The following is a 144179-nucleotide window of genomic DNA, read 5'->3' as shown; positions in this document are numbered from 1 at the left end:
CCAAAAATAGCCATTGGACCTATATTGCGGGGAAATATATTTTGAGGAAAGTATGGCGGGAAGAAACCGTATTTCAAAATAGAATTACATTTAGAAAGACGAAACGAGTTTTATGTCGTTTATATCATTATACTAGTCACTTTGCTTGGCGCAATAAATAATTTTGTGTTCCTACTTCCTGAGAGCGCCGGCGAGCGTCCGTCCGTCGCGATCACAGTGTTTCTGTCATTTGTCGTCTACCATAAGATAGTGAACGGGAATATTCCGCTAGGCTCTTCTCACGTGGCTTACATGTATTAATACCTTATGTTTTTGTTGCTCTATACTACATTGTGTTTTTAATCTGAATTATGGCGTTACGGATTCACGACCGTAAAGGAAAGGTTTCTTCATGTTTACAGAAATTGGTGCTATGTTATCGCAAAAGACCGTGTTGCCAACCGAAAGCAATTCCTTTAAGGACAGCACATCGAACGTTTCATTATAAATAAATAATTACTGAGCGGCATCGCATAGGTTTAATGTTTCTGTTCATTCAGCGCCTTGAGATATGCTAACACTTAAATATGAAAATAGAGCATTTAAATGAGATACGTTCGATTGAAAAATATACCACTTGAAACTGATTATCTCTAATCAAGTTTGTGTATTCCGAAGCATAATTGTCTTGTAATACTTTGGATGCTGTATTGTTTGCTGTACAAAATGGAAAGTTTGTTATCATAGTGTCTTTTATGTGTTAAGAAATGTTGTTCAATTACACGTTTACCCTTACCTATATTGATTGAGTGTTGGTGTTGTTCTAAAACGATTTTTTTAATGACGTGAACGAAAACTCTTTGTCGGTGAATTACAAGGCAATACAAGACACATTTATTAGATGTGTGCAATCTACCTGGTCTTACATTGCTATTAGATTAACAATCAAATAAAGTCATGCATTAACGTGAAAACGATCTATCCAAGTTGTTTTAGATTGTACAAAAGTCATAACAATAATCCATTATATTATAATTTGTGTAACGCACATGCAGAATGTTTTTATCATACGTTGGGAAATATATGTAAATAAACCAAACTTATACAAATAATAATGCGGATCCTCAGTGCATTTTTGAAATAAAAAGACAGTGTAAATCACTTCATTTTATTAATTGATCTCATCTGTAAGTGGTATATAAAAACTGATGTCCATGTATAATACTGGTTATTCAAGTATGTTTTCTTAATAGTTATGCAGATAACATGCTATTCATGTTCGATATCTCGTTGCTGACAACATAAAACACACATCTTTCCTATGAAGGTAAATCACATTCGAAAGTTAAACCAGTTATATGTGCCGGGGATTCATTTTATTGTATCGTTGATGCGTGCATTGCTGTTTGCATTATTGATATGTTATTGATGTGTTTGAATACACGCGCGTTGTTATGATGATACCGTTGTTCATATATACATTATGTGCTTAGCTGTACTACATTTTCCAGTAATTCTCATTTGATGTATTTACATCTAATAAACACATAAAATAAATTGAACATAAGAGTTCGCCTGCATGTTTGATTTCTTTTTTATTGAATTCAAATTATACTAGTTTCCTTTATAAATAACATCTACAGCTCATTATTATTATACAAATGAACAACACAGTTACACTTATATTAACACTTCATCGTTTACAAAACTGAAGTGCACAGGTGTGCTATAATTGATTTCAAGACCCTGCAAAGAATACTCGCTCTATTGAATTATCTTCATAATCCTGGTATCCAAACATAGCAAATGGCTTTTTACTATACCTTATGAACACAGTATACACGCGATTTTGATAAACTAAAACAAGATCTATTTTATCGACTTCATATTGACTTGCAAATCACAAATTCATAACAACATATGATGCAATACCGAATCCTCACAAATACTGCGATGCTGGTACGGTTACTAGCTACGCATATTATATGGGTCTGAATGAATTTCTAAAAAAAGTCGTTTCCCAAAGATGTTCAATTTAAACTACTGTGTATTTGCGTTTGATTGGTTTTCATCGTTTCTCAATGACAACGTTTTGCAAAGATGTTTCAATTAAAGCTTATTTGTACATAATACGCGCTTTGAATGTTTCTGTATTGTTAATAAATGAAGTCGTTTTCCAAAGATATTTTAATTTGAGTCAAATGACCCAATTCTAATAACATTCTCGATGATAAAATTCTTGAATTAATTGATTGACATGGACGACAAAAGTGACTTTTGCGTGAAATCATATGCCTGTTTAGTTATATCACCATGCCCTCAATTGTAATCAATGAACTCTTGTCAAAAATAATGATTTGAATGTAAAAGGAATTGATAACATTTAATGCAATTCAAGAATATTATATTAAACGGGAAGTACTAAACACGTGTTAACATTTAAGCTTTATGTGCAAACGATTCTGAATAGTTTCTGTTCAACTTGTCGAATATACGCAAACGAATGCAAACATAGACTAGTTTGATGCAATGTCTGAAGTTAACAATGATAAAAGTATGATAGAAAGCTACATGTGCTAGACAGATCCCGCAGTTTAAGTACTTAAACATGTTGTATTGATGAATGTAAGAGACAGGTTTTCGATTCTCATACATATAACATTACGCTTATAAGGAATTTTCAAATGTTTAGGTTCGCCAGCATTACTGTGCTTTGCAGACTGGAAACAGCTGCATAGTGCACGGGAAATCTCCCCACATATAGCCATCCTGATGGTCGAGAGCAACACAGTCTTCGTGGCCTCCTTGAGGCTGGTTGGTGCCCCAGTCTGGTCATAAAATAGAAAAACAAGAACCCTTGTTATTGGGGTATGCTGTTTGTGTTAATACGTTTATAGCTTAGATGAACGACTACAAAAACAAATATGTCAATTCAAAGAAAAGATTTGCATCCGCAATGAGACTTAGATAGCAGTGCATTTGTATTACGTTATTTATGCACTCCTAGCTAAAGTCTTAATGTATTTTAAGTTTTTTCCTGTAAAGAAATATACTTTGATAGTATACTGCTCTTACTTTGCATAACAATATAATTATTTATGACAATTAAATAAAAGCGACTATAAAAGTTTAACATCGCGATAGCAAAGAGAATGTTTATTGATATTCACATATATGCACCTGTAAATGTCGCCGCTGTATTGTCGTCATCCCAAATGAAGTGTCCTTCTACCATCTGATCGTTCAGACCTATCCACCAATGGCGAGCTGAATATTTCGTTCAATAGCATTATATATTAGGGAACATTATAGTGATATATATAATGCATTAAATGGACGTGATTTAGAGCGAAAACACGTACTAGTAAAATGTGTTAATAAATAAATATTATGAAACAAAAAAGAAAAAAAAAACATTATAAAAAATTGCTCGTTTATGTTCAAACTATGGTTTTGTTTTGTATTAGATGGTTTCGTGAAATTGCAAATCATGACAAATTACTATATAATGCTAGATTTTAATACTTTGCATTTGTCTGACATGATTCTTGACGAAGTAGTTTTCCAACGATGTCTTTATGTTTGCTAGATGACCCCCATGTTGTCGACAATAGTGCTGAAGGAACACAATCACATGAATAATAAAATGTTGATGGACATATAGACATTCATACACACGATTGCATTTATACTATTCTGATATGTTAAAACGTGCAATTGTTCAAGTATCACCTTATTTACGAATGGTAAAGATTTCTTTAAAATTAAACTAAACAATCCGGATATTCAAGTACAAATTTAGGACACAGTTCCAAGTTTAATTATAAGAACAGTCTTTAACCCGGGAGGCGTATGCATATGTTGCTATGATTAGAACTTTGTGCTCGCGGATATATTCAACTGTAAGAATTTCTACTGTTGGTTATTCACATACAAAGACATTTTCGATTTATATTAGGATCATAGCCAAATGTCAAACCTTGAATTGTAACTTCTAAGTAGGTTTGGGTATTTTAATATGCGATAATTTGTAATGCGGGTCAGATCTACCATGCGGTTTGATAAGTTTTCACATGATTAACTATTTGAATTTGCAGTCATTAAATTTTAAATTTCTAATATTGTTAATATGTAAATGGTTCTTGGTCAAATAAAAAATGGTAACCAGTTTCAAACCAAACCGAAACAACACAACTATAATTATAACAGGCGTACGATCATAACCATGGTTTACCGCCTTTGAACTGAATATGGTAAATATCGATTCTTGCCATAACTCTGACGATCCATACCTCTATTGTTCTACTAAAGGTAAATGGTAAATATCGGTCATAGTCTACCTCTTAAGGTCCATGGAAAATATTGATCATACCTTCGACTCAGTGTATGTTCCCTGCACGTTCCCAAAATGGTAACAAGACCCTTGGAATGAGGTGTAGTCATCCCGACAGTTTCTGGCAGCTACATCTGTAACGAATGTAAACGTTCCCCTTTTTTATTTATTGAAAACAATAAGAGGTTTCTGTGAAAACCAAGACGTCTTTTCTCTTTAGCTCTTGCCAAATTAGTGTATATAACGTTTGGAAAAGAATAGAAAATATCACTTGATATTAAAAAAAATTGGTGACAAAGCGATGCAGTTTGCTACTTATGTGATTAATATTCGTATGTATTACAATTATTTCTGAAGAAAAAAGTTTTTGTTGAAAGCTATTATTCCAAATATTTACCTTTACAACTATCTGAAAATATTAGAATAAACTGTATCATCCAATACATCTTGCGATGCTGTTGGCGGAACTTGATATGATAAAAAGTTACAACTTATCTTTACTTTGTGTCACGATGTTCTAAAATGAATTCGGAATTATAACAGCAAACAATTGCGCATTACAAGTAACACTTGTTCTTGTATATCCAATTTGTATAAACAGGATAAACCTACTTAAAAACGATTTGCTTGTTAGCAACAATACGGAATAAATAAATAATGATAATAATATTAATTATAATAATAATAATAATAATTATTATTATTATTATTATTATTAAAATTACTATTATTATCATAACTATTATTATATAAATGCGAATTAAAATACTAGTATCGTATTGAATTTACTACAATAACATGATACAATCAAGTAGTTCTAATTTATTTCCTTTAAGGTAGGATAATACAGGACTATTTTTAGATATTCTTTTTACTGACTATTCAAGAGATAAACTGCACAATCAGAATGTCGGATTCAATAAAGACATGCATATATAAAGTTTCGCTACCATGAAAGACAACTCTACAAAATGATGTGTTTACATAAAACGTTAATGTTCGAATATCGATACAAATGCATATTATCCTTAAAATATATAAAACGTATTGCTTGCATATTATAACATTGATTCATCAGAATCATTTTTTTTTCAAAGCGTTACTTATAATGTAAATAAACGCGCTATTATAATATCGGTATAATGTTTCTTTTGTCCATACATAATATATGTTAAGCGTATGTTTTCGCAATAATATGTTATAATCATACGTGTAATTAAGTATACTGCTCTCATACTGCTACTTCTGCTATCTTACAATACTAATTAAGTGTTGCAAACTTAACTTTCTTACTCAGTCTTTGTGTAGCATCGATATGTTCACACTATCAAGAACAGACCAGTTTAAACCAACACTGACATCTAAAATACATCATTATAAGTTTAAGACCGTCCACTTCGTAATTCTAACAATATTCGCAACATTCAATGTAAATCACAACTTGTTCACGAACTTTTCTACCATCAACTATAAACTTATGGAACAATCTACCGGAACGGCTCCTTCCTCTCTGCTTTCAAAGCAATTTTTAACAAAGATAAAAAAGAATTCCCCAGCATTACTACGATAGGGAACGGACTTCTAATGTTCTACATTCGCGTTAACGAATGCACTGTAGCAGCTTAAATGAACATTGGTATGCTAAAACATTTTTTTAAGTCCATATTGTCATTGCGGTGGGATTGAAGATACATATAACTTTTTCTTTAATGCCCCATTTATACTGAAAAAGAGCCTAATTTCTTGACAATCTGTCCAGTTTCCAATCCAAAACGTTGCAACTACTTCTTTTCGGTGTTAAAGACGGATCATGCGAAGTAAATTCATTAATTTTTAAACATAATCAGTCTTTTATCTGAGATAGTTATAGATTTTAACCCTACTCCATCTCAGGAACAAACTATATACTGCTCACGAGGCCCCGCCCCGCAATTGTTTTTCTTGTTACCGCAACTTCTCTTATTCTGAAACGTTTCTCTTTTATTTATGTCCCTTTCTGTCTCAATTTATGAACTTTTTTGGTATCTACACTACTGTGTTTTAATATTAATTATTTTTCCATTTCAAAACGGTAATAAAATGCCGATCACCGTTCTATATTGTTCGTAATTTTGCCAGTTCTATAAATTGTTGTTATACCTTTGGTTGTTTAAACCATGTCAGCCACTTTTCCCAAAGACGGAAAAGAGATACAGCATAACCCTCGGGCGTTCTTCTCAACTCAGTCAATTGTATCTAGCAGCTCTTATGTTAAGCAATACAGCAATTTCTGGGGGCCTAGCATAGTGTTTAAGAAATAACACGTGTACGTAACAGTTTGTTGTTTAATAACCCACGGCCGGAAGTTTAGATGCGTAGGGATTAAATCACGAGTGCGAAGCACGGTTTTTACTAAAGATTTATACAACGTATCTTATTTTTCTTGTGTACTATTTTATGTGAAGTTTCGCCCATAAAATTCAACTTTCGACTGTTCTGTCGATCAGATCCGCTTTCATTCATTAAATTTAAATTTATCGACATGTTTTGTTTAGCTACAGCGCGTGCTTTCAGTGAATAAGCTCCGGATATAAATATTGCGGAATAACCCATAGACGATTTTCTTCTTTGTTTATATAAAATTTGGCACGTGCCGTGTTATAATTATTTACATCCGATACATGTTCTGTTCGTTACATATACAATGTAGTTGAATCTGTCTACTGATATTATGGTAACCGATAATTGTCATGTTAAGCATTGCAATGTTTAAAATGTTAAAATTGTACATATAACGGCCTCTCAATATTCAATACATGCATCTGATTAAAAAAACATTTATATTTTATCCGGTACGGCTATTAGTTTGTGATCATAATTATTATTGTAAATGACATTTGCCTGATATTGTATATGTTTTTATTAGTTTATTGTTTTATCACTGGATTATGTAATCCGAACTATTCGCACTATTCGAACTGTTAACTTAAATCACTTATTATTATTATTATGAGTAGCCGTGTCATAATCAACGGGAGCCCTCCGGGAGTTTTTAGTCGGATGAAATAATGAAATACCATATGTAGCTATTTCAAATAAATCGTTTTAGATCAATAAGGCATGAATATAAAATAGTTTCTTTTATGTGGAAGAATGTATGTGTGTGTATGATACTTGTTTGATATATTATGTTTCTCTTGGTTTTCGGTTATATTCTGTACAGTGCCGTCAAATGTCTACGGTCATGTTATTAAAGTATATGACGGTTCGTTAACAGTACAATAATAACCCCACTTACCTATGCACTTGTCAGTCTTTGCTTTCAGCTCTTCGATCGCTCTCGAAAAGCCATCCAGCGTGTTCAATCTACCATCCAGTCTTGCGATCATTGCATCTGCCTGGTCAATCCTCGCACTTAGTCTGTTTTGTTTGGAGATCACCGTCTGGTCAAGATTTTTCATTTGATTGGACATGTGCGTCTCCAGATTCTTGTAACCTGCCATATTCACCGCTGTGGTTTCCTCAAACTTCTTTTGAAGAACGTTGACTCTATCGTCGCATTTTGTTTTAACTTCTGCGTTCAACTGAAGAAGTTCAGTTTTGAAGTTTTGCATCAGTTCGTTTCTTTTCTTTTGCTCGACTAATTCGTCGACTTTGAGCTTGTTCACTTCACCATCCAGTCTAACGACTTTCGCATCTGCCTGTTCAATCTTCCTACTTAGCTTGTTTTGTTCGGAACTCACCGACTGGGAAAGGTTATGTATTTGATCGACCAAAGAGTCTTTCAAGTTAACATGCGTCTTGAGGTCCTTATAACCTTTTATGATAACCGTTACGGTTTCTTCAAACTTTGTAAGAAGTTCAGCTTTTAAGTTCTCAATTAATTCGTTTCTTTCCATTTCAGTTTCCTTTTTGTCGACCTCTGTGTCGCTAACAGTACTAGATAATGTATTCAGTCTGTTTTCCAGGGTTGTTAACTTGGTTTTCAGGTCTGCAATCTCGTTTTGATGAACACCTGTTATTTCCTGGCCTTTCCATAGAAATAAAGAAATAAAAGCTTAAGTATTACGCAATACTTTAGCTAAATTCTGATGATGATCTATCTATATCTTAAATATATGTTAATTAGTTCATTTGATCTAGTAGGAACGGAAGATCACTGTGAATGATAGGAAGATTCATATAATTATTCCTAATATGTTCTATATTGTCTTCGCTAAAATATTATTTGTGTACCCACAAACTATTTTGCTCCCCTAATTTTCGACGTAGGTAGCGTATACGTTACATATGTATCTTTCGTTACTTTTGAATCTTACGTTACTAATGTATCAATACAAAGTAATTATCGACATGACTACATGTCTAGTTGCTAATGTAATAAGTTATTTTAAATTTCATTTGTATGACATTTAACTGAAGTCATATCCGTGTACCTTGCTGGACTATTTTTTTCTGAAAAAAGGTTCAAGATGGAAGATACAATGGTACAATAATATAAATTTACAAAGCTTCAAACTACAATACTGATACATTATCTAGTATTTTTGCAAAAGCATGAACTTGTTTTGCGCCAACATTTATGATAACATGAGTATAGTCGAGTTTCTTCATTAATTTAATATTCTGTATTATTGTTGGTATCTTTCTTTATTAACGGAACATATGTATCATACACTGTTATGATATAAAGCGACTAAAATGCAATCGGAAGTTGTGAATAAGTTGTCGTAAGACATTTGATAAGACCGGAAAATTGCCTTTCAAACAAGACTTAAATCATTAAAATACGTTTAATATGCTTAATCTATTATTTATATTTATCTTCTGCAATTTCATTAACGTGTTTGTAGGACTACTCACCATAGCCAATGAATGGTCCTCCAATTATGGACACATCGCTAGCGTTCCTCTGATCGACCAGTATCTGCTCAACGATCATCTTCAGTTCCAAGATCTGGAACCGTATGTCGCTGATGTCACGATCAACAGAAGTTTTGATGAGCGTCAATCTTTTGTTCAGCTGTGCCACGTCATGCGCCTGTCCGGTCATTTGACGGGACGTCATCAGGACGATGACGAAGCAGACGACATTGGCGGTGTGTCCCGACATGGTGCCTTTTTTATTTTAATGTTTTATTCCTAATATATATTTCTTAGTTATTTACACACTGATGACGGTTAAGTCGTTTTTTGCGAAACGATAGTTCATATGTGATTATTTTATATCAACGCTTATAACCTACACGATTCATACTTTGATGTAAATCAAGCTCCCGCTCCAGTACAGTAATGACTTGCTATTTAATGATACCAAAAACAAGCGTTATTGCGCAGTAACAGTCCGGATTTCTCTCATTCAAACTGAAGTGTTGCACTTGATTAGCATGCCTTGGTCAAATATAATACGGCGCCTCTTTGCATAATTGTTGAAAACAAAATAAGTTGATGCGAATGTTGCATTTAAACGCCAGCTATCAATTGGACAGAAAACAAAAGAAAAGTTATTTGTTTTGCACTGATAACTAAACGAATCGGATTTTCAGATCGGCTTATCTTTTATTAATTATTATTTTGTTTCAATTTTCCACTTTAATAAGACATGAATTAATCTTCATAATCTCTATTTAACATTTCTAAAGTTACGTTCAGTTCTATAAAAGTTAATTCAACGAGTATGAATAATGCAACGCAACTATCGAACGCTGAATTTTCACTTTAGTAAATAGTATTTCTGTAAGCCAATTTGATTGAAAACTCACCATACAATACCAAAACCAAGTTAAAGATCGGCACACACAATTTTGGTTGGTCGGATTTGTTGCGGGACGAAACTACTTTTTAAGCCTTAAAGAGAGCTCAACAATCGGTAAACGTTCATATTCATGGTAAAATCATATCAAATGTTTGGCATACACTATTAAGCGAAAAAAAAGTCTATAGGAAACAGTCAATTCATGTCTATTTATGGTATTGTCTTTTTTATTGTCAGAAATACTAGAATATTACATGTGTGTATACAAATTTAAAACCAGATATTGAACCAGGTATAGAATATAATTTAAATTATTTTTTCGCCTTACTGATTCCGATAACAACACCTACGACATGTTTCATTCATTTACACATGTTATGTTGATTCATAAACCAACTATGTATACCAATCACCTGACAACAAATTGCTCGATTATTTTACTATCACATGCTGACTTAAAGATGATTGGATCGCGTAGACGTGCCACTTTTCAGATAGTATCGGCATGTGCATTGTTTATTGTCTATGCACATCTTAAAAAGAACACAATGGGACAACTGTTTTTCGAAGAGCGATTTGACATATGTTTCCTCAGTTATCGTAAGTAGCACTTTATCGACTTTATTGCGTAATCAAACAAGCATATCTTTCCCTGTTATTTAAAAGGAAACTGAATCAACTATTATGCGAAGAACGATATGCAAGATTGAAAAAGAAAGGTTTCATTGGTTATTAAAATGGAAACTCAATCAACTTCTAAAGGCAAAAAATATGTGTACGAGTAGTCGAGGACATCCAGATTTACTGTTACTGGTATGTTCATTTTCTTTGAACACTCTTGAAGCCACATTTATTGCCCAAATTATATTAAACTTGGTCAGAACATTTGCCACAATGATATCTTGGCCAAGGTGACATTGTGTTACATAGGTCAAAAACTAGGTCACTTGGTCAAATTAAAGAAAGATTTTGTGAACACTCTAGAGGCCACATTATTAATAATTCGTCATGAAATCTTGTTGTGAAATGTTTTCCTTACTGACTTCTTAAATGATTTAAACTGGGCCACTATATCGAAAGCTAGGTCACAATATCAAATTAAAAAAAAAAGCTTTTGAACACTTGAGGCCACGCCACAACTATTGCCAAATCTTCATGAAAATTAGTTATAAATATTGTCCGATAAAACTTTCGAGCAATATATAGACAATATATAGACTAGCAGAACTTCATGTTCCTAAAAAAAAACACATTAACATAGTAAAATCATGCTTGAAATGACGTTTAATCACATGAGGTTCATTACTGGTAGTAACATGGAAAGAAATATTATCATTCGAGAATATAATTTAATTTATCAAAAGTTTATAAATCTCTGAAAAAATAAAGACCTTTGAGGCATGCTGAATATGATGTTTCATTTAAGCTAGGTGTCTGAGATGTCAAAAATATACCTTATCTTGGCCATTTTGGGAAATTTGCAATTTAGGGGTCGGGAATCGCTTTTGTGCGAAAAATCCACTGATAGGGGAATAGCAAATGTAATATACCTGTTTATAATTATTTTAAATGTAGGCACAAAGTCAAATTATAGTTTTATAATTTGTTTGATGTAATTGAAATAAAGTTTTTATAATAATAATAATTAGACAATAACGATTGTTTTCAAATTGTGAATGTTTTTACCATTTCGCTTTTGGAACGCCAGAAATGCCAGAAAACCTGCCAAGTGCCTGAGGGACGGACATCAATAAGGAAAGGAATATTTATGGGAGAAAATTAGTTTCACAGCCCCACACAGTCAATTTAATTCCATTAAAATCAAACTATTATATGCAACCCCGTCCACCCCCATTTGGGGAGCATAACAAGAAATGCAACATGTATAAGTAGAAAGTATCTGCCAAACAAATAAAATGCATTGCATTCAGTTTTAAAGAGATTCAAATAAACAGAGACATAAACTATAACATACTAAATAGAAAGGCGAACTTTGTTCACACATTCATCGTTGTCTGTTTGCTAAACCACTAACATCTTTGCCGTAATTATCTTGTTAAAGTGCTAATTCGGGTAACAACTCTCGTTGTTGTATGTATACATTTCTCAGTATTTTTTGTTCGCCTTTTTAAAATGAAAGTTATGAATTTATGATTATGCATTCAATGATTTTTACCTTCAGCCATATTCTATATATAATACATACATATAAGCCAACTGGATTATTTGATTTGTATGGCTGGTAGTAAAAAGCGTGATATGTTTATACAGCGACATTGATAAGAAAGTGAATGTTATATACAATATGCAAAACATGTTTAGCAATATAAAGCTCTAGCTCTTATTCGAAGGCGTATAATTGTTGAGATGTATAGATAAAATACTCACGCGTATTATATCAAAAAGGGTCACAATTATACTATGTGTTTAGCCACACATTCATTCTCTGGTGTACATTCGTCGACACAAAAAACGCGGATTTTCTTTTATGTAATGACCGATGCATTCAGTTAAAAATCAGATATACGTTCAATACGGTTGCTTAACATATTTTGGATATCGCATATGGTTTTGCAACTCATTATGCAATTTTCTTTTCAGATTTCAAAAAGATATATTCAATTAAGAGATATTCCTTTTAAGGATATTCCATTAAGAGAAATTCAACAGTAGATAAAATCCATTATATATAGACTTATTAAGAGATATTCTATTAAGAGATATTTTATTTACAAATGTTTATCCCATTTAAAGTGATTCCATTTTGAGAGTTTCCATTTTAATATATTTTCTTTAGAAACATTCTTTCTAAAGAAAGTGTTTTTAAGAAAAACTGGTGCGCTTTTATTGCTTTCACGTGAATCCTGCATCTATTGCAATCTATATTGTCAGTTTGTTTGATGAAATAATTCCTCACAAGTTTAGAACTGTACCCAAATCTCCTCCAACCCTTCACTAAACATTCAGAGAATTTGAGTTTTTTAGAAATATAAATCATACATACTAATTTCAGCTAGAATTCATGTGCGTTAATTTTAAAATTATTATTTAGAGTACTTAATGTATGCACATTCGAACAGATGATCAATTTAACAGTCATCCAAACTAAAACGGAATGTACAAAAACAGCTCGCAATCTTAGGCGGTGAAACCATAGGATGCTCCTTTTTAATTTATAACTGGATAATGAAGGGGCAGTATTTAACATATCCTTACCTCCTTAAAGACATACCATTTGGTAGAAATTTGATAAACTATGCTCGACTTATATGGTTATACATGCCAAAAACAGAACCGTATTTTTCTCTATGAAACGCTATCTACAGGTTATTTTGAAGTTATTATTCGGTTATTGTAGCCTTACGGAGTAGCGGTGTTTGACATATTTTCATGTAAATGCTGTATTTTGGGCCAGTGGCCTATATTACCTAAAAAAACATGTCTATGTCTATGGTGTCGAAACAAAATCGTGACTTTGACCTGTAATCACCAAGTACTAGAATAAAGAATATCTTTTAAATTGGAACATTCATAATTTGCTTTAATTTTGAGTTCAACTTAGCATTAACTGCCTCTATCAATTCTATAATGCTGAACATACTGTTGAGGACATTATCACCAGGAGTAGCCTGCATATATTCATACGCTGACAGTAGTTATATTGATCTCTCTATTCTTTATTCATAAGTGTAATACATGTAGCTTGCACAGGCAAAGAGTGTTCTAGCTGCATCTAAGGTTACTACCTCATCAAGCGGTACTGTTTAAAATGTTGTCCCTCTTACTGCATGGCATGTGATTCAGATAATGTATGTCGGTCTTGAAAGCAAGGCTATTGAAACGCATCCTGTTCTTACCCTTGTGGAACTGGATGCATAAACGGTACGTGTGATATTAACAATGGTGCATGGCCGTGTAAGAACGGGTTTTATTCTGCAAACTACAATTCAGAGTGCTCGCCATATTGTCAAGACATTTGCGACTAAACCACCGGCGCATGTAAATGCAAGCCTGGCTGCTATGGGCCAACCTGTAGAAGTCCGTGTATACAATATTATACCGAGTACACCAATGGAACATCGTGCTCAGCTTGTAGACATTGTTATTACGGATCGATTTGTGAAATAGCATGTTGAAACACGTGCATGTGCAAAAAGTTGCAAGAACACCGGCTTGTGTACCGAGTATTTGCCTTACACAACGCATACATTGGAAACTGTGCAGACACTTTGATATAAGTGTAAGTGAAGTCACACGCATACATTGGACACTGTGCAGACACTTTGATACAGGTGTAAGTGAAGTCAAACGCATATATTGGACACTGTGCAGACACTTGGATATAGGTGTAAGTAAAGTCACAAGTCACACAGGGTACCGGCTTTTATAGTGATAGTAAAATCTTCGAATTGCACAATAATTATGATTCATCAATAGCGTTTTTTTTATTGCTTTCGTTTTAAATCTGGGGAAAAGTGTTTCTAATCAAACGGCGTAGTAAAGACCAATCAAACTATGAACGTTTGAAAATACCGCCGGTGTTTGTTGCCATTATATATATATCCCCAAGAAACGGACGTTTGTGTTTTTGTTTTGCGTATAAAACAGCTCATGGTCAAACATAAATATAAAATAGAGTATTCATAATGGTACGTTATAACAAGAGCTGTCAGAGGACAGCGCGCTCGACTATTCGAGTGCTTGACATTATAACGTAAGCCATCATGGGGAAATTGTTCATATTCAATAACTTATTAGACGATCTTTTAAAATTAACTGATTTTTTTTTTGGGGGGGTGGGGGGGTGAGAGGGGGGTATAATGTGGGGTGTGGTAATTTATTAGATGATGTTTAAAAAAAATGGGGGGGGTAGGGGGGTTAGAGGGGGGGGTATAATGTGGGGGATGGGGTAATTAATTAGATGATGTAAAAAAAATTGGGAGGGGGGAAGTTGGGGGGGGGGGGAAGGGATTCTGGGTAGGGGCGTGGGGTATTGTTTGGGTGGAATCCATTGTGGTATTCAGGTAAGTGTTGTTTTGTCAAAGTAATAATAAAATGTGATCATAAATAAAGAAGTTATGGAAATTTAAGCAAAATGTTCAATTATCTTAGTGTAAAAGGGGCCATAATTATGTAAAAATGCTTGATACAGTGGTCTGCTCTTGTTTATAGGTTGGGGTCATGTTGGTAAACAAGTATGCAAAATATAAAAGCAATATGTCAAAGGATATAGGAAATATTTGGGGTAGTACGCAAACTTTAACATTGATTTATCAATAATATGCATATTCTAAGTATAAAAGGGGCAATAATTATGACAAAATGCTTGATAGAGTTGTCTGCTCTTGTTTATAGGTTGGGGTGATGTTGGTTAACAAGTATGCAAAATATGAAAGCAATATGTCAAGGGACAATGAAAATAAATGGGGTATTACGAAAACTTTAACATTTTCTGCATTTTCTAAGTGGAAAAGGGGCCATAATTATGACAAAATGCTTGATAGAGTTGTCTGCTCTTGTTTATAGGTTAGGGTCATGTTGGTCAACACGTATGCAAAATATGAAAGCAATATGTCAAGGGACAAAGACAATATTTGGGGTAGTACGAAAACTTTAACATTTGCACTCTAACGCAGACACTAACGCCGACGCCGGGGGTGAGTAGGATAGCTCCACTATATATATTTCATATATAATAGTCCAGCTAAAATGGAGGAAGGGAAACAGAAACAAGAAGAGCAAAGAGCAGGGCGGGAAGGGGGGCAACGAAGGAGGAGAAAGAGAGAGGGGAAGAGCCGGGGAACACAGACAAACACAGAGACCACACACACACGCACGCACCAACACACACCACACACACACCACACACACACACTACACTACACACACACCACACACACACCACACAACACACACACACACACACACACACACACACACACACACACACACCACACACCCACACACACACACACACACACACACACACACACACACACACACACACACACACACCACACACACACACACCACACACACACACACACACACACACACACACACACCACACACACACACACACACACACACACACACACACACACACACACACACACACACACAACACACACACACACACACACACACACACACACACACACACACACACACACACACACACACACACACACACACACACACACACACACACACACACACACACACACACACACACACACACACACACACACACACACACACACACACACACACACACACACACACACACACACACACACACACACATATATATATAAATTATATATATATATATATATATATATATATATATATATATATATATATATATATATATATATATATATATATATATATATATATATATATATATAAGGATATTAACATCTCTCTCTCTCTCTATATATATATATGTATATAACATACATACCGTTCAACTGTACAAGCGCCATCAAGTTTTTTGTAATATACGTTTGTTGATACAAAGTATGGTTATTTTTAAGTATTAATGTATTTTCTAAAAAACATATGTCATCTCTTTATTTAAGGTGACAATATCACAGGCTATGATGCGGATATGTTTGTTGGAATCGCTAATAACAGTTGCTTGATATATAAATAATCGGGAAACTCCGACATTGTGGAAACAAAATCTTCAAGCCAAAATAATTGTATTCATTTATGAGTGCTGGTTAAGTATATCTAAGTCATTGAACGCAAAATATTGAAGACATTGAATGGTACCAATTTGCTTTATGTGTTGCGTCAATTTTCAATGGTAAATTGATTGATATGAGTGGCATTTGTAAGTCTGAATTCATTGCCGCTGTAAAATCATAAATAAGTCGAGCTGTACCGGAAAGAAAATGCAATTGGCAATATGTTACTGCGAGTTAGTCATTCACAAAACTAATCATTAGAAATGCCGCACGCCAATCTGGGCTAAACATTGTTACGGTCAACCCTAAACATAATGTGTTAAAACCTGTATACTGATGAGCGAATCTCAAACATGGCTTGATATAAAAGCTTGTTCTCGTAATTTAAAAAAATATATATTTACACAAGAGCACGTGCTTTATACTTAACCTTTCAAAACACGTTTTGCTTTATATGTAATCACTGTTGGCAAAGACTTGTATTGGCATTAGTTTTTGCCTTGGTTACTTGTCTAGTATAAGATTCCATTATTGCTAACGTTTATGGAGTTTTATTTTTCCTATTATTTATTTGCAATGATTTATGTATACTTATATACAATAATACTATTACGTTGTATCTTTTGGTGACTACGCATCAAATCATTTTTCCAACTTGTGGTGTGCCATTTTTTTGTACTCTTCGTCGTATATTAAAGGGACCTTTTCAAAGATTTTGGCATGTATTTGAAGTTGGTAATTAAATGCTTTATATTGATAATTGTAAACATTTCATCTAAAAAGCTCCAGTAAAAAAAAACAAGAAATAAATTAAAGAAAAAAAGTAACCCTCAACTGGGCTCGAACCACTTCCCTTGGAGTATAAGTCTATCGCTTAGACCGCTCGGCCAACCGTGCTCATTCAATTAGTGATGTATTTTATACTTTTGATTAGCAATCACAAAATTTAACGACATCAACAAAACTCTAAAAATTATTCAATCGTTTCGCGTTGCAACGCTTTATAATTTTCAGGTTTCTAATTCGTCAAAAGATGCATATAATGAACATTTTAGAGCATGGTAAATGCTCAGTATTACTGTTTACTCACAAATATCATAACTACAACGAAAAGTTGCGAATCTGATACAATTTTCGTAATTTTGTCAATTTACCAAAACGTGAAAAGACCCCTTTAAAGTTAAATAGTTTTTTTTATTCAATATAATACATACAATGTATACATGTATATGATCATACAACAAAGTGATTGTACAAAGCAATAAAGTTCAGACATGTTATACAAGATATGCTAATATATATACTTTTTTTTGGTTTCCTTAAAATTAAAAAAAAAATTAAAAAAATGGGTTAATATGTTTTTTCTTTGGTTGTTTGTGATAGGTGTTGTTTTTTTAAAGGAGAAAAGAAAAGAACAACAGAAGAATAGTTATGAAAAATGATGAGTTGTATAAAGTGGGAAGAAAGCATACTGGACTTGTGTGTTTTGTTGTATATTCACAATGATAAGATTGAAAAAAAATATTTTAGAAAGATAAACATTAGAGTGAAATGCATATAAGTGGACAAACAGTATGAGAATTTAATCCGATTCAATTTTTGTTCAAAGATTTGTAATGTGTCATTACTGAGGGCTATTTCTTTCTCAATCTGGATTTTTAGTTTAAGACTATGGACAAAACAATTAAAATTTGGTACTTGTTTTTTGTACTTCATGTTAAAGATAAAATAGTTCATCAATATAAGAATAAAATTCACAATATTATTACAGTCTATTGATTTCAATGAGTAAATTCCGAAACTTACATTTAAGAAAGATAGTTTAACATTTAGTTGCTGTTGTTCAAGAAAAGATACTAATTGATTCCAAATAGGCTGGATGTGTTTGCACTCCCAAAAAAGATGTTCTATAGTTTCGATGTTTTCACCGCAAAAGTCACACAGATTTGAGTTAGATAATTTGCATTTAAAGAGATATTTATTTGTAGCTATAATTCTATGGATGTATTTATATTGAACATTTTTCAGTGTGCTTTCAATAGTTGCTTTATATGGCATGGTAAATATGTGTTTCCAATTAAGTTCATGTTCTCCGAAAAGGACTTGCCATTTATTTTGGGTTTTGAAGTTTTCTGTAGGGTTTTTAATTTGTAGTGTGTAAAATATTTTATTCGTTTTGTTTTTTCTTCCAAGTATGTTTTCTACGAATGTTGTTTGAGTACATGGTGTATTATTTGTATTGATTTCAGATTTAATATGTATGGGTATGCTTTTGATTAGTGTGTAGTACTTCAGAAAGTTATTTGAAGGTATTCCGTATATGTAGCATATATCATCAAAAGAGTAGAAATCCTTAATTCTGTAGTCATATAATTGTTCGACATATTTAATGCTTTGTTCAAACCAATCTTTATAGAAAAACGTCTTATTGTTTGATGTTATGTCTTTATTGTTCCATAAAATAGTTTTACTGCTGGTTTGGGTTTCTAGGTTGTGAGTGACATCACTCCATGCTGATAGAACATCAGACAGATATATGTTTGCGTTTGCAATTTCATGTAAGATAGTATTGCTGATGTTACATTCAAAGAGTAAGGAGTCACCATATTTTTTTAGGATTTTCTGGTAGAATAATTTCCATTTACTCGTATTTGTATTATCTAGGTATCTTTTAACCCAGCTGCATTTGATTGCATTCAAGAATGAGTCAATGTTCGTTAATTGGATACCTCCATTTTCTACAGATTGAATTAACTGAGTTCGTTTTATTTTATCAGGCTTACCGTCCCAAATGAAATTAAATATTGCTGATTTTATATCGTTAATAACATCATTTGGTGGGTTTGGGAGAACTGTTAATACATAAATTAATTTAGGAAGTGCAAACGTTTTCAATACTGTGTTTTTTCCGATTAGTGTAAGTTTACGGTGATGCCATGATTTTAAGCAGTTTTTAAAATTCTGTAATTTAGGTAGTATGTTTTTAAGAACTGTATCCTTTTCATTATTTGTGAAAGTAATTCCTAACGTTGTGGCTTCATCGGATGTCCAATTAAATTTCATTTCTTTTTTATATTGGACATTACTTTGTTTTAATTTACCTACTCGTAGCACAGTACATTTACTTTTGTTTAGTTTAAGACCCGATGTCATTCCGTAAAGGGTTAGCGACTCTATTAAGTTATAGAAAGAATCGTAATTGTCGTTTAAAAAATAAGTTGCATCGTCAGCAAATAGGGACTGTTTGATTTCTTCGTCAGGTTCTAGTGATATGCCTTTTATGTGTTTATTTGATTGGATGTGATGTGATAGATACTCGATGCAAATAATAAATAGCGATGATGAGAGTGGACATCCTTGTCGAACCCCTCGTTCGATGTTAAAACTGTTTGAAAAGAAGCCATTGTTAATGATTATACTGTTAATATCGGTATAGAATAGTTTGACCCATTGAATGAGACTTTCACCAAAGTGAATATTTTCTAAGCAAGAGAACATAAATGAATGATCAAGCGAATCGAATGCCCTTTCAAAGTCTGCAAAGAATATTAGACCAGGATTATTTGAATTATTGAAATAGTTTATGCATTCTTGGATAAGACGAACGTTTTCACCAATGTAACGTCCTTTTATGAAACAAGATTGAGATTTTGAAATGATTGATGGTAATATTTTTTTTATTCTGTTTGCTATACTTTTAGTTGCAATTTTATAATAATTGTTTAGTAAACTTATTGGGCGCCAGTTCGATAAGGATTCTAAGTTTTTTCCAGGTTTTGGAATGAGTGATATTATACCTTATTTTTGAAGCGTAGTTAGGTTTTCATTATTATATGAACAGTTTAGTGAATTAACTAAATGTGTTTTGATATCATTCCAATATATTTTATAAAACTCAATGGTGATGCCATCAGATCCTGGACTTTTGTTATTTTGCATTTCTTTTAGTGCTAATCCACATTCATATTCATTTAGTAATCCGTTACACAATAGTTTTTCTTTTTGATTTAAAGCGTGATGTGTATTTTTAAAAAGGTTGTTATTTTCAACATTTTTTCGTTTATAGAGGGTTTCGAAAAATAAACGTTGTTCTTCTAGTATTTGAGTTCTGTTTGTTATATCTTTGCTATTGACTACTAATTTGTGTACAGTTTTTTGTTCACTTCTACGTGTTTCAATTTTTGCGAAGTATTTTGTATTTTTTTCATTGTGTTCAACATGCTGTGCACGCGCTCTTAGTATTATTCCATTATAATGTGTATGATAGATTCCATCTAATATTTGTTTTTTTAATGTTATTTCATTTTCAATGTCGGTGGTATCATTTGTGTTTGTTTGATGCAATTGTTTTTCAAGTGTCAATGGTTTTGATGGTTTCAGTTTCAAGTTTGTGTGTTTCTTTTTGTTTAAATGATGTGTATTTAATTGTTGTGTTACGTATATTTCCTTTAATTACTTCTCATAAGGTGTTTGGGTTTGCATTTTTATTATTTTGAAATGTATGTAATATTTCCTGTTTTATTTGTGTTTGATATTGTGTATCTAATAAGATGCTGTTGTTAATTTTAAAGTATCCTGGGCCTCTTTTAGGTTGTATATTGTGCAGTTTAAGTTCAACCAGAGAGTGGTCAGTCATAAATCCTGGTTTTATGTTACATGTGTCAATAATGTTGCAAAGAGACTCAGATATAAAAAAAATAGTCTAATCTACAAAATATTGTTGGTTTTGTGTTTGAGTGCCAGGTGAATTTGCTTTCGTTTGGATATATTGTACGCCAGATGTCTATCATATTGTAGTTTTCATTTATGTTATTTAAAATGTTTCTATATTTAGGATGAGTATAAAGATTTCCCTTCTTTTTTATCTAATAATGGGTTTAGAACAGTATTGAAGTCACCACCGATTATAATGTTTTTATCTTGGTTATTGATTATAAAGGATTGCAATGTTTCGTAAAAAGTGGAGTCATCTATGTTAGGGCCGTAAACGTTGATTAATGTTATTTGTGTTTCGTGTATTTTGATATCTATACTTGCTTGTCTGCCAATTATTATTTCGTTAAAGTTATCGACTGTGATCCCTATATTATTTTTTATCAGAAAGGCAATGCCTTGTTTATAAGTATGTTGTCCACTGAGATAGATGCCTCCGTCCCATTCATCTTTTAAGGTTTGTGCTAAAGTATGTGTCAAGTGACTTTCTTGTAATAGGCATATACTAATTTTTTTTTCGTCTAACCATTTAGAGATTTTTATGCGTTTGTCTTTATTGTTTAGCCCTTTTACATTCAAAGTACATAATCTAATCATTTAAAGAGGTGAAGGGTGATGAAAATGTTAATTTGTGTGTGCTTGTCCAGTTAGTTTCTGTTTTAAAACATGCCCAGTTGGTTTCTCTACTGTAAAGATATATACATATACACAAATGATGTACAAAATACACTGTGTCTTCATACAAACAAAAAAACATACAAACAGAGAAAATATAAAATACAACATGTGAAATAAACAAAAACAAGCAAATGTGCTTGTGCAAGGTAAATTGCCCTAAATATGAGACATAAATTATCGGTATCTAATGTTCTCAAAATGGAATTTAAAAACAAAAAATATGGATATGAGTTATACGAAATATTTTGTAGGTTTATGTATATACATAATAAAGGTGATATTATAAAAGGTATATGGTAGGTTTTAACAAAGGAACATACTTCAGAATTTATACCTAAAATGTATGTACATATTTGTATTATATCCATTACATAATAGTTATAAAAAAACACACAATGCAAGTGCAAATGATAAGCCGGGTTTCGATTAACAAATATTGATAAACACAATATCAATGTTAACTATGTATACATAGAAAAGTAATATGGATATTCTATGTTTTAGCTATATTGCATATTTAAGGGATTATTCATAATTTGAATATACATATTTATGCTATATCTGTAACAGAAAAAGGTTAAAAGGAAAAAACAATGTATTTGGTGATAAGCCGGGTTCTGGTTTACCAGTATTTATAAACCCAATATCATTGTTAGTTTGTATAGATAAAAGAGTTAAAACATGAAAACAATACAAATACAACTGTTGATATACCTGATGGTGTTTAAACAGATGTTTGTCAAAAACATAATATCAATGTAAGTGTAAATAACATACACGTTAGACAATAAAGTAATATAATTGCATTTTGTGGTATGACAGATTCTGTTTAATAAGTATTGTTTCAACACAATGTCAAAATAAACTGTGTATATATCATAGACTGTCCGCATGAATTAATTTGTTTAATTTGTTTAAAGAAGTGCTTAGTTTTAACAAAAAGTAAAATATCATTACATTTATTAATAAAATCGCGCTTCTAAGGCAAACATTAATCCTTGAAATAGCTTTTTAGTCAAATTCAGTTTTTTCGCTTACATCAGAAATACAACGTAACACAGATAAAGTAAATTCTTAGGTATGCAAATGACTAGCGACAAAAAGACATGTATTAAATCATTACTAAGTTATACATCAAACAAAAACGTGTAAACACGTACCACATGCGGTTTATAGGTGCTATTTGCTTTCAGCTTGTTGGAACAGGTTGTATTGTTTAGATAAAATATAATTACCATTATTTTATAGATTATTAATATCGCGCTTTTTTGGCAAACATTAATCCTTAAAATAGCTTTTTATTTAAATTCAGCTTTTTTGGCTTACATCAGAAATTCAAAGTAGCACAGATAAAGTGAATGCTTAGGTATGCAAAGGACTAGTGACAAAAAACATGTTTTAAGTCCTTTAAAAAGCTTTTTAGTTAAATTCAGCTTTTTGGCTTACATCGGAAAATACAAAGTTACACAGATAAAGTGAAAGCTTAGTTATGCAAACGACTAGCGACAAAAGTTTAAAATCATAACTAAGCTATTCATCAAACAAAACACATGTATACACGTACCACATACAATTAATAGGTGTTATTTGCTTTCAACTAGTTGGAACAGGCTATACTATTCAGGTGGGCATGCATTGTGACTTTGAATAAGGAAACTCAGTATACGTCGCATCGATCTCGAGCTATTTTTCTCAGATTAGAAATACGTTTTCATATAGAAACCAGTCCCTTCTGTTTATACCATCTATCCTATGCTAATAATTAGTGTCAGTTGTGGTCAATAATGCGTTTTGGGCATGGATACTTTATCTAGAGGCTATATAATTTCAATATTTATTGAGAAAAAATTTCAGATAAATTAAGCAAAAATTAAACAGAGAAGAAATCAAAAGCTATCAAAAAGCACTCTAGCATTAAAGTGAGAAAAAAGCATAACTAATTGAACGGCACAAACTACTTATTTCCCGCCCTATATTTTTACTGTTATTATAAATTGTGGTGATTGAGGAGGTGTTCCATTTCGTAATTCGTTGAGAAAACATACACGGATACATAATGCTTGCAGATAATCAAGAATCACGATTTGACAATATAGTTTTTAACAAGCGATATTTAATATTGTCTCGCTTAAAAAGAATTAATGATTAAGTATGTATTTTAATGTTTTAGACGTTGTGGTACTTTATAATAATTGAAAATACAAGCATGTAAAGCATAAATCGTTTAAAACAGCCGTAATTTAACTGTTACTAAACTGACCAGCTATGCACGTGAACCACGGGGAAAATCAAGGAGTTAACCGAGAGATAAGCAAGTCATTTAGTTTATAACAATTGGGCTTAACATCTAAAGAATATAATGCGTTGAGAAAACAGAAGGTTGTGCTAAAAAGGAAAACGCCGTATGCCATGAATTTCTCGTCAGTTTACGTCTTTTATATTTCAATTAGATAATAGATATATAAGTCAAGATAAAAGGTTAGAGTCTGCAATAGTTTTAACAATAATTGACTTTTTGACGAACATGCGATGGAATATGCGACACATAAAACACAACCTCTTACGTAGAAAACTGAACGTCTTTATTTGTATTGTCTATATTAGGTTTTTAAAGAAAAGAAGATACGTTACAAATTGTATCGATCGGTCACAAATATGTTCGATATATACAATAAAATATTATTTTTTAATTAGGACCAAAACCAATGTTTGTATTTACTATACAAGGTTGTAAAGAGAGATTATATGTTAAAACAAGAGCACCGCCTTGCGGGTGCAGACCGCTCATCTATTTTCTTTTTAAAGGTGAAGGGACTCTCATTTTCAATCACAAAGGAGGGAGGGGTGGAGTGAAGAGGGGTGTATAGTGTGGGGGTGTGGACATTTATTACATTATCTTCCAAAAATGCGAAAAAAATGCAAAAAAAAAATCGGGGGGGGGGTCGGGGGGTGGGGGGGGGGGCTGGGAGTGGGTATTCTTGGGTGCGATGGTTGGACGGTATTTCAAACATAAAATAATAAAAATAAATATTTGTGTTTTTTAACCGTTTCAAAAAAAAATAATCGGGGGGCTGAGGTGGGGGGGGGGGTATAGTGTGAGGGTGTGGTGGTAATTTGTGAGATTATCTTAAAAAAAAAATTAGGGGGGGATTAGGGTGGGGGGAGGGGGGTGGGGGGGGGGATTCTTGGGTGCGATGGTTGGACGGTATTTCAAACATAAAATAATAAACATAAATAGTTGTGTTTTTTAACCGTTTAAAAACAAATTGGGGGTGGGGGTGGGGGGTATAGTGTGAGGGTGTGGTGGTCATTTGTGAGATGATCTTAAAAAAAAAATATAGGGGGGGCACGGGGGATGGTTTAGGTGGAGTCTATTGTGGTATGTAAGGTAAGAGTAGTTTCGTCAAAGTATCAATCAAATCTAATCATAAATAAAGAAGTTATGACAATTTTAGCAAAATTTAATAATTTGACCTTTAGAGTCAAGGTCATTCAAAGGTCAAGGTAAAATTCAACTTGCCAGGTACAGTAACCTCATGATAGCATGAAAGTATTTGAAGTTTGAAAGCAATAGCCTTGATACTTAAGAAGTAAAGTGGATCGAAACACAAAATTTAACCATATATTCAAAGTTACTAAGTCAAAAAAGGGCCATAATTCCGTAAAAATGACATCCAGAGTTATGCAACTTGTCCTTTTACTGTACCCTTATGATAGTTTGCGAGTGTTCCAAGTATGAAAGCAATATCTATGATACTTTAGGGGTAAAGTGGACCAAAACACAAAACTTAACAAAATTTTCAATTTTCTAAGTATAAAGGGCCCATAATTCCGTCCAAATGCCAGTCAGAGTTACATAACTTTGCCTGCACAGTCCCCTTATGAAAGTTAATAAGTGTTGCAAGTATGAAAGCAATAGCTTTGATACTGTAGGAATAAAGTGGACCTAAACACAAAACTAAACAAAATTTTCAATTTTCTAAGTATAAAAAGGGCACATAATTCTGTCAAAATGCCAGTCAGAGTTACATTACTTTGCCTGCACAGTCCCCTTATGATAGTAAGTGTTGCAAGTATGAAAGCAATAGCTTTGATACTTAAGGAATAAAATGGACCTAAACACAAAACTTAACCAAAATTTTCAATTTTCTAAGTATAAAAAGGGCACATAATTCTGTCAAAATGCATGCCAGATTTATCTAACTTTGCCTGCCCAGTCACCTCATGATAGTAAGTAAGTGTACCAAGTTTGAATGCAATAGCATTGATACTTTCTGAAAAAAGTGGACCTAAACGCAAAACTTAACCAAAATTTTTAATTTTCTAAGTATAAAAAGGGCACATAATTCAGTAAAAATGCACGCCAGAGTTATCTAACTTTGCCTGCCCAGTCCCCTCATGATAGTAAGTGTACCAAGTTTGAATGCAATAGCATTGATACTTTCTGAGAAAAGTGGACCTAAACGCAAAACTTAACCGGACGCCGACGCCAAGGTGATGACAATAGCTCATACTTTTTTTTCAAAAAATAGATGAGCTTAAAAATGTAATACAACAGCCAAGTTGGTTCCACTCTGCTATAGAACGGTAAGTAAGTTTATTTTGCGTAAGGAACGAAACAATGCTTAATATCGTTGTAAGAGACAGTATAGTAGACAGCTGGGTAATAAAATACATTTCATACCGCATAAAAGGTAGAGAAGTAAAAATTCCACAGTTGTGTAGGATACCCTTCTGTGAACATAATGCCATCGTTTTCAACCATTTTAAAACACTGAATGCCGTCTAAAATTTCCTGCTCCGGTTCCGGAAATCACTGATAGTGTCGTTTATATTGTCAAATATGTCGAACTTGATTCTTTGCTCTGCGGTGGTTTGCCCGAATACCGCACCGTTAAAGAACCAGGCGTTTTTGATGTCCGGATGAAGGAGAAGCCTGCTAATTAGTCATTGGTTTCGTTTTGTAACATCATCTACAAGCTTGTACCCTTTTGTTTTCATTGGAGTACGTTTCTTCATGATGGCAGATTTCGCATTGTTGTTTTTCGGCGTGCTGTATTAAGCCAGCTTTTCACCTGACCTGACCTTTGTAAGTGTCCAATAATATTCAAATAAAATTTCCCGCGGCTAGGTACGAATGAATACACTTTATTTATTCCGTTGGCTGATTTGAGTATTACACCAAAACATTGGAAACTTATCCGCGTCTTTGTAACACTGTGATACTGCATGAAACAATTGTATCTCTAATGAAGTGGCTCAATAGATATAACAGTTTAACAATCAATTCTCGACATAAATACAGTTTGTGCGTGCACCTTTTATTTTCAGAAAATTACCAGCGCAAAAGCGTTCGTACTAAAGGCTATGTTCTCATATTTAGTACTTACTTCCATATTCATGTCAACATGTAAAAGTATAAAGAGCAGTGGAAGCGAGGCCTCACTTTAATGCATTGCATTTCAACCCGCGAGGTATCGGGTCAATTCGCGGCCAGTGTGTGAAAGTCAGAGTTTATATACAGTTCATCACCGGAGTTCGCAGCCAGTAAAATAATCGTTATATAATAAAGACTCTATCCGTGAACTAGGTGACCTGGAATTTTCTTTAGAATAGAAATATGTTAAATGAAGATATTCAGCAATTAAATTAAGATATGTAAATAATAGATTATTAATGTGTTTTCAACAATACAATGATAAATATTATTTTAGATTAATTTAACAATAATTATTCCACCATATTGACTATTGTATTAAGCATGAGCGCGATGATTCTCGAAACTGTTAATAATCGAATCATATAGCAATGTCCGACAAACCACTAAAACAGGTTTGTTCGAAGAACGCGCATATAAAAACGGATACTTCGCGTGATACTGGTTGACTCATATGTTTGAGTTTAACTTCCATTCTTCTTTTGGTTTTCTGTTTTGTATCTAAAGGTTTATGACCAGCAATATGTAATAATGTAAAATAAGCCGCGAAAACGCCGCGTAACAACCCTTACTGCGTGTGATGAAGCTAAGAACTGCACAGAAAAAGACATTCGCTATCATTGATCTCATTCATTGAACTATCAACGCCGTTTATCTTTTTTAAAGATATTTCTTGTTTAATTTAATTAGTATCGGTCTGGTTGTCCCCTTTTTCGATGGAATGAGATGTACTGCAATTATGTCTTCGTGTTTCAGGTCAACGTCAGCTGTTGTCTTTAAGATGTTTGAGACGGTTTGAATGAGATTTGTTTCAGATTCCTCGGATGTTTCCTTAATGTTCATGATTTTGACATTGTTCTTTCTTGAGTACTGTTCGTTATAATTTGACAGTTAAAGGGCTTCTCTGCTAGTTTCATAGTATTTCTCAATTTGAATTTGTTGCTCAGTTATTGACTTAGTGTTTTCTTTCTCTAGATCATACATCTTTTGCTTCAACTGTTCATTTTCAAATTCCAAACCAGTTAATTTTTCATTTAATATTTTGGTCCTATTCGTGACTTCAGTTTCGATTGTTTTAATCATTGTAATTTCTATTTTGTTCATTATTGTGGAGACTGTGTTCTTTATAAGATCTTCTTTCTCTTCTCTTTTTAGCATACTTTTGAAATCTTCCCTCAATTCCGCTAACCCCTCAGTCATATTTTCGAGCAGTGTATTTATATTAGACAGGTCGTCCATGCTCGTATTGGTACTATTACTTGAGTCAGCGCGTTGTTTTTTGTTAGCTGGTTTAGTCTCGGGCTTTTTTCCCTTGAAATTGAGTTTGGTTTGCTCAAGTTTACCGTTACTACTCATAGTTAATGGGGTATTGTTATATTGTCACTGTAACTGTATTGCAGATTATAGTATTTTAAAATCCAATCATTATGGTAGGTAAACAAAGTAACTATTGCGTTTATTAAACGGTTCACTGCCAACAGGTAAAATGTTAATCCAATTTGTTACTGTGTTTGTTGAATAGGTCCAATATCTCTAATAATTTCAATGTGACCGGGGGTCTTCTCAATGCACTACAAGATCCAATTTGTTGACAGTTTGTTGATACAGAATATTCCAAAATTTCGCTAACAATCACTATTTACGTCCACTTTAAGAGGTCAATAACTTATTCCATGTATTATTGACACAATTACCCACTGCTTAGTACCGATATTCACTATTTTATGTCACTATTTCCTATAATAAAGGCAATTTACACAGAGCTGCGATCAGCCGAACATCACTGCTCAATTTTCCCGGTCCCTTATGAATGTTGATAATGTTATTTTCGGCTAGTTTGGACTACACGCTACCAAAGCAATCAATTATTACATTACCGGTAGAATCTTCGACTCCACCAAAATAAAACAACACGGGGTCCTCTGTATTTGTAAGCACAAACGGTTGGACTGTCTTTCAAAAAATGAAATAATAACAAGATGTGTTTGTGAAACACAATGTCCCCCTATATGATGTTTGACCTTGTAGGATGACCTTGACCTTGTGAAGGATGACCTTGACCTTTCACCACTCAAAATGTGCAGCTCCATCAGATACACATGCATGCCAAATATCAAGTTGCTATCTTCAATATTGCAAAAGTATTCATAAAATAAGCGATTTGGGCCACATATATTTGACCTCTGACCTTGAAGGATGACCTTGACCTTTCACCACTCAAAATGTGCAGCTCCATGAGATGCACATGCATGCCAAATATCAAGTTGCTATCTTCAATATTGCAAAAGTATTTATAAAATAAGCGATTTGGGCCACATATATTTGACCTCTGACATTGAAGGATGACCTTGACCTTGACCTTTCACCACTCAAAATGTGCAGCTCCACGAGATACACATGCATGCCAAATATCAAGTTGCTATCTTCAATATTGCAAAAGTATTCATAAAATGAGCGATTTTGGCCACATATATTTGACCTCTGACCTTGAAGGATGACCTTGACCTTTCACCACTCAAAATGTGCAGCTTCATGAGATACACATGCATGCCAAATATGAAGTTGCTATCTTCAATATAGCAAAAGTTATTGCAAAATGTTAAAGTTGGCGCAAACAGACAGACCAACAGACAGGGCAAAAACAATATGTCCTACTATAGTGGGGGACATAAAAATTAATATTTGTGTTTTTATTGGGGGGGGGGATCTGGGTGGGGGAGGGCGTGGGGGATGGTTTGGGTGGAGTCCATTGTGGTATGTCAGGTAATTGTTGTTTTGTCAAAGTATGAATCCAATCTTCATAAAAAAGATGTTATGGCAATTTAAGCAATAATTAATAATTTGACCTTGAGAGTCAAGGTCATTCAAAAGTCAAGGTCAAATTCAACTTGCCAGTTACAGTACCCTAATGATAGTTAGAAAGTATTTGAAGTTTGAAAGCAATAGCCATGATACTTTAGAAGTAAAATGGATCTAAGCACAAAATTTAACAAAATATTCAAAGTTACTAAGTCAAAAAAGGGCCATAATTCCGTCAAATGCCAACCAGAGTTATGCAACTTTTCCTGTACAGTCCCCTTATGATAGTTAGCGAGTGTTCCAAGTCTGAGAGCAATAGCTATGATACTTTAGGAGGAAAGTGGACCAACACACAAATCCTAACAATTTTTTTAATTTTCTAAGTATAAAAGGGGCCATAATTCTGTCAAAATGCCAATCAGAGTTACATATAATTTTTACAAAATACTTGAAACAGTTGTCTGCTCTTATTTATAGATTGGGGTCATGTTGGTAAAGAAGTATGCAAAACATAAAAGCAATATGTCAAGGTACATACAAAATATTTGAGATGGTACGCAAACTTTCACATAGATTTATCAATAATATGCATATTCTAAGTAGAACAAGGGACAAAATTGTCACAAAACCAGGTTTTCATTGTGAAAAAAAAATCTGATAAAGGGAGAAAACTCAAACTGAACTTTTGAAATGACCAAAAAAAATTAACCCCCTTTGTAAGTTTTTTTTTTTTTTTAAATCTATTTTTAGTCGTGGCGACCTTGACATTGGAGATATTGACGTGATTCTTTCGTGGGACACACCGTCCCATGATGGTGAACAAATGTGCCAAATGATTTTAAAATCTCACAATGAATGACATAGTTATGGCCAGGACAAGCTCATTTATGGCCATTTTTGACCTTTGAACTCAAAGTGTGACCTTGACCTTGGAGATATCGACGTAATTATTTCGCGCGACACACCGTCCAATGATGGTGAACAAATGTGCCAAATGATTTTAAAATCTGACGATGAACAACATAGTTATGGCTCGGACAAGCTCATTTATGGCCATTTTTGACCTTTGAACTCAAAGTGTGACCTTGACCTTGGATATATCGACGTAATTATTTCGCGCGACACACCGTCCAATGATGGTGAACAAATGTGCCAAATGATTTTAAAATCTGACAATGAACGACATAGTTATGGCCCGGACAAGCTTATTCCGCCAGCCCGCCAGCCAGCCCGCCCGCATTCGCCAATCTAATAACCAGTTTTTTCCTTCGGAAAACCTGGTTAAAAAGGGCCATAATTCTTACAAAATTCTTAATACAGTTGTCTGCTCTTGTTTATAGATTGGGTCATGTTGGTAAATAAAAAGTATGCAAAATATAAAAGCAAAAGACAGTTGTCTGCTCTTGTTTATAGATTGGGGTCATGTTGGTCAAGAAGTATGCAAAATATAAAAGCAATACGTCAAGGCACATGGAGAAAATATTTGAGGTGGTACGCAAACTTTAACATTCCAACGCTCACACTAACGCAAACGCCGACGTGAGTAGGATAGCTCCACTTAATATATTTCATACATAATAATCGAGCTAAAAATATTGAGGTGGTACGCAAACTTTACCATAGATTTATCAATAATATGCATATTCTAAGAGGAAAAAGGGCCATAATTCATACAAAACGCTTGATACAGTCGTCTGCTCTTGTTTATAGATTGGGGTAATTTTGGGTAAGAAGTATGCAATATATAAAAGCAATATATCAAATATTTGAGGTGGTACGCAAACTAACATTCCAACACTCGCGCTCACGCCGACGCCGAGGTGATTATATATATTTCATATATAATAGTCGAGCTAAAAATGCGCATTTTAACGAATTGTCAACTTTTTCTCATTAACACGCTTTGTTAATTACTATTTACCACGCATACTTGTGCGCACACTTATACACATATGACACATATTTTTGATTAGTTTATACTATAACACATATTGAAAACTAATTCATATATATACAAAGGGTAAACAGGTTAACATATAACACACATTATCAGCTATTACAGATATAAACTAGTACACATTTAACACATATTGTAAACTAGTACAAATATGCGAATTGTCAACTAGTACACATATAACTCATATTGTCAACTGGCGCAAAATAACACGCATGCTCAATAACAGGATATAACGCACATTGTTAACGAGTGTTAATTTAAACCGCTTAAGTTGAAACCTATGTATTTTAGCTTGATTTCATCGACAGCATAATGCTTATTTGAAACGCTCTCAAGTCCGTTTCCTGGGACTAAAACCAGTTCTTGGGGATTTTGAGAGAAAAAATGCTCCCAACTTGGAGTTCAAACACGTGACATCCCGGTCGCTAGGCGGACACCATATCCACTATGCAACGGCTACATATAAACAAGTCGATTCATTTTCAGGCTCGATATGGGTGTATCCGTTATTCGCCAACCTTCATGCAGACGATATTACTCATTGTGCCGATTACGTCACATCCGATTGTGACCAGCATTTCAACGACATTCTCCTTAGCTTTTCCGTGTTCACGGTAACATTAGAATGGATTGAAACACTCTTGTTGATTCTTAACGGTGCTTACATATTGTTTAACGTTTACATAATTTGCGACATCGTTGGACTCCGTTACCATTACAGCACCATGATCAAGAAGTATCGAAGCTACGTGGATTTTCACGGTCAGCTCAATAATAAACGAATTTTATCTGCGTTTATTTTTGCTAAAACGGTTCACACAAAAATTTTAACTTGCCTACATGAAGCAGATAGGTCGGATAATAACTTGACCATGAATTGAAATTTTCGGAATAACTATGAAAACATGACAACCAACAATATCAAACCCGGTTTCATGCGCAGAATAATTATGCTTCATTGCCATATTTTTAGTTCCAAGGACAAAATAAACAAATGAAAAATGATTGGACATTGTTTTCGCATTTTTTTTTACCTTTAACTCTCATTTAATTGGTTGAATGGATTAAAATTAAATGAAAGTCTATGAAATCTAATAGAAAACACACTTAAAGTGTCATTTTACAAAATTACCTGTCCTTCAGTGAGATTTCACGTGACTGAATAGAAAATAAAATGTCAAATACTTGATACAGGAAGTAGTGAAGTATTATAGTTTTGATTCAGGATATATTCGATGTTTGATCAAAACAACATCATTACTCTATCTTTAACCACTAAAACTGTTGAACTATTCTGAAAGGAAGATCTGGCACACGGGCGGGTGATGCTACAAACTACTCCACTACCTCGGTTTATCGCATCGCTTATCAAAACTCTTAGTATTGCCGCCGCGCAGATTTCAATACACCCGGAATAGCGCCTAAACCAGTACGGATAGGTACCAATTGTTAGGAGTTTGCCTATCGGTAACGATCCAGCCCACAGACCATTTTTTTCATTTTATAAAGACCATTGATTTCATTATATAAAGCACATAGCTCGGGTCAGCGTTATCTAAACTTGGTTTATATGCATGGGGCCATATTGTTTTCCAATAATGCAAAATTCGAAGTTCGCATAAAACAGATAGAAGAAAAATTATTTAATTAAATCGTGCAGCTATTTTAATCGTTTGTTTATCGACAATGACAATAGTCGGAGTCGTTTTCGGCGACCGCATACCATACAATAATGAATTGTAAAGAAAAGATCTCGCAACATTAGTCTCGAGCGTCAGTTAACAATGCCGTTTTGTTTTGTGTGTGCATTTCGAAGTTTACGACCTACTTCCGGTCCCGAGATTGCATTATGTGAGGACCCGAAGAGAATACTAAGTTTCTTATTACACTCACTAAGCGTGGGAAATTGTTTGAATTTGTGCATCAGTTTCCATTCACTTAAGTTTTTTCCTGAAAGATATTCAATATGTGTGGGGTCTTTGGCCGTTTTGATGTGAAAACAGCACGAGCTTCGATTCCCTCTGCGATTTAAAATGTAAATGGACGCGCGTTATGAAAATAAAACGTTCAGATGACTGGTTTCAAACTAACGGTCTCAATCATTATAATTGTGTTTTAGTTTTTCGCTTCACTGTAACATAAACGTGGACAACGCATTTATAACAAGTGTTCTGCGGTCGGAGACAACAAAAAACAACAACAGGGCTTTGAACTAGTGACCCCAATTTAAAGAGGGGTTATCTACTGTCCACGGCCAATGCGCATGGAAAGTATCAAGCCAATCGGTCAATTCGTTGATGGGTTATTGATCGGAAAGAGTTTTCACTCTTATTGTGACAGTGACCTTACCCTAGTAACCCCACTTTTGATAGGGGTCATCTTCTGTCCAAGGCCAATGCGCATGGGAAGTATCAAGCCAATCGGTAGATTCGTTGACGAGTTATTGATCAGAAACGCTTTGCCTATTTATTGTGCCAGTGACCATGACCTTGGACCTAGTGACCAAAATTTATATAGGGATCATCTACTGTCTAATGCCAATGCACATGGGAAGTATTAAGCCAATCGGTGAATCAATTGACGATTTATTGATGGGAAACGATTTCACACTTAGTGTGTAACAGTGATCTTGAAATTTGAGCTAGTGACCCCAATTTCAATAGGGGTCATCTACTGTCCAAGGCAAATGCATATGGGAAGTATCAAGCAAATCGGTGAATCAGTTGACGAGTTGATCTGAACCGATTTCACACTTAGTGTGTAACAGTGACCTTGACCTTTGATCAAGTGACCCAAATTTCAATAGGGGTCATCTACTGTCCAAAGCCAATGCACATGGAAAGTATCAAACCAATCGGTGAATCAGTTGACGAGTTATTGATCAGAAACGATTGTACTCTTAATGTGTAACATTGACCTTGACCTTTGACCTATTGACCCCAATTGCAATAGGGGTCATCTACAGTCCATGGTCAATGCACATGTGAAGTTTCAAGCCAATCGGTCAATTCGTTGTCACGTTATAGATCGGAAAGATTTTTACACTAAGTGTGATAGTGAACTTGAGCTTTGACCTAGTGACCTTAATTTGAATAGGGGTCATCTACTGCCCAAGGCCAATGCACATGTGAAGTATCAAGCCAATCGGTCACTTGGCTGACTAGTTATTGATCGGAAACGATTTTCACACTTAAGTGTGATAGTGACCTTGACCTAGTGACCCCAATTTCAAGAGGGGTCATCTACTGTCCACGGTCAATTCACATGTGAATAAATCAATCCATTCGGTCAATTCGTTGACTAGTTATTGATCGGAAATCACTAAGTGTGATAGTGACCTTGACCTTTGACCCCAATTTCAATAGGGGTCATCTACTGTCCATGGCCAATGCACATGTGAAGTATCAAGCCAATCGGTGAATTCGTTGATGAGTTATGGATCGTAAAGGGACTGGTCTACCGACATTCAGACTGGTCTACCGATATTGTCTACCTACAGACAGCCATATAAGGAAAAATACCCCGCCCCCTGGCGACCATGTTTTTCAACCAACAGGCATCATTTTCGAACTCGTCCAAGATATTATTCGGATGAATCTTTTGACCAAGTTTCATGAAGATCAAACAATAAATGTGGCATCTAGAGTGTTAACAAGATTTTACTATAGCCATACATAGCCATAAAAGAATAAATGCCCCGCCCCTTGGCAGCAATGTTTTTCAAGCAAACTTAGTTATTTTCTAACTCATCCGAGATATCATTGAGACCAATCTTCTGACCAAATTTGATTAAGATTGGACAATAAATGTGGCCTCTACAGAGTTAACAAGGCAAATGTTGACGCCGCACAACGGACAAAAGGCGATCACAAAAGCTCACCATCAGCAAGTTGTGCTCAGGTGAGCTAAAAATATCAACAGTATTTTCTTACTGTTTATAGTAAGGTATGTTCAAATATGCAAAAACACACAACTCGAACCCAATACATATATCGAAATGACTTATTGCTTTTAATCTATACGGTTAAACATATTGTACAAACCAGTTAATATGACATACGTATCTTGTTTTCAACACAATTAAAGTATGAGATATATTTCAGAAACAAACAGTATAAACAGGAAACTTTTAAACAAATTCTTTATACATACATGATAATATAACCAGAACAAATGCCACAATTGAAATAACTTCGGTAAAATGTTTAGAAATATGTGATGTATTTATTAACCGATCAATATTCCGATGTAAATTATTAAAGGGACTTCAAATGCATCTGTTCGACTGCCGAAGGAAAATAAAATAAATTCTTAATCTCAAATTCACAATTCGAAAGGGATTACCAATCAAAAATGCAGTTTAGATCAACAGCACCCATCAAACATTTACCAGTAATACAAGTCATACAATATCGTATTTTTCAACCAGTAACCTTTACATTTAAAATTATATGGCATGACGTGAATAGTATAATAAACACAACTATAGACATCAACAAAAAGGTCAACTTTAATACAATACAATAGTTTACGTACTAATAACAGAGTAAAAGTCCTTACAGTGTTCACACACATCCAATATATATAAGTTAACCTACTAGAAAATAATGTGCACTGAATATAAAAATATGACACACACCAGACTCTCAATGTCTGTATAATAAAAGCAAAGTAAACACTGTCATATATGTTTTATACTTGATGTTTTAAATGGTATGCTTGGATATCGCTTAAGCCAATCACATTTTTCTATGAAACTCTTCCAACTTTAAATATTCTCCCGCATTTCTGACACTTGACTTGTTTGTCTGAGCTTCGTTTTTCAATTGCAATCTTGCAAACAGGACACTCGACGGTTGAGATACGCTTGACATTGAATGCTTCATATCCGTGTGACAGGCTGAAACCAAGGACGAATTCAACACGAACCCCTTTGTTTAATGGTCCCTTCAAATTTTCTGTTCGCGCTGGAATAAAGAATACACTAACTGAAAAACGATTGTTTGGACCCAGGTCTAAATCAATATTGCCGCTTGAAAGTTTGTCATTTGGTGGTAGAATAGTTCCTTTCCGGATTTCCAGATGTTCATCACTTGTTATGTCTCTGCCTTCTATCTGACCGAAGAAACGTAGACCGGGATAAAGTCGTCTTATGTCATCTCTTGGTAACCCCAACCACTCCCTTGGGTACTTTGGCTTTGCAACATGTCTTGAATATTTCAAAACTTTGTCTCTCAATTTTTTTGCTTCGATAAGTAAGACATGACTTCCATTACTTTCCAAACCAAACCCAAGAAGACTCTTCAAAACAAAGAGGTAAAATAAACTTTGTGGAGACCGCACATTTTCATGCCATAACTCCACCTTTTGAAGCACATGTTCAATCCCTACTGGAGTATTATAATGTTTGTGACGAATAATGTACATCCACTCCATATAGTCCATATTCATTTGTACTTTGGTGACACTGGGGTTTTCTTGGGTTTCATATTCTTCAATATTCATTTCGTAGCGTTTTGCGATCTGTTGGATGTCATTTGCATTAGTGATCAATTCCAAAACACCGTACTTCTTTGGTTGGCTGTATTTCATTTTTATTCTTGCAATCTCCAATCGTCGGGATTGAACCCCATCTGCTATATTTGGTATAAAATAACCCGGAATTCTTTGAAACAGCGTTGAGTACCATTCTTGGCAGTTGCCAATTGAATCATCCATATGTTCCGGCTCAATCACACTAAAACACTCTAAAAACAATTCATCCATCACAATACAAGAATCTCTTATGAAATCCGCGGCTTCGTTATCCTTTTTGTCTAGGAATTCAAGTACATTTTGGTACCCACTGTTGGTATTAACAAACTCACAAAACATAAGACGGACATGTATTTCACTTACGTAGTAAAAACACTGTTCGCTTCCAAGAGGTGTCACTTTTCTGCAGTCAGTAAAATAAGAGCATGCTCTTTGAATATCCGTTATTAACAACTTTGAAACATTGTCAAAATCTTCGACGCGTTTTGATTCTCCATGGGCTATTCCTGTATACTTTGAAAGCTTTCGTTTAATCATACTTCCATACATGTGGTAAATGTGCATCAATTCTATTTTCTTTGAATTGGAAATTTCATCTTCCACCAAATCTCGTGTTTCCGCTAAACTTTCTTCTAGAGCCGTACACAAATGTTTTTCAGCACAGTCCTCCTGTTCTGGTCTACATATACTGAACAACCGCCCAAGGTGAGCTTTGAATTGTGCTACCTTTGGAAAATACTCTGTTAGCTTCTGATATATATTGAACCGTTCCGTAAACGGTGGTTTAGAACTTGCCTGTTCTATAAGTGGAGACAGCTGCGGTCTTTTTTTCTTACTCTCCATCACCTCAGTTTCGCCAACTTGTTTGTTATTTCTTGTGATAAATGTTTTGGTCATTATGTGAGCCATACTGGACGAGTGTTCGGCAGTTGAACGTCTAGCAAACACGATGAATTCAACCGATATTTTCTCTAAGTTTCGCTTTGCATCCACAGATAAATATGGCGAAATATCTTCTTTCGTTTGTTTGGGGAAGGGAAGCAGTTGATTTAGAATTTCCTTCGCTACAAGGTAATGGCTTATACGCACCATGTTTGGTTTCCTGTCATTGGTATCGCTAACTACTATGCCATGCATTTCCATTGGAAAGTCATCAATACAGTAAATATGTTCCATTCCTGGAAGATCTGCAAAGAGACGACATGGGAGAGACGACTGTCCAAAAAAGTACACAAGGGACAAATACGATAACGCTTTATGCCACGACTGCAGTTGATTCTTGTTTCTGTCAAGTTTCAAATAGTCAGCTACGTACTTCGATAATCCGTTGTAATTATAGCTGTGTACTGCAAGTCCAAATTCAAACAAACTGACTTTGTCTGTAAGGCATTTTGATATCACTTTGCTTAAACTTCTTTCCTGTTCTCTACTTAATGACTGATCTTTCCGGTGTTGTCTTTCCAAAAGTTTAGCTTCTTGACATGAAACGTGATTCTGAAGAAAAAACGTCTGACAATTATTCCTAGTATTTTCTTCATTAAAGTGTATGTATGGCCAATATCTTTGTATATAGAGAACAATGATACACACACTCTCTCTTTGCAAAGTCTGCAAAATCGATTCAACTCTTTGGTCATCTTCGCCGTCAAATAGCGCAAGTATAGGTAGATGTGTCTTGTCGTGCAAATGTTTCATTTTATTGCATATATCCGGAACGGATGATCCAAGCCTGTGTTTTACATGTACACATGGTGTTTCTTCCTTTAAATCCCAAACGATTCTTTGGGCTAACGTCGTGCCTCCTGATCCTGGATTGTGATATAATTTGATAATCCCTGATTTACAGACATGTATATGTCGTGATTTGATGTAATTTAATATTCTTTTATGGTTGTCTCTTTCAATATCAGCATGAGTCGATCGTCCAGCATATCGTGCAGCCCAGGACAATGTTCCACCCTTATAAAACATTTTCTCCTCTTTCTCTAATTGTTCTATACTGTAATCCTCGTAGCTATCTAGATATAATACAGCTAAGTCTTCATGTAACCACTTTGCATCGTCAATTGTGATGATCGGACAATTAAAACCATCGCTCGTAGGAAGCTTACAAATTGTCGGACTGTTATGTGCTTTGGGACTGCACTGGGTCATAATTACCTTACAGACGTCTTGTAGGTCAATTGGAATAATAGTGTAATACTCTTTGAGTAAGGATAAATTTGATTCATCTGGATTTGGATGATTACTAGGTACAGCAACAACCACGTCTATATCATCAAGTGTTTCGGTCATTGTTTCAATGACGACCCGAATATGTCCATATTTTGTAGCACTTAGAGGCCAAATAACAAGTACAGTTAAAGGTGTACAAAGCTCAGAAAATTTCTTTATTTGATTCATTTGCTGCGTAAGATTTGCCTTTACTTTTCGTTTCCACTTATTGAAATCATTGTCCAAAACTGTATCTGGACGATTGGAAATGCCCATAAGTGATATCCACGTAACTTTGTCATCCAATATTGAAAACTTTGTATCCTGCCAACAAACATGGTTAAGATAAGCATTCTGTTGGAGCCTATCCTTTATACGGGATAAAAGACCAGTTTCCCAACCTCTTTTATCAAAATCAAAGACAGCAAGCCAGTTGACAAAACCAAGACAGTCTATATTCTGAACAAATTCGATTTCATCCGTTAAGAGAATAAAACCATGTCCAGATTTAAACTGTTTCATACGATCGCGGAAGCTATTCATAACCAGCATCCTAGAAGGGGCTATGTTATCCACACTTGGCAAAACTGCACCTAAAACAGGTTCCAGGTTCAAAATAAGAAATGACAGCATTTAACAGGCTTCTTAATTGGTTAATTTAGGTTGTTTATTTATTCTTCAGTTAAAACATTGGATTAATAGCTTACGTTATCTATCATACTAAGAATGCACGCAATGTCATTTTGAAATTTGTTATACGTGCATTAAGCGCAAATAACCTGTTGAAAGTATGTCAAAACATCCCTTATTCTAACAGAGTTATGTACCAATTTTCATGAAGCTATGCATTTGATTCACAACAATTATATATATATCTTAAACACATTTCTTGACTGAGTTTGTAAGATTAATGTATACCGTATAACGTACAGAAGGAAATTTATCTTACCGGACTTTAAGCTATGCCGAATTTCTTGCAAAGTCGACTTTATGTCACTATTTACAGACTCAGTATGTTTCTTCATTGTTGACACAACTCCAGTAGAACAATCGTAAATACAATCCTTTAATGCCATTTCAGTGCCTTCGACGCTCGTCATAATATCTATTTTGGATTTCTCAATATTCGCAGCAAGATTGGTTTCGGTCAGCTGTATTTCACTATTTACAGACTCAGTAGTTTTCTTCATTGTTGACAAAACCTCATTTGTACAATCTTGGTTGCATGCTTTTAATTCCTTTTCGGTATCTTCGACTGTATGCCTTATGTAAATAGTGGATGTTTCGATGTCCGCAGCAAGACAGGTTTCAAGTTTCCTCATTTCATCTGAAAATTTCGAACTCACTTTTATTTGATTATCTACAATGCAGACAACAATCACGTATTATTTCTATAGCTACCACTTATTCTATAACTACTACTGTTGATGCACTTGCTATTTCTTATATCATCGCAGTAACAGCTACAACAAGAGCATCGCCTTGCGGGTGCAGACCGCTCATCTATTTTTCTTTTTAAAGGTGTAGGGACCTATCTCAATTTCAATCACAAAGGAGGGAGAGGTGGAGTGGAGAGGGGTGTATAGTGTGGGTGTGTGGTCATTCATTACATTATCTTCCAAAACTGCAAAAAAATGCAAACAAAATATTTAATTTTTCTTTGGGGGGGGGGGGGGGGGGGGATTCTTGGGTGGGATGGTTGGACAGTATTTCAAAAATAAAATAATAAAAATAAATATTTGTGTTTTTTAACCATGTTTGAATAAAAACAAGAGATGTGTTCATAAGAAACACAATGCCCCCTATTGCGCCGCTTTGAATTTTTTTATATTTTATTTTTTTATCTTTGACCTTGAAGGATGACCTTGACCTTGAACTTCCATCACTCAAAATGCGAAGCTTTATGAGAACGCCGCTTTGAAATATATTTTTTTGACCTTTGACCATGAAGGATGACCTTGACCTTGAACTTCCACCACTGTAAATGTGCAGCTTCATGATAACGCCGCTTTGAAAGTTTTTTTTTTTTTACCTTTGACCTTGAAGGATGACCTTGACCTTGAAGGATAACCTTGACCTTGAACTTCCATCACTCAAAATGTGCAGCATCATGAGAACGCCGCTTTAAAATTTTGTATAAAAAATTGACCTTTGACCTTGAAGGATGACCTTGACCTTGAAGGATGACCTTGACCTTCCACCACTCAAAATGTGCAGCTTCATGATAACACCGCTTTGATTTTATTTTTTTGGCCTTTGACCTTGAAGGATGACCATGACCTTGAAGAATGACCTTGACCTTGAACTTCCATCACTCAAAATGTGCAGCTTCATGAGAATGACCTTGAAGAATGACCTTGACCTTGACCTTCCACCACTCAAAATGTGCAGCTTCATTATAACACCGCTTTGATTTTATTTTTTTACCTTTGACCTTGAAGGATGACCTTGACCTTGAACTTCCACCACTCAAAATGTACAGCTTCATGAGAATGACGCTTTGAATTTTTTTATTTTTTTTTTTGACCTTGAGGGATGACCTTGACCTTGAACTTCCACCACTCAAAATGTGCAGCTTCATGAGATACACATGCATGTCAAATATCAAGTTGCTATCTTCAATATTAAAAAAGTAATGGCCAATGTTAAAGTTTTCGGATGGACAGACGCCATATATTTGACATTTGACCTTGAAGGATGACCTTGACCTTCACCTTTCACCACTCAAAATGTTCAGCTCCATGAGATAAACACGCACATGCCAAATATCAAGTTGCTATCTTCAATATTGAAAAAGTTATGGCCAATGTTTAAGTTTTCGGACAGACAGACGCCATAAATTTGACATTTGACCTTGAAGGATGATCTTGACCTTTCATTACTCAAAATGTGCAGCTCCATGAGATACACATGCATGCCAAATATCAAGTTGATGCATGCCAAATATCAAGTTGCTATATTATAGTGAAAAAATTATGGCCAATGTTAAAGTTTTTTTCGGACGGATGGACAGACTGACTGACATACTGACGGACAGTTCAACTGCTATATGCCACCCTACCAGGGGAAAAAAAATTATTTTTTTGGGGTGGGGGGTGGGTATAGTGTGAGGGTGTGGTGGTCATTTATTAAATGATCTTTAAAAACAAAATGGGGGGGGAATGAGGGGGGGATTCGTCGGGGGGGGGGGGGCGTGGGGGATGGTTTGGGTGGAGTCTATTGTGGTATGTCAGGTAAGAGTTGTTCTGTCAAAGTATCAATCAAATCTAATCATAAATAAAGAAGTTATGGCAATTTTAGCAAAGTTTAATAATTTGACCTTGAGAATCAAGGTCATTCAAAGGTCAAGGAAAAATTCAACTTGCCAGGTACAGTACCCTCATGATAGCATGAAAGTATTTGAAGTTTGAAAGCAATAGCCTTGATACTTTAGAAGTAAAGTGGATCTAAACGCAAAATGTAACCATATATTCAAAGTTACTAAGTCAAAAAAGGGCCATAATTCCGTAAAAATGACAACCAGAGTTATGCAACTTGTACTTTACTGTCCCCTTATGATAGTTTGCGAGTGTTCTAAGTATGAAAGCAATATCTATGATACTTTAGGGGTAAAGAGGACCAAAACACAAAACTTAACCAAATTTTTAAGTATAAAGGGCCCATAATTCCGTCCAAATGCCAGTCAGAGTTACATAACTTTGCCTGCACAGTCCCCTTACGATAGTTAGCGAGTGTTCCAAGTATGAAAGCAATAGCTTTGATACTTTAGAAAAAAAAGTGGACCTAAACACAAAACTTAACCAAATTTTCAATTTTCTAAGTATAAAAAGGGCACATAATTCTGTCAAAATGCCAGTCAGAGTTACATAACTTTGCCTGCACAGTCCCCTTATGATAGTTAGTAAGTGTTGCAAGTATGAAAGTAATATCTTTGATACTTAAGGAATAAAATGGACCTAAACACAAAACTTAACCAAAATTTTCAATTTTCTAAGTATAAAAAGGGCACATAATTCTGACAAAATGCAAGCCAGAGTTATCTAACTTTGCCTGCTCAGTCCCCTCATGATAGTAAGTAAGTGTACCAAGTTTGAATGCAATAGCATTGATACATTATGAGAAAAGTGGACCTAAACGCAAAACTTAACCGGACGCCGACGCCGACACCGATGCCAAGGTGATGACAATAGCTCATAATTTTTTTTCAAAAAATAGATGAGCTAAAAATGGTAAATGTACATTTAAGGCAGCTCACTACACTAAATATATGCATATAGAAACACAATGTATAATTATCTTTTTTTTTTATTTTAGCAAACTCAACGCTGTATTTACATGACCATAAATTGAAACGTTACTGGTAGACAATAGTGTCCATATACGTTGAATCAATAACAGGGCTGGTTTTCATAAAGGGTAAACTTAAGAAAATTCCCTAAATAATAAAAAATTCCTTAAGTCTTTTTCTCTTTCATTTTGGTGTATTTTTCATTTAATTGGTTTATTTAAGTAAAATGTTCATAGAAGAACATTATTTTGGCATTACAAAACTGAAACCATTAGAATTTCAATAGAAAATTGAATGTTAAAATTTTCCCTTAAATCCAGCTTATGTAAAGATTTGCCTTAGGGGCTTTATGAATACCAGCCCTGGCCATCAACTGACTTAAGGTGAAAATATAGGAAAAAATATAGGAATTTTTGCATCAAAATAAAGGAGGTTTGGGCGTGTTTAGGGTTAAAATATAGGAATTTTATGGGAAAAAGTATTGTTCTAGAGATATGTAGAAAACTTCTTACTTACTTGTTTTCCGAAAATAATCATTTAATTCATGTTTTACTTAACAAAACAGTCCCTATCTTCACCACCAAGGCAGATATGCTGATGCAGCAACACACTGTGGTCATCAATGTGGACACCTGAATTTTTTTATTAAAATAGTTAACAATAAACAAAACACAGAACATTATTAAACATAGTTTTACAACCTAACATAAGAGTGCAACATAACATTGATAATAAAATTATTGAAACCGAAAACATGAATCACATACATGTAGTATCATATCATGGTATATAATATAAATTCTGTATTTTATGCACATTAAAATTTCTATACACTCTTCAATCTAAAGTTTTAAGAACATGAAAAGAACACCAAAACATCCTGTATGATACAATGTACATACAGAATATAAGATTTTTCTGGCAGCTTCTGCATATAAATATATTTGAAATCGAACATCAAAATAATTAATTGAACACCAGGCATGATTAAGAATTATTTCACTGTTAATATAACACACATTATCATGAAGTTACACTTCATCCAAAAGCTAAGGGTAAGTGTATCACATATTGTTAGTATGAACGACTTTTAAGTTGTAAGTAACTGTATCGAAACACCATTCACATGAAAATAAAACTTTTTTTTTAAACAGCCTCCTAAATTTTTCTACAAGACTTCCAATGCCCTAAAATATTTAAATAATACAATATTCAAAAGAATTGGAAGCCTGTAGATACGCTCAATTCCATCTAAGATCATGAAGAGCATTAAATATCCCCTCAGAAAAGCATCCCTGGGAAAACCCTGTTACAACTATCTGCTAGGATTTGTTCTCACCTTTGAAATGGTTGTATTTTTCTTCATCAAAGGTGTCCATATAGATATCACAATGGTGTACAACAGCACTCCTGCAAGATGGTGATGCTTTGGAAGAGGAGGGACAGCTTTTTACGCTGTAAATTAAAATATCTAAAGGCAGTATTACTTCTTATAGGGTTTGCTTTAAGAGCAAATTTTCAGAACAAAATATAGGACAAGAGTTCCGCGGTCGGAGATGACCGCATTGAAGCTGGATTTTTGATTTAAATGACAGGAAAGTACCTTTCGTGTTTTTGTCAATGCAATACTTAAATTACTGAAATATTGTTCAAAGGTCAAAATGAAATGTAAGTACTTTTCAAGGCATGAGCAAACCTTGTGTTATGTTTTGAATGCATGCATATACATGAACAACAATAACATTTAAGGTCACAAATATGAACTTGAATTGACAATTAGGAAAGTTTGATCTCAATTTTTTTATTAGCAAATTAGTAACATATTGTTTGAAGTTTCCATCAATTTGACCAGTGGTCATCTTCTAGTACTGGCCAATCTTTATTTCAAGTTTGAAGACTCTAGGTACAAGCATACCAAAGTTATAACATGAAATAAGAACTTTAACATTTTTACATTCAAGGTCACAGTGACCTTGACCTTCAAATGAATGACCTTGAAATGTCCAGTGGTTACTTACTAGTTCTGGCCAACCTTCATGTCAAGTTTCAAGACTCTAGGTCCAAGCATACCAAAGTTATAACAACTTTAACATTTTTACATTCAAGGTCACAGTGACCTTGACCTTCAAATGAATGACCTTGAAATGTCCAGTGGTTACTTACTAGTTCTGGCCAACCTTCATGTCAAGTTTCAAGACTCTAGGTCCAAGCATACCAAAGTTATAACAACTTTAACATTTTTATATTGAAGGTCACAGTGACCTTCACCTTCAAATGAATGACCTTGAAATGACCAGTGGTCATCTGTTAATCCTGGCCAACCTTCATGTCAAGTTTGAAGACTCTAGGTCCAAGCATACCAAAGTTATACCATGAAATAAGAACTTTAACATTTTTACATTCAAGGTCACAGTGACCTTGACCTTCAAATGAATGACCTTGAAATGACCAGTGGTTACTAACTAGTTATGGCCAACCTTCATGTCAAGTTTCAAGACTCTAGGTCCAAGCATACCAAAGTTATAACAACTTTAACATTTTTTATATTGAAGGTCACAGTGACCTTGACCTTCAAATGAATGACCTTGAAATGACCAGTGGTCATCTGTTAATCCTGGCCAACCTTCATGTCAAGTTTGAAGACTCTAGGTCCAAGCATACCAAAGTTATACCATGAAATAAGAACTTTAACATTTTCGAGCACGCCGCCACCCCCGCCCGCCCGCCCGCCCCCCCGCCCGCCCGACAACATCAATCTATAAGCCGAGATTTTTTCTAAAAAAATCCGGCTAAAAATTATAGGAAATATAGGTTTGGCAAAATATGGGAAAATTCTCCAAAATATAGGAAAATATAGGAATATAGGAATCAGTTGACGGCCTGCAATATTTTCTTTTGCCGCTAGCAGGTATATTTTTTATGAAAGAAAACAAACAGATTTAATGAGTTCAATTTTACAATTGTGTTCAAATCGAACTCGTTAAAATGAAACATTTTAAGATTATGTTGTCTAAGTAAGCCATTTGTATTTTATACATTAAACGTAATTGTGGAAATATGCAAATGTAATAAACGTAAGATTTCTTGACAATAAGGTATGAACTGTATCGTATAAAAAATGTAAAACAACACAACATATTGTTTAAAGTAATATGTTATTTTGCTGCTAAATTATAAATCATGTTGATCCTGTCGAAATCATGTACTTTTGTGCAAATAACGGAATAACTATAATGTGCCATTAAGCCAGAACATACAGTTTTCGAACTCAAACATTTGGCTCTAAGGTGAGTGACAGAAGACAAGAGAAGAAAACACTCCATAAAAAAATGAATATTTAATTGACTTAAAAGTTTCATTAATGATTACAACTGGAAATTGAACTGCAAAAACGGAGCAAGGTGTTGTCATGCATTCTAAAACTCTGTCATCTAGTTTTTTGCAATCCCGTGTAAATTGTAGTTTGTTTATATTTCGTTCAAATGAAGCTTGTAGTGGAATATAAACAGTATTCACACAATACCGTATGCGCCCTCGTATTTAAATATACATGTATACATCTTCAGTTATATGAATTGAAATTATTTTCCTTTTAAATGAAACCGGTTGTCACACCATTTTCTGTCTATAAAAATGTATACATGGTCCCTCTTCTTAGGTGCAAAAGGCGGGACTACTACTTGTATAAGGTTGTTTTATTGCGCGAATTGCAGGAAAATAATCCGTTTGGCTAAGTGTGCAGGTTCCGACTACCGGTACACAAATTAAATTCATCATTATGGGTATTGTCAAAAATTAATAACACTGGCCTGCAAACAGGTACATCGATAATGGAACCGAAATGTTTCTTCAATTTATATTGCAGTTATAAAACGAAGAACCACATTGGGTGAATTGAATCAATTGAACTTCGATTTTGTAAAGGTAGCAAATGTTTAGCATTTCATTACAATTTAGCATTTTTCGAATTGTTTCTCCATACTAAATTATTTTTATATATTTTATTTCAAATACAAAAGGTAAACGTGCATTACATGTTCTACATATCTGAATGTGCATTTATAATTCTATAAAGATGACACTTTCTTAGACAGCTAATCTTTTTAAGGATTTTGTGTTCTTGGTCTTAAAGAATTTAAAGAAAAATATGACAATAAAAACAAGAGGGTCATGGGTCGCTCACCTGAGTAGTATTAACGTTAAGCAAGGATTGTTTACGTTGTTTTGTGAAAAGAAAAGGTTTGTTGTTTCAGCAGATATATATGTAAACATTATGCAACACAAGTATTTTTGTGTGTGTGTGTTTATGTTTTCTAAAATAGACATTTGTTAACCGTTGCCACAAAGCTATATTTTGGAAAAAAAAATGAGGACAGTAATTTTATAATGAGCATCAGCAAAGTACATTTTTCCACAAATTGTTGTCCAGATTTGAGATCAAGAGATAAGCATCTCAGCATCTTTGGATGTTATAGGGTATAACTAGTTACAACTTGTTTTTGTATGAACAGCTTTAGATACTGAAAACAATTGTATTTTTTCAATAGATTGATCGTTTATTAAAAAGTTTTTGCATAATTTAATGTAATATGTTGAATTCATATCATATATCAAAGTCGCTTTTCAAGAAGTAAATGAGTATTAGAAATAATGAACTAGATATTCAACATTGATATTCTTTTAAGGTACAAAACATCACTTGATCTTTCTCATCGTTACACATGTGTGCAAATATAGAAGTCAAGTTCAACACACACAGGACATTAAAAAATGTATCATATTAAAACAACTATCAAACTATTTGTAATTTAAATACACAAAGAATATGTAGCATAAATACATTATTTTTGCAAAAACAACTGCCAAAACAAATTTTATTTTTAACCAAACAGTTTTTTGTGCTTCTTAAAAGATATGATAAATAGGATGATTTGTTTACTACCAAATTGTTCACATTTTTGACAGTGATTTTAAACAACTGGAACAATTTTCAGACTCACCATGCAATTATATTTCCAATTGAAACAACAATAAAACCTGTTAAAATCACAAATCTTCCATAATCGCACACATACAACTGACTTGACTACAAACTGAAGGCTTTTAACGTTTCAAGTTGTAATCTATCTTATGAATGGTGTCCATCCGACATCAAGACAAATCTTTGATGGGAGTGCCCAGTTAATTGGGGCCCGATTTCCAGATAGTGTTGCACAATCATCACATGGCTATTTAAGAAGGCATCAATCAACGTCATTGATCAGCAACAATGCATGTACAGGTATAAACTATAGCTTTGTCACAGACGTGACGTATACCCACACATGCTGCATTGACACAGAATATTTTGCATGCTGTCTTCACAAAACAAGAGAAGCTAATTTATGGCGATTTTTAAGAATTATTATGCCATTATCATTTATAGCCATTTTGACCTTTAAACTCATGAATTCTTTCGCATGACACGCCGTCCAATGACTGTGAACAAAATTAATGTACAGAGTCATTTTAAAATCTCACAATGAATGAAATAGTTATGGCCCGGACAAGATCATTTATGGCCATTTTTTGACATTTGAACTCCAAGTGTGACCTTGACCTTGGAGATATCAACGTAATTCTTTCGCATGACACACTGTCCAATGATTGTGAACAAATGTGCCAAATGATTTAAAAATCTCAAAATGAACAACATAGTTATGACCCAGACAAGCTCATTCCGCCCGCCCGCCGACATTCACCAATCTAATAACCAGTTTTTTCTTTCGGTTAACGTCGTCGCTCCCTGGCAGCCATGTTTTTCAACTGACCAGAACCATTTTAAACTCAGCTGATATATTATTGGGAAAAATGTTCTGACAAAGTTTCATGAAGATTGGACAATAAATGTGACTTAGTGTTTACAAACTTTTTCTTTAATTTGAAATAGTGACCTATATTTTGACCTCAAGTGACCCAGTTTCGAACTCAACAAAGATATAATTGGGACAAATCTTCTGACCAAGTTTCATAAAGATCAGACAATAAATGTGGCCTCTAGAGTGTTAACTTGGCAAACTGTTCACGACAAACGACGCAAGATTGACAACGCCCAACGGACGGGACAAAAGGTGATCCCAAATGCTCACCATGAGCACATTGTGCTCTGGTGATCTCAAAACAAGGTGAGAATAAATAATCAGATAAAAGTGTTTCATTACAACTTGCTGAGATGGCAGTACCAATGGTAATTGTTGTTTAAAAAGCGTGCATGTTGAACAACTTACTTTTGTTTTGCATAATTTGTTTTTGTCTTATGATTGCAAAAACTAATCACTATATTAGTGGTTTTATGCACATAAATTTATGTTGGTACGCAATGTTTCATTCCAGAGCTCCAGATAAGGGTCGTATTTTCGTAAGAATGAATTATTTTCAAGAACGTTACGTATTTATTTTAAAATCTTGTCGTACCATTAAGAATTACAAAATCAAGTTACGAATATTATTTTTACATCGGTTCGTATCGATTTTTATTGAGTTTTTTTCGCGTATTAAAGATCTTTGCGTTGCTTATATAGAATGGTTATCGGGTTTGTTTTACAAAACGCATTTTTTCCAATAAAAGCGGCGTATACAGTCTATCTGTCAAAAAACAATGGCGGCGCCCAGAGAGCGTCCTAAAAAACTGCAAAGCGTCCAAAAACACGCTTTTAAGATATTGTATGCAAAGTGAGCCGAAGTTAAATGTTTAGAAAGACATTATAGAAAAGATCTTATACGATGTTGTATGTTCAGTTGCCGACACAGTTGGGAAAGCTCAACAAAAACGCGACACGACGGGTTCAAACTTAAACACAAAAAAAATGTTGAACGAGTGGAAGGGACAAGTCCCGTGGCTAATCGTTGAAAAGATTGAAGGGGAGACCCGTTTTAATTGTGAAATATGTAAAAATTCATCTAAGGCATGCAATCTAAGCACAGTTTGGGCATATGAAGGTATTTGAAAAATAAAATTGTATAATACTGAAAAGACACTGTTGAACTCGTATAAATAAAGTTGCTAGTATGTTTATTTTGATTTTTTTTCATGAAAATAACCATTATTATTTATTTTTAGGTCATTTAGAAAAAATAAGAATTATTTTCCAAAACTTAGTATTAACGTTAAGAATAAAATTTCAGAGTTAAGAATTATTTATGAAAATCTGGTAGTAATTTAAGAATTTCACAAAACCTTATCTGGAGCTCTGCATTCACCTCAAAACCATCACTTTGATCAAACTCTAGGGTGCAAAACTGACAGACTACAGTAATAACTTGCCATTCATGCCCAAAAGTTACACTTTGCAACAGGCATAGTATGATTCTTTAATAAACGATATTTCCTTCCTACCACGACTATTTATAACTTAATGGTTAATTCTAGTTCTCTATGACACCATCTGTGCTTTGATTTGAGATCTATGTTGGTATGAAATTCCAGATATTTATTCCATATCAGCATATTTATTTAACCACGACATCAGTTTAACCCTTTCCCCATCAGAAGCAAAGTGAAAATGGCATTTGCAATCAGCATAAAACCAGAGCAGCCTGCGAATAACTCGCAGTCTGTTCAGGTTGTATGCTGTTTGCTGCTCATTAGTATCTAAGGATTGGAAATGAAGCCTTTAAAACTTGAAAAGTCTTTAATTCAATGGAACTTTCTAAGTGACTACAAATGCGTCAAAATCTATTTATAAGGGGAAAAGGGTTAAAAGGTTTACAATAATTTGACTCAAAAAGAGCACACTTTTCTAGTTAGAGAAAATAATGGCGGAGAACATGTTAGGTGAGAAATTAAAATGCTCATTGAAGTTTTGAATGGCCTTCAAAAGTGTGACCTTGACCTTGGAGATTTGACCTTTGAACTTAAAGTGTGACCTTGACCTTGGAGATATCGACGTAATTCTTTCGCATGACACACTGTCCAATGATTGTGAACAAATGTACCGAGTAATTTTAAAATAAATTTTTCAAGTAAAATTCATTTTAATTATTAAATACTTACCTGCTATCTAATAGCTACTACCTTCCAAGGTGGGTTTATTTATCCGAAAATTTCTGGAGCCGCCACCCTGTGTCCGCAATTTAGACTAGGTTGGAACATAGTGTAACGCAACCTAGGCTTAAGCAAGGCCCTACCATATCAATCTTTTTCCAATATATCAAAAAATATTAGTCGAAGAGCGGAGTGAGAGGTGGGACTTACCGATAGCAGGTAAGTATTAATAATTAAAATGAATTTTACTTGAAAAATTTGTTTTAATAGCATAAATACATTACCTGCTATCTAATAGCTGAATTTGCAGCTGCGGAGGTTCGCGTATAGCTCCCCATCACAGCAGAACCTATATCCAGGGTTATCAGCCAAATATAGCAGGACCATATTTTCAGATAATTTTCGTTAGTAAGGTATTGTACTTTGAATTCGCGGATAGCATAAGTATATCTATGCTATAGAAGAAACTACCGTTTGTGCAACCACAAGAGGGCCCAACATATACAAATTGTCTTGTTTGCACTCCAGAGAAAGAAGATAAAAAGAGGAAAAGGTTGTCGGATTCCTCCAGAAAGCAGCTTGGAGCACGTCAGAGAGTGGGGTGTGATTAATATACGCCCACGAAGCCAACAGAGCTTGTAATTCATGCGGTCTGATCTTAAAACAGGATGAATCCCTAGATGAAAGAGAAGAGTAAGCCTTTCTTATAGTCAAGGCTACCAAACGAGAAATTGAAGCTGCAGACACATAGACCCACCCACCCCATTTTAAAGGAATGAAGAGTCTCTTACGAGAACCTTGAATAGACTTATTTAACTCTGTTGAGGTAGAACTTCAAAGCCCTGACTGGGCATAGGAGTCTATCTTCATCTTCATGTCTACAAGTCTAGAAAGACTTGGGATCTTGAAGGGTTTAGAAGCCATAGAGGGGAGTTGATTTTTAGCAAGGAATCCTGGCTGACACAACAAAGTGACGGAGCCATCGAAGGAATCAAAACGAAGATGGCCATCTTCAATAGAAAGAGCATGAATTTCACTTCTCCGTTTGGCTGAAGCCATAGTAAGAAGGAAAACGTTCTTCCAGGTTAGGAACTGTAAAGAAGCCGATGAAAAGGTTCATAGGGAGTCTTAGAAAGCGACCAAAGTACGCAAGCCAAATCCCATTTAGGGGTAAGGGAATGAGAAACAGGACATTTGAGTTCCATGGCTTGGATCAGTTCCGAAATGGCTGGGTCAGCACAGACTTGTGATGACTTACGAAAAGCCAATGTATGCGAAATCATAGATCTGTATCCTTTGATGGAGCTAAGAGGAAGTTTCTTATCATCAAAAAGATATATGAGAAAATCCGCTATGCGTCTAGAAGAGGGATTGAGGGGATCAATTTTCTTTCGAATACACCAGTCAGAGAAGAGCTTCCAGCGAGCATCACAGACTGTTCTGGTGGACTTTCTCCTTGCAGAGGCAACGAGTGTGGAAGCCCTGACAGAAAAACGTTTCTTCTGCAGGGATTGCCGGATAACGGCCAGGCGTGTAAGTAGAACATGTCTGGATCTGCATGTTGTCTGCCTCTCTGAGATAGGAGATCTGACCTGTGAGGAAGTTTCCTGGGATAGTCGCACAGATGACTGAGGTCGTTGAACCAGGTTCTCCTGGGCCACAAAGGGGCAACCAGGAGTATCTGGCAAGAGCTCACCCTGATTTTCGCCAAGATTTGGGGAACGAGAATGGGTGGGGGATAGGCGTAAGCGTCCAGTTGGTCAAAAGAAAATGAAAGCGCGTCTACCGCAAACGCTGCTGGATCGTAAACTGGACTTGCGTACAGGGGTAGTCTGTGGTTATCTCTGGTCGCAAAAAGGTCGACCAGAGGATAACCCAACATGAGACAAATCTGGTTGGCCACTTCCTGATGAAGTGTCCAATCCGATGGAAGTAACTGGTGTTTGCGAGACGAACCGTCTGCAAGGGCGTTGAGACGACCTGGTATGTGTTTGGCCAAAAGAAAGATGTTGAGGCTCTTGCAAAGAACAAGCAAGTTCCTGGTTTCCAGATACAGGGAGTGAGAGTGTGTTCCCCCCTGTGACTGGATGTGAGCCACGACTGATGTGTTGTCTGTTGCCACCATCACACAGGAGATCCGAAGATGTGATTGGAAATGAGATACAGCTAGAAAGACTGCTCGCATTTCTAGATTGTTGATGTGTAGGTGAGACTCCTGAGGAGTCCACATTCCTGAGATTATCAGGATGAGTGGTTCCAAGTGAGCGCCCCAACCTTCCCTGCTCGCATCCGTTATGAGATGTAAGGAAGGTTGCGGGGGAAGAAGAGGTACTCCTGCCAAAAGAGTCTCCTTGTCTAGCCACCACTGAAGGTGGGGGACTAAGGAAGCAATGATGGGAATCTGTGTTAGCAGATTGTCCGGAGACCATTTCCAACAAGCCGAGAGAGTGTGCTGAAGAGGACATAGGATGAGATGTTCTAACTGCACAAAGTCTGCTACTGAGCTCAGGATACCGTTAAGAGAGAGGAATTCTTGAGCTGTGATATGAGATTTGGAGAGAACCCATTTGACCCTCACAAGGAAGCCTGAAACACGTTGACCTGAGACTCTGACCCGATTGATGTGGGTAAAAAAATTCATTCCCAAGAAGGTGAAATCCTGACAAGGAATGAAGTCTGATTTGTCTGCATTGAGGAGTCCTAACGAGAGGAGTACCTTCCAGAGAAATCGAGGTTCCGCAGAAGCAGTTGACGATCGAGCTGGTGTAAGAGCCAGTTGTCGAAATACTTTAGAAGAAGAGTCCCCTGAACACGGAGGTATGCAACGACTGCAGCCATGAGTTATGTAAAAACTCATGGAGTGGTCGCCAACCCAAAAGTCATAGCCTGAAACTGGTAGACCTGGCCTCGAAAGGCGAAGCACAGGGTAGTTGGGATGGATAGGAACATGGAAGTATGCATCTTCCAGGTCCAAGGATATCCCCAATGCAGGGGTTTGATAGAGTTTTGTATGAAGGCTGGAGTCTCCATCTTGAAAGTCGGTTTGACTAGAAACGTGTTTAACACTTTTAAGTCTATGACCGGTCTCCAGAAACCGTTTTTCTTTAGAACCAAGAAAAGGAGACTGTAAAATCCTGGAAAATAAGGGTCGTGAACCCTTTCTACCACCTGTTTTTCCAAGAGTCAGTGAATGAAATCTGTAATTTGTTGATGTGGAGATACCAGATCTATGGGGACGTGAGAAAGTGGGGGCCTTTTTTCGAATTAAAGTGAGGCCTTTTGAAACAAGGGAATGAACCCACGCATCCGAAGTTATTTGGAGCCATCAATTTGCGAAGTGTAATAGTCTGGCCCCTACTGGTACCTCCGACATCGGAGGTGGTGGTGGTAGAAAGGGGGGAACCCTAGGGCTGACCTTGGGGAGGTCTGCCCTTGCCAGTCGAAGGCTTGAAAGTCTTCTGATCCAGCTTGGTTTTGCCCTTTATCCAAGAATCCTTACCAGACAACTTCTGAAAAGAAGACAGCCTGTTATAGGAAGACGGCCTGCTAGGGGCCGGCCGTGGAGTAGTAGAAGGCCTTTTAAAGAAAAGGTTGTTTTTCTTAGCATTCTTTGCTGTCGGGGCTGCCGGGGGCTTAGAAGCTGGACCCTTTAAAGCCCCTTGGCGCTGGCAAGAGTTGTTTCTCGCTAAAGAAGCATGGATCTGGTCTTCCCAGTCAGCCGTGATAGCCGCTTGTATCCTGCCTCCAAAAAGGGAATCTGCTGTTAGAGGAGCCGTTCTGAGCGAGTTCTTGCTTGTTCCAACGGAAAAATTTAAGGCAGGGAAGAGAGGATGAGGTCTCTACGGATCCTTAGCAATATCGGACATTGAAGACCCAGCATTATGTGATAAAAACTGTGTCGTCCGTGAAAGATGAATTAATAAGTCACGGAGTTCCTCTGGAACTGAGTCCGACAGCTCACAAGCCATCTCTTAGATTGTGGCCGCCATGAGGTCTATCTGTGAGCCAGACCTATGGATCACCGTTCTCTCAGTTCCCAATTCTCCAACATGGAGTAAGGAACTGAAATAGGGTTAGAAGCCACTGGCATAGTAAGCAAAAGCTTGCTAATGTCCGGACCCGACCGTTTGGAAAGGTCCAAACCGGTAGTCGGATCGGGTACTGGGGGCTTGCAGCTTTTAAGGCCTTCAAGCGGTTTAGGCTCAGTTAGGTCCTTAGGGACTTGGATGGAGAAGGCTTATTAGAGGGTTCCAGTGACTTGAAAACCGACATTGTAGTCGAGCCAATAGGAAGGCGGAGGTCGACACGAGACGTTGCCTTGCTAATCCTGTTGGGATCATGTTTGTGGGCCAACTTTTCTGTGACGGAGACCGCAGAACTTGTAGCTGACAGTGAAGGGCCTGGGCAAAAGTCTTCAGCTAGGGTATGGAACACAAGTTCATAGACCTGATTAATAGAGGCCAAATAGTATTCGGCCTTAACGTTAGACTCTGAGCCCGTTTCAGCCGAACCGTCTGCAAGACCAGTGGTCTGCATGTAGTCGGCGGAGGCAGAAGTAGGAATACCAGATGAATGTATTCCATCAGCTTCTAGTGTCAGTGGATCCTTTTCCGGCACCAGAAGGGAAATATCTGGGGAGGAAGGCCGACCAGCGAGAAAGTCAGCGAACTGATTATGTAAACCGGCTATAGTCGGTAGAGGATCAGTATTGACAGGCACAAAGTGTCCTGGAGATTGCTGAATCCATAATGTATTTGGAGTGGAAGCGGTAGCAGACAAGGGTATACAAGCAGTCAACGTAGAAGATACCCGTGGGACTGAAAAGGTAGCCGTAGTGGCGAGGTGAACCACTGGTCCTGGAGCCTGAGAGTGAAACGAACTAGTGTTCGTAGACAAATAAGGCCCGGTGGCTGTAGAGGCGGTTGAAACGTGTGTGGAGGTCAATATGGGTCCCCAACACATGTGGAGACTGAGATTTCATAAAGGAATAAGAGGGGGACCGGTGGGTCTGAGAGCGCCTACGTGAGGAGTGGCAATGTCTCTTATCCCTGCGATGCCGAGACACTGTTCGGCGATGCTGGGAACGAGGTCTCCTGGAGTAGCGTCTCCCCAAGCGTTGGCGTGATTGCTTACGAGAGGATTGACGCCAAGAACTTCTCGAATAAAGAGAGCGTGCCCGATGTCCACTCCGGTAGTGATGAGGACTCGTTGAAGAAGACGAAGAGTTCTGCGACGACAAGTAAGAGGAAGAGGAATGGTTGGAGACATCTGATGATGTATGTCTACGATTGTGGCTAAGTTAGGAACGCGACTGCGCCTACGATTGTGAAGTGCAAACAACGTAGTGTCAATGTCTAACCGGACGTTGAAATCTGGTGAAACAGAGCCTGACACCCGTCAACGAAGGGGTTGCATGACCAGTAATATGGCCAGGCAAAGTGGAGTGATGGGGACCGGAACAGTCATAAGTTCATCGGTGATCGGACGGGTCAAAGGATGACTGGTCACCGGGTCGGTCAATGACTGATGCTCGGTGCCCGGTTACCGCACCAGTCATGGAATGGTATCTGGACCGTATCTGACCGGTGCCTGCTGCCGAGTTACCAGTGCCCTGTACCCGGTGAACAGACCAGTCATAAAATGACTGGTGATGCCAGTCATAAAATGACTGGTGACGTCACCGTGTAAAGACCGAACGATGGCTGGAGCATCGTGGTCAAGGACGGGTGGGGAAGTCACGGCAAGCGGAACTTCCCCTACTCTGACCAGACGTCAAAGAGCCACAGGAACAGGATTCTTCTCCACGTTTACGGCTCTGGTACTTCCTGCGGTTCGTAGCCATACGCAAGGTCTCATCTGACCATAATTCGCAGAATGGGCATTTGTTATCCTGCGTGCAGCCGGTACATGAGAGGCAAGAATCATGCCAATCCTATTCTGCCTTAATGTGACCACATGAACCACATTTTTGAAGCATAATTTCTAAAACAAAAGAAAATACGGAAATAAAACGGATAAGTTGATAGACAAAAACTTAAAAATTCTATCCAAAAACCGAAAGCGAACACGGAAAACAAAAGGAAAATTAATTCAATTTCAAAGCCAACAAAAATGGCAATATATACATGGTTGCATCCGGAAGAAGATTGATATGGTAGGGCGTCGCTTTAGCCTAGGTTGCGTTACACTATGTTCTGACCTAGTCTAAACTGCCGACACAGGGTGGCGACTCCAGAAATTTCCAGATAAATAAACCCATCTTGGAAGGTAGTAGCTATTAGATAGCAGGTAACGTATTTATGCTATTCAAATCTCACAATGAATGACATGGTTATGACCCGCACAAGATCATTTATGGCCATTTTTGACCTTTGAACTCAAAGTGTGACCTTGACCTTGGAGATATAGACATAATTCTTTCACATGACACACCGTAAAATGATTGTGGACAAATGTACCGAGTAATTTAAAAATCTCACAATGAATGACATAGTTATGGCCCGGACAAGATCATTTATGGCCATTTTTGACCTTTGAACTCAAAGTATGACCTTCACGTTGCAGATATCGACGTAATTCTTTTGCATGACCACCGTCCAATGATGAGGAACAAATGTGCCAAATGATTTGAAAATCTCACTATGAACGACATAGTTATGACCAGGACAAGCTCATTTAGAATTGTTTCACCCGCCCGCCAACATTCACAAATCTTTAAAACTGCACATCCACAACTTCATATAATAAGGAACAATGATTGGAAGTTGTTAATTAGAAAGTGTGTAGGAGAACTTCTCCAAAACAAACAAATTTGTGTCTACAAACATGTAGGCAGACCAATGCACAGACAAAAACAGTATTCCAGTTATAAAACCCTCTGTACTTTGTATTGGGGGTGCAAAGCATGGGTGAGCTAAATATAAGGTGCCATTGCTACAAATACACCTCTGTAAAACAACATTGTAGCCTATAACAATCAACTGGTCTATAAAAGACTACAGATTGCAACAAGTACAAACAGCAGTTTCAAGCTCTAACAAGAGATGTGTTTGTCAGAAACACAATGCCCCCGATTGCGCCGCTTTGAAGCCATAAATTGACCTATGACCTTGAAGGATGACCTTGACCTTTCACCTCTCAAAATGTGCAGCTCCATGAGATACACATGCATGCCAAATATCAAGTTGCTATCTTCAATATTGCAAAAGTTTATACCAAGGTTAAAGTTTTGGGACAGAATGACAGACAAAATGACAGGCCAAAAACAATATACCCCCGATCATTCGATCCGGGGGCATAAAAAAAACAAAAATGGGAAAATATGAGTTAACTCTCTACAGTTTCCTATGTCATACCTGCACATACACTAGGAAGAGATATTGAACCATGGTTGACCAACTTGGCACCTGGAAACAGGTTTACTGAGTTAAGTGCCCCGTGGTTATAGACACACGCAGGCCCTGCCATATCTCCAGGTCCAGACAAATTTCTCTTCTCAGTTTTATGTTTTGTTTCAGAAGGCAGCTCTCTGTCTGTCTGTCCTGCAAAAGTTTAACACGAAATATCTTAAATGAAATATATTCTGCATTTATTTAATTATAGTGCACACAAGGTTGGTAAATTAAATTCAACTAGAGCTTTGTCACAGACATGTCGAATACCCCCACATGCCGCATTGACACAGAATATTTTGCATGTTGTCTTCACAAAAAAACAGCAGACACCATGCTCAATGTCTAAAACGCACTAAGTGGCCCCGTAACCTAATTTTTTACCTGAAATGACCCATGACACTTAATATGGACTAACCGACAGACAGACCGAACACCAGACAAGTTCACTCCTATATTCCCCCTAAACTTCGTTTGTGGAGGTATAACAAGAGCCATGTTAACATGGCCATCCCCGCCGAAATGTGTTTGCTTGTATGTGAACATTTGTTTTAGAGAGTAGAGTAATATTTGTAAAACATGGCACCTGTGTCATCTATTTATGTATGTGAAATAGCAGAATAGGTTTCAGAAGTGCTTCTCAAGAAAATTTGGAAGAAAATAGTGTTTCCATTATTGAGATGTTATCTTTTCTGGAAATAAAGATGTAATTGTACAATATAAGAATACACATAGCTGTTTATTGGTGATTACTTGTATAACTGGCTCAATATTAGGGTAAAAAGGAGATATAATATACGCATACAACAATAAATTTCATGAAGATTGGACAATAAACGTTGCCTCTAGAGTGTTAACAAGGTTTTACTAAAGCCATATATAGCCATATAAGGAAAAATGCCCCGCCCCTAGTGGCCATGTTTTTAAAGCAACCAAAACCATTTTCGAACTCATCAAGATATCATTGGGACAAATCTTCTGACCAAGTTTCATGAAGATTGGAAAATAAATGTGACCTCTAGAGTGTTAACAAGGTTTTATTACAGCCATATACGGAAAAATGCTCCACCCCGTGGCGGCATGTTTTTCAACCAACCGGCATAATTTTTGAACTCATCCAAGATATAATTGAGATAAATCCTTTGACCGAGTTTCATGAAGATCAGACAATAAATGTGGCCTCTAAAGTGTTAACAAGATTAAACTATAGCCATAAAAGGAACAAGAGCACCGCCTTGCGGGTGCAGACGGCTCATTTATTTTTCTTTTAAAGGTGAAGGGACCTATCTCAATACTTCAATCACAAAGGAGGGAGGGGGTGGGGTGGAGAGGGGTGTATAGTGTGGGTGTGTGGTCATTTATTACATAATCTTCCAAAAATGCAAAAAAAAAAAAAAAAAAAAATTGAGGGGGGGGGGGGGGTATTCTTGGGTGGGATGGTTGAACGGAATTTCAAAAATAAATACATTAAAAAAATTTTTTTGTTTTTTAACCATGTTTCCAACAAAAAAAAAAAAAATTTCGGGGGGGGGGGGGGGAATGGGGGACAAACATCCTGGTCAAGTTTCATCATAATTGAACCGAGACTCTGGCGTAGGGAGTGTTTTTGTTTTTGTAAGATTTAAAATGGTGACCTATATTTTGAGTTGACCCCCCCCCCAAACATTGCTTACAAGGATTTTGTATAATATAATGAAAATTCGGACAATCTAAGGGCAATAATTATGGGATTAAATATGTGATTTTGCTCATCATCAAACTTGACTGAGATCTTTCAGCAACTTTGATAAAGAATGCTTGAGAAATGTGAAAGCTAGAGTGTTTACAAACCAAATGTGGACGTACGGACAGCGGACAAAGACCAATCCTAAAACCTCACCTGAGCAATCAGGTGAGCTTAAAAGTGTGTTTCACCGATCTGAGCCATTTTCCAACTTGTCCAAGAAATCAATAAAACCAATGTATTGACTAAGTTTCACAATGATTAGGCAAAAAATGTGACTTCTATAGTGTTCGATCACAAGGTTTCTCTCTATATAGCAGGGGTGTCAATTGTCCCAAATTTGAAATCCGGAAAATTAAGCCGAGAGTCTGAGGCTGTAGGATAAAGGGAAGAGAGGGCCCAACCCCACCGAGCCCTAGCTTATTGTTCTTTTTTTTATAGTCTTTCTACATGTAGGTGCAATTTCTGGTGAGTACAATGCGAAATATTATAAACCAAACCATCCGTAACACCGCATGTGTATTTGTCATTCTAAACAAATGATATTAAGAACTTCAAAATTAAATTAAAATCGACAAACCATACCGTATCCGAAAACGACTGTCCGAAAACATGTCCCTATACATCATTTGCGAATGAAATAAAATATGCATATCGTTTGACTGCAGAAAATGTAAACCAGTAACCAGTAACCTAGCAAATACGCAGTCAATATATAATTTGATCAACATATTGTTTTAAAATATGATATTGCAGTGCTTTACTTTGTCAGTTACTGCTCATGTCAGTGCCAGCCGCTTACCAATCAGAAATCAATAAATAAAGTCGGTACCAAGCGCAAATGTCCAGAATGCCGACGATGCTATAACAATATTCGTTCTGGAATGAAATTTGTCCCTACCCCAACCCCCCCTTAAACAAACTCATCGGATTTACATTCACCTCAAAATCAACCCTGGACGGCTCAAATCCAGATTTCCGGAATAATCCGGAAAATTGACACCCCTGATATAGTCACATAAGGAAAACTGCCCCACCTCTCTGGCAGCCATGTTTATTGACCCATCGGGATCATTTGCAAACTCATCTGAGAGATATATATAACAAATCTATTCACCAAGTTTAATGATGATTGGGCAAAAAATGGGACTTCTAGAGTGTTCACAAGCTTTTTTTTACTATATAAATTTAAGAAAACTGCCCCCCCCCCCCCGGCAGCCATGTTATTCAACTGACCAGAACCATTTTCCAACTCAACTCTCGTATCAAGGAAACAAATTTTCTGACCAAATTTCATGACAATTGGGCAAAAAATGTGACTTCTAGTGTTCACATGTTTTCACTATATACATATAGAAAAAAATGCCCCGCTCCTTGGCAGCCATGTTTTTTTAAGCAAACGTAACCATTTTCGAACTCATCCAAGATATCAGTAAGACCAATATTCTGACCAAATGTCATGAAGATTGGACAATAAATGTGGCCTCTAAGAGTGTTAACAAGGTTTTACTAAAGTCTTATATAGCCTTATAAGGAAAAATGCCCCGCCCCCTGGTGGTCATGCTTTAAATGAAACCAAAATCATTTTCGAACTCATCCAAGATATCATTGGGACAAATCTTCTGACCAAGTTTCATGAAGATCGGGCAATAAATGTGGTCTCTAGAGTGTTAACAAGATTTTACTATAGCCATATAAGGAAAAATGCCCCGCCCCTTGGCAGCCATGTTTTTCAAGCAAACCTAACCATTTTCAAACTCATGCAAGATATCATTGAGACCAATCTTTAGACCAAATTTCATGAAGATTGGACAATAAATGTGGCCTCAAGAGTGTTAACAAGGCAAATGTTGACGCCGCACAATGGACGACGAACAAAAGGTGATCACAAAAGCTCACCATGAGCACATAGGTGAGCTAAAAACTATACTTGTCCACGGACAACCATTTAGGAAATTTAACTTGTCCATTACTGAACTACACTTTTCCATTAATGTTTATATAAATTATAAACGCATTTATTGATTATTAAATGTAAAATAATGTGGAATAAATCAAAATGAGTATAATTTTTTTGCTTGTTTTAGTTATAGTTGTATTTCCATGGTACATTCATAATAGCAGTATATTATCAACAATATAAAGACTTTCTAAAACTTTTAATCTTGCAAAGCTAGTATTATTAAAACATGTGTTACACATAATTATACTTTTGATGAGTGAAAAAATCATCATAAAAATTGTCATGCGCATTTTGTGCAATTATCAGTTGGACCAACAGTGCCCAACAGTGCTCCAATTCAGATTATTTGATCAGCCATTTCAAAATGCATGCTTATGTATACAATTGTAGATGTTCTTTATTATTAAAACATGTTTTTTGCATGTTCATGAATAAAAATTTTATAAAATACAAAATCAAAGACTATTGCTGGAGTATTTTAAATACTCCCGCAAGTCTTTGATTTTGTATTTTAGTCATCAGCTAAAAAAGTCATGAGTGAAATACTCTCTATCTTAAAAAGTTAGCTGGAGCTCTGATCGTAATCTTAACAAATTAAACTAGTCCAATATGTGGACCTCATCAGTTCCATCTTTACCGTTAAAGTCGTCTGAAATAACAATGTAGACAGTGATTTTTTTTGCTCAAATTTACAGCCGAATTTCGGCTGCTTCCCAATCGCAAAAATACACGTTTTTTCCCAAAATTCTGACAAAAATTTCCCCAAAAAAAGCCCAACTTCCAAAAAAAAAAAAAAAAAAAAAAAATTTATTTATTTATTATTTTTTTTTTAGAAAGAAGTCTCATATAACTTTATTATGATTTCTTAAAACTAGGTCTCAACTTTCTTTATTTTTTAAACATCTTACAAAATATATAACTTGAATTTAGTCATTTTTGTCCATAAATCATTCCCAAACTTGCCACTTTTATTGATTAAAAAAAAAACAATTTGACCAGACTCCTTTTCTAGAAAACTCCCTGAACATGCACTTAAAAACAATATCACTTCTGTTACTTATAATCCTATTTATAATGCTTCATTTTTCCAAATTTCATGGTTTATCGCGCTATTTTTCCCAATTTCACGGTTTATCACGCTAATTTTCCCAATTCAAAAGGCACAGGCTGTAACAAATTAAAGCAAAAAAAATCACTGGTAGACCATGTTTTGATTATCTTAGTTCGATACTTTTATTTCTGTCTGATTGTAAAAATAAAGAAACCAGTCTGTAATAAAGAAACCAGTCTGTACACTGTCTAACAGTCGGGCCAAATGTTGAAAATGCGGCTTGCTCTGGGTCACTTATAGCATAAGTGAGATCACTGCACAGGAGAGTGCCCGTATTTTAGCTTGATTGCTCTGCAAATAGCACTGACAATGTAATCGCTTGTCAACATCCAGTTTTGTAAAATTTAATAACGGCTTTAATACAATGTATTTTTTGTATTCCTCAACCCGACTTGTTGTCCATGGACAACTTAAGGTAGCGCACCTCTAATGGGCACATATCCAAATGTAATCTAATTAACTATTTTCTTAATCAGCATCATTTAACTGAACTACATGCAAATTTGTAGGTAGGCTTCAGGGCTTTCCTTAGACCTCAAATCTCAAGAGTCAAGGACTCTTGGGACCATATTTTCAAGAGTCAAAATCAAACTTCTGCGAGTCCTAATAATAACGCAGGAGAGTCAATGATTTTTTGCAATTGAAGCAAATTACTGAGATATAATATATAAAAAGCAACAAATAAAAAGATACATGTATGTTAACATTTATTTCTTACATTTTACTGTCACTACAACACTATGCATTTAAACACAATATTTCAATGATTAATAAATACAAAACATGTATTCTAATACAACATTAACTTCATGTATACAGCAGAGTAATATGTCATATGTTCTTCTTTCGCACGTTTGGGGGTGTTAGGAGCACTGTCATTTAGATCTAAAGTACGCTTTGTCGTTGGCGTCTTACACACACTTTCAGAGTTACTACCGATTCCGAATTCGAAAAGGTTTCTCTGCGACATTTTCCGAATGCACTAGCACAATTACACTTTGCACAATTACACATTATCCAATAACTTTGTTTGACCGTTTCGCGTGGCTATTAAATTAAGAATGAAATACAAAATGTGAAAAAACCCCATTTCCGCTGGCTATCACAAAAAAAAACAACAACATACGGGTGGTACCTAAACACAATAGCCTATATAAATCGGTAAACTATAAAAGGAAATTATTTCTACTCGCCGATAAAGGTGCCTCCGTATTTAATCCCATCGAAAATTCCGACGCCCTTTAAAGGTGCCTTTTCACAGATTTTGGCATTTTTTAACTTATTCATTAAATGCTTTATATCGATAAATGTAAACATTGGATCGTAAAAGCTCCAGTAAAAAATCAAGAATAAAAATAAAAAAAGGAAAAGAACATTGCCCGGACCAGATTTCGAACCAGTGACCCCTGGAGTCCTGCCAGAGTCCTGAAGTAAAAACGCTTTAGCCTACTGAGCTATTCCGCCGAGTACACATTCGGGTCGTATTTTATACCTTATATAAGCAATCTTCGAAGTTTCACAAAATTTAACGACAAAAACAGAACTCTCCAAATTATTCAATCGTTTCGCGTTGCAACGCTTTATAATTTTTAGGTTTTAAAATCGTCAAAAGATGCATATAATGGCTATATTAGACCATGGTAAATGTTTAGTATTACTGTTTCCTCACAAATATCATAACTAAAACGAAAATTTGCGAATCTGAAACAACTTTTTTCAATTTTGTCAATTTACCAAAGCGTGAAAAGATCCCTTTAATTATTTCATGTGCCATCTTCACGGAAGACGTGCGACAAACACGCCGTTTTCTATGCCTTATCAAACGGTCAATTATTACGCATACATGTATTTTGTAATCAATTAGCTCATGCAAAAATTGTCACTTTGCCACAAGGCCAGTTGTATCGGTTCTATAGTTATTTTTAGCCACTTTGATGCAAAGCGTGTAATTTGACGTTGTAGACAGTACATATGCCAGCATAACTTTCGCGCGTCTTTGAACTGAGCAATCATGAAGCGAAACAGTGATGGGTGCATTCAGCTTTGGAAATACATTCTGCCATACTCTGGAAATATCTCAAAATATGCTTTACGGTGTTATGTGGATATGGATGTTATTATTTCATATTGAATATTATTAAAACTGACGCGGATGAGTCCATTCTGTTTTGGTGGGTTTATAGTTCTTCTTAAATGCTCTGAGCTTTTATGAGTACATACGTACAACTCAGAGGGTCAATAGCTGGGAGTTGGATTATTGCAACTAGGTGGGTTTAATACACGTCTTTTCCGCAAACAGCTGATAACAAACGCTATGATAAATAATGGAAAGTTAATACACGCGTCATCGAACCAGCAGTGTTTTAATTGGTCAATACTAGATTTCTTAATTAACCAAACTCCGACTACTGGGTGGACTTGTGCTTCGATGATTGGAAACGGGCGTTAACGATTAGCGTGTACTAAATGAGATACTCCGCCCCGAGCCAATTATCGCTTAGTCTTAACAACTTTTGATCTCGTTGACGCAAGTCGGTATATTCCCCCGGGTCAAATGTGACGCATGACGTAATTTTCTCAAGAGTCAAAAAGGGGTCTTCTGTAATTTTCAAGCGTCAAAACCCGGGAGCTCGGGTCAAGTGAAAGCCCTGTAGGCTTTCCATGCTTTTTAAAAAATATACAGTTTTTTTCAAAACCACCCCCACGCTCAGCTTTTGTACAGTTTATTTTCACCCCTGGAGTATATAAAAGTTCCATAATTCATTCAAATTTCCAAATATGGGCATGCTGTTGGTGTGTATAGATGCAGTAAAGGTGTTTAAAATATAAACAAGATGAAATAAGTATTCTTTTACAGACATTTATTTTTTACAAATTTTTATCTATGGAAGAGCGCCATGAAATGTAAGTGATTTCAGCCAAGTAAAAATTGGTTCGGTTAAAAACAAAGTGTCATAAAATTCAAAATAGTATCATTTAAGTTATATTTTAAACATAGTTTTTATAGAAACACTATAGACAGCAAAAATACCAAGAAATAGACAGATTTACCGTTTACTTTTTTAAATAAAAATAAAAATGCAACATGCAACATTCGTATTTTCAGTAGTAAATCACCCAATTTAGCCATAACGTTGCTTTAATTTTAAAAATTGAAGAATGTGCATAAAAATTTCAACATATTAAACGAAAACCATAGCATATATGCTACATTAAATCAAATTACGTTAGAAAAGAAATAAAATGTGTCGCAAAAAGTATGCAATGTCGGCAGAAATCGAACCTGCGCAGGAAGATCCCAAAAGATTTACAGTCCATCGCCCTAACCACTAGGCCACGACAACTTCACATTTGTGCAAGCTTAAATTAGATATCCATAAGTAAACAGGTAAAAAGGCTCGCCAATCTTTGAAGAAATCACGAAATCGTATTTTTTCAGATGATATTTGGATCAAAGTCAATATTTATTGTGAAAATAATGTATTCTAAAGGAATAACGTAAACATATAACAAAATTCCAACTTTGAAAAAAATAAAATGCATCTCTCGGAAATAACCGATCATTGAAGATCGGCAATGATCGTAAAATAAATCGCGGGAAATCATTAGAGGTGCGCTACCTTAATTGAAAAAAAATCAGTAGCCCAGACAAGCAAATGTACGACTAGGGCAACTCGGGCATTTTATTTCGCCACCCCTGGCATTAGTTGCCAGTATGTCCAGCACTAGTCATGAAATGTGTACAACTTAATCAATGAAAAATGGATTATGTTAAAAAGTTTTGGATTACCCTTTACTAGAAAACGAAGCCAGTTAACCGATTGTTCAGTACAATAAATGGTTAACCTGTTGCATGCCTCTTTATAATTGTTATAGAGATAACCTATAAAATATTTCATTAACTCTTCATATAAATTCGTGAAAGTGTGTTTACCATCACGTTGTCCTATCCCTGACAGTTCAACTGATGACTGTTCTGTTTCAACCGATGGCTGGGCTGTTTCAACTGATGACTGTCCTGTTTCTCCCAATAAAGAAGATGACGGCTCATCTTTTGTTTCAGACAGCTGTTCACCAGTTTCAGCTTCAGTGTAAAATATAGTCCATGTATGAATACCGAACTCAATTGAGAAATGGAATGGTTTGTATAAATTAAAGAGTGTACAAAATAGACATACGTGTGTTTGAATAATCACATCATATTACTTAATTTGTGCATATTGGGCAATCCATTAAGCATCTAAGACAAGAATGGAACTCACAATGTGATGCTTCAAATGCTGATGTATGCATTTAATCTTCTGACTCAACACAAAAATGCTATAGCCTACAGATTACATGACCTTTCGGGTCAAAAATAATATTTAGCATTAATACACTTTAATCTGTTATTTGGTTAAATGGCTATTCATTTTTGCTAATACTTTTTATCAGGTAGCAACGAGTTTTAGGGAAACCCGCTTCTTTAGAATGTTATGCAATCATTTGTCTATTAAAGCCGCTAAACATATAACATTTTTATGTACGAACAAAAAGCAAAATGGAACCTTTAGCTTTCTGTCGTTGTTTCTGTTTCCGTTTCTTTTGTCCCATTGTGTCTCTATTGCACGATGATTCCTGTTAAGTGCATGCTTCATCAAAAGGCTCGTGGTGTGGGAAGGCTGATGGCAAGAAATAAGACACAGTAATAAAACTAAGTGAAGGTAACAATGGGCTTCCATTTCCCATCCTGTTCAGGCTTTTTCCGCTCCATTTTGGGAAAGCGCCATACTGGAATTTTGGGAATTTCGCGTTGTGAAAACCCCTATTTTGGGAAAAAAATTATTCGCAAAATTGGCTCAATTGTGAAAAATTATCGCATGTAAATAGTGTTCCTTATATTTCAAAGAAGCTGTTAACTGGTAAATAACGACTATTTTGATAACTTGTTATTAAAATTTTACAAAGTATTATGAACATGTGAGATAACTGCAGGTTTTTTAATCTGAATTTGGGGAAAAGGCCTGGCCTTTTTTGAGGTGAAAAAAATCGTGCGAAGCGCCGGATTTTGAGGAAAATAAGGAAAGTCTTAAATAATAATAACATATATTACAGTCTTTAAAACAGATTCAAGGCAACAGATTCTTAAATTATGCAACACTTTCTATTTTCTACACCGGATCAGGTTAACTTATATATTTTAAGGTAAAAAAAAAAAAAAAAATTTTTTTTTTTTTTTTTTTTTTGGAATTGGGAATTTTTTTTTTCAATTGGGAAAAAAACTACCAGATTTGCATTGGGAATGGGGCCGAATTTCGGACCCGTGGCATGGGGCGGAAAAAGCCTGCTGTTTGTATGTGTTGTTTTTGTTAAATTCACCATCATGAGTTCATAGAGTTTGCTTTTATCAAACTTGCTCCTTTTGAGGTATTGGTACAAAAAAGGTTGAAATTAACATTATCATTTAAATATGTACAAAAAAGGTTGAAATTAACATTATCATTTAGATATTTCATAAAACATATTTTTTGCAAAATTATTTTAATTCACTTGATGTATTTGGGAGATTAAGTGTTGTTGTTGTTTTGCTAAAAAATGCTTCAAAATTTAGAAAACAAGTGTTTTCTGTATTATATTAACTAATGTTGAACTCATATGGATGGATGATGAACAATATATTAGGATCTAATATTGGGGGGGGGGGACATTCCATTGAGAATTTTAAGCTCCCATTTGGGAATAATATATACATTTTTGCATTGGTTATGGGGCTGATAACCGGACCCTATTTTGAATGAAAATCAAGTTATGTGTTTGTCAGAAACACTATGTCCCCTACTGTGCCGCTTTGATATATATATTTTTTGTATCCTTTGGCAGGTTCAGATAATTATCTCCCTTCAAAGCTTATTACTTCCCTTGGATTTGTTGTTTTAACCTTTGACCTTGAAGGATGACCTTGACCTTTCACCACTCAAAATATGTAACTCCATGACATACACATGCATGCCAAATATGAAGTTGCTATCTTGAATATTGCAAAAGTTATGACCAAATGTTAAAGTTTGAGCAAACAAACCAACCAACCAACAGACAGGGCAAAAACAACATGTCCCCCACTATAGTGCTGGGGGACATAAAAACACTGACAAGTGAGGTTTTTACCTCATGTAACCAGTTTTAAGCTTTGTTACGGTCAATACAAACATTCAGATAGTGTTGATGGCTCAATGTAATGATAAATGTATAGTTTTCATAAGGTTTATATAAGAATTGATCAGATGACCTAGATGTTTACCTCACTTGATCCAGAATCAAACTTGTTCAAGAATTGTTAAGATAAACATTCTAACCAAGTGTCATTTAGATTGAGTCATAACTGTGGCTTCTATAGAGCTGATATACATGTAATAGTCTTCCAAGATTGAACTGGTGGAAAATATTTAATTCTTAGTTGACCCAGATTCAAACTGAATCTAGTTTTGCGATTATAATGACCATGTTTCATAATGACCCAGTCATGAAAATGGTTAATAGAGTTAGAGTAGTTACCAGGTTTTTACCTTGTGACATAGTTTTTTATTCAACTAAACCAAGATTCTAACTTGCCGAAGATATTGTAAATAAAAACAATCTGTCCAAGTTTCATATGATCAAGATTGTGTTTTAAATGGATAAAGATTGTTTTTTAAATGTGAAATTTTGAGTGGTTAGGCCTACACATTTTTTCTTATGTTTTAACTGGTGGCCTAGTTTTTTAACCTACATGATCCAAAATAAAAAAAAGGCCCAAATAGCAGGCATTTTCCGCTTTATTTTGGGAAAACGCCATACTGCAGTGTTTTTTTTCACTTATAGGGAAATGGTGGAGGGGCCCGTCCAAAGGGGAAAAAATGCGTCGTTTTTTAGGAAAAGGGGAAAATTAACAATTCACTCTTTTCTATGTAATTTTATTTATTATATGAATACACATGTTTGTATGAATATAATATTCACAGCAGAATGTCTCAGTCCTTTTTCTGAAATATATATCAATGATTTTTTCAACATTAGTTTCAGCCTTCATGCACAGTCTCAGTTTTCTTAGCCATTTTGAGTTGAATTGAGTTTTTTTAATCGATTCAATGGCAAATTTGAGCATTTTTTATCAATAAAATGGACCAAATTGGAATGTTTTTATCAACAAATATTGACACAATATAGATACATAAGGCCTTTTCCTGGCCATTTTGGGAGAAAAATGCAATTCATTTGAAAAGTCCACTGATTTGGAAAAAACTAATCTAATTTAATATAACACTTTATAATAATTTAAAATCATATAATTTATAGTTATATACTTTGTTAGTTATTTATGAAATAAATTTGTCATGATTATGAAACAGTTCTTTCTAAAAAAAAAAAAAAAAAAAAAAAATTTTTTTTTCTTTTACTTCTGGAGGGGATTTTTTTTACAAAATGGGGACTCTTTTTTGAGGGGAATGGGGCCGAATATCGGCCCCGAAATTGCCATAAAAAAACACTGGGTGATGTGATGAAAAAACATATGTAATTAAAGTACAATGATTTTTTAAATGCTATGGTTCAGATGTATTACTTTGAGTGTATGTGCAGGGTCAAGTCAAAAAGGTTGAATGACCAACTTAATACACTCCATGTATGTCAAATTAACAAAACATTTAATTAACACCTACAAATAAGATACAATTTATAAGGGCTTACCCGGCTATATTGCTCAAATTTAAGTTTCATTGCAGGGGTTTTTTTTACTAAGAAAGTGACGCCGATATTCGGCGTCTTCCCCTACCAGAATTTTTCCCCTAAAAATACAATTTCCCCTCCAAAAATATAATTTTTTTCACCAAAATATAATATTTTACCCTCAAGGAAATGTTTTTTTTTCTTTTGGGAAGTCAACACTTATCCAATTTGTACCATGTACAACGATCTCGCTCTCTCTCTTCCGACGAACACTCAAATCTGGGAATCCCAGTGATTCTATATATAGCTCTTAAATTACTTCATGGAAACCGGGCAACTAATCGTATTAATCATGTGACTATTTTACTGGATTCCGGTCTTGCGCGAGAAGGGTGTTTCGTCAATTAATTACCGGAAACCAGTCGAGTTTTCATCCGGGTTATGTGAAAGCCAAGATAAAAACGTTAAAACAGAAAAAAAGTCTCACAATTGGTGTTCATACACGAACAAAATAAAACGTTCGGACTCGGAAAAAATTAATTGCGTTGACGCATTTTTTAAGAATGAATCATCAAAAACCGTTGAAACCCAGCAGGATTCGGAGGTACATGTAATCAACATCGATTAATACTGTCGGATTATTGTGAAAGTAAAAGTAGACAATCGGCAGCTGCCGCACCTTTCCCTGCCAATACTGTAGCAGATCTAGATCGTCAACCCATTCATCATGAAATTGAGATCATAGTATTGACATCGTTCCCCGGCCCCAGTTGAAAACATTTCCCATTATTAGATCTACACCTGCAACTTTTTTAGGACTTTGACTTTAATATCATACTTGTTCATGTGTTTAAGAACAAAAAGGTCAGAGACATGCCTCTTTTTCTAAAAAAAACCTGAAGTCTGTAGGTGAGTTATAGACATTGAAATGAACAGTTTTTATTTTTTCCCCAAATATGTCTCTTTCGCGCTCGATTTTCCCCTTTAACCCAGCGTCCAGCGTCTTCCCCTTTTTCTAAAAAAAACCCCTGCATTGAAACATGTTGAAAAATGCATTAAACACCATATTAGGAAACAAATTTATATATCATTAACATAATCAAGAACATGATCAAGGGAGGTAACACAGAAAAATATGTAATTTCTGGCCCACCATACTTTTGCAAAAGAACTATTTTTTGACTCAGGTTGTTTACATTTTTAATGAAATATTATAATTACATTATAAAGGAGTCTTTTTTCAGTCTTTGTAGTGTGTTATATTTAAGAATACTCTAACATTATATTCAACAGTGGGGTAGGTTGCAGCTGGTCTCCTTACATTTTTAAATGAAAGAAGACAAGAGTGCCAAACTGTCACAAGATATGCCCGTTTTAAGGCTTTGGACAACTTGATAACTTTACCATGACCCATATTTGAACTTGACCTACATATCATCTAGACACAACTTCTGACCAAAGTTGGTGAAGATCTGATGAACACTACTTTAATTAGAGAGCGGAAACCATGCTAAATGCTTGAAATGCACTAAGTGACCTGGTGACCAAGTTTTTAACCGGGCATGACCCATATTCGAACTTGACCTAGATATTGTCCAGATACAACTTCTGACCAAGTTTGGTGAAGATCGGATGAAAACTACTTCAATTAGAGAGCGGACACCATGCTAAATGCTTGAAATGCACTAAGTGACCCTGTGACCTAGTTTTTGACCCGGCATGACCCATATTGGAATTTGACCTAGATATTGCCTTGATATAACTTCTGATTAAGTTTGGTGAAGATCGGATAAAAACTATTTGAATTAGAGAGCGGACACTGCTGTGGACGGGGCCCGCCCGCCGCCAAGGTGAAACTATAATACTAGCAATAACCACGCACCTGCTATGCAAATTATTGCGCAATCGGTGTTCAGGCAAAAAGTTGACCGAAAAATGTGGGGTGTTTTTAACGCTTCACTACGAGCATGAAAGAAGTAATCCAAATGAAAAATTTGCATATGTGGGAGGAGATATGTCCAAATAAGCAGTATCTGACCTTGCCATGACCGGAAAATAAAAAATCATTGCTCAAAAGTGAAAGTAAAAAATTCGAAGGCCAATATTTTGCAGAAAGAAGGCAGATTCACTTGAAATTTAGCTTTTAATAAATCAATTATTGTGTTTTTTAATAAATCCTAACCATTTGAATCAGGTATATGCGCGTGAAATAATATATATTTATTTATTTCCAACACCACTATATCTGTGCAGTAGAGTTACTCCCCTTTGCGCAGAATTATTACATTGTTGTTACGGTGAATTCGGGAGCGATCTTTTGAGCAGTTTTACGGATATCCGTACGATAAACACAGTATTTGTTTGGAAGGAAGAGAAATCGTCTCATCTGGTATCGATGCAGGTATGAATTCATTTAAATCACCAAAATTATTGTGTTAATTATGTCAAAGAAAATCTGTTCCAGATCGTACCCGCGCCATGTCGTACCGGACTTGTAACAAATGTAACATGTAACTTCTGTGATTGATCATAATCATAAACTTAAAAGCTAAGTAACGTTATTAGTTTTAAGTTGATTATACATTTAGGGAGCATTATATTTCACACACCATCTCATTATTTGTTTTGTTAACGTGTTAAAACTGCTATTATTAATTTCAGTTCTCATTTCATTTACATGATTAATATACAAAAAATAAATGGATATTATTATATATAAAGGTTAGGTTCTAGAATTAACCTTTGCAAAATTGAGAATGCAATGCTAAGACTCGGTTATTATGTGTCGCAGGTTTTGTGCATACCGGTATTGAAATTTTATTTTATTTATTTTATATTTTATAGAGAACATGACTGACAAAGATCGACAGTGATTATGATTGGAGTTCACAAATACATGAGCACAGTTACATTGTGGTAAGTAACATTTTAAGCAGTTGCATGTTGAAGACATTGAATTTGATGGTTAACAATTATATCCTGAATTTAAACTTAATTATTTAATAATACAGAATATACACATGCCCCTACTGTAAGAAATAATATTATTGTGGGAAATGTAACTTGTAAGTATGATGACAAAAATATGTTTATGTCTGTTCATTTGCATAGATATCGGACTCTGAGGAGACACAACCACCTTCACCTTTCGTTAACAGGAATATTCCAGTGAAAGACCAGTTGTTCAACAGCCTTTTTTACAAACAGTATGTGTGACTGCATCTTATTATTAATTTTAATATTACCGGTACTATTAAAATTAAATTGGAAGTTACTTCATTTGGCAAAGGAATTCCAGTTATTTTATCATATGGCGCTACATTAAAAAGATTACTTAAATGGATGAAATATTAAATGCCCTTACAATTGGCTAATTTTGATATCCGAATGATTTTTTAGCAAACTTTGAAAAAAAGAAACATTGAATCAGTAAAAGCTTGACGTTGTAGAAAACATTTTCGGTTAAATGTTCTGTTCTTTCAGTTTGTCAGTATCACTTAATTAATATTTGCATGCAGTGCACAATTATATTTCAGCATCTTTGGAGTTCCTTTCATGAAGAAAACAAGCTCTTAATTAATGTATCGACAATTATTTAAATCCAAGAAGTTGTTTAAAGATATTGAGCTGTTACATGCATTCACATATTATGAGTTCGAAACTTCTTACAGTAATTTTTTTTTTTATTATTATTTTATTATATGTTTATCTTTTTTTGAATAGGTGTGTGTTGAACTATTCTAACAAACAGTGTTTCTGTTTCATCTTACAAAAGTATATAATATTTAATATAGCATTAATAAGTAATGGATTGTCGTTCTTTCAGAATTCCTGGTGCTGCCATTCCTAATCAACTGACATATCAGAATTCTGGATAAGAATTCAGATTACTGGCTGCATATTCAAACGTAAGTGTTTTTCCTGTTCAATTTAACTGCTAGTTCATAAATAAAATTTTGTTTAAGAGAAAAAATATTACTTTGACAATTTTCTTTAATACCAGGTTGTATCACATTTGTATTGGGTGGGTGGGGCAGTTGTACATGTTTTGGATAATGTTGTTTTTTTAAATACTAACCAAATAAGTTTGTTTTTTTTCAACATTTATTCTTGTTTTGTTGTAAATTATTTCAACTGTGATATTGAATCACATGCAAATTTGCAATTTAGAAAAATCAACTTTTTATTGTCTATTTCAGGAATTTTTGGGTCCTTCGTTTGGTGGGGGGTAACGTGTTTCAGACAGAATCCTGCCTGACCATCCAATTGCAAGGACATCTAACATAGCTGAAATGTATCTGTAATGAATTATTAAAAGTTTGGATAAAAAATGTGTTCTTAAATCATTATTTGAAACAAATTATACACCCAGGTTGACTTTTTTGAAAAAAATGATAAATTACAATTTTTACACAAGGGATTTTTCAATGTTTCCGCATTCACTAACATTACTTTAGGCAATGTAAGATAGACAAACCATACATATTTGGAAATGGTTTACAAATATCTATCAGAAAATGTATAATTTTACTGGGTTTATGTCAATTTTCAAAATCAGTGGTTATTGCTAATAATACGTCCCGTTTTTTTAAACGGGCGTATAAAAATGAGGCGGTCCATACAATAACCGAAAAGCACCGAAAAGCACCGAAAAGCACTCAATTTCTCTATATATATATGCAATATATCGTTTTTAGTGTATGTTAACGAGTTTAATTAGTAAGAAATGGTTATATGATTGTATGTTTATACTACATTGTGCCCAAAATGGTAAATATCGGCAATTACCGACCGAAAAGCACTTCATGTGGAAACCGAAAAGCACTCAATTTCTCGCTATATATATGAATATTTGCGTTTCTATTGTGTGTAAACGGATTAAATTAGTTATAAATGGTTATATTTCATGCATATTTATACTACCTTGGGTTTATTATGAGGTATTAAGCCCCAAAATTGGATAAATATCGGCAATATACCGACCGAAAAGCACTTCATGTGAAGACCGAAAAGCACTCAATTTCTCGCTATATATATGAATATTTGCGTTTCTATTGGGTGTAAACGGATTGAATTAGTTATAAATGGTTATATTTCATGCACATTTATACTACCTTGTGTTTATAACGAGGTATTAATGCCCGAAATTGGATAAATATCGGCAATATACCGACCGAAAAGCACTTCATGTGAAGACCGAAAAGCACTCAATTTCTCGCTATATATATAATATTTGCGTTCCTATTATGTGTAAACGGTTTAAATTAGTTATAAATGGTATATTGCATGCATATTTATACTACATTGTGTTTATAACGAGGTATTAATGCCCGAAATTGGATAAATATCGGCAATATACCGACCGAAAAGCACTTCATGTGAAGACCGAAAAGCACTAAATTTCTCGCTATATATGTGAATATTTGCGTTTCTATTGGGTGTAAACGGATTGAAATAGTTATAAATGGTTATATTTCATGCATATTTATACTACCTTGTGTTTATAACGAGGTATTAATGCCCGAAATTGGATAAATATCGGCAATATACCGACCGAAAAGCACTTCATGTGAAGACCGAAAAGCACTCAATTTCTCGCTATATATATATAATATTTGCGTTCCTATTATGTGTAAACGGTTTAAATTAGTTATAAATGGTATATTGCATGCATATTTATACTACCTTGTGTTTATTATGAGGTATTAATGCCCAAAATTGGTTAAATATTGGCAATATACCGACCGAAAAGCACTCCCGCGACAGCAGAGAATCACCGAAAAGCACTCAAGTTCTCTATATATACATGCAAGTTAACTATAAGGGCCGATTTTAATGGATTGAAAAGATGTACATATTTATTTAGTCAAAGTCTGTTCATATTGAAACTTAATTTTAATGTCTGAAGTCATCATTAACAACTTGTGAACGAACGGCCGGTACGCTTCTTTAATCAGCACAAAGCAGTTTGGAAATAGATTTTCGCACCTTCAATTAATTATATTCCAGATAATGGTAATGTAACGACTCGCCCCCTTAACGACTCGCCCCATAACGACTCGCCCCACTTTTTATAACGACTCGCCCCACATGTATAACAGAACAGAACAGAACAGAACAGAATAGTTTATTTTTGACTTAAGCATGTGAAGCTCATCGTCATTAACATACATATAAATAACAGCATGCGTTGAAGTACACACAAAAACACACATCATTTTAAAGAATAAATAATCTAAATAAACACGAAATAAACATAGTTCGTGAACATATTTCGTGAGAATGGTACATGGATGGGTTTAATACACAGTGGTCACACAATTTTATGCATATAGGTTTACAAATATAGGTATAATTACATATTTCTGACCTTATTTTTTTGTAAAAATGTATTTGTATTTAACACTACATATATATGACATTTTCTCTTATTTTAAAGCATGTTAAACAATACATGGCTAGCTTTCTTAATACAGTTTTGTTTGAGCTATTAAGTAGTTTAATAAACTTGAACATATTTGGCCGGATTCTATAATAGTTCGGAATTAATGCATTCCTAACATCATTATAATAAGGACATTTAAGAACAAAGTGAAATTCATCCTCGATGTCATTAAGGTTACATAATATACATTTGCGTTGATCTCTGTCAATATTCTGGTGTCTGCCCGTTTCTATGAATAATTTGTGAGAGGACAAACGTAATTTTGCAATAATGTTCCTATGTTTTTTGTTGACAACAATATCAAGATACGATGATCTTTCAAAAACCGGTTTGAGTTCCTTATATAGGATCATTGAGCTACACGACGTCACACTGACATCCCAGTTGGTAATATACTGGTCTCGTAATCTGTTTTTGAATAACGGGATAAAGTGATCATTGTTAACAGATTCGGGGAATAGCCATACATCGGTGAAACCGGTTTGGTTAAGAATGTCCCGTATTTTCGATGACCAATTGTTAGCATTATTTTTACGTTCAATTTCTAATCTTTGTAAAACTACAACTTGTTTAAGAATACAATTTCCCTGTTTCACAGTATGTAATTTCAAAAAATATTTAACCATCCTGACATATCTGTCGATATGCAAGGGAAATCGACCAACTTCGGCATATAGCGATAGTGAATTTGTTGACATTTTTACGTTCAATAGTCTTTTACAAAATTTACGATGAACGCGTTCAATATTTTCCGCTTTGATGGATCCCCAAACTTCGCAGTTATAGTTTAAAATGGATGAAACATATGCGTCAAATAAATTAAACATGATATTTATGGGTACGTTCATATCTTTCGTTAGGTTGAACAAAGAATGCATCGCTTTTAATGCTTTGCCATAAAGTGTATTTGTTGCGGGCACGAACGATCCGCCACTTGACATCACAATTCCAAGGTAATTAAAATTATTCACAATTTCTAGTTCTTGACCTTTATAAGTCCATTTGAATGCTTTACTGATTGAACCCCCTTTTCGGAATACCATGACCTTTGTTTTTTCAATGTTAACTGTTAAATTCCATTTATCGCAGTAGGCTTCTAAATTGTATAATGACTCTTGAAGACCCTCTTGTGTTTCAGAAAATAAAACCGCGTCGTCTGCGAATAATAAGAGATAGATAGATATTTGTTCTAATGTCATGCCGGCGTTTATTCCATTCTGCAGACTTAATTCGATGTCATTAATAAAGAGTGAAAACAATATGGGCGAGGTTATCTCCCCCTGAAATAGACCAACGTTACTATTGAATATGTCTGACAGTGAACCCATGTGTTTAACCTGTAATTTGACTTCATTGTACATGGATCGAATAAGGGTCAAGAGTTTACCGTCGATGCCCATATTAATCATTTTACTCCATAATTGACCGCGATTGATGACGTCATATGCTTTCCGGTAGTCAATATAGCAACAAAATAGTTTTTCTTTATTCTGCAACTGTCTTTCTATGAGGGCATTAAGAATAAATATTGCATCTACTGTGCTACAGTTTGGTTTAAAGCCGAATTGCGCATCCGTTAAAATGTCATTAGTTTCCGCCCATTGTTTAAGACGTTCATTAAGTATACTTGTAAACAGTTTGGCAAAACAACTATAACGACTCGCCCCACATATATAACGACTCGCCCTATCAAAATAAAATGTTATATTATATATGGTAATATATATGAAATCAATTCATAATATGAATTTAAGGTTCGGCATTGTTTGATAACCATCGTTCAGCGGTTTTTTGCCTTATACCTGACCTTAATGACGTCTATTGCAGGCATATTCTGAAAAGTAATAATTCTTATTTTATGATTTTTTTACATCTTTGTTCAGTGACAATATTATCATAAAGCAAGACTATTGGGTATCGGTACATTTGTCTCATGTCATACTTTCCTTTATATTTATAAAAAGAAGCAAAGGCTAAGATCATATCGACAATTAAAGATTCCCAGGTTAAATTACTCAAGAATTTAGGGATTATCGTTATAAAGAGACCGATGAATTAACAACATAATTGACAGGTACATTACCGCGGGCGGGTGATGACAATCAACAATACATGTGTCATAATCGCGAAAGCGTGAATATCTTGCTTCGTGGTAAAGATATTTTCATATATACGGGTATTGAAAGGTAAGAAAAATGAAAAAAGGTCTTTGCCGAAATTTTTTTTTTGCAGAAATTTTACGGACACAATTCATCTGTAAGATAATTTTTTATTTATAATTTTAAAATTACCATTATAATCTTAAATCTACCTATTTATTACCTGTTGATCTGAATACACAACACACGTTTTAAAAATCTTTTTTCATACTATAAAAATGCGTATCAGTCCTTTTGTGTTTTTCACACAAACTTTACTTTAAAATGCTAATCAAATGGCGTTTCTTTTAAATTTTGGTGTGAACAATTAGCGCGGAAAGTTTTCAATGGTTTCAAATAAACATTTAACGCTAATTAAATGGCGGTTCTTTTAATTTGTAGGTGTGAACAATTACCGCGGAAAATTTGCAATGGTTTCAAATAAACAAGAAACCATTTGTGATAAATCAATTAATTCCACGATTTGTTTAATTACTTAAATGGTTATAACTTAAATTGAGTAATACGTGCGACTGCGGAGTTTAGTATTTAAAGATGTATACATTATTATAGTATACCATTATTTTAAATTGATAATTCGACTAACACCATGCCTGCGCTTTGCACTCTGTATTTGCAGCGCAGCTGCTGGACTTGTGTTCAGCCATGTACGGACCTGTGCAAATAGTTGTTGTTGTTTGTGTAAATAGTGTTTAAATTTGTTATGAATAAAACGTTTGAATAAAATCATTTTCATAAATTCAATGTTGATAATATTAAGATATAATTATATTGATTACCCGGTACTGATGTATTACTGTCTTTTTGTAAATTTTTCTTATTATATCAATGTATTGATATTATTATACACACTGCGTAACTTTCTTTTTATTTATAAGTTGTTGTTGTTGTTGTTGTATATAAGTACATAATTAAGTATCTAATAAACCATCAACACAAAAAAAGTTGTTCTTATATATTTCTCTTTCTATTCATCTGTACTGTTTACATTTAACATAGATGCTAAAAATGTAACAATAAAAATGATGGGACGAGTCGTTATATATTATATACGCAAACACATAGTTATGTTACTGTGGTAACGCATAATATTAATTGCAAGAGTTGATAAAATTCCAGGTGTAGAAATCTTGAACATATCATGCAGGATGCGATACAGTATTCCAGTTTCTGTTGAAAGTTCCTGAAAAAGGTGACAGTTAAAGTAAAGCATTTTAACAAATTTCATCAAACTTCTAATTTGCCAAATCTTAAGATATTTTTTCAATACCCCACCAGTTTTTACCGACTTAAAACACAATAAAATCGAAATTAAATAAAAATCCTACCATATAAGTAATGATGGGGCGAGTCGTTATCTATGTGGGGCGAGTCGTTATACATGTGGGGCGAGTCGTTATAAAAGTGGGGCGAGTCGTTATAAAAAGTGGGGCGAGTCGTTATGGGGCGAGTCGTTAAGGGGGCGAGTCGTTAGTAAACCCCAGATAATGATGAGAAGTTGTGTTATGATCGGCGCCTTTCATTCATGTCCGAACAGTGCGGCTCGTGTGAATTAATGTACAGTTTTGTTGATTTACATGTGCTCAATTATTTATTCGATGTACGATGTGAATCTAATCTTAGTTTTAGTGCAGATTCGTTCATACGACACAAAGACACTATTTTATGTTACGGATCTTTTCGGTTTAGAGGACTGAGACATTCATGTTAAAAATCGAATATAATATATATTTTTTATAAATAACAGGTAGCAAGTTATAAATATATCGGCAATGTACCAACCGAAAAGCATTTCATGGTGTTTATCATCTTATACGTAAATTGATGTATATGTTTTAAGTATTTCTAATTGACGTGAAACTCTTGAATAGAAATTGCAGCATGACTTTTAGTTAATGTGCTTTGTATTAATAATAGCGATTTTAATCGTTCCATTAAAACCATTCATTGCGCGAGTATCTAGTGTACGCTGGTAACTTAACACGCATTTTATTATGACTATTAATTAACAGCTCAAACACAAATTTAAAAAGGGGCGTGTGCGTTAAATCAATTACAATGGATTATTGAAGATACAAAAAAATCAACATGTACACTTGAAATTCAATAGCTCCCCAAATGAGTGCAGAAAAAACAACGTGTCAACGTGTCACGTATATTTCCCCTCCCTTACCTACCTGAATTAATATTGCAAAAAAACGTGTCAGCAATGCTTCTCGTAGGACAATCCTCCCCCAATTAATGCAATAAAAACAACGTGTCAATATGGGACCCCAAAAACGCACATGGTTGCCGGGTTATGACCCCCTTTTCTCGCAGAAATGCAGGAAGAACCAAGTGTCAGCGTATAACACACAAGTTCCCCCAATTATTGCAGCAAAAACATGTCAACGCGTTCACATCTGGTCGGCGTCTGAGTATGGGGCCAGACCCGTATACGAAATGTATATATATACCCATATTTTAACATGTCTTCACCACTTGATATTTAAATTGTGTTTTTCGGTCAGGATAGCTTACAAAATGTCTGAATTTCCGTGCATTGAATGCACGTTAGAGTGCAATGAGGATACTATTCAGTGTAGTAATTGCAAAAATTGGCTTCATCGCCAGTGTACTAATTTAAATACTGAAGAATGTAAATCTTGGTCAGACAGAAATTTGAATTATTTGTGTAAATGTTGTGCATTCAGAGGAACGGATTATGATGCAGAAGGGTCGCTGACAAGGTAAGTGCATTAGAACGATAAGTTGTAGATTCCTATTACTGTTTTCAAAAAACAAAAAATGAAATAATGCAATGCTTAGATCCAAGATTTATTACATGTTATAATACAAATAATAATAATACATATCACCAATATTACATAAACATTATTGTAATGGAACTTAGCGTTTGACACTACATATGAGTCTTTGTAGTCGACACTGATACTTGCGCATGCCGTTGTTTCCCGGGGTACGGCTCTCCAAATGAACCAGATCTTTGGCATAGTCGGCAGGGAATTTAATATCAGGAAATTGTTCTTAAATGTTTTGGCTAAGCACTTGTTTATTTTGATTCTCTGTCTGTCGAAGACTATTTTCTGCAAGCCCGGACATTTTGAGAAATTTCCACGTGTCAGTATTTCTGTGATGTACACGTGCTCACATCCATTTCGTGATATGTCATTCACGATTTCGGTGATTCTTCTCACTATCTCTTTCGGTTGTGATGTAGGGGTAATGTCATTACCGCCGACAGCTACGATGACGATGTCCCCTTTTTCCTTTAACATCTTGCCGTACAGATCTGTGTTCATTCTGTCTGTTCTCAAACCGTATTGGCCGTACCATATTACATTATAAGGCACGTGTAGCCCTTTTCTCTCGTCGCAAAAGCAACATAGACGTTTGATGTAACTATCGCCGAACAATACTACTTTAGCCATTGTAGAAAAATATTCTGCCAGTTAGATTGTGTTGTTCTTATTTATATTAGTTGATACTGTTGAGTTAAAGATGTCAGCACAATTCAAGCTGACATAATAATATCAGTTTGTAAGATTTAATTCACACCTCTCGCTTATAAAGTATTCACTCAACGTGCTGGCACAATAGTATCTGTTTTTAATTATGTGTAATTGCATTCGCACCTCTCGCTTAACTCAACGTTCAAAGGCACGGGCACAATCACACTTTATTAGCGCCGTCTTTAAACCCTTTTAATCTCTAAAGAACAGATTAATTTGAACTTAATTAACAAAATTATTTTAACTAATGCAAGCTAGAATTAATATGTGACTACTTGCTATACAATCAGTATCATTCGAAAATGGATCGTATTTAATTGTGGTTCCTTCTTTGAACTTATGTTGGCGGCCGACTTTTAGAATAGCTAGTGCCAGTAATAAATGTATTTCTTTAAATTCACATGTTGTTTTATGGTATTTAATCAATCTTATATATATGTGACTACGTGCTAATTTTTGGAGAAATGAAAGATTCAAATGTGTCGTATATATATTTTATCCATGTATCATGTGTATTCAGTTTTCATGCGAAAATATATCTTATTTCTTAATTTCCACCATCACACTTTATTAGCGCAGCGCCGACTCAGTAAATTAATTAATGTATTAAAAAAAGTGCAACGGTGAGGTGGATCAATTGTTAGTGCACACCACTTCAGCAATAAATAAAAGTTATTTTGGCTGTAAATCCGATATTCTCCAATACAGTAGCCATGTTCCTGTGTATTGAGATGATAAGATCACCACAGCAGGTTGCTAATACACAGTGTAGACTGAAATGAAAACAGTTATTTTGGCTGTAAATCCAATTCCAGTACAGTAGCCATGTTCCTGTGTATTGAACTGATAAGATCACCACAGCAGGTTGCTAATACACCGTGTAGACTTCCACTGTTTTATTATAGTAATTGTTATTTACCTGCTTGGGATAAATGGTGTATTCATTCGGGTCTGATGGTGTATTGTAATATATATAATTCTGATAAGAAACAGTAGCACACAACAGGAATTTGGTTGATAAAAATAACTGATGTATTTATTGAAAGTGAAATTTGCCCAGAATAGTTGTATAAAATTTTTCGTCTAGCGGCCAAGTGCATTAATCCCGATCGCTGTTGGGTATTTTACTGTTTAGTAACACCTTAATACCATCATTTTTAAACTGATAACGGAAATAAAGAAATATCTTTTTTTTGTTAAGTATACGTGCTTGAATTAATGTTACATCTTTCATTGGAGATACATTGCGGCAGAGTTCTAGTTCGCAGCGTAATCAAGCTCCGTGTAATCGGTATCCTACAATAAATAAGTTTTTAATTATGTGTAATTTAACTCGCAACATTGCTTATCTCAACGTTCAATGGCCCGCGCACGTCACAAAATTTTAAAACATCATTATTGTTAAGTGTACATGCTTGATATATTCATAAAATAGCAGTTTTTTAAAAACAATCGGACTTTAACCTTTAATTTGATGCAAATGAACAGAAGAACTGATGTATTTATTAAACGTGAATAACATTTTGAACTAAAAATGTTTTGAATTAATGTTAATGCAAAAATAAATCTATAACATTATACCGCTGTTGGGTATTGTACTGTTAGTAACGCTCGATTGGTCATTGTCGGCTCGGGTAAAACTTACATGTACCCCGGGTACTCTTAAGTAACTCATACTCATGTTGATGCAGTTTTTCTTAACAGAAGTTTGTTTAAGATAATCGTTAGCGCGTTTTACGACATCGGATTTTGGGCGGGAAATACAACTGGGGTACAGTCTAATATCGACCGGGTACATGTAGGTAGTACCCGAGCCGACAATGACCAATCGAGCGTTAGTAAGCCATTAAAGCGGGTATATACGATTTTTTATATGTGTTTATTTGTAATATATTGATAAAATATGTTACAATTACACAAAATAGACAAGAAAAATTATACATTAAAGCCGAATTTCATAAAATGCAGCAAAGACAAATTAGCGGCCCGAGCCGATTGTGACAAACATATTTTCCTACAATAACCGAAGTATTCGTCTTTGTATTAGGATTGGAGTTAGTGTTCGTGTGTCGTATGAATAGATATCGTTGCAGAAATTCAAATAAACCGTTACACTAAGTTTAGATTCACTTTGTACATGTATGATATACATGCTGGCGAATTCGGCTGTACAGCCGTTTTCAATTCGAAATTAAATATCTGGCTTATTTCGCATTTTTCGACACATGTTCTTCTTAACTTTTATTTTAATTTATATTGAAATATATATATAATTAGTTTTTTACACATTTTATATAAATTCAAAATATTTGAGAAAATCGTATATACCCGCTTTGATACATACATTTTTAAAATGTGAACGGAAATAGGGAAATATCGTTTTTTGAGAAGTTTACGCGCTTTATTAAATGTTAGCTGTAGAAATTTAGTCAACTCTTCGGGACACCCTCTTTTTACAGACTTCGGGCCGCATTACAGTCAAAAAAGAAAAATGCATTGATAAATGCTGCTAAGTCCGAAAGGAAACTATTAGATGCGTATAATGTGGGATTACAGCAGACTGATGTTACGTTCCCGTCTTCAGACGCGGACAAGATGGCGATCAATATTCTGCACAAATTTCATCCTGCAATGATAGGGCATTACACACCTATAAAAACAATCGGTGACGGCAACTGTCTGTTTAGATCTATTTCAAAATGTTTGAATGGTAGTGAAGAGCAACATATTTTGTTGAGATTGTTATCTGCTCTTGAACTTATTGAAAACGAAAGTTACTACAAATCCGATCAGTTCCTCGCCGATGACAGAATACTTAAGGCGGAATATTCAAATTTGTTGCATGATGTTATAGGTCTATACACTTGGTCAGTCGTCGAGCTAATCTTTGTGGTAAGCGCAGTAATCAAAAAATGCATTAAGTCGTACTATCCGCCTCAGCCATTCTCGGACTATACGTCCGAAGTCTTAACACGGCGTGTTGTGGGTAGGGGATGTAAAGACATGTCACCTGATATAACAATAATGTGGTCTCAAATGTCTCGCTCGCTCGCTCCTGCAAACAAAATTTTAGTAAATGATGTTTCGCCACTCAGTGATGATATTAAAGTTACAAAGGTAGAAACATGTTCAATTCCTGCTAATGCAACTTTTGTGGTAATTGATGGTGACGACTCCGATTATGACCACTCGGAAACTGTTGAAAGGTCTTTTGAAAACTCATTGTCTGAGAGCAGTGATGCAAATCAGAATGATGAACTGACAAATGACCAAGCAACGGCTTCTGAGGCAGACAAAACTGTTACATTGTTTAGTGGGAAATTAAACTCTTCATTCATTGAAACGGAGAAAGCCGTTCACCTAATCAGTGACGACACTTTAAGCACATGCATTAAGCCCACTTTTCTCAGAACGCGCCTCATATATATATAGTGCTTTATTTTAAAACTTAAATCAATATTTAACGAAGTCATCATTGATAATATTAAATATAGAGAGAAATTGAGTGCTTGTGCTTTTTCTTTAAACTTAAATCAATATTTAACGAAGTCATTAATGACTAAATAAATATGTACATCTTTTCAATCCATTATAAACGGCACTTATAGCATAGTTTCGTTTATATATAGAGAAATTGAGTGCTTTTCGGTGATTCTGTGCTGTCGCGGGAGTGCTTTTCGGTGGCCACCTCATAATAAACACAAGGTAGTATAAATATGCATGAAATATAACCATTTATAACTAATTTAAACCGTTTACACACAATAGGAACGCAAATATTATATATATATAGCGAGAAATTGAGTGCTTTTCGGTCTTCACATGAAGTGCTTTTCGGTCGGTATATTGCCGATATTTATAAAATTTCGGGCATTTATACCTCGTTATAAACCCAAGGTAGTATAAATATGCATGAAATATAACCATTTATAACTAATTCAATCCGTTTACACCCAATAGAAACGCAAATATTCATATAAATAGCGAGAAATTGAGTGCTTTTCGGTCTTCACATGAAGTGCTTTTCGGTCGGTATATTGCCGATATTTATCCAATTTCGGGCATTAATACCGCATAATAAACACAAGGTAGTATAATTATGCATGAAATATAACCATTTATAACTAATTTAAACCGTTTACACACAATACAAACGCAAATATTCATATATATAGCGAGAAATTGAGTGCTATTCGGTCTTCACATGAAGTGCTTTTCGGTCGGTATATTGCCGATATTGATCCAATTTTGGGGCTTAATACCTCATAATAAACACAAGGTAGTATAAATATGCATGAAATATAACCATTTATAACTAATTTAAACCGTTTACACACAATAGAAACGCAAATATTCATATATATAGCGAGAAATTGAGTGCTTTTCGGTCTTCACATGAAGTGCTTTTCGGTCGGTTTATTGCCGATATTTATCCAATTTTGGGGCTTAATACCTCATAATAAACACAAGGTAGTATAAATATGCATGAAATATAACCATTTATAACTAATTTAAACCGTTTACACACAATAGAAACGCAAATATTCATATATAAAGCGAGAAATTGAGTGCTTTTCCGTCTTCACTTGAAGTGCTTTTCGGTCGGTATATTGCCGATATTTATCCAATTTTTGGGCTTAATACCTCATAATAAACCCAAGGTAGTATAAATATGCATGAAATATAACCATTTATAACTAATTTAAACCGTTTACACACAATAGAAACGCAAATATTCATATATATAGCGAGAAATTGAGTGCTTTTCGGTCTTCACTTGAAGTGCTTTTCGGTCGGTATATTGCCGATATTTATCCAATTTTTGGGCTTAATACCTCATAATAAACCCAAGGTAGTATAAATATGCATGAAATATAACCATTTATAACTAATTTAATCCGTTTACACACAATAGAAACGCAAATATTCATATATATAGCGAGAAATTGAGTGCTTTTCGGTTTCCACATGAAGTGCTTTTCGGTCGGTAATTGCCGATATTTACCATTTTGGGCACAATGTAGTATAAACATACAATCATATAACCATTTCTTACTAATTAAACTCGTTAACATACACTAAAAACGATATATTGCATATATATAGAGAGAAATTGAGTGCTTTTCGGTGCTTTTCGGTGCTTTTCGGTTATTGTATGGACCCAAAATGAGGACTTATGACGCCCAAGAAGAAAGTGGTTTTTGAGGTTATAAAATGTGATTATTTACTCTTTTTTAAATATTTCATAAGAACTGGTGCACTTATCAATGAAGTATATGTCATTTTAAGTGTGAATATTATTCCAAACGTCATATATAGATCTACAATGTTTTTATAAGGAATTATTTTTTTACATTACCCCACCCACTTTTTAAACTTTCAGAAAGTGATATGCCCTTAACCCGGAATGTGTCCCACCGCCCTTATCTTATAAACTAACTAGACTCACGGAAATTGGAACGAAGTTTGAAATAAAGCTGCAATTTTAAGCAATTTAGTTTTTACTGAAAGAAGTTCATTTGAAGTTGTGACTTATACAACTACAGCTTTTCAATATGGCGACCAAATTCGCGACGGGTTGTATATGGCCGGCAATTCTATCTATCGACATCTTTGGTTTCGACATAACATCCGATCTTTAAAATAAAATATCATATAAACAGTATCCAATAAATTCGTCCAGTAGAACTTTAATAGCATAACATAGTTATAAACCTTACCTTTCCATTGCTTAATCAGAGAGCTTTTACTTTGTTTCACAGCGAGTTATACCTAAGTCACGAGCGGGTATCAATTTTCAGAAAATACCGATTTACAGTTGCGGAAGCGCTATTTTTAGATTACGCAAGTACCCGGATGTTAAAATCCATCCAAAACGTCGAATCGCCATTGTTATAGACAGCTGATGCGTAAATTGTATTGTGTGTGATCAAAATAGCGTGAAATAATATAAAAATAGATTCAGAATGGATGACCTGAGTGAGATGACGCTTGAGAGATTCAGATTGTGGTCGATGCATGCACTTTAAGTGTTTTTATCGCACAGAAATAGGAGCGTGAATGGAACATTCGACGAGCTTTCAGCAAGGTATTGTAAACCACACTTGAACATACTTTTCGGAAGATTTCTGTTCACAAATGTCAAATAAAGTTCGTGATAGTTTTGCTTATTTATAAACAAGAAATATCTTTAAAAAAGATATACGGCGTTGATAGTTCAATGAATGAGATCAAGGATAGCGAATGTCTTTTTTTCTGTGCAGTTCTTAGCTGCATCACACGCAGTACGGGATGATACGCGGAGTTTACGCGGCTTATTTTACATTATTACATATTGCTGGTCATAAACCTATAGATACAAAACAGAAAACCAAAAGAAGAATGGAAGTGAAATTAAAACATACGAGTCAACCGGCCACACGAGAAGTTTCCGTATTTATAGGCGCGTTCTTCGAACAAACCTGTTTTAGTGGTTTGTCGGGCATTGCTATTTGATTCGATTATTAACAGTATCGATAATCATCGCGCTCATGCTTAATACATTGGTCAACATGGTGGAATAATTATTGTTAAATTAATCAAAAATAATATTTATCATTGTATTGTTGAAAACCCATTAAGAATCTACATATTTCTGGTCTAAAGAAAATTCCAGGTCACCTAGTTAACGGATAGCGTATTTATTATATAACTTTTATTTTACTGGCCGCGAACTCCGGTGATGACCTGTATATAAACTCTGACATCCATACACTGGCCGCGAATTGACTCGGGTTGAAATGCAATGTATTAAAGTGAGGCCTCGCTTCCACTTCTCTTTATACTTTTACATGTTAACATGTTGACAAGAATATGGAAGTAAGTACTAAATATGAGAACATAGCCTTTAAATATAAACGCGTTGCGCTGGTAATTCTCTGAAAATAAAAGGTGTACGCACAAACTGTATTGATGTCGAGATTTGAGTGTAAAACTGTTCTATCTATTAAGCCTTTTCATTAGAAATACAATTGTTTCATGCAGTAAAACAGTGTTACAAAGACGCGGATATGTTTCCAATGTTCTGGTGGAATACTCAAATCAGCCAATGGAATAAATGAAGTGTATTCATTCGTACCTAGCCGCGGGAAATTTTATTTGAATTTTATTGGACACTTACAAAGGTCAGGAGAGGTGAAAAGCTGGCTTAATACAGCTTACGCCGAAAAAAACACTGATAGGAGTTCTGATTGAATAAACATGCGCTGCACTTTACCTCATATGTATACGAGTTCTGATTGAATAAACATGCGCTGCAGCCTTACATAAACTTAGATCAAACTACAGAACTTAAATAAATAAATGATAGAATTTGGTTGATTTCTGGTTCTTAATGCTGATTTATTGGTTATTGTTACCTTCGAAAAATTTCATTTAAAACAAACGCATTTTCAGGGATTTGTAATACTCTCGTCAGACGACACTTGCCAATTAAGTCAGTAAAGGCGATGTGAGAAGTAAGGGGAACAACTCTTAAGAAGAACGAAAGGGCAAAAGGCAATGAGCAATGACATTGTATTTTTAAACTGTTCGATTTTTTAAAGAGTGTGTTTCTATCATATTTTGTATGTGTTATTTAGAAGTCTTCCAAACTAGTAATATGTTTCTCCACATTTTGTGATCGGAATATCATAATTAAAAATTGTGTTGTTTTTTTTGTAGAAACAAACAATAATTAGTCTTACCTGCAGGAAGCAGCGCCAGAATGGCCAAACAAAGGTAAATTCCTTGCATGAAGGAAAACACTATCGCCGCAGTCCAATATTAAACAGTTTTCTTAAAGCATAAATAAAATATTACTTCTCTGACGAAAGTCAGAATAGAATATGAGGACAGTTTCAAAATCCGCCCCTTTTTAATTATCAGAAAATGTTATCAGGGTATCACTGTCTTACATTTACCTGGTACGAACTTTTGGACCGTAAACACATGTACTTATATCGGTCTATCTATGATATCCATCGCAGTACCATTGGTGTATATGTTTATCGTCCGTTTATCATATATATGTATATGGTAAGCATGTATCAATGAGTCCCACAAAGATTGTTTGTGAATATTTAGAACTTGTGTACATGTCCTATATTGAAAATTACACAATTATTTATATAATTTTCGTTATTCAAATTAATGTCAGATACTGAAAGTTTGCTTCTAAGTTATACATATAAGTAAAAAAACGGTAGTCATTTTCGGAGAAGTTAAATAAAATTTAGAAACTTATTAATTTACTGAAATAGTTATCGGTACGTAAAATTTGATTAAATGCATGGCCCATTTGATATGCCGATTCGAAAATAAACGGATCACAAAGCGACCATGAACATGCAAATCGCAAGTACTGGTATTTAAGCTTGACTGTTTAACTACACGATATATATGTTGTCGTTCATCCGTCCGCATGAAAAAATAATATGAAATAAACATGATCGTCGATTTGAAGAAAATAAACAAAAACACAATTTGTCGCCTTGGCCTAGTGGATATGGTGTCCTAGTGGATATGGTGTCCGCCTAGCGACCGGGATGTCACGGGTTCGATCCCCACTGTGGGAGCGTTCTTAAGATCTACCCCATAGGCACCAGGAAACGGACCCGAACGCGTTTATAGGCTTTTAATTATGTAATCGAGCTAAAATAAATATTAAAACTAAAGCAATTGACGCATTTGGACCAGTCTCTAAATCAGGAAGTAAACCCGAAGTATTCCCACAAATGTTCATAAATAATCAAGTTATTTTCATCAGACAAATGTACCTGCAGGTCTTAAGAGGCAGCGCCACCGGGTTAAAAGGCTGCAACAAAGAGTGTCAACGTATTGAGAAATATGTAATAAACGCACATGTTCATTATAATCGATTTAATAGAGTGAATAAAAACGAATTGACGTTGACAGTCGCGTTGGTTGTGGATAATTGTTCCACATTTGTCCTCATTTGTGGTGTGGTGTCTGGAAGTAAAGAAAAAAATTAAGCTGTCGCGACGATTTCAACATTCACCTTGATTCATATTTTATTCGAACATGTGGAACTGTTCACTGGAAATTTATACATATGTAAGGCTTACGTGTCAATAATATTGGTCGTTACACGTGTGGAATTTCATAAAATAATTACTTTTCAAAGTAATGTCAATTTTTTATGAACACATCTTACACCTGAAGGTCGACATTTTCTGCTTGTATGGTATATCAAGCAGCAACGAACTCTTTCATAGTAAAAGACCCTCTGCATGCACGAAGGAAATTTCTTTATGCTATTTCAACATGTGGGAGTTGGTCGAGTAAATCTGGGGTGAGACTTTACAAAAAAGCACCTTTGTGTGGGTTCCTTCTGAGCCAGTGGCTGCCATATGTATGGACCTGGAGTGTGTCTCGGTACTCATCTTGAGACGGATTTTGAATAGTTGCAGAAATCTCCAGCTAATCAGTCGTAACTTAAAAATGTTCAATGTTGATGTGGTCTTGTGCAAATTACCGGAGCACCCGAAGATAGCCGTACCAGTCCGTAGCAAAACAAGACGCACCGGGAGCTGGTATTGAACCCGGGTTGCCTAGGTAGGAAGCACATGTACCAATAAGCCGGAGAGCCTAAAGTCCATGTTTCTCACGACACATCTTATGTGCGAGTCTCGCTCTGGGTGAACGGGGCTTTTCCACAGGTTTTGGCATGTATTGAAGTTTTGTCATTAAATGCTTTATATTGTTAAATGTAACAAGAGCGATATTTGATTTCAATATTTTATAATGCTGCTTAATGGAATTCTGTTTGTTTTAATTTACAAAAGTGAACGTAAAACTTACGATAAGCGTCAACTTTATTTCAACGACATGAAAGATTACCCTTTGATTTTATCAACTAGTAATCTTATACAAGCGATATGACTTCTGATATAAAATCTACTGGAGAAGTCCCCACTTGTCACAGCGATCCAGTTATCACTATCGTGATATCATGCGCTGGACGATACTGTCTGTAGCCATACATGTACATCGCACAGTGTACACTTGGACTGAACTATAACCCACCAAGGGCCGGTTGAATACACAAAAGGCCGACGGTGCACATACTGAATGCAAGTGCATTTACTCAAATGTGCTTTCAAGGGACATTATTTAGAATTTTACAGAAACGCATATGTTTAAATACGTTTACTATATTATTGAGTGCATGGTCATAATGTCCGATACAGTTTTAAAGAAGGCATAACGTATTGTACACTTATTATATACGAACACATGTATTTTGTATAACTGCGCAAGGTTGTATGGAACAAATGTGCTTTAATAGTTTGTTTTGTTTTTGTTCATAATATGTTATTTTGTACCACAGCCTCGCTATTTGCGATAAAATACTTATTCGTCATTTGCCATGATAAATACCATATTAAATACCTTTCAAGGCAACGGGGAATCTCTATAGTGGAAAGCTCAATTAAGATGTATGTTGCAAAAGTATGTATGTTACAAAATTGTATTTACATGTTTAGATAGTTCTACAAAGCGCACAGCTTAGTTACGATGTATTTTGTAAAATTGTTTATGCTGTAAAATTGAATCCATCTGTAAGACGTACAATATTATTTTGATGCGATCTGCCCAACACACATGCACACACGCCGCACACACGCCGCATAAACACGCACACACACGCACACGCACACACACACCCGCTTACATGCACAAAACGCAAAAGATATTGAATATTAAAAGGTAATAAACGTTAAACATGCATCATATAGCAGAACACAAGTATTTCCAACTCCAAATTAAAAGATAAATAAAAAAATAAGAAAACTTCGTAATAAAACTTCACATGACACAAACATACAATACAATATAACGTTACATATTTTAAAGCAGTCAAAAAATATAAGAAGACATATTCTAAGCAGAACTCAGTGCAATGCGATAAATCAAATATATTCTACTTAATATACAAATTGTTACATTTAATGTCAAGGGGTTAGGGACTAAGAATAAGCGTGATGAAGTATTAAGCTGGCTAAATCAAAAGGCATTTTCTTTTGTTTTATTACAAGAAATTCACTATAATGCTCAGAATGATAATACAAATTGGGGAGCTTCTTGGACAGGGCAATATTTTTTAAGTGGCGGTAGCTCCAATAGCAACGGCGTAGGAATTCTTATTAATAAATCATGCAATTGTGACATTATTGAATATAAAGAAATCATAGTTGGAAGAATGCAACTTATAAAACTACATATATCAGATAGCAACGTAATTTTGATTAATCTATATGCACCAAATAATGATGACGTCAATTTCTATAACACATTAGAGAATACTATTAAAGACTACGAAGACGAAACATTAATAATTGGAGGTGACTTTAATGCCGTTTTAGACTATAACTTCGACAAATTAAATGGAAGGGACAATTCTAACCATAAAACATCAAATAAAATAAATAATATCATAGAAAATTACGATCTCAGTGATATATTCAGAACAAAAAACCCAACTGCAAAGGTTTATACATGGCATTCCAACACGCACCCACCAATTTTTTGCAGACTAGATTATTTCTTAATCTCAAACAACATTTTAAATGCCGTGTCGGACTGCCAAATACACCCAGGTTATCGCTCCGATCATTCTATTGTTAAAATGATATTAAATACCAACAAGCAAGAAAGAGGACCCGGGTATTTTAAATTAAACAATTCGTTATTACTAGACACTGAATATCAGTCAAAAATTAAAAATGAAATAAATTTAGTTGTTGAGTTTAATCAAGAAGCTAACCCGAACACCTTATGGGAATTAATTAAAGGAAGAATAAGGGATGAAACCATCAAATATTCAAGCCATAAAAATAAAATTAAAAATAAACAAGAAAATGAGCTACTTCAACATATTATAAACATTGAAAATAAGTTATTATCAAATGCAAACGATAATTTACTTTTAGAACAATTAAATAATGCAAAACAATTATTACATGAATTTAATAATACTAAAATAAAAGGTTATATGTTAAGGAGTAAAGCTGAATGGATTGAGGGAGCCGAAAAAAATACAAAATATTTCGCTAATCTGGAAAAATATCATTCTGAAAAGAAAACAATAAAACAAATAAAAATTGACGAAAACAAAATAGAAGAAAATCCTGAGAAAATCATACACCATATAAAAGACTTTTATCAAAAATTGTATAAAAAAGATAATAATATCGAGGAGAGCAGCCATTCGAAATTTTTTAACAACAATGTAAATAGAATAAATAATCCGGATAATATAGAGCATCTTACAGAATACGAATGTGCAGAAGCCTTAAAAGATATGAAAAACAACAAAAGTCCGGGTTCCGATGGTATAACTGCGGATTTCTATAAAATATTTTGGAGAGATATAAAGAAATACCTAGTAAATTCACTAAATTATTCTTATGATAATGGCAACTTAACAGAAATTCAAAAACAAAGTATCATAACTTTACTTCCAAAAGGAGACAAAGATCTATTAACATTAAATAATTGGAGACCAATATCACTACTTAACTGTGATTACAAAATAGCATCAAAAGCAATTGCAAATAGAATAAAAAAACACCTCCCAACCATTATAGGCACAGAGCAAACTGGCTTTGTGAAAGGAAGGTATATAGGAGAAAATGTAAGATGCCTGTCAGAAGCTATTGAAAAAGTGAATATTTACAATGAAAATGGGCTAATTTTTTTCTCAGATTTTAATAAGGCATTCGACAGTCTGGATCATGCTTTCATGAGGAATAGTTTAGCTAAATTTGGTTTCAACTCCGCAATTATAAATTGGATTAATTTGTTTTACAAAGACGCTAAGTCATGCATAACAAACAATGGTCACTTTTCTGAATACTTTAACATACAAAAAGGTGTTAGACAAGGCTGCCCGCTGTCTCCCTACATATTTATAATTTGTATAGAATTATTGGCAAATGAAATAAATACAAATGAAAATATTTCCGGTATAAGAGTGAAAAATACAGAAATTAAACAAACGCTCTTCGCAGATGACGCATGCTTCCTTCTGGATGGATCAAGATTATCATTTGAGACCCTTATTGCAACCCTTGACAATTTTTCAAAAATATCAGGCCTAAGATTAAATAAAAATAAATGCACTGTTCTGCGCATAGGACGTATGAAATTTTCAAACATTATTTTCTGTAAAAAACACAATTTTTCATGGACATCGGAAAGTGCAAAAACGTTAGGTATAACATTTTTGAATAACACGGACGAAATGACCGAGTATAACATCAAACCAAAGATTAAAGAGTTTAAAAATTGTCTCGCAAAATGGCAAAAATGGAAACTAAGTTTAATGGGAAAAATTACTGTTTTAAAAACATTCGCCTTTCCGAAACTTATATATCCTTTAACAGTTTTAAATAATCCAGGCAATGAAATTATAAAAGACATAAAGAACTCAATGTTTTCATTTTTGTGGGATAATAAACCAGATAAAATCGCGAGAAACAAAATTGTTCAAAACTACAAAAATGGAGGACTCAAAATGATTGATCTCGAAAATTTTATAGACGCGCTAAAATCAAGCTGGGTGAAAAGGATGTTATATCAACCAACAACAAAATGGGCAAAAATTTACAGTGACATGCTTGAAAATAATGGCAATCTCTTTATCTTTAAATGCAACCTAAAATCATCAAATATAGACTCTTTGGAATTGAAATCTAAATTTCTAACTGAATGCTTAAAAGGATGGTGCCGCGCGAACTATAAAGAAAAACAGACAATCATAGGGAAAGAAATACTCTGGAACAATTCAAATATATTTCTATTGAATAAAACATTGTTTTACAAAACATGGTTCGATCGAGGTATTACACAAATAGAACATATCTTTAACTACAGGAACAAACATTTTCATACCTTCACAGAACTTCAAGAATTATATGATTTGCCCCGTTCTGATTTTTTAAAATACCACACGTTAGTTGGTTGTATACCAAAATGCTGGAAAGAAAAAATTAACAATGAAGAAAGGTCATACGTGCCACCTAGTTACCTTATTAATAGAATCACCCCGACAACAAAAATATGCAAATTTATAAACGAACTGTTAATAGAGAATACACATATAAAAAACAACAAACAAGAACACAAATGGGAAATGCTTTTTAATAAACAGTTACATTGGGAATCAATATTCACAAATTATATTCAAATCACAATAGATTCCTCCTTAAGAACGTTCCAGTATAAATATATGATGAACATTGTTCCCAACAACGAAAACCTGTTTAAATATGGCATTGTAGAATCTAGTCTCTGTGATTTATGTTCAATGTCTGTTGAAACTAATATGCATTTGTTTTGGAATTGTCCTAATGTTCATATTTTTTGGAACAACATTGAGACATATATAAAATCCCAACTTAGCATTTGTACTGATTTCAAATTGTCTTATGAATGTATTTCACTTTGTAATACTTTTATCAACAATAGAAACTGCTCAAACTGTATCAATTTTATTGTATTACTAGGAAAATATTTTATATTTAAATGCAAATATCAACGATGTCCACCAATTTTTCAAAGATTTTTGGAATATTTTAAATACAAAATAAAAATTGAAGAGATTATCGCAAGCTGGAAGGGTAAAACTGAAAAACATACTCAAAAATGGAATAATTTTGTGATTTAAATCTGTTTTCTTAAATTTAAGGGAAAAAAGAAGATAAATATGTTAATATATCTACTTCATATGCTTTTCTACTTGTATTCGTTTGTGTCCTTCATTATTTAAAACATCACATCCTTTTTCATTTTCATGTATTCCATATGTTTATATATATATGTACTTTTCCCTGTGTAAAATGATGGTATGTGCATATATTATGTAGTGAATAAAGTACTAAAAACGGAAAAAAAAAAAAAAAAAAAATAACGTATTGTACAAAAAGTGTGTGGGCATGAATACATTTTATGAAAGTGTTAAGTATATAAGATTCAGCAATAAAAGTACTTAGGAATATACAGTGTTGTTTTGACAAAAATATTGCAAAAAGGCCCGTATAAGAACGACCGAAGTACATTTATATAACTTTGCGTGTCAAGTACGTTATAACTGTGTGATTGAAAATGTAAATTAACCGGTATAATATTTTATATTGTATAAGCGAAACTTGTAAAATCAGGGCCGTACGCAGGAGGTTTTGACTGGGGGGAGGAAACAGCGAGGGTGTGGGCCCTTTATTATTTTTTCTAATTTGTCACTTTTCAATGTGAACTGTAATACAACTTATTTTGTAATATAAATTTATGGAATAATACAAGTAAATAAGCGCCTTTCTGAAGTCTAAAGCTTCAAGTATTGGTGTGATTTTAATTATGTTCAAAACCGGACCAACACATGTCGCAAACAAATCTTCTCCAGCAAGTATTCCAAAATACTTGTTGTAGTAACCCTTTTCCTCGTAACCACAATTTATATAAGAACATAGCCGAATATCAATGAAGCTACTTTTGGCATTGAGAGGAAGTTAAATGCTTCGAACATAATTTGAGACTTGTTCTGAGAAAACTGGGCTTAATGCATGTGCGTAAAGTGTCATCCCAGATTAGCCTGTGCAGTCCGCACAGGCTAATCAGGAACGACACTTTCCGCCTGAACTTGATTTTCGGTATGGTGGGACTTCCTTAAAACTCAAAATACCATAAAAGCGGAAAGTGTCGTCCCAGATTAACATGCGGACTGCACATGCTTATCTGGGACGACACTTTACGCACAAGCATTATGCCCAGTTTTCTCAGAACGCGACTTATTTTTATGTGGTTTTCGTAGCGGATAGATGTGTCGTTTTCTGAGATATTCATCTAAACAAAATGCTTGAACCAAACGATGGAAACTACGACCGAAAAAAATATATAACTTGTGACATGTCCACATACGTATAGTTTTCTGAGTAATGATTAAAATACGTTGATGATTATTTAATGTTGATAGGACTACATCCGCTGTAAATTATTAAGGAAATACATACAGTTTTACGTAAGAACGATTGATAAGCCCAAATGAACGTGTCTTCTGATCTTGCCTCAGTAAGTACGCGGATATGAAATCATTTAAAAATATATTTCATAAATATCAACGGAATTAATTATCGACGAACAGCTTAAAAAAAGTTCTTATAAAATTCAATGAAAACGATATAAGATGAATATTGCTTTGATTATATTATTTTTTATGAAATGCTTTTCAGTGTAATATAGAATTCTATTTGGGAAATAACATTTGATTTCAGTGTTTTCACTGAATGACACCATCTGTAAAATTGCTAAATGTTGATATAATTACACCGGTTTACCAGTGTCAGTTAAGTTCTCTGACAGTTAATGAAGTGTGTTGAATACTTTGACCCGTGCTCTCTGAAAATGGATGTTTAATGCATGTGCGTAAAGAGTCGTCCCAGATAAGCCTGTGCAGTCCACACAAGCTAATCAGGGACGACACTTTCCGCTTTTATGTTATTTTCTGTTATAAGAAAGTATCTTCAAAGCAAAAATACAGTGAATGCGAAAAGAAAGTGTGGTCCCTGATTAGCCTGTGCGGACTGCACAGACTAATTTAGGACGACACTTTACGCACATGCATTTAGCCCCTAAACTTGAATTAAACTTACAAACGGCATTACATTGTGGAATATATCTCATTGGTGAGTGCACTTGGAATTTGTTAACAACCATCGGTGTAGGTTAGTTTCTCCATTCTTGTCTTCAGAAAGCTCGTCATATGTGTCGTGTTCTGAGAAAACTTGGCATAATGCATGTGCGTAAAGTGTCGTCCCAAATAAGCCTGTGCAGTCCGCACAGGCTAATCAGGGACGACATTTTCCTGTTTAATGGTATTTTTCGTTTAAAGGAAGTCCCTTCTTACCGAATATTTGTTTAGGCGGAAAGTGTCGTCCCTGATGAGCCTGTGCGGACTGCACAGGCTAATCTGAGACGACACTTTACGTACAGGCATTATGCCCAGTTTTCTCAAAACGCGACTCATATTAAAAGCACTGGAGAGCAATTTACAAATGGATATCATATACATTACACTTAACAGTTTTCATATAATATTGATATTCCAATTAAAAATTGTTTAACACTGAAACCGCTTAAGCAATTGTGTAAAATTTACAAAATGTTCTTATTCCATTGATTTAGATCATGTTTTTCGTCTTATTTTGAAAATACTCGCACATTTAAAACAAGAAATATCTTTAAAAAAGATATACGGCGTAAATAGTTTAATGAATGAGATCAAGTATAGCGAATGTCTTTTTCTGTGCAGTTCTTAGCTGCATCACACGCAGTACGGGATGTTACGGGGAGTTTTCGCGGCTTATTTTACATTATAACATATTGCTGGTCATAAACCTATAGATACAAAACAGAAAACCAAAAGAAGAATGGAAGTGAAATTTAAACATATGAGTCAACCGGCCACACGAGAAGTATCCGTATTTATAGGCGCGTTCTTCGAACAAACCTGTTTTAGTGGTTTGTCGGGCATTGCTATTTGATTCGATTATTAACAGTATCAATTATCATCGTGCTAATGCTTAAAGTGATATCATGGGCATTTTGCACTGTTGAATTGAGCTGAAAAGAATTAACAGGTCAAAATAGTTAGTTAAAATGTGGTTACTGATTAATTATCTGCAACTCACCTTGCTACCAGTTGTTTATAAAAATATATTTTATATTCGATATTCTTACGTGACCCACCCAGTCCTGTAAGCTGAAATGATCCGTAAAACAATTTCGTGTCTTTGTGTCGTATGAACAAATCTGCACTAAAACTAAATTTAGGTTCAACTCGTAAACGCATGATCAGTTGTCAAACGAAAGTACGGTTGATATTCAAATGCATTATTTTTCTCTTTCTGGTATATTGTTTTAGTATGATGATGCTGCATTAATTAATATAAGTGTATATGAAGTAGAAACATCAAAAATAATCAACGGTTGCGATAGACACCTATAAACTGTTACATGCTCATAATATCACTTTAGTACATTAGGCAATATGGACGAATAATTATTGTTAAATTTATCAACAATAATATTTATCATTGTATTGTTGAAAACACACTAAGAATCTATTATTTACATACCATAATTATATTGCTGAATATCTTCATTTAACATATTTCTGGTCTAAAGAAAATTCCAGGTCACCTAGTTCACGGATAGCGTCTTTATTATATAACGATTATTTTACTGGCCGCCAACTCCGGTGATGACCTGTATATAAACTCTGAATGTCCGCGAATTGACCCGATATACCTCGCGGGTTGAAATGCAATGCTTTAAAGTGAGGCCTCGCTTCCATTGCTCTTTATACTTTTACATGTTAACATGTTGACAGGAATAAGGAAGTAAGTACTAAATATGAGAACATAGCCTTTTAAGTATAAACGCTCTTGCGCTGGTAATACTCTGAAAATAAAAGGTGTACGCACAAACTGTATTGATGTCGAGAATTGAGTGTAAAACTGTTATATCTATTAAGCCTTTTCATTCGAGATAAAATTGTTTCATACAGTAAAACAGTGTTACAAAGACGCGGATATGTTTCCAATGTTCTGGTGGTATACTCAAATCAGCCAATGGAATAAATGAAGTGTATTCATTCGTACCTAGCCGCGGGAAATTTTATTGGAATTTTATTGGACACTTACAAAGGTCAGGCTAAGGTGAAAAGCTGGCTTATGCAGCTTACGCCGAAAAAAATTGAAGTAGCCACTTTATCGCACAGGGATCTTATCGACGTTGCAATATAGTGCAATCTTCATGAAAACTTTCTAAAAATCAGTAGGCCTACCACCCTGCAAGGCTGCATGGGCCATTATCTTATTTTCAATGATGATCCATATATTTTGTTTTGATATAAAAGAAGTCATGAAAAACTTGACGGGTGGATCATAAACCACATTTTTGTTTACTGAATGAAGTTATTTTTTTAAGCAAATGATATTGGGGCACAACTTGACAGAAATATTAAAAATGTTGATGGACTGAGCAAACAAATGTGGACTGGGTACAACAGTTTAATGTGTAGATTGTTGCATTATATGGTTGCCAATATCTAATTTTTGGCTTAATATTCATTATTATAATTTCAGAGCGTTCTGTGTGTGGGAAGAAAACCTGCCTGTTAATGAGAAGGCCGAACAGGCAGAACAGCGTCTCCTGGACGAGTATAAACGGAAACTTGAAGTTGAAGGTAAGGTTATCCCAGACCCATTCGCACTGTCATCAGGCTGGAAAGGCGAAGGTGCTGGAATGAGTTTATGGCCATCTGTGTATGTAACGGACATTGCCAAGTTTTTAAAGTGCTCTACACCCAATGAAGTGGTGCATCGTTTGCTGAACGAGTACAAACAGGGAAAAGCCTACAGATACTTTGAAAATGGATGGGTGAAAGAAGTCTACCTTCATACACTAAATGAATTTGGTGACAAATGTGTACTGAAAACCAAAGTGACTCCATCAATGTCCATTAATAGTAAACAATATGATGTGTGGGTAGTTGTAAGGAAAAACTCAACAGATCAACCTGGTGGCGAATTGTTGTCAGCGTATTGTAGCTGCACAGCCGGCATGCATGGTACATGCAATCATGTCGCTGGACTTTTATTCCGTGTAGAGCACGCAGTGAAATCTGGAGAAACTTCAAAGACAGCCACAAGTACATTGTCGCAATGGAATGTTCCAAAGGCAAAACCAACAAAGAAACCGGTGAAGGCATCAGAAATTGTGTGGCGAAAAGGACATTATGGTAAAAGTGCGGCCAATGTGGAAAATGAAAAAAAGAAACATGCAAGGAAGAAATTGTTCACTCCCTTAAACAAGAAGCAAGTATCTTTTGTTCAGGACCCAAGCCAGTTGAGGAGTGACCTATACAGTGTATTGAAAGACGACATTGGTGACTCCTGCTTTGCGCAGATGTTTGAGAAGACAAAAGTAACTGTACCGACAATATCACTTCCACCGACTTTGATTGAACTTGCACACAGTTTGAAATCAAGTGGTGACAACATCACACCTGAGCTTTTTTTAACAAAATTAGCTATGACAGAAGAGATGCGTGATAGTATAAGTCAGGCTACAGTAGATCAGTCACACTCTGAGACATGGAAAAGCCAAAGGAAAGGCAGGTTGACTGCCAGTTTATTTCAAAGAGTGAGCAGTCGAGTGAAAACTCTTCAACAAAATGAAGCTGCAGACCCAACAGCGCTTGTCAGTACCATCATGGGTGAAACAGATGTAAGGCCAACAAATGCAATGAAACATGGGCTAGCGCTTGAACCTGAAGCAAAACGATGCTACACAAAAACTGCAAAGAAAAAGCACCTGAAGTTGAAAACCAAGGAGTCGGGTCTTTCAGTGTACATCAAGAAGCCTTATATAGCTGCAAGTGCTGACCTTGAAGTTGAGTGCCAGTGCTGTGGGCAAGGAATTTGCGAGATTAAATGCCCAGACAGCATTAAAGACCAAGTACCGACTGTTGAAAACGTGAAGTATGTGAGCGATGATAACGGACAATTGGTGGTGGATAAAACACACCCATACTTTTACCAAATGCAAGGTCAGATGAAAATGCTTGGTAGACACTACTGTGATTTGTTCGTGTACACAGTCCATGGAAGTTTAGTTGCCAGGGTTGTTTTTGAATCTGAATTCTGGGATGACCTTGAGGAAAAACTGACTTGGTTTTGGATAAGGTTTGTGCTTCCATGCCTGATCGGTGACCACCATGATGTCAAAGAAAATGTGAAGGAAGCAAGGACACCAACGAAGATCCCAACATTGGACCAGCAAACTGCCCGTCGAGCTCTGATGCCAGTCACATTGCCAAATGGAAGCAAAAAACCAATCCCACCAAAAAAGAGGAAGAAGCAAGCAGCAAAATTGCCGGTGTATTTGTGCGGCTACTGTGGACTTGATTGTGTTGATGAACCCCAATCAGAGGCAGATCAATCTGTAAACTGTGACTTTTGCTCTCTGTGGTGTCACTTTCTGTGTGCAGGGGTCACAGATGAAAGCTTGAAAACAGTTGACAAGTGGTCATGTGGCAGATGTGCAGGTTTGTTGTAGACAACTGAACAACTCGTCAGGGGATGTATAAAAATACCAATTAAATTAATTATGTTACATCAGTAAAGATTATCATATTAATAGAGCTTCATGTTCTTTTCATAATTCAATTGGTATTATGTTTGTTACTGCATTTAAAAAAAAAAGAATTTGCACCTCATTTTTAAATATGTTTATTTGAATTTTAAAATTGGTACTCTGATAAAATAATCTACATGGAAGAAATGATAAGAATGATTAAATGATCGACATGGAAGAAATGACTATGAATAATATTAAGCCTCTAAGTGTAGCTGATTACTTGTTATTGTACTGTTATCATATAGGTGTCATGTTCTGAGAAAACTGGACATAATGCATGTGCGTAAAGTGTCGTCCCAGATTAGCCTTTGCAGTCCGCACAGGCTAGTCAGGGACGACACTTATCACCTAAATTCAATGTTTTTTTGCTAAGAAGAGACATCATTTAAAGTAAAAATTCTGTAAAAGCGTAAATTGTCATCCCTGATTAGCCTGTGCACACTGCACAGGCTAATCTTGGATGACAATTTACGCACATGCATTTTGCCCAGTTTTCTCAGAACGCGAACACATATTTCTAACTAAAATGGTAAAAAATAAAATAACATGTTCTTTCTATTTTGTCTTATATTGTTTTTTTATTTGAATAATACACTTATACGGAGTATTAATGATCATTTATTTCTTAAAGTAAACGGTTCCACTGACATGTAGCCTAAGTCCCTTGCAATAATATTTGTCCTCAAACTCTGAAATTGACCTTTTCACGGCCACACGTTTCATGTGCATGACATACATGTATGCTGTCTAATGTTAACAAGACAAAATCATTCAGTCAATACATTTTAATGACCAGAAAACATCTTTAAATATATTGCCAATAAATATTAACTGACATTGCACACAATTTGTTAACTCATGTCAATAACAGAATGGTACATAACACATGTATTCCATTGATTTTTGCAGCAATTACAAAATATGTCTCATGAAGGTGTCACAACCACATACAACTACATGTACCTGAAATAACAATAGTATTGTATGCAAATGCTCAAAATTTGTAAATTGGTCCCCTAAGGTTGCTTAGGGCTGCACACACCCCAATTATTTCATCAATGTGTGAACAAAAAGAAATCTGAATTTCATTCGATAAAATTCCCCCAAACAAACTAGACTTACCTTAAGTTGACGTTTGGTTGGAATTCTGTGTAGTCATATGACAACTGGAGGGATCAAATGAGATGTGCACGAGCAGATCGATATATTGTCAGTCTTCAACACGATTTCAAAAAAGTTATGTCCATATCAAATGAATACAGATGAAAATTTTAAACTCTCACCAAATAAAATAAAGGGTGGTGAGGGAGCCTGAGGGCATTTGATCCCTCCAGTTGTCATATGACTACACAGAATTCCAACCAAACGTCAACTTAAGGTAAGTCTAGTTTGTTTGGGGGAATTCTATTACGTCATACAACTTCCGTGCTCAAATGAGACTTCAACACTGAAGGACATGACTTTTTTGAGCTACGATATAAATATGGGCCAATATTTAAAGAAAACCTTTAAATATTACCTTATAATAATGTGTATCTATTGCAGCACAGCAGATTGAAAATCTTCACAGTTCTCTATTGGCTTCTCATAATACTGGGCAAATGTTCTCTCACTTGACCACCCAGCAACTTTTAGAATCTCCGCCAATGGTAAACCACTCTGCTTAGCTTTCGAAGTTGTAGCACAACGAGCACTATGCGTTTTAAACTTATTAACATCAATCCCAGCTTTACTCATCATGAATTTGACCCATCTAGCAATAGTAGTAGGTCCAACAGAGTTATAAGGCTTAATATAACTGATAAAAAAATTCATATTTACTCCACGTAATATCCTTGTACGTGAAATATATTCTTCAAGTGTAGTGTACACACATATAGCATTATCTAAATTGTATTTCTTTAGCATAACAAAAGGGTTTACTTTACCCTTACGACATTGCTTCAATAACCCACTATAGTATACAACAAAGAATGAATCTTCTTGTTTCATTCCGTCCAAAGTTAATAAACTAACTGAATGTGAACGACTTGCTTGAGTGAGCACAATAAGAGTTACTAATTTGCAACATAACATCTTCAAAGTCAAAGATGAAACTGGTGTCAACGTCTTCAAATAACGCAGAAGAATGGCCACATCCCAGGTCTCTGTATATTTAACACGTCTTGGCCGTAAATTGAAAACTCCTGTCATATATCTGACAACTAATGGATGTGAACCAACAGAATGTCCATCTACTAACTTACACAAATTTGACAATGCACTACGAGCAGTGTTCAATGTTTCATAGCTATATTTTTGTTTGTATAAATAAGTAAGAAATTCTACTACTGATTCAATAGTCGTTTGAAAAATATCACTTTTCCTTTCGCAACAGAAGAGAACCCATTTCTTGATGTAACACTGATATTGCTTCTTAGTGGATTTTCTCCAAGAAGCCATGAGAATTTCGACAGATTCTTCCGATAAAGCTCGGCTTTTGAAGGAATTCCTGATATATGACATACCATCAAATGCAACTTGTTCACCAGAGGATGTACCTTTTTGGTTCCTGGAACATTCAAAGTCTGTTTCTTCACCTTCAAGATGAGAGGATCCTGTATCAACATCTCGAGGATTGGAGTAAACCAATTCTGCGTTACCCAAAGAGGTGCCACCAGGACCATCTCCGCAGCATCCGCCCGTACTTTCTGTACTAGGCGTCCCAGCAAACTGAAAGGTGGAAATGCATATATCAGCATATTTGACCAGTTTAATGCAAATGCATCCACAAAAGCTGCATCAGGATCAGGTTTCCAGGAGACATATCTGTCAAGTTGCTTGTTGAGCCTGGAGGCAAATAAGTCAATTTCAGGCATTCCAAAGCATTCGATTATCTCATTAAATAACATCGTATTTAACATCCACTCTGTATTATCTTGAAATTCTCTAGAAAACTTATCTGCAGAATTATCAACACCAGGAATATGGGTGGCAGACAACCAGATATTTTTCTGACAACACCATGACCAAATATCATTTGCCAAGGCATTCAAATGTTCTATTCTACCTCCCATATTATTGAGATATGCCACTGCACATGTATTGTCTGATCTTACTTGTACATGACAATTTTCGATAGATTTGCAAAATGACCTTAGTGCATGTGAAACAGCTAACAATTCCAGGTAGTTGATGTGATTTTGGTACTCAAGGTCTCTCCATCTACCTCCTATTTCATTTTGCTCACAAACAGCTCCCCAACCATCATTTGAAGCATCACAAGTGATTACTAAACTTGGATTTGCATGAATGAGTCTCCTTTTTTTGGTGACCAAGATTATCAATCCACCATTGGAGCTCATTTTTAATGCCCTTACAGACATTCATCCACGAATCAAAATCACCCTTCATGTTTTGTAAAGATAATATTTTTTGTCTCTCAATTACTCTATAATGAAGAGGAGCAAACTCAACAGCAGAAAACGTTGAGACCATGAGACCCAAAACCCTAGCAACTTGTCGAATTTTTGCGAAAGTCATGTTTTGCAATTCTGAACATGATTGGACAATGTTTGCAACTTTTTCTTTGGGTAAAGTTACTGTCATGCTTACAGAATCAATTAGATTCCCAAGAAATATTATTTGCTGTGTAGGGACCAAAACAGATTTCTGTTCATGTGTAATGAAACCTACATCAGTTATCAACCTGACAGTATCTTTAACATTTCTTTCACAATCTTGCATTGTGTGTGCTAAAATTATCGAGTCATCTATGAACCCAGAAATTGTGATACCAAGCATGCGCAAAGATGCGAAAACGGGCTTAAAGGGGCCTTTTCACAGATTTTGGCATTTTTTTAACTTATTCATTAAATGCTTTATATTGATAAATGTAAACATTGGATCGTAAAAGCTCCAGTAAAAAATCAAGAAAAAAATATAAAAAAGGAAAAGAACATTGCCCGGAGCAGGTTTCGAACCAGTGACCCCTGGAGTCCTGCCAGAGTCCTGAAGTAAAAACGCTTTAGCCTAATGAGCTATTCCGCCGAGTACACAGTCTTGACGTATTTTATACCTTATATAAGCAATCTTCGTAGTTTCACAAAATTTAACGACAAAAACAGAACTCTCCAAATTAATCAATCGTTTCGCGTTGCAACGCTTTATAATTTTTAGGTTTTAAAATCCTCAAAAGATGCATATAATGGCTATATTAGAGCATGGTTAATGTTCAGTATTACTGTTTCCTCACAAATATCATAACTAAAACGAAAACTTACGAATCTGAAACAACTTTTTTCAATTTTGTCAATTTACCAAAGCGTGAAAAGATCCCTTTAAGCAGGCGAGTAAAACTTATTGGCGCCGATGAAATACCATTTGGAAGGCATTCAAACTGGTAGATTTTGCTCTTAAAGATGAAGCGCAATTTTACTTTATGTTCCGGTGCAATAGGCACTGAATAATATGCATGCCTTAGATCTACTGATGCAAAATAACAGCCAGGAGTGACTAGTTTGAGAACAGATTCAAGGGTATCCATTTTAAATTGGTGGTACTCGATAAATTGATTTAAATCTTTTAAATTCAATATCAGTCTACATGTACCATCCTTTTTCGGAACAGTGAAAATTGGAGAAATGAACTCGTTAGGGTCATGTTCAACTTGGGTAATAACTTTCATTGATAATTACTCTTGTATTTCATGATCAATTTGATCACTTTCATTTGAAGAAAATCTGTTTGCTTGACAAAATGTCTTAACTGGGTTTACATTATCAATGAACTTGATGTGAAAATGCTCCACCATATCCAAAATGGATTTATCACTAGTTATTTTTCTCCAATTTTCAACAAAATATTTCAATCTACCAGCTTCAAAGGTACTAACCTTGTCTATTTCCTCGGTGCCAATGCTCGGCCGTTTTTTGAAAAGCCAGCATCACCACGGCCTCGACCACGAAATCGGCCTCGACCTCTAAACCCCGATCTGTATGGATGGGGACGACGGAAGTCACGTCCTCTGCCAAATTGCTGCCCAATGCGGTCAATTTTGTTGAGATCGTTTATCTCACGAACATTCCTATTAACGTCATTGTCATCACCATACAAAAAATCTGTACAGGGCAATGATGGAGAGGCAAGATAATGGTATTTGGGGTCCAAACTGCTTTTGTGAAGCTCTTTTCTTCTTATGTTAATGTTTCTGTAGGTCTGGCCTAAAAGGGCTATAGCATTGGTTGAAAGATCAATGGCCTTACTACATGCAACTGATGGGTCTTCTGTGGAATTGGCTAATATGTCAACAGATTTGGTAATGTTAGATGCTGCTTTCACCAAAAGTTCTTGAACACTTTGCATTTTATTATCATCATATTGAACCTGAGATCGCAGCAGACGCCATATCCCTTGATTAACACGAGTTTTAACAAGAGCATCACAATTTTCAGGCCGATGCACCTATTTCAAAAGCTCATTCATTTTATCATCAGACAGTTCGTTCCTGAAAGAACTATTCACAAATTTTGCTAGATCATCATTGACCTTTTTATCAACAGGGTCAGAATTACTAAAACGTTCCATAAGGTTCCGAAAAACCGGATTGGGACTTACACTTTCTTGATCAATTTCATCAAAAGACTGTCCATCGTCATCATAGAACTGGTCCTCTGAATACTCTTCATCGTAATATTGAGTAGATTCAAGTTTCTCAATACGTTCTTTCTGACTTTTCATATTTTCATTGAGCTCTTGCAAAATAGAGAGAACTTCACGAGTGAGTTCAGGCTCCTTAGACATAGAACTTGTGGACGTAGAACACTGACCTTTGTTAGAAACAGTTTTAGGTGTGTCCTCAGACACCGAAGAGGTCTTATTTGCGACCAAAACCGACTTACTGGGTGGTTTTTTACTGTTCTGGACTTCTTTGTCCGCCATGACGTGTTAAATATACAGAGACCTAAGAAAAAATGTGCCGGATATCGTAAACCGGTCTCTAACACGTGTTTAGACTGGTAAAAATTTCCGAAGAAATTTTTTACAAAAAACAAGTTTCTTTTTATTTTTTCCGACGAAAAATAACGAAATTCAGTAAAATTAGTTATGAATGACAAAATAATTCCAATAATTGCTACTAATAGCAATAAAACTGACATGTGCGATACCGAAGTATAAACCGCGAACGAACTAATTCGTTACGGAAATCGATCACGCCAAAGCGTCTGTACTCAACGAGTAGCTAAATCGCACTGACAATATATCGATCTGCTCGTGCACATCTCATTTGAGCACGGAAGTTGTATGACGTAATAGAATTCTGAAAGTCTTCAGTCTTCTTATAACTTGCTCGATAAGTATTCGTTTGTTTGCAATTCGTTTAGTTTTCTCAACACAAGCAGTACTCATCTGTGACTGTCCTCTTTTACCAGGAGGTACATATAAACGTATTGAGCGGTTTTCACACTCTTCGCGAATGTTGAAGCCTTTATCCGCCATTACCATGCTGTCGACTGGTAACTGGTCCAGAAAACCACAGTCTATTGTGATGGCTTTATCTGTTGCTCTTCCTAGATACACAGGTGAGACATAGATGATACAACTATTTGGAGCACAGGCTACAAGAAATTTCAATGTGTTGTGGTGCTTATAATCGCTCCATGTTTGCGTTTGTAAAAAAAGATCCTTCGGCGTTTCAATAAAAAGTTCTGTGCAATCGATTATTGAATGTAAATCTGGTAACACTCGGAAACGCTGAGTTTTTGTAGCAATTAAAGCATCTTGCTCAGGGATGTAAACCAATGATCTAAGCACCAAGTATGATGCACGAAGCCATGCAAAAAATATCCTTGAGAATAATGCCTCGGATATACCAAAACGTTTTGCCAAGTCCTTATTTAAAGTCCCAAGTCTAAGTTTCATCAACATCAACAGAAATTCACTTTTTGAACTTAGTTTCCGTTCAGGTCCAGATCGAGTCTTTTCAGAAAATCTTCTTACATTTTTTATCACAGAAACAACACCGTTCCACCGCCTGTTTACTAAAGGTGATATAACCTTATGAAATTTGCTGAATATGTTCCAACTTTTAATACCAGTGTAGAAATTCACATCATCATTTGTTTGCAGTATTTTCTCTGATAGATTTCCTTTCAACATCCTATTTTCTCGTTTCAAATTTTCATTTTCCTCTGTTAGTTTTGTAATGATCTGGCATTTTTCATTAACCGTAAGAAGAAGCCCTATAATCATGGACAACAAAGTGAAAATCCAAGGAACTGTTCTTAGTGGCTGAGGTAGCATGTCTACATCTGGATCTGGAGTTTCAATTGTGAAGAGATCTGAATCACTACTGGTAGAAACTTGAGTTGCTTCTTCCAACAACCGCCTCTTTTTCCGGCTGGGTTTCAAGGAAGTTTCTTCAAACAACGACATTCTGCTGACACGCTTATCCGCACCACTATATCCCAAATGCAAGGATGGATATGGGTTCTGGAGGGTCGGCTGGCCCTCGACAAAATGTTTTGAACATATCCGGCTGTCCTTGGAGGGTGACCAAAGCTTGGTACCATCACGTCTACCCACCAACTGTTTCCATTTTTCTCTCTCATTCGGCTTCTTAAACTTGGTTGGGAATGGGAACAGCCTGAAATAATGACAGAAACATCTTCAATAACATGCAGGGTTTAAAGGAAGACTGCAGGGTTTAAAGTCTTCCTTTATGTACATGTCAGCTAGCATACATGTATGAAAACAAATTTTGGGGACATTTTTCACAAAGTTATCTAGAGTTAAATAAACACTTAATGCATTTGATGGAACTTGTATAAAAATAGTACAATCTAATCATTTATTTGAGTTTGACAAGTAAAAGTGATTATAAAATGCATGCTTATATAATTTATATAGCCACAATTCTTGCACTAGATCTAGTGATTGCGACAACTACCGGTACACTAACACGTAACAGTAAACTGCATCTAGTAAATTAACATTATTTTTTTAATTATTGTATGCGGTTTTTATCATAATGACTTGGTGAAACATTGTTAGAAATTAAAAACATTCATAATGTTCGTTTGATTCGATCTCTGCTCAGGGTAAGCTGTTGAGTGTTGTCAAACGTCGAGCACTTCGTTTTGTGTTATATTTCCGGTGATAACATTAAATTATTTACCTAAATGGAGGTTCACATTTACAAAGCTGCTCCTTATGAAGACATCCACAATTTTCGCATAGCTGAGCTTTCCATTTATTTAGCCAGTAAGCGCTGTTTGAGCATTTGTTGACTGCACAGGTGAACGCCATGTTGTTTTCTTTGTAATTTTTACTCGAAATTCAAGCCGGGTAACTCTGATCGATTATCTGCCCGCGCATGCGCAGACGTGTAACTGTAAATCGGTGTATGTTATACACAGCGTATAAACCAATTGTATCACACCCGCATGTTGCAATATGTGATTGTCATGGCGACATGAATATTTGGCATAAGTGCGTTGCTAGAAAGGTAAATTATTCTTTTGTCATTATGATGGTCTTCAAACAGTTATTTATATTCAGATTTGAATGCAGATTTCTCAGGCATGCTGTTATGCATAGTATGTATTGAAAAAAGGATGAAATGCGTTACTGATCACCGAACATCTCGTCAAAATGTCATGATCTAGTTTTGAAATCTTTGTTGTACTTGCGTTTTAACAAATAACAAGAACTATTTATACATCAGATGTTAGATTACGAATGTGCACTTTCGATCAGTACAACGTATTTTTTAGGGATTCTTTCTATGCATTTAATACTACACACGTGTGCTTCTACTTCTGTATCAATTATTGCAAAAACTGAATCAATCATTTGTATGATTATAGCGATAATTATGTTTCAATTTTTGGGATTTTCAATATGTGATTGAACATGTCATTATTTCGTCCTCCTAAATGTTTTAAACAACTACGAAACAGTTTAATTCACTTCATTGATTACGTATGCTTAACACTGACGGTTAGTCTTGGTAAGAAACAACGTTAAAATGTATTTACATGTATCTATAAATAGAAAGCTGGCACACACATGCATTTACAAGTGTTGGTTAATAAAAGTGAAGAGACTGTGGAGATTTTGTAATACTCTTTTCGGTTTAAGGAAAATAATTTGCAGGTATTTCTGTCCTTAATTTATTTCAAATTTATTTTAGCTGTAACTTCGTTCTATAATAATATGCATTCATGATATAGCCACGGTTGCATGGCCTATAGTAATACGGGATTTCAGTAATTCGCACACGTAAGTGTACATTATATACATGTGCCTATGTTTTGGAAAAATAATTTAAATTCTAAATCATCCAAAATCAAGGTTACCCTTTCATTTTAAAGTTGAAGAAAATATCGTTTATTGTTTCTGTCTTAGGTCATACGTAATTTAACACAGATTGCCAGTACGAACAGTTTATGCTGCTGCTGGTGGTGTTGCTGTTGCTTATGATGATACCAACTTTACTGATGATCATGATGGGAGTGATAGTAATGATTATTGTGGTGATTTATAATAACTCTCTGCATTTCTTGGGAAACATTAATATAGTACTAAATTATTGCTATTTTACAGACACATGGCGTACGAGTCAATAAAAGTATTTGGCTTGGACGGTAGTTTTGCTACGGTAAATTGCACGTCAACCCCTATGAAAACTATTTCTGCTGAAACACCACTTGACATGAGTAACAAGAAATGTGTTTTTCAGAAACACAATGCCCCCTATTGCGCCGCTTTGAAATAAAATTTCAATATATCATTTGGCAGGTTTAGAAATTATCTCCATTTTATAGCTTATTACTTCCCTTTGATTTTATTTTTTGACTTTTGACATTGAAGGATGACCTTGACCTTAAAATTTGTTTTAGATTATATCCTTTAAAAAAATATTACTTTGCTTGTGAAAATGATTTGTACCTGCCAAATGATATAAAACAGAAATTATCTCCCTTTAAAGCTTGTAACGTCCCTTGGATTTTGTTTTTTGACCTTTGACCTTGAAGGATGACCTTGACCTTTCACACCTCAAAATGTGCAGCTTCATGAGATACACATACATGCCAAATATCAAGTTGCTATCTTCAATATTGCAAAAGTTATGGCCAATGTTAAAGTTTTCAGACGAACACACAGACAGGCAGACATACCGGCGGACTGACATTTCAACTGTTATATGCCACCCTACCGGGGGCATAAAACATGTCCCCCATCAGCCAACCAAAGGACAGCAATAACAATGTGCTGGACATGAGTTACAACGAAGATGTATCTGGAATAAGTTTAAGCTCTTCAGTTAACCATATTTGTGACATATGTGAATATTCGACCAATCAATGACACAAAATCTGCAAAATTGGCATAGATTTATCGCAATAATTGATACAGAATGCACATTATCATGTAATCAGAAACAATGATACAGCATCACTGCAATATATGATACAGTTATTTTAAAAACCATCTTGTTTATTTTAATCAATATCTTAGTATATTCAAAATGCCGATAGATTATATGTATCATAACAGTTATTTGACTTCAATTGCAATATATTGCATACGAAAATATGTATATTTCGAAACAGATTTGAGACACAAAAGGATATTTTGGTACAGAGCACCATGTGTTTTCCAGTTTTCTTCGGTGATTTTCAATGTTTTCATATAAACAACAACTTCTTTGAAGCGGATTTATACGTTCTCAAGGGAAACTTTATTCTCTACGACATCTAAAGTACAGAGATTACTTACTTGTTTGCAGTATTAATCCATTGATTTGTATCAAAATTAACAGCGGTATATGTAAATATTGCCGTTACGCCATGGCAATCACATCGCATCATCCGGGTACGATACAATAGGTTTATACACTGTGTTATATGTAACGTGCATCAGTGGGTTGAAGCACAAAGGGCGCCTTTAATTATCAAAGCGCGAAGAAGCTGTGCAGCTGTTAGATATTATTCTGTTCTTTACTAGGGGATCATTGAATGTGATCTTTTATTAATAAACTTTATAATATTAGTTGAGAATGTGTTCAATTTGTTCGCCCCATACAAGTTGAGCCTCGCCAATAAAGCTCGAAACTAGCCTTATACGAGAAAAAGTAGGCCAATGTCTTGTCTTGTCGTGGATTTTCCTCCCTTTGGCATGGGAGCACTCCCCTGTAGAGGATGGGTTTTTCCATTCATTCACAAATATTTTTCAGCTTTTTCAAGCGTAACTTTTTCAACGTTAACTTGTGCGCATAACCAGACTAGTATTTACAAAATACAACGAAAACGCGGTCGGCCATCAATTTAGTTAACTAGGTCTAGTGCATAGTATCGAAAAACGAAAAGCGAGAGGAACATTATAATTATGTTATATTATTCAAAGAGATATTATGTACCGTTTGGATACCCATTATTTGCTACTTATTATTTGAGCTCTGTGCGTGATGAGTCTTTCGCAGTAGGCTTGGTACCATCTTTCTATGTCTGTCTCTTGATCTCGTGACAATATGACGTGGTCCTTTAGCGATGAGTGGGTACAGTCAAGAATAATCTGAATTAACATACCAGAATCTTGTGTGATAGTTGTGAATATGTTGTCATTGGATAGAATTGCTTTCAATCGTGTTAAGTTTTCTTCTCTGATTTGGCTAAGAGCCGAGCAGCTCCCCAGTAGGTGTTCCCTTGTTTCATCATCTGATCCACACAGTTTGCAGGTTGCTGAAACTTCGCTCTTGTTGTACTTCATAGCATATTAGTTTGAAGGATGAAGGTACCAGTATGGAAAACACGGCCAATACGGGAAAAGGTTGCCCAATACGAGATTCAGCCAATCAGAAACCAGAAAAAAAATATTCAAGCCGAATAAGGAACTGGCATTTTCTTACTTTAACATCAATGAAATTGATCCGAAATTAACCACATATAAATGAACATATTATTTATATATTGGTTATATATGTGAAATTCTAATTGCTATACATTTCTACTAAGTTTTAAGTGATGATTATCCAGTTATTTATTCAGTTTGAATAAGGAATAAGGAACTGGTTCCCTTTTCCTTATTCAGCCGCGAATAAGGAACTGGATTTAAAATAAAAACAAACATGTTTAAATGTTACTTATACATGAATGAAATTGATCCAAAATAAACCACATATAAATGAACATATTATTTATATATTGGTTGTTTATGTAAAATTTGAATTGCAATACATTCCTACTAAGTGGTGTTTTCTGTGTCTGAACATGTGTTGTGGGTGCATGAGCATGTGTAACACATGTTTAGCTCTAATTTAAGTACAAATATTTATAAAACCGGTTTCTTTACTTGCTTTGTGTCTGTTAAAGCGTTTGTCCTATCCATCTCTTCTTACCGGAAATACTGGGACGATCCGAGAGAGGCTAGGTTTGGTCTCATTATCACCTTCTCCGTTGTTTATACATTCCAGAAAGTTGAGTACGTATAGTCGAGGTCATGTTGCGTTTTCCTCCTGAACTAAATGTTTGTGAACACAGATGCGAGTGCTGCTTTTAAAAGTGCCTCTGTCCGTAAACTCGAGCAGACATGGGAAGTTATCGGTACCATGACCATTTTTATGCGATGGGAAGTCATACGTACCTGTTTTTATATGAGATTTGTATATGAGATTGAAAGTATTTAGTACCATTACTGTGTTTTCAGATCGGAAGTAGTAAGTACCTTGATTGTGTGAATGAGATGGTCAGTAATTAGTGCCATTTCTGTATATGAGATAGAAGGTAATTAGAACCTGGATAATTTGCATGAGATTGGAAGTTATTAGTACCATCACTGTGTAGATTAGATGGTTAGAAATAAATACTAGTACTCTGATTGTGTCTATTAGATTGGAAGAAATACATACCATGACTGTGCCTATTTTAATAAATTTATTTTAAGCAGCAGCAGCTTATGAGGTAAGAAATGGTGAGTTATCGTGTTTATTAGATGGGAAGTAATAAAAACCATGTCTATGTTTTTTATGTTACGTTGTTTTTACCATGACTGCATGTATATGATGGGAAGTAATTTGTGCCATGAATATGTTTTTAAAATGGGGATAGGTTACTATGATCGTATTTATGAGATGGAATTTGATAAGTAACATGACCTTTTGTGGGACGTGACGAAGTTGATCCTATGACTGTATTTATGAAAGGCGAAGTACTAAGTACCATGACTATGCTTATGAAATGCCATATTGTTGGAAACTACTGGTCATATCAGACTTAGTTTTGCTTGTTGCATATTCATGTGCGTCATGGATCTTTGATTGTTCCAGGGGTGTGATGTATTACTTTTGCAAGGTTTTCGCATGATATTGTATGACCCTATGAAATACGTAAGATCCTTAATCCTAAAGATGATATATAGAGAATACTAGGTCGGTGCCGAATAAAGCAAATTTTATTTTGCGAGGCTTAGAAAATCTGAACCACGAGCCTTGGCGAGTGGTTCAGATTTTCGTGCCGAGCAAGATAAACTTTGCTTTATTCGGCACCGACCTAGTATTCGATTTATCCCATCAATTTTCTTAGACGTAAATTATTTCTTTAAACATAGAATAGGAAAATCGAACTAGACGGAAAATCCCAAAGATATTTTAAGCAAACATTGTTTCATTATTTTAATCGTGTCGAGCCTAATACATTACAAAAAGATCAGTAACCAACCTGTTTTTCGTTTATCATACCTCTACGTCCCCGATGTTTAAGAAATAATGGAAAAAAAGACACTAAACAACTGCATCTTTAGCGTGAAACAACATGCATTGTGTCGTATGACGTATTAATAATGACGTCACGAGTACGCGCACTTAATATTTGTAAATAATGTTTATTTGCTTTTTGAGTTGCATTATGTGTAAAAACTATATTACATCTTGGTATCAAATTGTTTGTTTTGTTGAATCTGATTCGATTTTACTAAAAATGATTACTTTATAGTTGATTCCGAGTAATATGAACATTCTTCGCCGCGCGTGACAGCTATATTTCAGCACTGCTGAAATAAAGGTAAATTTATTTCACAGTGGTTTATTTCGACAATGCACGTCTGATGATGGGATAAAATTAATGTAAAGATACTTATACGGCATTCACAACTGCTTTATACAAGCATAACATTTTTAATTGCGTTTATGGCATCTTATTGTTGAGATGTGAGACAGTTACAATCCACTAAGATATCTTTGACTTTGACTGTGCATGCTGATATAATACTCTAAAACAGTGATGTTAAGAGATATAGTGGATGTTGTTGTGTGTTTGACTTTTGTGAGTGTATTTTCAATATGTTGAGTCATTGTGCACTAAACACATATTTTAGTTGCTTAAAAGTTCAATATATAAAGTTGTTTAATTATCCGGACAAAGATGTCTCTGTATAAAGGACGTGGCTAAGGCCTAAAATATAAATTGAATAAAAATAAGGGTAGATATATGCAGGCAAATTTTTTTAAGTAAGTGATTATTGCATTGGATGAAATCGTTATTCAAGATGAATAATAAAATCAATACAGTACTCTCTGTCAACATGATAATTGTAAAAGCAAATCATTTTAAGTTGCGTGGCAAATAATAACAAATACATATATACATAACACATTTAATAAATGCTTAAAATAGCACTAAAGAACAACGCTGAAAAGATAAGCAATCGAGTAAGACGACACAAAAATTGAAAATAAGACAAAACATACATTGTCAATATTCTTTGCCAATTCTTCATACGTTTTTCCTTTCCTCGCTTCAGACGAAAACTCATTTTGTCGGTTATTTTGTTTGTTCGATACACAATTATCGTTTATTTCCAACATTGTTTTGTCTTTAAATTCACAACCATCAAGTGAGCCAACTGTTACACAAGTGATGTCAAGCGACGGAGTTGTCGACCTTGAGCTGGAATATTTAGCATCATAAATTATTTTTTTACAGTTTCAATCAAACATTTTAACACAATTTTGAGACACAATTATCTTGGACATATGCCACAAAGTAATATATTCTTGTTTTATGAAAAGTATATGCGATATGATTGGTACGATATAAACAAAGCGTTGACGGAATGCAAGTTTTTTTATTCCGTATGTAAAATTTAAACTAACACCATCGTGTAGTGAAGTCAATAGCAACCGATGTGACAAGTTGCATCGTTTTATATGAAATACCATGACCTACCATACTACTCTGGAACGCTCTGAAGAGCAGGGGAACAGAGTCAACCGCTTTTCACCATGGCTGTTAAGATAGAGAATAACCACGGTGATGACGACTTCTAGAGCGCTAGCAACCGCCCCACACAGCAGGTAAATACCTTGAAAATGACCAGAACACAAGAATACAAACAATGAAACACTAATGAAAGCAACTTGAGATAAACCCTAACCATCCACTGGCAAATTATTCATTTCCATAACAATTCCGGATAATGCACAACGCGACAAGATTATAACCATGTTTAAAACAGGGCCACTGTTGCCTAACATAATACTTAGTCCATAAGTAACTACATAGACACTATTTTTTTAAAATAAATATAACCTTATCACAATGAAAATCGTATTTGATTTCAGTTGATATAAAACAATATTTATGCCAATTAATTATTTAATTAAAATATAACTAGTCTTTTTGACAGATTTCGATTTAATAGGCATCTTCAAAGTATGTTTTATAAATGAACAAGCCAATTAAGACAATATGTATCAGGAAAGAGGAATTATGTTTATGTGTCTATTTACTTTTAGTCCTACTAGATATGAAACTGAGTATTAAAATAGAATTATTGATATGTTCGATATTCGCCAGAGCATGCAATTGTTCCAGACCTATCTAAAAAGCTTAAACGCAATCGCCATTGACTAAATACAATCATACCAAGCCCATTTGCAAAAGTTAAATAAAATTGCTAGTGATTAAATACAATTTTACCGAAACCAATGCAAAAGCTTCAGTGAAATCGAAATAGACCTTATACAATTGTACCAGACCTATTGCAAAAGCTTTACTGTAATCGCCAGTGACTAAACAAAATTGTATCATACCCATTGCAAAAGCTTAAATGAAATGACCAGTGACTAAATTAAATTGAACCAGACCCATTGAAATATTAAATGGAATGGCCAATGACTAAATAAAAGTGTACCAGACCCATTACAAAAGAATGAAATAGCCAGTGACTATTAAATTGTGTCTAATGCAGTAAATCAAATGTGTATGGTTTGAGCCTACCGCTAAAGATTGAAACCTAAATAGGTCTGTTTAACTAGAAATGATGTATATGCAATAAACATTCTATTTATTTGTTATTCAACAATTTAATTATTTAGCTAAATTATGAATATTTGAACGTCTTTACTTACAGAAAACGGAGACCTGCAGAGACGTTGTAGGTATCATCGCACTGACCATGGTCATCAGAACGGTCAGCGACAGCAGCATGGTCAGAGAAAAGGACAGCTTCTCTCCGCTACTAGCCGGAATCTTGAACACTAGTACTCCTAAAACCTGTATTGGATCAAAGGAATGATAAACGATAATTAAACTTGTGATGTTTATACATAATGATGCAGAATGAAAAACAGCATTACTCTCGATAATTAATAGATTTTCAAGTTGTTGTCTAACTGTTATATGAACGTAATTACTAACTTTCCATGCATGGTACCCTTACATATTTATGTTTGATGGTTTAAACAAGGTTTTTTAATTGTTTGTATAATCCTCTCGCTTTAATAGCTGCCACGTGACGGTTCAATTAACCTCGTACACATGCTTACATATGGTTTGTTGACTGTTTACTTATCAAATATAACAGCATATTTTACACAGTGATATTAATTAACGTTATAGTATGCTCAACCCTTTCCCTCTCTGAAACAAAGTGAAAATGGCCATATGCAACCATATGTAACTCGCGGGTTATATGTTGTTTGCTGATAAACAGTACCTTAGGGTTCAAAATAAAGGCTTCAAACTTTGAATCTTGTAAGAGGTCGTAAATTTAATGGGCAGATTTTTTTGCGGCGGTAATTACCACATTATGTTATACCGCTCACCTGAAGGAGCATGACGGGAAGTACCAGATTAACGATGTAGTACGTGCTCCTGCGACGGAGGACCAGACGGTACACGAGTGCCTTGATGTTTACGTACTGCAGTTGAATCTTGTCCTTTTTAAGTGTGGTCGTGCTCTCGATGACAAACTCGCCATTCTCCGTGTATTCTTCAAGGACGATGTCCTCGCTCGAGTGCCGGAGAGACAACACGGCCTCGTCCAGCATCCATGTGGAGAACTGGGAAAGAAGTACGCAACATTATTAACAAGCATCCACATGAACAAAATTGTACACAGAGTGCAGATAATTATCAAAAAGAATCCACGTGGAGAACTGGAAAACAATATATGCCATTTTATTTACCAGCAGCCACGTGGAAATCTGGAAAAACAAAGTTTTTTAAATGTTAGGAAAGAACCCTAGCAACCCCGACGTGTTCATATGTTTCCGAACAATCTGTTCAGTAATCATTTTGATAGTTTAAACCAATTTATTATTCAATCTTTATTTAACCCATTTATGCCTAGCGTCTAGAAAAAAAGGCATTGGCAAACAGCGTAGACCCAGATGAGACGCCGCATGATGCGGCGTCTCATCAGGGTCTGCGCTGTTTGCTTCAAGGAATTTCTGTAAGAAATATTCTAAATATAGAAATATATATACTAGACATCCCTAATTTTGGAAACAAATTGATCCAATTTAAAAGGTTGGTAGAGTCCACCAGGCATTAATGGGTTAAGCTGAAAATCTCTAGGGTTCTTTTTTAAGGTTCAACCAGTACTTGGAGATTATGTGGGTATTTAAATAATGCTCCCACAGCGGGGATCGTACTAGTGACCGTCCTCGCTAGACGGACACCGTATCCATGCCATCAATGCAACCTAAAATTATGTACAGGCAAATTCTAGAAAGGAACCCTATCAACCCTGGTGTTTTCATTTGTTTCCAATAGAACCGTTAAGTCCTCATTTTGATAAGAAAACACTTAAAGATCCATCAGTATTAAATTCTATAAACATTGCTCGTTTGTGAAGTTTTTTTTTAATAACAATAACTGTCAATTTAATGTGTAATTCATTTTTTCATATACGGAAAAGTGCATATGCACAAAACATTAAAACGTTTATATTGTAAGACAAACTACAAAAATGAACGACATACCTCGATATCGCACGTTTGTGTATCGAAAGGAAACTTCGAAACATCAATTTGACAAAACGAGACTAAATACAATGGGGCCATCCAATACAAATCACCGGTTGCTGCCAGAGCCACGGGGATGCTGTTCTTGTTACTGTCATCACCCAATACTGAAATTCCCACAGCTCTGGAAAATATAATTTTATAACAATAAAACTCTTTCACGTGTTAATATTAACAAAACAATGCCAGTGGGTTTATTTATGGATTATATCGTTAACGTGTGTGTATTGATGAACCAGGGATATAAAAGGGCGTAAGTCAACGTGTACCATGCGTTCTTTAAATATGCATTTTTGTTTGCTCTCTTCTCTGGGGATGGTACAGTTAGACGGCTAATATCGATGAATGTACACAAATGATTATTTATCACACCACCGCATTGCTATCTGCCTGAGATAACGTTGCCTGATATATTTTTTATATCATGGTCAACAGGAAATTCTTATATCAGTCATGTGTGAAGGATGGTCATATAACTCGGAATCAACTATTAAGTAATAATGTTTAGTAAAATCGAATCAGATTCAACAAAACAAACAATTTGATACCAAGATGTAATATATTTTAAACACAAAATGCAACACAAACAGGAAAAAGATGTTTTACAAATATTAAGCCCGCGTGCTCATGACGTCATTATTAACACGTAAATCGACAAAAGTCATATTCTTTCCCGCTAAAACTGTAGCTTTTTAGCGATTTTTTTTTCATTATTGCTTAAAAAGTGGGGACGTAAAGGTATGATATACAAAAAACAACAGGTTACTGTCTAATCTTTTTGTAATAAATCAGACTCGACAAGCCTCGCCGTTATATTATTCTAAGCGTTGCCTGATATATTACAAAAAGATCAGACAGCAACCTGTTATTCTCTATATAGATCTACATATATCAGAAATGTACATGAAAACGTTATAGCATTCGTTATTGTGAACAACTACCTCTAGAAATTACAGTTTACGTTTTTCGAGACCAAACAGTTTTCTACCCGTAAAAGAAAAGCTTATTATTATGTACAAATATGAAAATAAAATAAAGTTTACAACAATTGGTGCGGTTACAGAACACTTAATTTATTGTTATTCGCGTTGACTAAGTTTAATATCTCACGAGTAAACATGTAGAAGTAAGTGTATAGTAATTTAGTTCGTATATTGATAGTTATTACACAGTTAAACACAGTACATATATTAACATATGGATATGCATGTATTATCTTTGTTAATTGAAATATACATATATTAGCAAATGAATAAATTAATAGAAACATGAAATAAAATAAAGAAAATATCTCACGAGTTTGCATGGACAATGACTGGTTTCCAAACGTCAATATTCCGAGGGTATAGGACATAAAGCCCCATCCATTCGCCAGGGTTCCACGACAGTCTGCCATCTTTCCAGATCTAGAAAGGAGGAAATATTTCTATTTTTGGCGTCGCTCTGGAGAGCGGCGACTAGTATGTAATGCATTTTTTTTTGCTTATGGGAGAAGTTATTTTATGGATCAATGTATATATTTTTGTTTTAAGAATATCTTGCATAGTGGTGATATTTGGTTTATATTAGTGTAAATAAGTACTGCATTTGTGCCTCTTACATTTATTACAACATTCATTGCCAATAATGCAAAGCTAATTGTTTTAATTAATAACTGATCCACAACTGATCACAGGGGAAAGATCACAGGGACTGGACAAATACGCGAAACTTTCTGGTTTTGTATAAAAACAAAACATAATCAAAATATCCTTATTTTGTGGTTTTTCTTGCTTATTTAGTGGAGAATCGATATAGTACGATATTTGACGACCTATCGCGCAAGCAAGTTTATTGGAAGGCGTAGTAGTACGAAAACGTACAATGTATAAGTTTATTAATAGACATATAATAACGATCGCTATACACAACTTCACCAAAAAGCAGTACATAAATGATGTCAGCAGGAATAGCTCCGTTGGAAGAGCGTTAGACTGAAGTTGTTTACGCAACAATCATCTAAAGGCCCCCGGTTCAATCCCGGGTTTCGGCACGAACGGAACAGTTCGGCGGCTGACAATTTTTTTCAGTCATGTTAATAAATATTATAAAGCTTTATTTTATGTAGACATTTTAAAATCCATTTTACTACAATTGGACATTTTTTTTTAATTAATGGATGCCGCGTGGTGACAACTTTAATGAAAATTTCTAACATCACTTAAATATCTTATAAAAAAAATACACGTGTTTTTATTTTAACAAATAAATGCAAATAAACACATCTATTATCCATGTATTTTCATGGTTGTCTATCATAGGCCCTAAGTTCTGTCCCTACCACATATAGAGCGCGAAGCGCGACACGTATTATTGATTGTAACAATGAGTTGAGTTTTTTTTAAGAACCTCATATAGAGCGCGAAGCGCGACACGTATTACTATCCAGGTGGTATGGGCCCTTTAGCATTATCCGACCATTACGTCCATAGTCATCTTCCTTAGAAGTTGAGAAATTTTGAAATCGTTGTTCGAAGTCTAAAATTTTCATCCGATTGTTCCCAAACTTGCACAGGTTTTTTTATCAATGAGGACCCAACCCAAACTCTATATGAGCAATATCGGACCATAAGTCCAGAATTATGTCTCTTTGAATTTAAAAATAAAAGTGAAAAACTGTTAGGTTAGGTGATTATGTCAACATTTTTCATCAGATTCTTTCCAAACTTACAGTGTCTTCATACCAATGAGCATTTTTACCTCATTTAAAATGAGAAACATCGGGATAGTAAGTCCAGAATTTTTTCTATTAAATTTGACAATATAAACAATTTCTACTTGTTTAAAAGATTTCACAACTTTCGTCTGAATCTTTCCAAACTTGTTAAGTGTTTTTATATCAGTATTACTCGAACCCTATTGAAAATGATGAATATCGGAGCAATAAATATATTATGATCTTTTACTGAATTTCAAAGTATTGTGAAATGCAGCTTCTTTATGCAATTTACAGTTTTCATTCAATTTATTTTTTCAAACTTTTACAATGTTTTCATATCAATGAGTACTCATCCCCTATCGTAAATAAGAAAAGTAAGAATAAGTTCAGAATCATCTCCCCTTGAAGTTGAGAAAAATATGAAATTACGCTTACAAGATGAAGCAGATTTTTTTAAACCTACACAGTTCTGTTCCATTAATGAAAACTGCACACGGATGCCAGTAAAAAAAAGGGAAACCAATGTGAATAAAATGAGCTGTGAAATATTTGGGAGTTACAACACAAAATCATAGATAATGGTTATTTGGGGGTTTTAACACAACATCATAAATAATGGTTATTTTGGGGTTATAACACAAAATTATAGATAATTGTTAAACCAGTATCTTTTTCTATTTGTTTAAAATAATCGGCCAATATATTAATATCTACAGTAGAAAAAAATCGCTCCATGTAACTTCATTGAGTGCCTTTTACACTGAAATTCCCGACGCGCTTTGATGCTTTGCATCAATACTTATCTTGTATGACTACTGAAACCGATTCAAGGCGAAAATATGTATCAATCTATGAAAATGAAACCGATTCAAAGGCGAAAAAATGAAAAAATACAGGAATAATGAAATCGGATCAAAAGTACATTATATTTTTAAATGACGGAATAAAAAAAACGATTCAAGGGGACATATCTAATATAGGAATATTGGAACCGTGTCAAGCCAGTCTGCTATCTTTCCGGCTATAATAAGGTTGGACTTTTTTCTAATGAAAGCAATCATTAGATTTTTCCTCGCCATTTAAATCGCTATAAACTCAGTTATGTAAATACTGAACTATTTCTAAATATAGGACTAATAAAATAAAATATAAACGGCAATTGGTCATCGACACAGTTATAGAAATACGGCAATATTTCCAAATATAGGATTAATAAAATTGTGTAACGGCTATGGATCATCGACTCAGTTACAGACATACCAAAATATTTCACATTTTTTAACAATGAACTAACACGAAGATCATCAGGGGATGAGTCCGTTTGATATCACATGTGTCGAGTATTTCCGCGGAAATGAACAAAATGTTGGCGTAAAAATTAAATAGATCGATGATACAATTCTTTCAAAATAACATACCATATGAACTAAAACATTTTTATGAAAACCATCATTGGTGCAAAAATGGGTCAGCGTTGTTTGTACTTACGGATTGGAAAGATGCAGTGATCTGGATTACAACTAATCTTAACGCATCACTAAAATTTTAACTTACCACAGTCAGTGAGGCCATCACAGAGAGTGTTTGTTCAACGATGTCCTGCAAAAGGAAATCGTTCAAAATTGGAAAAGTTGCTACCTTTATTATTATTATTAATATTATTATTATTAATATTATTATTATTAATAATAATAATAATATTATTAATATTATTATTATTATTATTATTATTATTATTATTATTATTATTATTATTATTATTATTATTATTATTATTATTACTAGTAGTAGTAGTAGTAGTAGTAGTAGTAGTAGTAGTAGTAGTAGTAGTAGTAGTAGTAGTAGTAGAAGTATTAGTAGTATTAGTATTAGTAGTAGTAGTAGTAGTAGTAGTAGTAGTAGTAGTAGTAGTAGTAGTAGTAGTAGTAGAAGTAGTAGAAGAAGTAATAGTAGTAGTAGTAGTAGTAGTAGTAGTAGAAGTATTAGTAGTAGTAGTAGTAGTAGTAGTAGTAGTAGTAGTAGTAGTAGTAGTAGTAGTAGTAGTAGTAGTAGTAGTAGTAGTAGTAGTAGTACTAGTATTAGTAGTAGTAATAGTATTGTATTTATGACAAAACATAAAATGAATCGACACATACTTAAAAATGCAATTTATCATATTGGTTCTGTGCTTTAAATTTCTTCTTATTTTTTACAAGTTATGGTAAGTTCAGGTGCGATGGCCAAACCATAAATATATATATTAATAAAAAAAAATAATCTACGTCTTAATAAAAAGTTAAAAACATACCGGACGATGCCTTTAGATATTTGAGAGAAGATACTCTCTAAAGCAAATTAACAGCTCATTTAAAAAAAAACAACGAACTCTTTAATAAAAACTCTATACAAAACTTCAGGAGGCGGAATAATTTATAGTAGAAAAGATGGTGTAATTTTTAACAAAATGGGCTTAAGCCTTCTCGAGTATACCAGTTTGAGGATGTTGTTGAGTCTCAGCCCGCAAGTGACGTTGACCTGATTCGATGGCCGTATTCCTATCGCGTAGTCAGTTAGAACTTGGCTGAGCAAGGCCGTTTCGTTTTCAACCGTGTATGAATTGGCGACTGTAATAATCAAATATAAAATGTCAACTATAATTTGAAAAAAAACTCCAAGAAAAAAACAACACGAAAGCATTTCCATGCATCGACTTTCCCGCTACTTAATAGTGTTTACACATACGTACGCACGAACACACACACCCATGCATACACGCTAGAATGCACTCACGCATGCACACTTCCGCATGCTATATATTCAGTTGAATAAAGTATGTCCCATGTTCCGATGTGTCACCGTAAAACTCAAATACGCGGTTTTTATTGCAAAACATAATTCAAGTGGAAGAACAAGTCCAAAATCGTATACACCAATACTTAACCCAATCGATACCTATCTAACCACATTTATTCCTTCAATATATACTAATTACTTATATTGTTAACACATATGTGTATTCATTATAATGAAACGAACGAATTTAACGATTCTCATAAGTAAAATTCACTTGTAAAAAGCTTATAATGAACGCAGCTTATATGTGATGCAAATGTTAATTATTGTTCTTTAAAATAGTTTCTCTATTCACGTAAGAAGCAAGCGTACCTGCAAATGCCGAAATGAAAAACACAACGAGCGAATATGCTGTCGGAATTGTGAAAAGAGACATATTTAACAAATTTTGTTTATACCAGTAAACTAAACACCTTTATAGTAAACTTCCAATTTTAGGATGCCAAGAGAGTCGATCAAACCTTTTTATACTGACCCGCTAACGTGACTTATGTAACCACATTAGAATACAATAGCACCTGATTTTAAAATGACCTTGAAATGATTTATGTAACCATACTATCATGTAATATGATCTTGTTATGAAACCTATGTCCCAGATAAATGACCAGTGATTTGTATAATGATATGTACTCAGCCAAAACCTTTTAGTTTTGCAAATATTGACACTCAGTGACAGTGATCATGGTTGTATAACATGAGTGGCGTAGCTACAATAGTGTTACAGTGGTGTGTTATCATGAAAGCCTTACCTGTATAAATATAAAGAATGCTGTTTTTGGCTCTTGCAACATCCCTTCCGCAAACATTGCAATGACTGCTAGCAAATAGACACTAATTGCAAAGTAGCCCGAGTTGCTGTATGAAGCATAAGGTTTCAAAACAGCAAGTACAATACTGCAAGTATTGCCGTATGTGGCTATTGCCAGCATATTTTCATGCTAACATTATGTTCATACGGCAACACAACAACGTTTCTTATACTAGCAACTTAGCATGTATTGCTGTATGTTATAATGCTATACAATTATCATGTATTGTTGTATTTGTGTATGCTAGTAAACTAGAAGCTTGTATTACCAAATGTTGATAATACTACAACATTATCGTTTATTGACTTATGTGGATAATTATAGCAAATCAACATGTATCGGTGTTTATTGATAATAACAGCAAATGAATACGTAATGCCGCACCTACCTTACAATAGCAAACAGGCGTGTGTTCCCACGTTTCTAAAAGATAGCAAAATAGCATGTAAAGTTGTATGTAGCTTATGCTATAATATTGTCATGCTAGCCTTTGGTACCTTTGGCAACACAACAATCTTGTTAATACTAACAAATTATCATGAATTGTTGCATGCTTTTAATGCTATCAAATTATCATGTTTTGCAGTATGCAACAATTGCACGCATAAGAGCATGCATTGTCGTTTGTAGATAATGCTAGCAAAGTAGCATGTATTGCCGCCCTTTGCCAATGCTAGAAATGTATCATGTACCGGTATAGCTGTTGATGCTAATGTTCACAAATTATAATGTTTTGCATTATTTTGTTATCGCTAGCAAATTATTATCTATTTCCATTTTGTTTCTAAGGCTGGCAAAATCCCATGTATTGCCGTATGTAGCAAATGCTAAAAAATGTTAATGTTTTTTTGTGGAAAACATATTCAAAATAGCATGCTTGGCGTGAGTTGCAAGAATTATAAGCCCTCGAGAGTAATGTATATTTATAGCATCATTCTAATTTTATCGATTTTAAAATTCAATGCGTTGAATGAAAAACAACAGCAGCAACAAGCAAGTACCTGACCACGAATTGTTCAATAACCACAAATTGAAACTTAAATGACGCTTTTTGTATTTCTGTGTAAAATCGTAATTTCATTTCACGAGTGGTGATATACTATAACATATAATGGAACTCTTTCGTGAAGGAAATTATAGTTCTGTTCCACTGCTTTCATAACCAAACTCCATCTAGAATCTATAAACATATTAATATGATTGAAACGTTTATCATCGCATTAGAAATGTGCTTGAGCGTCATATTATTGTGTATACCCAAAACTGTTGCCGTTGGAAAATAAGTATTGTTCATCGTCGTAGCTTAACAATTTAAGTCTCTATAACGCTCAAAATCAACGGAAATTTCGTAAAGTGTTTCGTAAAATAAAGTTTACGACTAAACAATCAGTGTTCCTTATATAGCAATAACCACAATTTCAACGCTAGATGTGGTATGATTAGATTCTACATAGATTTTTGTAGATACAAAATGCTCGTTTTTATTTATTTGTGACCACAATAAATTCCATGCTAATTTCATGCGAATATATCTATTCATACGACACACGAACACTAAAATGGTACTATGTTAAAACCATAATAAAAACGAGCATCTTGAATACACAAACATATTTTACCAGACCACGTCTGGTGTTGAAATTTCGGCAATTGTCATAAGGAACAATGATTTTTAATTGTTACGCTTTATTTTACGAAATTTTGTACGAAATTTTCGTTGATTTTGAGTTGTAATGTGTCTTTAATACTTTTTTAACTGAATATGTTGTCTTTTCTAATGTTAAAATGGTCGAATTGGAGACAAGGCTATTACAAATTCACATATTGAAATTTAAAGCCACACACCTTGAAATGAAATACATGTTTATCAGTACATATAGATGCAATTTAAAAGTTTGCACAATTGTCATTAAATCTTTAGCCTAGTTAGCAAGTAATTCATTATTATGTTTTATTTTAAAACCGAAAGTAGGATTTCTTTACGCAAACGTATATTTCGAAAAACGCGATTAGTTTTAAGTTTTAAAGCGCAAAATAGACGAATTTATACCTCGAAACACCAGATATATTCTAATTGGCATAGATAAAATAAAATCTATAGCCTAATTAGCAAGTAATGTATTATTTTTCAAACGGTACCGCTTTTAAAACCGAAAGTAGGATTTCTAGACGTATACGTCCATTTCGACAAACGCCGCGATTATGTTTAAGTTTTAAAGCGCATATAAGACGGATTTCTACCCTGTAAACACCAAATATATTCTAATTGGCATATATAAATAGATGTTTATTTTTTATACTTAAATTTACTATGCCATGTAGTTAATTTCAAGGTGTGTGGCTTTAAATATATAAATACATTGTGTCAAAAATACCTAATACAAAGTAAATAATTAAGTTTGCAATTAACAAACTTTTCAGTGATATGCATGCTTTAAGCTCGCGTCAGGTATTTCGGATCCCCTCAGGTCTTCCAAATCGCAATAATGATAGTAATTGTTCTCATCAACCTTGTAATGTTATCGAAACGGTTTTACTTTTGTTTCATCCCTCTTTTCAATGCACGTATATGGCATTGTTTTTTTTTTAACTGGCGTGGTACTTAGACGTAATCTTATTTTCTTTGATGGATGGGTTTTCATGTGCAATTCCCTTTCTAGAGCGGTACACAATAAGTAACGCTGCGTTTACCTTACCGTCTTGTCTATAACTGGCGTGATGTTACCTTGAAATAGCTACAGTAGTATTTCGTTTAAGCATATTCAAACATAAGTATGTTCACACGCGTTGAAACACACGTGTTTTAAATTAAAATTCCGTAAATTATGCCCACCCGATGGTAGCGTACCTGAGAAAACATTCAAATCAATGTTTATGTCACCTTTAAGGTAATGATTTAAAACAAAGCAAGTCAACATATATTATGTAATGAGACAACTGCAAAAGAATACAAACATCTTACTCTTGACCTCTAATAAGAAAAAAGTAAATCAAAACATTCTAATCAATGCGGAGCTAATTCACAACGATTTATTCGTTATTAGTTGCCATTGTTCTGCATCCATTAAGCCTCAAAGAAAATGTATAAAACTTAAAAATTTACGAACGCCTACATATACCAATGTGGCACGCTTACAGGAGTGCTGGTCGTTATATAACAACAATTGAATCACCCCGTGGACAGCCTATGCACCGCCCTGCATAATAATATATTTCGTTGGTCATTGATTGATCTCAATGAAATGAATTTATAAAGCTTCTTTATAAAGCCAGGGACCTATATCTATTGTTTGTATAGGTTCCTGATCAAACATATTAGATTTCTATTCACCGGGTTCATCAACATAGAAAGAATCAGAAATCATATTACCCATTATTCGAGTAAACAGCCACAATTATTGCTTGTAGACATTTTAATTTATGTCAATACATGTCACCTTCATCTCCGCGTGACAAATTGATAACTGTTATATAAATGAGCCGTGCTCTATGAAAAGGGGGTTTAATGCTTGTGTGTAAAGTGCCGTCACAGATTAGCATGTGCAGTCCGCAACAAACACAACACATTTGTTCACAAGAAGTTTATTTTCTAGATTGTTAGAGCGGCGAAAAAACATTTATCGGGAACCGTGATAAGCACTTTCTACTTACTTTTTCTCAATCTTCTATAATAGGCAGATGTAAACATGTTCATACGATCTTTAAGATCGCTTAAAAATCTTAATGTTTCTAAGATTGCTTGCGGAGGTCCGAAAACTGATACTCTGCCATCTCTGCGTGAGGGAATAAATGAATACGCTTTTTGAACGCCGTGATAAAGACAATCAAATTTGCACTGACGTGTTTAATTCGATGTTTTCCTTATTCAAATTCAATTTATTTATTAAAATAAAAACTTTAACGGCAACACCTTTTTGAATAACAATGAGGATATTTGTTGATGTCATTTTCAGATCCTATTTTCATTTCATGAGTGGTGATATAATATAGCAAACAATGAACTCCAGGAACTTAATCAGGAAATAAATTATTATTATTTTTGTGCATCGTCGTGATTAAAACAAGTCAAAATTATTTGAATGAATGTTGTTTTCGTTTCCATTTGTTAACAGGTATACAAACGATGCAGGTTTGATGCAGACTGTGTTATGGTATGTTTTTAAGTAGAATATATTTCAGTGGTGAAAGATAATTCGACTTCTGTGGAAAATAACATATTTTTATTTCTAAGTGAAAATATAAGGAAAATCTGAATATTTTTCCACAAATTAGATCTGCGTCTGTCTATCAGTGTGAGTTCATTTTTCTGGCAAATGCATGTGCGTATAGAATATTCACAAACATTGTATTTACCATAAGTACATTTAAAATGCCAACAAAACTAGAATAAAGCTACAACTACGCACTTTTTCCAAGCATACTGATACGTCGGTAACACATATTTTGATGACTTTATTTCACAATTTAACGAATGGCGTTTTAAAAATGTCTTCCCGCGTTTTAAATGGTACCCCAATAAGAGTGCTCACATCTTATGCGCTGCCCTGCATAAATACATATGTTTTGTTGGTAATTAATTAGAAATCACAATGTCCATTATTCGAGTAAACAGCGACCATAATAGCGTGTATACATTAATACGATTTATGTCAATACATGTCAGCTTAGTCACATCGGAACAAAGTTATTTAAAAAATAAAGCTTATAATAGCCCCCATTTAACAAACGCTTAACGCTTTAAAGTGTACAAGGTCAAGTTTATTTAATTACGACTACAGTATGTAAATTACTTTTCTGAATTTAAATGATGTTTGAACTATCGGGAAAATAGCGCCCTATTTATTCTTGATACAATTATGAGGGTTACATTAAAAAGCGTCTTTATATTATCCTGAGGTAATCCCAACCATTCTCTTGGATATTTAGGTTCTGTAACATGCCGTAGAAATTTCAAATCCTCATCCTTAATTTCTGTTCTTCAATTAGTAACTTGTGATAGCTATTACAATTGATGCCGAAGCAAATCAGGCCTTTTGAAACAAAAGGTAAAAGCGGCTTTGAGGTTAATGAACTATTATGAAGGTTACATTATTTCGCCATAAACAAATGACAGCATGGTATAATAAGGATGATCTCTCCTGCTGATGCAACTGTAGGTTCATTTTATGTAAATTTCAGTATTATGTGTTAATGCGAGTATGTTAAAAAACGCAAATTCGTTCTTTGTGGGAAAGATATCAACATAAGAATATTCAATATTGAATAAAATGTAAACATTGAGACAACTTACGATGTGTATGCATAACTGGTTACTAGTTAAGCATTCATCAAACTTAAAATAGAATGAATAAATGATTACATTTACGAACGCCTTTTTCTACACATTTGGTATTTGCTGGTCATCAAATCTACGAAACATTGAACCACCCCTTTGACATATTGTGCGCCGCCATGCATAATTATCTATTCTGTAAGTTATAAGTGTATGTAAATGAATAAAATTCCTAAAGCTTCTTAAACTAACATATTGAATATACATTCACCTGGGTTATCGACATCGTAAGAATCAGAAATCACAGTCTCCATTATTTGAGTGAACATTTGCCATTATAGCGTGAAGACATAACGATTAATGTCAATACGGGTCGCTCACAACAGCCCCAATTTCAAAAACGCTTAACACTTAAAACTGTACAATGTCCACTGTATTCATTACGACTACAACCTATGTCATTAATTTTTTTGAATTTCGATTGTTTGTGAACTGTCGGGAAAATATCGCCTCATTTGCATTCACGGCCATTGCATCACCATTGAAATTGCCTCAGCATTAAAATAAAGTTATGTCGATGTCTTTCAAAAAAAATATCGTCACTTCTTTTGCAATTATCGCTTATAATGTTCTAAAATTACGCTTGTGTTCACTTAAGTATCACAGCGGGTTTAGTAACTCATTTAAACGAACCTCCTATTTGCATTTCCTCCAGAACAGTTTTATTTATTCGGTGATGAGAATTTCACTTTCTGTCAGCCATATTTCTAAAATAAAAAAATAAAAAAGGGAAATGACGTCTCTGTCAAACGCAATTTAAAATAAATATAGGCTATATCTTTTGACGCAACTACAATTCAGACGCTTGAAACAAAATGTATACGTGCAGAAGAAGTATAACATCAGAAGACGTGTGTCGGTGTTTTTTTCTTGAAAATCAACATCAAATATTAGATACAACAATTGTAACGCGTATTTAACAATTAATTTTAAAACACATTTTTACAGGTGTTAAGTGCATTCATTCTTTGCAGACAAAGTTCCCTCGGGTGCAATTCTTATTTATTCATAATATAATGGCAAAATCGTAAGCATAACCTTTAAACGTATTGGTTCAGTGCATTGTTCCAATATTTGTGGAAGGTTTTGTGGCAGTATTTGTTTACAATGCTTCATAAAGCAATAAAAAGCGAACTTTTGTAGAATTTCAAAAAGAAATTAACCGATCGGCAAGAAATCCACAAGTTAGATTGTTTGTCCATTATCTGACAGTTTTAAACATCTCAACTTTTGTGCACGGACAAACTAATATTTATGCAGTGATTTGGCGCAGTGTCGCGGCGAAAGTCAGGTTCAGTGGACGCCAATATTGTTATTTCTGCTTTAATAAATATATTTGAACGTTATTAAAAATGTCAGCAACATCAGCAGCAGCAGCAGCAGCAGTAGTAGAAGTAGTAGTAGTAGTAGTAGTAGTAGTAGTAGTAGAAGTAGTAGTAGAAGTAGTAGTAGTTGTAGTAGTAGTAGAAGTAGTAGTAGTAGTAGTAGTAGTAGTAGTAGTAGTAGTAGTAGTAGTAGTAGTAGTAGTAGTAGTAGTAGTAGTAATAGTAGCAGTAGTAGTAGAAGTAGTAGTAGTAGTAGTAGTAGTAGTAGTAGTAGTAGTTGTTGTAGTAGTAGTAGTAGTAGTAGTAGTAGTAAAAGTAGTAGTAGTAGTAGTAGTAGTAGTATAAGTAGTAGTTATAGTAGTTGTAGTAGTAGTAATAGTTAGAAGTAGTAGTAGCAGTAGCAGTTGTAGTAGTAGTAGTTGTAGTAGTAGTAGTAGTAGTAGTAGTAGTAGTAGTAGTAGTAGTAGTAGTAGTAGTAGTAGTAGTAGTAGTAGTAGTAGTAGTAGTAGTAGTAGTAGTAGTAGTAGCAGTAGTTGTAGTAGTAGTAGTAGTAGTGGTGGTAGTAGTTATTGTAGTTATTGTAGTAGTAGTAGTAGTAGTAGTAGTAGTAGTAGTAGTAGTAGTAGTAGTAGTAGTAGTAGTAGTAGTAGTTAGTAGTAGTAGTAGTAGTAGTATAAGAAGTAGTAGTAGTATTTAAGTTGTTGTAGTAGTGGTCGTAGTAGTAGTAGTAGTAGTAGTAGTCGTAGTAGTAGTAGTAGTAGTAGTAGTAGTAGTAGTAGTAGTAGTAGTATAGTAGTAGTAGCAGTAGTTGTAGTAGTAGTAGTCGTCGTGGTGGTCGTAGTGTCGTCGTTCTTGTAGTAGTAGTCTAGTCGTAGTCGTAGTAGTCGTCGTAGTAGTAGTAGTAGTCGTCGTCGTAGTCGTCGTAGTAGTCGTAGTCGTCGTTGTCGTCGTCGTAGTCGTAGTCTAAGAAGTCGTCGTAGTCTTTCCCTTGTTGTCGTCGTGGTCGTCGTCGTCGTCGTCGTCGTAGTCGTAGTCGTCGTCGTCGTAGTCGTCGTCGTAGTCGTCGTCGTCGTAGTCGTTGTCGTCGTCGTCGCCGTCGTCGTCGTAGTCGTCGTCGTCGTAGGTCGTCGTCGTCGTAGTCCTCGTAGTAGTCGTAGTAGTCGTCGTAGTCGTAGTCGTCGTAGTCGTCGTCGTCGTCGTCGTCGTAGTCGTAGTAGTAGTAGTAGTAGTAGTAGTAGTAGTAGTAGTAGTTAGTTGTTCCAGAACTCTAACCATAACTGTAAACGTCTAATTATTTCTAATATATTTCTCATATTGTATTTTTACTTAGTAGTTGTTAAATGAGTTATTATAGGTTATGTTTATATTGCAAATACAATATTATTATGACACAAATACTTTATTGTATGTTTACTTGGCCATTGCTCAAGTATCTATGTTAGGCTTAAAATAGCCTATGCAATATAATAGTTAAAATGTGATTTTATTCTCCAGTACTTTACCAAAGCTGTTGAAACTGTATTTAATTATTTATTGATGTGTTGTTATTTTGCAGTTTTTGTTATGCTTTAGATAAGCATGATTCTAAAAAAGGCCACCCTTTATATATATATATTTAATAAGTTTTTCTTATAGCCCAAAGGCTAAATGAGATCGTTAATGGAATGTATGTAAAGCAATTTTTTAGCAGTTTTCTCATGTTACTACATGTAACTTGTCAAACGTCCTATCCGCCATCTTGTCTGGAAGCTGACAGTGTCTATTTTCAAAACCGGCGTTTAATACCGTATGTTTTTCTGAGAAAACCATATGTGGTGTCATTTTATTCATGAAACACTGTTTTTTTAACGCCACATTATAAATTGAAAGGTATTGTATTTTTGCATAAAAACCTAACTTTTTGCTGAAATATTCATTTTAGAACGTCAATGTCATTTTTGTAACCATTGTTTTCATTGGTCAGTATTTTATAACGTGCGATCCGATTGGCTGATACTCTCTATAAAAAGGCGAGCGTCACAAGGCGGGGGCATTCAAATGTCCAACTCTGAATCGACAACATCTAATACAAATAAGATCCTCTAATAAAATAAGATACAATAGTCAACTCAAGCTTAACATAAGAACCAAATAGTAACCATAACACAACTTAAAGAAAGGCTGAACCTAATATATATTTATCTGTGTATGTTAAAGTTGTTTTGCCAGGTGATTGCTTTAAATTTTGAAGACGGAAATATAAAAGCGTTCCATTACCGTTGAAAACAAGATTTTATTATTTAATTATCCCTGCACGGAACAAACAAGTAAACACAACTCGCCATCCCGACGAATCTCTTACAGCAGCAGAAGCAGCAGCAGCAGCAGTAGTGGTGGTAGTACTAGTTGTTGTAACGGTGAAGTTCCAGACCGGCTTTCTCATTCGCACAGTCTGGTCAGAAACTACATTGGCAGCTTATGAGACCACGAAACCTTGCGTGACATAAGAGCGGACAGGACAGCGTTGCTCGTGACAAGACTGCACAACTGATGGCCACATATGGCATAAGACCTATTTTCGCATGACGATGTACGTTGTTTTATACATATGCTTAATCCACATTGGTACTTGATTAAATTTAGTTATGTTATTCTGATGTATATGAATGAAGAAACGCCAGAAAAAAATATAGTCGCTAGAATTTAATTAAAGGAAAGTAACACATTGCCTTTAAAACACGGGACATACAACACAACAAAACATTAAATGTAAAGCTATAGTCAACTCCGAATCCCGTACGTAATTTCGTTTGCGCGAAAGCGCATGTAAAAACGATTTAATGTAAAGAAAGCGTCCAGAAAAAACGCAATTTTTGGGGTAGCCCATTCTAAATGAGCCTGTTAACAGACCATATTAACATGTTAACTAAACGAGCCATCGACATAACACTATTCAATTACAGCGGTCGACATGCGAGTGACATGACTACCTACGTTTGTTTTCCAGCTATATATCGGTACACACCGTTGTCGACGTTTCATTTTTGTGTATTGGTCAGTTGAATACAAAGCATAAAGTAAGTCGCATTTATGTTTTGTCATGATTTGGATGCATTCAAACATTTATAGAATTGTGTGTTACATTTTACAGTATGTACATGTTATTTAGAATAAACCCTTCCGGATTATTGAATTGTAGATGTTTGTTTTAATATTATTTAATAATAATTGTGATCAAGTGAGTAAGAAAGATTTTTTTTTTCTCATAAGTATGGTAATAAACTTTACAGTATAATGACCAGTACGGTCTAGAAAGATATCGTGCTCTTTCAATTTGCACTGGACAATTTTCTTTGCAACCGATAATCGATGTGAAAACATAATGATTATATGTGTGATCCCGTATTAAATGCCAAGAATGCCCAAGCTCAATAAAAAGGAAACATTCATTTAAGTAAGGAAAAAACATTGTAGGACACCTTTTAAAATGTAGGGCATACAACTGGAAGTAGATTGTGTTGGGGCACATATTTTAAAAAGGTGGGGCAAAATCATGGAAGTCGTCATGTTATAATATGTCTTATATATTGAGATAAACCATGTGCACAATCACACATTCAATTATTTTTCATACATATATTAAATAACGAAAATCATTAATAGAGGTGAACAAGTTTTCATTAGATTTGACCTGGATACCTAGTTTTCAAACGAACATGATCCAGATTAGAACTCAACCTAGATATGGTAAAGATTTACATTCTAACATATCTTCATCAGGATTGAGTCATAAACCTACCTTCTAGTTTGGTGAATATTAATCTTATGAGATATGGATGCAAGTTACCCGGGTCTAAACTTGGCCGACATATTGTCAAGGTAAACATTCTTAGAAAGTTTTATCAAGATTGAGTCGTACATGAGTTCTCTACAGAAATAACAGTTTTTCTTTCTACTATATGACATGGAGATGCAAGAGATACAGATTCAAATTTCGCCATGATATTTCCGAGATAAACATAATGATCAAGTTTCATCAAGATTGATTCATTAATGTGGTTTCTAGAGTGATTAACTTGTGTTTGGACACATAAGACCATTTATCAAACTCGGCCTAGATATTGTCACGATAGACATTCTGACCAACTTTCATCAAGATTTATTAATGAATTATCATTTGCTTTCTTCACGGATAACATGATTTTTTTCAGATTTAACATCGTGACCTACTTTTTAGAGGCAAGCGACCAAGCGATATTATCAAGATAAACATTCTGACATCGTATTATCACGATGGAGTCATACATGTGGGATCTGCAGTGATCAAACAGTTTTGCTAAACTGTACCTTATTACCGAGTTTTGGGGCGCCCAAGACCCAGATTCAAACTACATAGTGTCAAGATAAACATTCTAATCACGTTTCATCAAGATTGTCCCGTAAATGTGTCCTTTAAAGTGATCATCGGTTTATGTAAGATTTGGCCTAGTGATCTAGTGTTAGACGCACATTACCCAGATTCGAACCCTGCATATAAATTATTATACTAAATAATCTGACCAAGTTCCATACTCGGTTTGGTTAATGAATTTCAAAGCCAATATACACATTTATTCCTTTCAACAGCATGCGAGTAATTATTAAACATGAATAACTTGATGAAACCGTAACATAGTTAACGAAAAATATTCCTTCTACTTAGGTCGATCACACCTGAGTGACCTCATTAAATACTTAAATATGAACATAGTATTGAATCTAATTATTAGTTTATGTTTATACTGTTAAAGCATTGAATAATTTATTCTGCCATTGTTGTTCGATCTGGAAGTTGCATTCTCAAGTCAACAATGTAAATGGAAATATATCCCACTACCTACTCAGAATATTGTGCACAGGTCAGAAAGCGAAAACAAACATAATATTATATTTGGGCGTTATAAATTATTTCAATTAACAGAAAACAATGTGAGTACCAATATCATATTGGAAATCGATTTAATGAATCGAAACGCAGTTTTAATGAGGTCATTCACATATTGTTATAAGATCGCCTTTGTTTTGCCAGGAAAACGAACACGACCTTAAATACGAAATAGTGTATTACACACGTATACATTCCACAAATACAACAATTTATTGCATTGTATGTATAAGTTGTTTTTAGTAAAGTGATCAACCGCCATAGACGATTATAATATGGTTGCGGTGTCATGTCTATCTAAACATGTAACATATTATAGTCAATAGTGTACATTTAAAACATTTTGTAAAACGTTTACCCAGGAGCTGTCTTATCAAAAATCGTATGACATAATCAATACATTATTTGCAATATTGAATAGATTTAGAAAAAAGCAAGATTAATGGCCATTATTTATGATTACAGTTGACTTAAAACTGTTAAATAATCATATCAATACTTAACTACTTTCAGCACAACAATTATGCAAATCAATAATTTGCATGGTAAACTTGGCAAACAAAGGGCATGATATTATATTACACCGAAACGAACATAACGCATGCCAATTAACACAAGTATTTTTTATTGTAAAGAATTTCTATATACGTAATATTACATAAAATGTACACGTATTGTGCGATGACAAATGTGCATAACGACAACTGACATATCTCGCGTCTCAGAGGGTCTGAAAGGACCAAAGTCGCTCGCCTAAGATACAAAGGAACTGACCTGTTCTGTTAAGCTTTATATTAAAAAAAATCATTTGAACAAATGTTCTGACCAAGTTTCATGAAGATTGAACTTTAAATGTGACTGTTTAGAGTGTTAAAAATGTTTTACTGTAGCCATATAAGGAAAATCCCCTGTCCGCTGGTGGCCTTGCTTTTCAACAGACCGGACCAATTTTTGAACTTATCCAAGATATCATTACAAAAATGTTCTGACGAAGTTAATTTAAGACGGGACTTTATATGTAACTTTTTTTAGAGTGTTCACAAGGTTTTGCTATTGCCATTTAAGGAAAAATGCCCCAGAGCCAAGCGTCCATGTTTTTCAACAAACCGGAAACATTTTCGAAATCATCCCATATATCATAAGAACAAATGTTCTGACCAAGTTTCATGACGATTAAACAATAAATGAACTATCTAGAGTGTTTACAAGATTTTACTATATCCATATAAGCTCAAATGCCCCGCCCCCTGGCGGATATTTTTCAACCAACCGGAACCATGTTATGTCTCATCCAAGATATCATTGAGACAAATTGAGATATTCTGACCAAGTGTCATGAAGATCGGATAATAAATGTGGCCTCTTTAGTGTTTACAAGATTATACAAAAGATAATTTGTGAACTAATCTAAGATATAATTGGACAAATTTTCTGACAAAGTGTCAGGAAGATCGGACGATAAATGCAGCCTCTAGAGTGTTAACAAGGTTTTACTACAGCCATATTAGGAAAAATGCCCCGCCCCCTGGCGGCCATGTTTTTTAACAAACCGGAACCAATTTCGAACTCATCCAAGATATTTTTAGGACACATTTTCTGACCAAGTTTTATGAAGATTGGACAATACATGTGGCGTCCAGAGTGTTAACAAGGTTTTACTAAAGCAATATCAGGAAAAATGCCCCTCCCCCTGGCGGCCATGCTTTTCAACCAACCGGAATCTTCGAACTCGTCCACTTTATATAATTGGGACAAATCTTCTGACCAAGTTTCATGAAGATCGGAAAGGAAATGTGGCCTCTAGTGTGTTCACAATGCAAATGTTAACACCGCACGACGGACAAAAGGTGATTAAAAAAGCTCACCATGATCACATTTTGCTCAGGAGAGCTAATACAAAACTGGAATATAAAACAAACGTGTACAAAAATATATGGCCAGGAAATGTTCACAAGGATTCATAATAGACCTTGACATCCCGTGATCCAGTTTCGATCTCAGCATTGAAATCACAAAGACAAATGATCTGACGAAGTTTCATGTCGATAGTGCAATAAATGTGGCCCCTAGAAAGATCTAAAGCTCTTTCTTTATTTTAATAAAGCGACAATTTTAAACCAACATACTGGAGTTTTTAACTCGGTAGAGATTTCATTAAAAGAAATGTTTCGGCTAAGTTTAATTTAGTTTGGGCAACAAATGTGGCCTCTATAGTTTTCACAAAATGTCGTCTTTTATTGACATGATAACTTAGTTTTTTACCTATCGTGACCAAGTTTCGAACTCAGCAACAATATAATTTGGACACCAAGGTTCATGAAGATTGGGAAATACACATTTCCTTTAAAGTGTTCACAATATTTGACTTTAATTTGAACT

At 34.8% G+C, this 144179-nt stretch overlaps 5 protein-coding genes and 1 long non-coding RNA gene across 11 annotated transcripts in view; 1 reads left to right on the top strand and 5 right to left on the bottom strand.

Moving 5' to 3' along the window:
- Positions 1-1555: 1555 nt before the first annotated feature.
- Positions 1556-9587, bottom strand: LOC127841077 (C-type lectin domain family 4 member F-like). The gene is made up of 6 exons (XM_052369628.1): positions 9155-9587; positions 7590-8321; positions 4352-4446; positions 3505-3595; positions 3160-3246; positions 1556-2807 (listed from the first exon to the last, which is right to left on the bottom strand). The coding sequence occupies exons 1-6, from the start codon at positions 9402-9404 to the stop codon at positions 2683-2685; spliced, it is 1380 nt and encodes a 459-aa protein (XP_052225588.1). The 5' UTR covers positions 9405-9587; the 3' UTR covers positions 1556-2682.
- A 26729-nt stretch (positions 9588-36316) lies between these two features.
- On the bottom strand, positions 36317-93122 carry LOC127841072 (uncharacterized). 3 transcript variants are annotated; one of them, XM_052369614.1, is made up of 6 exons: positions 92097-93122; positions 69124-69237; positions 68511-68660; positions 59744-59929; positions 41027-41404; positions 36317-40670 (listed from the first exon to the last, which is right to left on the bottom strand). In XM_052369614.1, the coding sequence occupies exons 2-6, from the start codon at positions 69167-69169 to the stop codon at positions 37078-37080; spliced, it is 4353 nt and encodes a 1450-aa protein (XP_052225574.1). In that variant the 5' UTR covers positions 69170-69237; positions 92097-93122; the 3' UTR covers positions 36317-37077. The 3 variants fall into 3 exon arrangements, with proteins under 3 accessions (XP_052225574.1, XP_052225575.1, XP_052225576.1); XM_052369615.1 differs by lacking the exon at positions 92097-93122 and adding an exon at positions 90093-90200; XM_052369616.1 differs by lacking the exon at positions 92097-93122 and adding an exon at positions 89822-89935.
- On the top strand, positions 74128-76546 carry LOC127841087 (uncharacterized). The gene is made up of 5 exons (XR_008030698.1): positions 74128-74657; positions 75101-75172; positions 75368-75462; positions 76083-76164; positions 76456-76546. It is a non-coding gene; the product is annotated as an uncharacterized LOC127841087 (long non-coding RNA).
- A 15301-nt stretch (positions 93123-108423) lies between the features above and the next one.
- LOC127840402 (uncharacterized) lies at positions 108424-113905 on the bottom strand. Its single transcript, XM_052368815.1, has 4 exons — positions 113768-113905; positions 112093-113236; positions 111208-111384; positions 108424-108441 (listed from the first exon to the last, which is right to left on the bottom strand). Exons 1-4 carry the CDS (start codon positions 113896-113898, stop codon positions 108424-108426), a joined length of 1470 nt encoding a protein of 489 aa, XP_052224775.1. The 5' UTR covers positions 113899-113905.
- A 6306-nt stretch (positions 113906-120211) lies between these two features.
- The window catches only part of LOC127840401 (acetylcholine receptor subunit alpha-like), a 46720-nt gene continuing 22752 nt past the window's right edge, over positions 120212-144179 (bottom strand). Inside the window, exons 3-10 of the mRNA XM_052368814.1 lie at positions 129066-129199; positions 128151-128195; positions 125195-125304; positions 123857-124022; positions 122696-122932; positions 122000-122144; positions 120816-120951; positions 120212-120536 (exon numbers count right to left, since the gene is read on the bottom strand). Of these exons, the coding sequence (XP_052224774.1) occupies positions 120266-120536; positions 120816-120951; positions 122000-122144; positions 122696-122932; positions 123857-124022; positions 125195-125304; positions 128151-128195; positions 129066-129199 (1244 nt within the window). The 3' untranslated portion in view covers positions 120212-120265. The remainder of the gene's footprint in view (positions 120537-120815; positions 120952-121999; positions 122145-122695; positions 122933-123856; positions 124023-125194; positions 125305-128150; positions 128196-129065; positions 129200-144179) is intronic.
- The window catches only part of LOC127841074 (uncharacterized), a 237330-nt gene continuing 234623 nt past the window's right edge, over positions 141473-144179 (bottom strand). For 3 of the 4 annotated variants that reach the window (XM_052369617.1, XM_052369619.1, XM_052369618.1), the window contains exon 8: positions 141473-144179. This exon is cut by the window's right edge and continues 911 nt beyond it. The gene's annotated coding sequence lies outside the window, so the exon portion shown is untranslated. The other variant, XM_052369621.1, reaches the window with a different exon arrangement.

This window comes from Dreissena polymorpha, chromosome 8, assembly GCF_020536995.1.
Source record: "Dreissena polymorpha isolate Duluth1 chromosome 8, UMN_Dpol_1.0, whole genome shotgun sequence".
Taxonomy (NCBI): domain Eukaryota; kingdom Metazoa; phylum Mollusca; class Bivalvia; order Myida; family Dreissenidae; genus Dreissena; species Dreissena polymorpha.
Note: the sequence above shows the minus strand (reverse complement) of the source record. Positions and strands in the feature narration are given on the sequence as shown.

Coding starts and splice junctions, on each gene's coding strand:
- LOC127841077 (XM_052369628.1), bottom strand. CDS start 9,404: ATGTCGGGACACACCGCCAATGTCGTCTGCTTCGTCATCGTCCTGATG. Junction 8,322..9,154: donor AGGACCATTCATTGGCTATG/GTGAGTAGTCCT, acceptor TTCTATGGAAAG/GCCAGGAAATAACAGGTGTT. Junction 2,808..3,159: donor TACAGCGGCGACATTTACAG/GTGCATATATGT, acceptor TTTTATGACCAG/ACTGGGGCACCAACCAGCCT.
- LOC127841072 (XM_052369614.1), bottom strand. CDS start 69,169: ATGGGACAAAAGAAACGGAAACAGAAACAACGACAGAAAGCTAAAG. Junction 68,661..69,123: donor ACAACGACAGAAAGCTAAAG/GTTCCATTTTGC, acceptor TTTACACTGAAG/CTGAAACTGGTGAACAGCTG. Junction 41,405..59,743: donor TCTTCCTAGTGTATGTGCAG/GTATGACATAGG, acceptor CGAAATTTTCAG/ATGAAATGAGGAAACTTGAA.
- LOC127840402 (XM_052368815.1), bottom strand. CDS start 113,898: ATGGCGTTCACCTGTGCAGTCAACAAATGCTCAAACAGCGCTTACTGG. Junction 113,237..113,767: donor AAATGTGAACCTCCATTTAG/GTAAATAATTTA, acceptor TCATTATTTCAG/GCTGTTCCCATTCCCAACCA. Junction 111,385..112,092: donor AGTTACCAGTCGACAGCATG/GTAATGGCGGAT, acceptor TCTATGTCTAAG/GAGCCTGAACTCACTCGTGA.